Raw genomic sequence first — 144,179 nt, 5'->3', positions numbered from 1 at the left:
AACTTTCTTCTAAAAAAGTTGAATAAGATTTTGATGGTGATGATGAGATTTCTTCAGTTCCAGAGGATTCGGCTTCTGAGGAACTGTAAGATGTTTTATATTGTCTCCCTTGATCTTTCTTAATGGTATTCCACTTAAATATCGATCCTAAAGAGAAATCCCTTTTGTCTCTAAGGAATTTACTCTTTTTCCTATCAATAATAGTTTGTTCATAAGATAACAAATCCTCTTTGTTTTTTTCAAAACACTTCTGAAAGTTTTTGTCTTTTTCCCACTCCTCCAATTTACTACCCAGAAGTTCTATCTCTCTTTCTACTTCTTCCAAAATCAGTAAATCATGTTTAATTAATATGTTCAATAATTCACCTGAACATTTGAGAAGAGCAGTTTCCCATTCCTCTTTAAGGTTTTTGGTTGCTAAATCAAATGTGGGAAACACTTTGGGTCTGAGGCCTCTAGGTACTATTTTGTGTTTGACATAATTCTCTATAGTGGTTGCATCCCATTTAACTCTTATTTGTTTTTGTAATAGGAATTTTAGCTCTCTAAAATCCTCTTCCCAATTAGTATTGTGTATATGTTCTGACACCACATCTGGAAAGATGTCGTCTAGTTCTTCCGGTGTCTTACGTTTTGATATCAGTTAATTTTTCAAGCTGAAGGCCATGCTCGGAAATATGTGTGATAAAGTGTTGTTCCGTGCGTCAGAGTAAAGAAATCTGGAAAACCAGATAAATTTGGTACATATAAAGGGAAAAGGGTAACGGGAAACTCTGAGCACTGGTGCTATTTTATAGATGCATATCATAGGCAGATATAACTCCACTAATAGGCAAAAGTTGAATACGGGGATTAAATATCCTAAATGTGATAGAAACGAGGGAGGTGCACCCTTGAGAGTAAGGTAAAGCTATAGGAAAAAAGGAGAAAAGTACTCTCTAGTGTCGGGGCACAATATCTGCCTGAGTAGGTTAAAACTTAACTTTTAATATATATCGCAAGACTAGGACTAACAAGACATGACACAACATAAAACATATAAATCCAAACAATTAGATATTGATGGAGAGCATAAACAGCATAGGGAAAAAAATGAATTACAAACAGACTATAATTAGTCATTAATATATGCTGTTATCTTAGTGAAGAGCATAAACAGCATAAAGGAAAATGGATTTCAGACGGACTGTAATTAGTCAATAATATGCTGTCATCTTATGCTAAATGTAATAGGATAGGTGAATATATTAGTTGAAGATAAGATAAATCAACAGGTAAATCCTGAGATAAAAGCCGGACCAAAACACCACTATATTAGTATTAGTAACCAGACATTAATGTGATAGATACATTTATGGTATCAGCCTTATCAGCAATATAGATTGGTACTAATAAGCACATCACACACAAGTGTAATAAAAGGTAGTTCAAAATTCAGTACAATAATTAGGCAAACACTGACTTTCTCATTGTGAAATGAGAGACAAAGACTTGTAAATGGATCATATATACATATATATGCACTGAATGGGAGTCCATAGAATAAATCCCTTGGTATAGAAAAACACCAATACAATCATAAATAAGGGAACAGGAAATATCAAATACCCAGATAAGACACAATTAAATAAATTAGTAATACCCAAGTATTAATGTGTGCAATTATGCACATCATGTGAAGTTAATACACAGAAAGTCCACATGTGGGTCTGAGTGATAGTGACTTTTTAGAACACAGTGCACTGTAAAGCAAAAACATAAGTGGTCAGCAAAATACATAAGTGATTAATATCGTGTCTAGAAATCAAGATACCACTCACTTGAGGTAAGGGGATGAGTTGCTTCTGTATCCCATGTACCAAGGTATTGAATGGGATATGAGCGGACTCTCCACATATACCATGAGGGTATGAAAAAAATGTATAATAAGAAATGAACAATAATACCCTCGTTTATGCACCCAGGCTTGATTTATAATTGATGGGATGCCCGAGGAAATAGAGAGATCTCCAATAAAGTTATTAATGATAGTACATAAAGGCAGTGTATGTGACCAATTTCATTTTTAACCTGGAGAAATGATATAGTTGTTCTAAGTTGCTGTGAAGTAAGCTGTGGTATTGCCCCTGTGTGACATCACATGGAGGGGGTGTAGCCTGCACCGGGCCCACAAATAATGTTACATATATCAAAAAGGCCCTCTGCAGAAAAAAGGTTCCCCACCCCTGCTGTAGAGGAACCTTGTTACTCATGTCGCTGTCGAGCAGTGATTTTCAACCTTTTTCAACTCGAGGCACACTATACAAGATTTTAAAATTGCCAAGGCCACACCATCCAGCAATCCAGTGTGCGTGACCAATGAAAAAACATACATATAGGCTCCCTCATAAAAAAATTCATACACATTGGCCTCCACAGGAATAAAACACACTACCAGGAGCAGATTGGCCATTACCTTCAGTGGGAAGATTCCTGGTGGGCTGCTTGGTCTGTGGGGCTGCTTGTTACCTGTGGCCCTTCCCCCTTATTTGCATCACCTGCCGCCACCGCCGTCACCCTGTACTGCCTTTTTTTTTTCACAGGCACCTGGCTGCCTGTCAGTTCTGTCTGGCTGTGCCTTAGCCTCTCTCGCGAGATGAAAGGCCAGCGGCAGCCTATTTAAGCCCCGCTCAGGCTGAATTAGTGAGAGCTGGTCTTTCTGTGGGGGTGATGGGGTCTTCTATACTGGGGGAAGATGATTTGTTTTGTGCCAAGGGATGTTTTTTCTGTGGGGGAGGGAGGCTGCTATACTGAGATCAGATGATCTGTCTGTGGGGTGGGCTCATTTTGTTCTAAGAGAAGATGATATTTCTGTGGGGGAGGGGGGCTGCTATACTGAGATCAGATGATCTGTCTGTGGGGTGGGCTCATTTTGTTCTAAGAGGAGATATTTATGTGGAGGAGAGGGGCTGCTATACTGAGATGATCTGTCTGTGGGGTGGAGTTGGCTCATTTTGTTCTAAGGGAAAATTGTATTTCTGTGGGGGGGTCTGCTATACTAGGGGGAGATGATCTGTCTGTGGGGAGGGGGCTCTGCTACACTAGAGGTAGGGGAGATGATAATCTGTCTGGGGGAGGGGCGGCTGCTATACTAAGGGTGGGGGAGATGATCTGTCTGGGGGAGGGGCGGCTGCTATACTAAGGGTGGGGGAGATGATCTGTCTGGGGGATAGGGGGTTTGCTGTACTACAGGTGGGGGAGATGATCTGTGGGGAGGGGGGTATTCTGTGCTAAGGGGAGATGATCTGTATGTGAGAAAGAAGGGCTATTCTGTGCTAGGGCAGGATGATGGTGCTGGGGAAGCGCAGGATGATGGCACTCAGGAGACGCAGGAGGATGGCACTGTGGGGAGACACAGTGCAGGAGAGAATTGTGGGTGGCACTGGAGATGCACAGGGGGATAGCACTGTAGAAACACATGAAAGGGGATAGGCTGGAGACACACCAAGGCAATGGTGCAGGAGACACACATATAGGACAGTAGGAACGCTGGTATTATTAGAAGAAAACACTGGTGATAACACAGGAATATGTGACCGTACATAATACTTCAGAAATTCACGAATATATGCATGCTTATGTCTTTCGTTATTATTTTCATTGCAATTAAGACTACATAGAAATGATTCAGGATATATATTAGTTGTAAGTTGCACAGGACAACATGTGTCGAATGGCCTCAGGCCTAGAGACTAGGTCTACCCTCTCTCTAAAGTAGGCAGGTGTGTGTCTGAAGCAACAGTTATTATTGGTTAATATTGTATAATCTAAAGGTATAAGTGTTATTACAGAAATAGGTATAAATTAGAACTGATGAAAACCATTTCTTCTATAGCAAGACAGAATAATGGGTTAGTTTAATATGAACAAACTAGGAGACAGTAGGTCTCAGATTCGTATAAGCAAGATGGGAGGTAATCAGGATAGCATTGGTCTGTAAGAAGCAGTCACCACAATTTTGAGTACATAGAAAGGAGATTATAGGTTTTGTTATGATTAATATACATTATCAGTGAAATGTTTAGTGCGCATGAATATTGAATTAATTAATATTCGCCATTTTAGAATATGTCAGTAGCATAGAGGGAAAAAGTATAAAAGATTGATTAAATGGAGGGGTCGGTCAGTCGGGTTGAGCAAGAGAGATCGTAGGTTGAGAGAGTCCCGGGGCGCTGGGGTGTAAGTATAAACATGACTGACTGTCACCTTGTGAGTCCATGCTAGGCATTACACATAATCATTTTGTCACTACTGCTGAACTTGTTTTTATGTTGTATGTCTGCTTTGACAATAATACATGTATAATTCATTTGCTTTTAAGTAAAACATTGTAATTTATTTTAGAGTTGGTATTGGTGTGAATTATTTAATTTTTTCTTATAATAAGTAAGGTTTACAAATACTATCCAAAACACATTGCGTTATCAATCATGGAAGCCCCAGCGAGATACACCTGTTGACGCCCGCTGTATTGGAGATTGAGAGAGAGTATATGGCAGTGAGTTATTTTGCTCATCAGGTAATTTTTATTTTTAAACGTGCAGGTTTTTTTTTTCTCTCTCCTTCAGTCTTTGATATGGTGGTAAGTTGATTGTGCTGTATTGAATGTTTTGGATTTGTTCTGTGTTGTTAGGATTTGTTTCTTAAAATAAGGTTTTTCTCAGTCGTGTAGTTTCTATAAGAAAGTTTTGTATTTTGGAGAAATGGTGTTAGGAGGAGAGAACTCTGCCCTCCTTTTTTAGTCTGGGCAGTGTGCCGAGTAGATAGGGAAAGTAAATGGTATTTGCTGTGGGTTTTTTTTCTCTTCCCGTGCACTGAAATATGCTAAGTGCAGAATAAAGATGGTCTTTAAATGTGCAAGTTAAGTGATTTTCTTGCCATTTTTGTTAGTTGATATATTGATTTCTAAAATTATTGTTAGATTGCTGATTTTAAGAATTTTTATTGATATCTTCTATTTTCTTTTTCTGCTCACTCTGAGGAAAAAAAATGTTTTTGCACAAACCAGTTTTTATGTTTTTTTCCTTCCTTTCCTGTTCTGTATGAAAGAGAGACATATGATTGGTTGGATGGCATATGTTTGGGTAATTGACTGACCTTCACGGCAGTAGTTTCTGGTAAGAACCCCACCCGAGTATCACTTACAGCTTCCGCTTGGAGCTGGGGTTAGATAAGGGTCCTGTGTCATTAAAAAAAAGAGACACTATAAAACCATAGACAGCAGTGTATGTAACTTGTGTGAGTGATCCATAGCTCTATTAAAAAAAAAAGAAAGAAAAGGTTGTGCATACTGTCTTTTATCTTTCTTCATTCTCCTTTCTCTTTCATTGACAGCCCCATTGACAGGGGCTCCTGATGTGTCTTAATTGTGCATATGTTGCTGTGTTAGAGTTAGTTTGATTACCATAGATGAGTTTTTCCTAATATTTTATGATATAGGTAATGTTGATTTGCTTTTCTTGGAAATTGAGGTTTGAAGATTTCAATCCAATAGTGTTGTTAGAGAGTGATTTGTCATTCGATTCGGTTTTACTAGAAATTGAGGACTTGGATTCCGACGGAAGCAGTTCATTAGAATTGTTTGATTCCTCCTAGTTTCCAGAAATTTGAAATTGTATTTGAGTCATTTTTCCCAGAAATTAGGGGAAGTATTGTTGAGGTTTTTTTGATGGTTGGTTTTGTGGTTATAAAAATTAAATGTCAGCAAGGGGTTAGGACGAGAGGCATTTGGTGACCTAGCATTTCCCATTTTCCCCTGTAGTATGCCTTGTATGAGAAGTGGAGTAGAGAGACATGAATCTGGTTATGTGAATTGTGGGGTAATATTGTAAACAAAGAGAGAAATCCACGTGGTTAGATATAAATTTACAGGTACCTGATAAAGGAAGGCAGGTATATAAGTAGACTTGTGTAGTTACAAGTGATGCAAAAGGTGTCCTGAACCCTAATAAATGGGGGCACAAGGTAATTGCAGTACTGAATCTGTTAACGAGGTCAGATCATACCTGAGATGTGTTTGGCCTGATAATGAAGGACAGGAAACATGATTAGGGTAGGTTTTTCGGGTTTTCATTTTGACAGCGTGTCACAATTTTAAAGTGAAAGAAAGAGTTAATCTCATTTGATTTTTAAAAGGCAACATTATCTAGGTACTTGTATGGGATTGAAGGTGGTTAATGTAAGTGATAAGAGGGTAAGCGCAAGTGATTTGAGAGTGCAGAGGTTGATTGTAATAAGCTACAGAGTATGAGGAGAATGGCGCGTGATGCACCCGGATGGTAATGGCTGTTTGAATGAAGGTGAGAAGGAATTGGTTTGGTGAAACGGAAATCTGAAACCAGGGTAGTTTACCATGAAATTGTAGAAGAATCCCACGAACAAAACTTGTACTTAAGAAAGAATTAAGTTTCTCATTGCAAGTGTAACGCTTATTTGAGGAGCTGGAAGAGTGTTCCCGTTTTTCAGGGTCATAGAGAATGGCTATTTGAGAAAAAAAAATGGAGATTTATTTTTGCAGCAGAGAAAGAAAAAAAAAGAGAAAGACATTTCTCGTGTATGGCATCGAGTGAGTTGCCAGAGAGTTAAGAGGGTAGTCATTTAAAAAAAATATATGTTTAAAGAAATGCAACAGAGGATGGGGAATGAGGGTAGCGCAATGCGGGATCTAGGAATAATAATAAAACAAAAGCATATGTGATTAGGAATGACAAGTATGTATGCAGTTATGAAAGACAGGTACGGAGATGAGAGTGTGAAGTTTGTTGCAGGGTGAAGTGAGATGACCGGATGGACCTCTGGTCATTTCCCCATGGCTGGCACATTTGACCAATCTATTTTGGAGGCTTTGAAAGAAAGTCATTTTGTCTAAGTTGGTGAAGAATAGGGTTAAGCATTTGCAATGTCTGGCAGTATGGCAACAGGAGGCTAAGAGGTGGAACAAGGTGGCAGTCAGCCAACAGCACCGGCAGCGCTTCCGGCTCTCACAGCTGGCCCGGCTGACCCCCCTTTTGTTTTGTTTTATTTTGTTTTGTTTTTTTTCAAGATTTGAACCCCAGAGACTCCTGTCTCTGGTGATGACAATGTTGATGTAACTCTTAAGGTTATTGCTTTCTCTATGCTTGCTTATTTTAATCAATAATACCAAGATTTGTATCTCACAGACTATTGTCTCTGAAGCTGACTTAATGTCTAAGCTTACTGTTATAGTTATGCCTGTTTATTCTAATCAATAATTTGTTTTTGACAATTGCCCAGAAGTAAACTGTTAGATCTGATTCAGCTGATTCAATTGATGAATATTACTGATATCCGTCTCCTTCCTGCAACTAATCTCACTATCATTAGCAGGTTCAATGTGTCCTGGATACCTTGCATTTATCTAACCATTTATTGTTTGTGAGGATTTCACAGTTTCCGGATGTTGTCACAGAAATCCTACATCATGTGCAGTATCATTCACAGCCAAGAACTTGTGCAGTTATTTATGTTTCCAGATATATTATCGTATCCCATGTGTTGTTGAAGGTGACAGTGGTACACATTTTACAGGGAAGGTATTACAAGCAATATGTCAATTTATGGGTTTATAAAAAGCAAAATTGAATGTGTAAACACTAACATTGAGTACAAGTTAGATGAGGTGGGTATGGAGACTACCATGAGTTGACTGGGGGCTTTTACCTCTGGTTTTGTATAGCATCCACACCACTCCAAAGCAGCCACTTAACCTGTGCCTTATGAGCTACTTTTTGGAAAACTGCCTACCCTTATTGTAAGTCCAGCAACAGACTTGTCACTGTTATATGATTTAACTATGGACTATGTTATACAATTCTCACAGCATCTGAAGAAAAGCAAGGAAAGCTTATGAATAGACTCCCAGAGGGACCTTGTCATGGAGTCCAGTCTGGAGACTATGTAATGGTGAAAAATTTCTTATTTTCTGGTTGTTTCATAGATCCATGGCAATGCCCATTCCAGGTTCTGCTAACAACCTCGATGTGGCTGAAAAGGACAATTGGATTCACAAAATCTCACTGCAAGAAGGTTGGCGACCCGGCGGTGAGGTCAGTTAAATCCAGAGAAGACACAGATAAAGACATTGACTGTGATTTAAATTTAACAAACTTATTTGATGATGGGCCTGATCAAAGTCACAGTTCAGGCCAAGATAAGGTTCACAGAATCGGGGACATTATTATTTTAAAACTCATGGTCATAAGGGATATGGTTTTAATCACATTAAGAGTCATACAAGACGCACACACTCATTTTACTACTGATACTCCCAGGTATAGGTACACATCAGAGGATGGTCAAAAGACCAAGGGAAAAAAATTCTTAAAATGGTTGAAAAGAAAATATATTAAAATAACAAAATATAGGTAAATAAGGTCTCATACTGGTACTAGGTGCAAGATACATCTGATGAAGTATCGGAAAAAGAAGAGCCATTACAGTAAGGCAAAAGTGTGAAGGATTTCCTCACAGTTCCAAGGTGTATATGTAAATACTGTGGTTTAAATTCAGAAAAGGGGTATACAATGGTGCAAAGACAGCATCTCTATACAAATTAACACTTCTTCCCTGGACACTTATCATGAGCTTATAGAAAGAACAATAAAGTTGATTGTTGGGTATGTAGTCACCATGTCATTCAGGGAATGTTGTGCTAATGTCTATTTCATGGCACTTAAATCAAACAACCTTTCACTCACTATGTGGAACTCACACACTTGAACCTTATAATGTCACAGGTTCCCTATGCTTAAAATTAACAAGGTATGCAAGGTATGATCAGGACAATATCATGTGTATTAACACAAAGGTACAGGAGTTGAAGGTACTTACTTGAGAACCAGTATTTGTAATACAATCTTACAGAATTAAACTTGTTTGGGGATCTTTTAGAAATTATTAAATACACAAAACCTAATAAAAAAATTATATGTGAGTGCATTAATAAACTGTGTAATAACAGAAGGAATGTTGGGGTACAATAAAACATATAGTCATCATATCGCAGCAAGGAACAAGCAAGAAGAAAGCGTGGATGAAAAGGGTCCCCGTTGTAATGTACCTTATAATGCTTTTTCTAACACATTGTCTAATAAACCATGACACTACCACAGGGGTTATATTATATGGGTGGGCATAAGGCTTATAAATGGTTACCGGTGAATTCTTTTGAAATGGGTCTTATAAGAACATTGCTACCTGATGCCAAGGGAACACAATAGAAAAAAAATCTAAAAGACAGATATAAAATAATTACTGTAAGAACGGTAAATAGAAATACAAATGGTATATGGAAAAGTACAAGCACCTCTCTACACTGTCCCAAAGTTATAAGGTTGGTTTAGGATTTGGTGACATAATAACATTTTGGTACATAGGGAATTAATAAACAATAACACGGACATTGTGGTAAGAGAGTTTCAAACAATAAAACACTGAATTAAAATGCAGCACACACTACCTTACAGCAGCAACTTTGGATATTGTGTCACATTACAAACAGTATATGAGTTAAAGTGTTGTACATACTTCACAAATTCTTATGAAGAAATAAAATAAAGGTTAAATGAAATTACTAAGGTTAAAAATTAATTTGCTGAATAAATAAACATGAGGGTGTGATTCCCGACAGCTGGTTCACCTGGTCGAACCCCAGTACCTAGTTTGCATGGGTTGGAAATTGGTTTGGTGACATTATGCACGCAATGGGAAGATTAATATTTTATGTCATGATAATGTTGTTGATTTGCTTCAAGAAGTTTTTCCAATGGATTAAGAAGAAACCAGACGATGCAATTTATGAGAGATATGAACTTTCTTCTGAGTTGTGTTCAGAGGATGGACTGATAAAGCCGAAATATGTGGCAGAACATAATCCTTCAGCAATTCACGAATATATGCATGCTTATGTCTTTTGTTATTATTTTCATTGCAATTAAGAGTACAAAGAAATGATTCAGGATATATATTAGTTGTAAGTTGCAGAGGACAACATGTGTCGAATGGTCTCAGGCCTAGAGATGAGGTCTACTCTCTCTCTAAAGTAGGCAGGTGTGTGTCTGAAGCAACAGTTATTATTGGTTAATATTGTATAATCTAAAGGTATAAGTGTTATTACAGAAATAGGTATAAATTAGAACTGATGAAAACCATTTCTTCGCTAGCAAGACAGAATAATGGGTTAGTATAATATGAACAAACTAGGAGACAGTAGGTCTCAGATCCGTATAAACAAGAAGGGAGGTAATCAGGATAGCCTTGGCCTATAAGCGGTCACCAGTATTTTGAGAACATAGAAAGGAGATTATAGGTTTTGTTATGAATAAAATATATTATCAGTGAAATGTTTAGTGCGCATGAATATTGAATTAATTAATTAACATTCACCATTTTAGAATATGTCAGTAGCAGAGAGGGAAAAATATAAAAGATTGATCAAATAGGGGAGGGGTCGGCCAGTCGGGTTGAGCAGGAGAGATCGTAGGTCGAGAGAGTCCCGGGGCGCTGGGGTGTAAGTATAAACAGGGCTGGCTGTCACCTTGTGAGTCCATGCTAGGCATTACACATAATCATTTTGTCACTACTGCTGAACTTGTTGTTTTTTATGTTGTATGTCTGCTTTGACAATAATACATGTATAATTCATTTGCTTTTAAGTAAAACATTGTCATTTATTTTACAGTTGGTATTGGTGTGAATTATTTCATTTCTTCTTATAATAAGTAAGGTTTACAAATACTACCCGAAACACATGACGTTATCACTGGGGACAGTAATCTTCAGTAAGATAACAATTCTAATGAAACCATGTTCTAATACAAATAGAAGCAAATGAGCAAATATATTTTATTAATAACAAATTGTTCAATATAGGAAACTCCCATTGTGTCCTGCCCCAAAACATCTGTTTCTATGTATTATCGGGTTAAACCTCTGTTGCATGATAATGACATTGGCTTTATTGCTACACAAACAGGCGGCTTCCGAACCATGTGATCTCAGCATGAATAGTGATCACTGACTCAAGACACTGCCTGTCCAAGAAGGATCAATTTATTCAGAAGTTCCCTGCTGCAGAAAAATCATATAGGTAAGAAAATACTCATTCACCTGCTCGCTGTGCTTATTCACTAAAGAGAGGGATTGGGGGCATGGCTATCATCTCCTGGAGCTGGGGCCATGCCCCCAGCATGAAAAAATGGGGAGGAGTATCTTGTGGGCATGGCATTTCTCATTAGGCCACACCCCTTGTAATTAGGCCCCACCCACTATTCTGGGAGTGCGCACATAGGGCCTCTTCCACATTTTTTTCCCAGGGTCAATTAAATTCCCAATCTACCCCTGAAGATACACCCAGCTCTGTAACCTGTCACATACTGTATATTACTGTTCTCTACCCATACAGCTGGTACATATGCCATTACAGAGATGGATGCAGTGTGAGATACACCCAGCTCTGTAACCTGGCACATACTGTATATTACTGTTCTCTACCCATACAGCTGGTACATATGCCGTTACAGAGATGGACGCAGTGTGAGATACACCCAGCTCTACAACTTGGCACATACTGTATACATTACATAGCACTATATTTTAATTTCTGATCCCGGCCCCTTTACAGCACCATGAAGAAAAGGTCAGCTGAGGCCTTGAAATGTTGGCTATGTTTGTATAGGTTGGGTAAGGGATGCTGGTGCTCAGAATCCAGACACCAGCATCTGGCCAAGGTTAGAATACTGATACCTGCCGGTAAGTATCCTAACCCTACCCCTAAACCTAGCCCTCCCCGCAGCCTAAACTTTACCTTCCCTCTTGCAGCCTAACCCTAACCTTCCACCCCCAGCAGCCTAACCCCTCTCAGGACAGAACCCTCCTCCCCCCATAGCACAGAACTTCTCTTTCCTCACATCACTAACCCCTCTCCCCTCTCAGCACAGACACCCCCTCCTCTCACATCACTGACCCCTCTCCCCTCAGCACAGACCCTCTCCCCTCAGCACAGACACCCCCTCCTCTCACAACACAGGAATGCTCTTTCACTGACCCCTCTCAGCACAGACCCCCTCTTTCCTCACATTATTGATTCCCCCCTCTCAAGACAGATCCCCTCCCTCCCTACCTTCACAGCACAGACTCCCTCTTTCCCCACATCACTGATTCCCTCCCTTCACATCAATTACCCCTATCAGCATAGACCCCCTCTTTCCTCACATCCAAGGGCGGATTGGCCGTTATTTTCTGTGGGAAAAATCCCTGTGGGCCGATTGGTTGTGGGGCCTTTCTTCAGTTTATGCCCCGCCCCCCGATTCACGTCACCCGGCTCATGCAGTATTTGTGTAACTGTAAACACAACCAGCCTAGCTGCCTGTCAGTGCCTTCTCACAGCCCGCAGCTGAGCCTCTCTCGCTAGAAGAGAGGCCAGCCTATTAAAGCCCACCCAGCATGCTGTCGGTGGCCACGTCACACACCATGGCACCATTGAGGGGTGAAGAATGGCTCCGGTCCGCAGGTGACGGCAGCATAAGGTAAGTTATGGGGCCGGGATCCACTCAGGCAGTCTGTCAGCCTGATTGTCTCCTCTCCACTCTCCTCCCCAGGCTGTGAAGTTAAATTTCACAGCTTGGTAGGCTCTGAGTCTGAAGTTAACGTCACAGCCTGGGGAGGGGGCAGAGTGGAGAGGAGACAATCGGCTGGCTGCAGTCAGTGGCTGGTGGTAGCACTATGGCTGGGGAAGAGCAATGGGACTGGGACTGGGAGACTCGGCTGCTGGGACTGGGAGACCTAAAAGCACTGCATGCATGCTGTCAGGTGAGATGACAAGTCAGGGGTGGGCTGATCATGGGGAGATGGAGTCTGGAGAGTGCTCTAAATATTTCCTCTGCATCAGGGGGGATGTCTGTGGTGGGAATGATTAATGATAATCTGAGGAGGGATTATTCTGTACTTATTAAAGATGATCTGACTGTGGTGGGGGTGGGTCGGAGGGAGCTAATTTTTATTAAGAGGAGATGATCTGTCTGAGGGGGAGGGGTTGTGATGAAGGGGGCTGTGAGGAGTGCTGCGAGGGGAGTGGGTTTTGCTCTGCTCTGGGAGGATGTTGTGATGTGGGGTTGACACTGGGGGGCACAGAGGAAAGGGTGCTGGGGCAAAAAGTAGTTGTCCCTGGGGACAAAGAGGAGCTGGACAGAGGGATGTATTGGACACCCAGGCTGATGGTATTGGAGAGTGACAGGGGGATGCTGCTGGTGAGATACAGGGGAATGGCACTGGTGAGAACCTCTGTTGCATGTTGATGACATTGGCTTTATTCCTATTCTAACAGGCGGTTTCCGGACCATGTGATCTCAGCATGAATAGTGACTACTGACTGAAGACACTGCCTGTCCAGGGAGGATCAATTTCTTCAGAGGTTCCTTGTTGCCGAGAAATCATATAGGTAAGAAAATACTTATTCACATGCTCGCTGTGCTTATTCACTGCAGAGAGGGACTGGGGTCATGTCTATCATCTCCTGGAGCAGTGGGCATGCCCCCAGCATGATGAAAACAGGAGGAGCAGCTTGCGGGCATAGCATTTCACACACGCCACACCCCTTGCTGCAAGGCCAGACCCATAAGTTTTTCCAGGGCCACTTTAAATTCCCAATCCGCCCCTGCTCACAACACTGATCTCTCTCCCCTCAGCACAGACCTCTCATAGCACAGACCCAGTAGCGCACGCAGGGGGGGATTTCTGAGTACCCAGAAACCCTCCCTGACAGATTGGAGTGCAGGCAATGTGTTCTTAAGCCCCACCCCCTCACTGCAATTTTGCCACAATTCGCGGTTCAATATGAAGGAGGCGGAGCCAATATGATGCGATTTAATTAGATTCGAGTCATTTGGCCCAGTCCCCTCCCGATTGACCCGTGAATCACGGCAATTTGCTGCAAGGGGGCGGGGGCTTAAGAACATGGTGCCAGCCTGCTAGATCCCGTCCCTATCAGATCTGCGGTAAGTTTTTTGTAATGTATGTGACGTGTGTTTGTGTGTATATCATATATGTATGCATATACAAATATACATATATTTAAATATATATACAGAGTATACATATATATATATATATATATATATATATTTGTTGCACGGAGATTAACTGGCACTCTTGTATAGAATAAATATGTTGCCTGGGTGCCTTTCCAAAAAACAGATATATAATACTTGGGTGATGCTGGATAGCACTCCGGGTCTTGTAATAGGTGAAAATAACTGCTACCACGCGCAGTCAGTCCAACGTTTCGGTTTATTACCTTTGTCAATGACTAGATGAATACAAAATATGCTTTTTCTCTGCGTTGCTTTTCACGATCCTCTCCTATTGCCTCCCTCTACGGGTGTACTGTTTTTTACGCCATCCAGTTTTGCTCTCGTGCTGACCCCTAAAGGGGGTCTCTGAGTAGAGCTTTTTGTGCTGGCACATTCTGAATCACTCGCTGATGTGATGCCCCTGCTAGAATTGTCAGTCTCCAATTGATTACGTCTGAATCTTGGTGGACCCTGTTTTCTAAAGCGATGCTGGTTGGAATTGTATACCCAACTGTATACCTTGTTTTAGGTGTAATATTTATTAACAGTATTAATTTTCTCCTTTTTAAGCTTCAGTAGATCTCTTTTGTATGTATCCACCTGAGGCGATAATTTATTCAACCAACCCCTCGCCACATCCTTCGTTAAGGTCTTTAGGCTGGAAGTTTCAAAACGAGTGATTTGTTCCTTAGTCAGAGCTAGTTCTCTGGTAGACTCTTCTATGACTAATAATATAAGATCGGATGAAGCTTTATTGAGAATAGCCACCCACTTGCGGCAGAAGTCAAGATTGTAACATCCAATAGTTGGGGTGTTTTTTATACGGAAGCCACGAGGAATCTTCTTTTCCCGATAGTACTCCGAAAGTGTCACTCCGTGGTAATAACAATCTAAGTCCCGTTTTTTTAAACGTAGAAGTTGTGTATATAATTGGTTACTCGTTTTTTCTCCCCCTGCAAGCAAGAACTTGTCTTTAATTATTATACCTTCAGCATCGGTATCAGAAAAGTCAAGTGTTCCCCTAAGGATAATTGAATATTTGCAAAACCTGCTAGTTCTGTTGGATCAGGTATCTTGGACATCCTCCCACACCGAAAATCAACTAAACTTCATAACTTAGCCACAGTCAGATACAAAATGTTTGATCATGTTCGGGCACATCCAAGAGGAGGTGATAGAGAGAAAGCCCTTTTGCAGCTTGAGGCCAAATGGATTTATCTTTTGAATACGGTGCACCCCTTTGGTCTGAATGAATATTTGTCTTTCAATTGTTATTTTATAACATAATGTACTTAGTGTTGTTTTTCAGCTCCATTTACCTGCTACTACTATTCTATACTTTATTACTTTGGATCGCTATCTCCAAGTCTTGGTGGGGGTATTCTCTATTTCACTGTATCTATGTTTGTTTATAGTTTCTATGGCAACTCCAGCCGGGACGGACACATCACAACTAGGACGCACTGACATGACGTCAGTGTTAGGAGCCGATCCCAGAAATGGACTGCTTTGTCTCGCTCTGCACCGGTGGTGTCTTCTCTATTTAAGGTAAGCTTATTTTGTATTCATCTAGTCCTTGACAAAGGTAATAAGCCGAAACGTTGGACTGACTGCGTATGGTAGCAGCTATTTTCACCTATTACAAAACCCGGAGTGCCCTCCAGCATCCCACAAGTATTTTATAAATATATATATACATATATATATATATATATATATATATATATACACAGAATACACACATAGGGCCTGATTCAGACCCACTCGCGAGCGGCTGTCCGCTCGCAAGTGGGTCGATGTTATGGACTGAGCATGCGCACGACGGAGGGAGCTCCGTCGTGCGCATGCGCCAGACGCGATGAGCGAAGGAAAGTCCTTCGCTCGTTGTGTCCGATCAAAGGGGGCGTGCTGTCAATGTTGATTGACAGCACGCCCCCTTTGCTGGGCGTGCCGGGGGCGTGCCTCCCTGACGGGGGCGTTCCCACGGGAACGCCTCCCGTCAGAAGCCGGCCCACTGACATCACTAGTGATGTCAGTGGGAGTGATTTTGGCTCTGATAGAGCCAAAATCACTCCGGAGCTTGCGGTTGAAAACCTCAACCGCAGGCTCCGGCTCGCAAATTCGATGGTCGCGATGGTCTCGACCATCGCGACCATCACAATGCACGCTCGTATAGCCTGTGGGTGGTGACCCACAGCTATACGAGCGTCCAGGAGGACGCTCCATGAAAATGGAGCCCGGCCCTCATTCAGAGCGTGCGCTCTGCTCAGAGCGTACGGCTCTGAATGAGGGCCATAGTCAGGTGCATAAATATTGGGACATTGACAGAATTTTCATATTTTGGCCTCTATTCACCACCACAATGACTTTGAAATGAAACAAACAAGATGTGCTTTAACTAGGGGTGAGCGGGTTCGGATTTCTGAAATCCAAACCCCCCCGAGCCCCCCCGATCCGAGTCAGACCCGAGTCAGGCTCGACTTTTCCCGCCTGACTCGGATCTGAAATCGAGGCAATACGTCATCATCCCGCCTTCCGGGTCTCGCGGGTTTTGGATCCTATATAAGGTACCCGCTTCGGCGCCATTTTCTCACTCGGCTGTGGACAGTGAAGAGGGAGGGTGGGAGTTAGGGCTGGCTGGGCTGTGTAGTGTAGTGTAGTGTAGTGCAGAGTAGTGTTGTGCTGTGCTGTGCTGCGCTGTGCTGCTGTTGTCCACTACTTCAAAGTCCATAGGGGCTGGCTGTGTTGTGCTGTGCTGCTGTTGTTAATAGGGGCTGTGTCCACTACTTCAAAGTCCATAGGGGCTGGCTGGACTGTGTTGTGCAGTCAGTTCTCCATAGGGGCTGTGTCCACTCCAAAGTCCTGTGCAGTGTCCCAGTCCTAAAGGGGTGCTGTAGTGTTGTCCAGGGGGTGCTCTGTCCATCAGGGGTGCGCCCCCCAAGTGCTAACAAAATAATATTTTTTCTGTGTTTGTGAATTGTGTGCGCAGTAGCCGCACGTGCATCAACAAAGTAGTGCCAAGCGTGTGCCTGTGTCATAAGTAAAGGGCCGGCTGGCTTGACTGTTAAAGGGTGCTGTAACCCCCAAAGTACACTCCAGTCCAAACCAAAAAAATATATATTTTCTGTGTTTGTGAATTGTGTGCGCAGTAGCCGTACGTGCATCAACAAAGTAGTGCCAAGCGTGCGCCTGTGTTATAAGTAAAGGGCCGGCTGGCTTGACCGTTAAAGGGTGCTGTAACCCCCAAAGTACACTCCAAACCAAATAACAAAATATTTTTTCTGTGTTTGTGAATTGTGTGCGCAGTAGCCGCACGTGCATCAACAAAGGAGCAGCGCCAAGCATGCGCCTGTGTCCCATAAGTAAAGAGCCGGCTGGCTCATTTCTTAAAGGCTGGTGTAACCCACAAAGTGCACTACTCTCCAGCAAAAATAAAAAAATATTTTCTGTAATTAGCCGCACGTATATATCAAATCGATATAACATAAATGGAGGACCAAACTTTCCCCGATAAAAATAAAATAGAGAAAGATCAAGAACCACTTCCTACTAGTGCTGAAGCTGCTGCCACTAGTCATGACATAGACGATAACATGCCATCAACGTCGTCTGCCAAGGCCGATGCCCAATGTCATAGTAGAGGGCACATACAATCCCAAATGACAAAGTTCAGGAAAATGACCTTGAAAAAAACATTTAAATCATCTGAAGAGAAACGTAAACTTGCCAATATGCCATTTACGACACGGAGTGGCAAGGAACGGCTAAGGTCGATCCCTAGTATGTTCATGACTAGTGGTTCAGCTTCACATGACGATGGAAGCCCTCCTCCCTCTAAAAAAAATCAAAAGAGTTAAGCTGGCAAAAGCACAGCGAAGAACTGTGCTTTCTAAGAAGATATCACAAATCCCCAAGGAGAGTCCAAGTGTGGTGGTGGTTGCGATGCCTGACCTTCCCAGCACTGGACGGGAAGGGGTGGCTCTTTCCACCATTTGCACACCCCCTGCAAGTGCTGAAAGGAGCACCCACAGTCCACTTGCTGATATGCAAATTGAAGATGTCACTGTTGAAGTACAACAGGATGAGGATACTGGTGTAGCTGGCGCTGAGGAGGAAGTTGGCGAGGAGGATTCTGATGGTGATGTGGTTTGTTTAAATCAGGCTCCGGGGGAGACAGTTGTTGTCCGTGGGATGAAAAAGCCCATCACGGTCATGCCTGAGCAGGAGACCAAACATTCCACCTCTTTGGTCTGGCAATATTTCTATCCAAATCCGGACAACAACTGTCTTGCCATATGTACCATATGTAAAGGTGGAATAAGTAGGGGTAGGGACGTTAACCACCTAGGAACATCCTCCCTTATACGGCACCTGCAGCGTGTTCATAATAAGTTACTGTCAAGTTCAGAAACTTTGGCTAAGACCGTAAGCAGTCCAGGGACAGCTAAATCCCGTTTCCTGTTGTATCCAAGCGCCTGCAAACCACACCGTCAACTCCCTCCTCGTCAATTTCCTCCTTAGTCAGGATTGGAAGTAGTCCTGCAGGCCATGTCACTGGCATGACTGACTCTTCTATCCGGGATTCCTCCGGAGGATCCTGCATTGCTACGCCTCCTGCTGCCACTGCTGCTGGGAGTCGTTCATCATCCCAGAGAGGAAGTAGGAACACCACTACTTTTACTAAACAATTGACCCTCCAACAGTCCTTAGCGAGGAGGATGAAGTACGACAGCAGTCATCCTGAAGCAAAACGTATAACTGAGGCCTTGACTGCTATGTTGGTGTTAGACGTGCGTCCGGTATCCGCCATTAGTGCAGTGGGATTTAGACAATTGATGGAGGTAGTGTGTCCCCGGTTCCAAATCCCGTCTAGATTCCACTTCACTAGGCAGGCGATACCGAGACTGTACAGAAACATCAGAAAAAGTGTCCTCAGTGTCCTGAAAAATGCCGTTGTACCCAATGTCCACTTAACCACGGACATGTGGACAAGTGGAACAGGGCAGACTAAGGACTATATGACTGTGACAGCCCACTGGGTAGATGTATCACCTTACGCAGCAACAGCAGCAGCGTCACCAGTAGCAGCATCTCAGAAACGCCAGCTTGTTCCAAGGCAGGCTACGCTGTGTATCACCGGTTTCAGTAAGAGGCACACCGCCGACAACCTCTTAGAGAAACTGAGGGAAATCATCACCCAGTGGCTTACCCCACTTAGACTCTCCTGGGGATTTGTGATATCTGACAATGCCACCAATATTGTGCGGGCATTACATCTGGGCAAATTCCAGCACGTCCCATGTTTTGCTCACACAATAAACTTGGTGGTGCAGAATTTTCTGAAAAGCGACAGGGGCGTGCAGGAGACGCTTTGGGTGGCCCGAAAAATTTCAGGCCACTTTCGCCATTCAGCGACTGCGTGCTGAAGACTGGAGCGCCAGCAAACACTCTTGAACCTGCCCCGCCATCACCTGAAGCAAGAGGTTGTGACGCGGTGGAACTCAACCCTCTGTATGCTTCAGAGGATGGAGGAGCAGCAAAAGGCCATAAAGCCTATACATCCACCTATGACATAGGCAAAGGAGGGGGTATGCACCTGACTCAAGCGCAGTGGAGAATGATTTCCGTGTTGTGCAAGGTTCTCCAGCCCTTCGAACTTGCCACACGTGAAGTCAGTTCAGACACTGCCAGCTTGAGTCAGGTCATTCCCCTCATCAGGCTTTTGCAGAAGCAGCTGGAGAAAGTGAAGGAGGAGCTAAGACGGAGCGATTCCGCTTGGCATTTGGGACTTGTGGATGAAGCCCTTCATTCGCTTTGCCAGGATTCCAGGGTGGTCAATCTGTTGAAATCAGACCACTACATTTTGGCCACCGTGCTCGATCCTAGGTTTAAAGCCTATGTGGCGTCTCTCTTTCCGGCCGACACAAGCATGCAGAGGTGCAAAGACCTGCTGGTGAACACACTGTCAGCTGAAGCGGAACGTGACACGTCAACAGCTCCTTCTTCATTTTCTCACGCAACTGGGGCTGCCAGGAAAAAACTTAGCTATCCTAAGCAACCCGCTGGCGGTGATGCAGGGCAGGCAGGACCAAGTTTGGACATCTGGTCCGGACTGAAGGACCTGGCAACAATTTCTGACATATCTACTGTCACTGCATATGATACTGTCACCATTGACAGAATGGTGGAGGATTACATCGGTGACAGCATCCAAGTAGGCATGTCAGACAGTCCATACCTGTACTGGCAGGAAAAAGAGGCAATTTGGAGGCCCCTGTACAAACTGGCTCTATTTTACCTGAGTTGCCCCCCCTCCAGTGTGTACTCCGAAAGAGTGTTTAGTGCAGCCGGGAACCTTGTCAGCGAAAGGCGTAGGAGGTTGCTTCCACAGAATGTGGAGAAGATGATGTTCATCAAAATGAATTATCAGCTCTTCCAGGGAGACCAGCCTCCAGAACGTACAGAGGGACCTGTGGTGGTGGATTCCAGTGGGGACGAGTTAATACTCTGTGAGGATGAGGATGTACACACTGAAGAGGGTGAGGAATCGGTGGATGAGGAGGATGAGGATGACATCTTGCCTCCGTAGAGCCAGTTTGTGCAGGGACAGATTAATTGCCAGCTTGTTTTGTGGGGGCCCAAACGAACCAATCATTTCAGCCACAGTTGTGTGGCAGACCCTGGCGCTGAAATGATTGGTTTGTTAAAGTGTGCATGTCCTGTTTATACAACATAAGGGTGGGTGGGAGGGCCCAAGGACAATTCCATCTTGCACCTCTTTTTTTTCTTTGCATTATGTACAGTTTGGGGCCTAGTTTTTCAAACTGCCATCCTGTCTGCCACTGCAGTATCACGCCTAGATGGGTCACGTGTTTGTGCCGCCCACTCGTGTCGCTTAGCATAGTCATCCAGCTACCTCGGTGCAACCTTTTGGACATAAAAACACTATTGTGAGGTGTGAGGTGTTCAGAATAGACTGGAAATGAGTGGAAATTAAGGTTATTGAGGTTAATAATAGCATAGGAGCAGAAAAACCTACAAATTCTGTGATTTTAGCTGTTTTTATGCTTTTTTTAAAAAAAATACAGATCCAAAACACAAAACCCAGAACCCAAAACACGGAAGGGTGGTTTTGGCAAAACCAATCCAGATCCAAAACACGAAGAAAGATCCAGATCCAAAACCAAAACACGAAAAGTGGCTGGTGCACACCCCTAGCTTTAACTGCAGACTTTCAGATTTAATTTGAGGGTAATTACATCCAAATCAGGTGAACGGTGTAGGAATTACAACGGTTTCTATATGTGCCTCCCACTTTTTAAGGGGCCAGAAGTAATGGGACTATCAACTTAAAAGCTATTTCATGGACAGGTGTGGGCTATTCCCTCGTTATTTCATTATCAATTAAGCAGGTAAAAAGTCTGGAGTTGATTCTAGGTGTGACATTTGCATTTGGAATCAGTTGCTGTCGACTCTCAATATGAGAGCCAAAGAGCTGTCACTATCAGTGCAGCAAGCCATCATTAGGCTGAAAAATCAAAACAAACCCATCATAGAGATAGCAAAAACATTAGGTGTGGCCAAATCAACTGTTTGGAACATTCTTAAAAAGAAAGAATGCACAGGAGAGCTCAGCAACACCAAAAGACCCGGAAGACCAATGAAATCAACTGTGGTGGATGACAGAAGAATTATTTCCCTAGTGAAGAAAAACCCCTTCCCAACAGTTGGCCAAATCAAGAACACTCTCCAGGAGGTAGGTGTATAAGTGTCAAAGTCAACAATCAAGAGAAGACTTCACAAGAGTGAATATAGAGGGTTCACCACAAGATGTAAACCATTGGTGAGCCACAAAAACAGGAACACCAGATTAGAGTTTGCCAAACAACATCTAAAAAAGCCATTACAGTTCTGGAACAACATCCTATGGACAGATGACACAAAATCAACTTGTAACAGAGTGATGGGAAGAGAAGAGTATGGAGAAGGAAAGGAACTGTTCATGATCCAAAACATACCACCTTATCAGTGAAGCATGGTGGTAGTAGTGTCATGGCGTGGGCATGTATGGCTGCCAATGGAACTGGTTCCCTTGTAATTATTTATTGATGATGTGACTGCTGACAAAAGCAGCAGAATGAATTCTGAAGTGTTTTGGGCAATATTATATGCTTATATTCAGTCAAATGCTTCAGAACTCATTGGACGGCGCTTCACAGTGCAGATGGAGAATGACCCGAAGCATACTGCAAAAGCAACCGTAGAGTTTTTTAAGGCTAAAAAGTGGAATGTTATGCAATGGCTAAGTCAATCCCCTGATCTGAATCCGATTGAGCATGCATTTCACTTGATGAAGACAAAACTGAAGGGAAAATGCCCCAAGAACAAGCAGGAACTGAAGACCTTTGCAGTAGAGGCCTGGCAGAGCATCACCAGGGATGAAACCAAGCGTCTGGTGATGTCTATGCATTCCAGACTTCAGGCTGTAATTGCCTGCAAAGGATTTGCAACAAAGTATTAAAAAGGGAAAGTTAGATTTAGGATTGTTTCGTTTGTCCCATTACTTTTGGCCCCTTAAAAAGTGGGAGGCACATATAGAAACCGTTGTAATTCATACACCGTTCACCTGATTTGGATGTAATTACCCTCAAATTAAATCTGAAAGTCTGCAGTTAAAGCACATCTTGTTTGTTTCATTTCAAAGCCATTGTGGTGGTGAATAGAGGCCAAAATATGAAAATTCTGTCAATGTCCCAATATTTATGCACCTGACTGTGTGTGTGTGTGTGTGTGTGTGTGTGTGTGTGTGTGTGTGTGTGTGTGTGTGTGTGTGTGTGTGTGTGTGTGTGTGTGTGTGTTTGTGTGTATGTATGTGTGTGTATATATATATTAGGGGTGTGCACCGGCCACTTTTCGTGTTTTGTGTTTTGGTTTTGGATCTGGATCTTTCTTCGTGTTTTGGATCTGGATTGGTTTTGCCAAAACCACCCTTGCGTGTTTTGGGTTCTGGGTTTTGTGTTTTGGATCTGTATTTTTTTGAAAAAAAGCATAAAAACAGCTAAAATCACAGAATTTGTAGGTTTTTCTGCTCCTATGCTATTATTAACCTCAATAACCTTAATTTCCACTCATTTCCAGTCTATTCTGAATACCTCACACCTCACAATAGTGTTTTTATGTCCAAAAGGTTGCACCGAGGTAGCTGGATGACTATGCTAAGCGACACAAGTGGGCGGCACAAACACGTGACCCATCTAGGCGTGAAACTGCAGTGGCAGACAGGATGGCATTGAAAAACTAGGCCCCAAACTGTACATAATGCAAAGAAAAAAAAGAGGTGCAAGATGGAATTGTCCTTGGGCCCTCCCACCCACCCTTATGTTGTATAAACAGGACATGCACACTTTAACAAACCAATCATTTCAGCGCCAGGGTCTGCCACACAACTGTGGCTGAAATGATTGGTTCGTTTGGGCCCCCACAAAACAAGCTGGCAATTTATCTGTCCCTGCACAAACTGGCTCTACGGAGGCAAGATGTCATCCTCATCCTCCTCATCCACCGATTCCTCACCCTCTTCAGTGTGTACATCCTCATCCTCACAGAGTATTAATTCGTCCCTGCTGGAACCACAGGTCCCTCTGTACGTTCTGGAGGCTGGTCTCCCTGGAAGAGTTGATAATTCATTTTATGAACATCATCTTCTCCACATTTTGTGGAAGCAACCTCCTACGCCTTTCGCTGACAAGGTTCCCGGCTGCACTAAACACTCTTTCGGAGTACACACTGGAGGGGGGGCAACTCAGGTAAAATAGAGCCAGTTTGTACAGGGACCTCCAAATTGCTTCTTTTTCCTGCCAGTACAGGTACGGACTGTCTGACATGCCTACTTGGATGCTGTCACCGATGTAATCCTTTAACAGACAGACGCACGCTTGTCGCTGCTGCTTTGAGGATTCAAGTGCGGCTACAGCCCACACAATTCACAAAGACAGAAAAAAAAAAGAATATTTTTATTGTTTGTGGAGCACACTTTGAGGGTTACACCACCCTTTAACAGACAGACGCACGCTTGTCGCTGCTGCTTTGAGGATGCAAGTGCGGCTACAGCCCACACAATTCACAAAGACAGAAAAAAGAAGAAGAATATTTTAATTGTTTGTGAAGAACACTTTGAGGTGTCACCACCCTTTAACAGACAGACGCACGCTTGTCGCTGCTGCTTTAAGGATGCAGGTGCGGCTACAGCCCACACATTTCACAAAGACCAAAAAAAAAGAACAATATTTTAATTGTTTGTGTAGAACACTTTGAGGTGTCACCACCCTTTAACAGACAGACGCACGCTTGTCGCTGCTGCTTTAAGGATGCAGGTGCGGCTACAGCCCACACAATTCACATAGACAGAAAAAAAAAGAACAATATTTTAATTGTTTGTGTAGCACACTTTGAGGGTGTCACCACCCTTTAACAGACAGACGCACGCTTGTCGCTGCTGCTTTGAGGATGCAAGTGTGGCTACATCGCACACAAGTCACAAACACATTAAAAAAATAGTTTTTTATTTTTTGGAACACTTTGAGAGTTACACCACCCTTTAACAGACAGACGCACGCTTGTCGCTGCTGCTTTAAGGATGCAGGTGCGGCTACAGCCCACACATTTCACAAAGACCGAAAAAAAAAGAACAATATTTTAATTGTTTGTGTAGAACACTTTGAGGGTGTCACCACCCTTTAACAGACAGACGCACGCTTGTCGCTGCTGCTTTAAGGATGCAGGTGCGGCTACAGCCCACACAATTCACAAAGACAGAAAAAAAAAGAACAATATTTTAATTGTTTGTGTAGCACACTTTGAGGGTGTCACCACCCTTTAACAGACAGACGCACGCTTGTCGCTGCTGCTTTAAGGATGCAGGTGCGGCTACAGCCCACACATTTCACAAAGACCAAAAAAAAAAGAACAATATTTTAATTGTTTGTGTAGCACACTTTGAGGGTGTCACCACCCTTTAACAGACAGACGCACGCTTGTCGCTGCTGCTTTAAGGATGCAGGTGCGGCTACAGCCCACACAATTCACAAAGACAGAAAAAAAAAGAACAATATTTTAATTGTTTGTGTAGCACACTTTGAGGGTGTCACCACCCTTTAACAGACAGACGCACGCTTGTCGCTGCTGCTTTAAGGATGCAGGTGCGGCTACAGCCCACACAATTCACAAAGACAGAAAAAAAAAGAACAATATTTTAATTGTTTGTGTAGCACACTTTGAGGGTGTCACCACCCTTTAACAGACAGACGCACGCTTGTCGCTGCTGCTTTGAGGATGCAGGTGGAATCTAGACGGGATTTGGAACCGAGGACACACTACCTCCATCAATTGTCTAAATCCCACTGCACTAATGTCGGATACCGGACGCACGTCTAACACCAACATAGCAGTCAAGGCCTCAGTTATACGTTTTGCTTCAGGATGACTGCTGTCGTACTTCATCCTCCTCGCTAAGGACTGTTGGAGGGTCAATTGTTTAGTAAAAGTAGTGATGTTCCTACTTCCTCTCTGGGATGATGAACAACTCCCAGCAGCAGCAACAGCACTAGGAGGAAGTGGTTCTTGATCTTTCCCTATTTTATTTTTATCGGAGAAAGTTTGGTCCTCCATTTATGTTATATTGATATATATACGTGCAGCTAAAGCGCACACAAACACAGAAAATATTATTTTATTTTTGCTGGAGAGTAGTGCACTTTGTGGGTTACACCACCCTTTAAGAAATGAGCCAGCCGGCTCTTTACTTATGGGACACAGGCGCACGCTTGGCGCTGCTCCTTTGTTGATGCACGTGCAGCCACAGTGCACACAATTCACAAACACAGAAAATAATTTTTTTTTTGGTTTGGACTGGAGTGTACTTTCGGGGGTTACAGCACCCTTAACGGTCAAGCCAGCCGGCCCTTTACTTATGACACAGGCACACGCTTGGCACTACTTTGTTGATGCACGTGCGGCTACTGCGCACACAATTCACAAACACAGAAAATATTTTTTTTTTTGGTTTGGACTGGAGTGTACTTTCGGGGGTTACAGCACCCTTAACGGTCAAGCCAGCCGGCCCTTTACTTATGACACAGGCGCACGCTTGGCACTACTTTGTTGATGCACGTGCGGCTACTGCGCACACAATTCACAAACACAGAAAATAATTTTTTTTTTGGTTTGGACTGGAGTGTACTTTCGGGGGTTACAGCACCCTTAACGGTCAAGCCAGCCGGCCCTTTACTTATGACACAGGCGCACGCTTGGCACTACTTTGTTGATGCACGTGCGGCTACTGCGCACACAATTCACAAACACAGAAAATATTTTTTTTTTTTGGTTTGGACTGGAGTGTACTTTCGGGGGTTACAGCACCCTTAACGGTCAAGCCAGCCGGCCCTTTACTTATGACACAGGCGCACGCTTGGCACTACTTTGTTGATGCACGTGCGGCTACTGCGCACACAATTCACAAACACAGAAAATAATTTTTTTTTTGGTTTGGACTGGAGTGTACTTTCGGGGGTTACAGCACCCTTAACGGTCAAGCCAGCCGGCCCTTTACTTATGACACAGGCGCACGCTTGGCACTACTTTGTTGATGCACGTGCGGCTACTGCGCACACAATTCACAAACACAGAAAATAATTATTTTTTTGGTTTGGACTGGAGTGTACTTTCGGGGGTTACAGCACCCTTAACGGTCAAGCCAGCCGGCCCTTTACTTATGACACAGGCGCACGCTTGGCACTACTTTGTTGATGCACGTGCGGCTACTGCGCACACAATTCACAAACACAGAAAATAATTTTTTTTTTGGTTTGGACTGGAGTGTACTTTCGGGGGTTACAGCACCCTTAACGGTCAAGCCAGCCGGCCCTTTACTTATGACAGGCGCACGCTTGGCACTACTTTGTTGATGCACGTGCGGCTACTGCGCACACAATTCACAAACACAGAAAATAATTTTTTTTTTGGTTTGGACTGGAGTGTACTTTCGGGGGTTACAGCACCCTTAACGGTCAAGCCAGCCGGCCCTTTACTTATGACACAGGCGCACGCTTGGCACTACTTTGTTGATGCACGTGCGGCTACTGCGCACACAATTCACAAACACAGAAAATAATTTTTTTTTTGGTTTGGACTGGAGTGTACTTTCGGGGGTTACAGCACCCTTAACGGTCAAGCCAGCCGGCCCTTTACTTATGACACAGGCGCACGCTTGGCACTACTTTGTTGATGCACGTGCGGCTACTGCGCACACAATTCACAAACACAGAAAATAATTTTTTTTTTGGTTTGGACTGGAGTGTACTTTCGGGGGTTACAGCACCCTTAACGGTCAAGCCAGCCGGCCCTTTACTTATGACACAGGCGCACGCTTGGCACTACTTTGTTGATGCACGTGCGGCTACTGCGCACACAATTCACAAACACAGAAAATAATTATTTTTTTGGTTTGGACTGGAGTGTACTTTCGGGGGTTACAGCACCCTTAATGGTCAAGCCAGCCGGCCCTTTACTTATGACACAGGCGCACGCTTGGCACTACTTTGTTGATGCACGTGCGGCTACTGCGCACACAATTCACAAACACAGAAAATAATTTTTTTTTTGGTTTGGACTGGAGTGTACTTTCGGGGGTTACAGCACCCTTAATGGTCAAGCCAGCCGGCCCTTTACTTATGACACAGGCGCACGCTTGGCACTACTTTGTTGATGCACGTGCGGCTACTGCGCACACAATTCACAAACACAGAAAATAATTTTTTTTTTGGTTTGGACTGGAGTGTACTTTCGGGGGTTACAGCACCCTTAACGGTCAAGCCAGCCGGCCCTTTACTTATGACACAGGCGCACGCTTGGCACTACTTTGTTGATGCACGTGCGGCTACTGCGCACACAATTCACAAACACAGAAAATAATTTTTTTTTTGGTTTGGACTGGAGTGTACTTTCGGGGGTTACAGCACCCTTAACGGTCAAGCCAGCCGGCCCTTTACTTATGACACAGGCGCACGCTTGGCACTACTTTGTTGATGCACGTGCGGCTACTGCGCACACAATTCACAAACACAGAAAATAATTTTTTTTTTGGTTTGGACTGGAGTGTACTTTCGGGGGTTACAGCACCCTTAACGGTCAAGCCAGCCGGCCCTTTACTTATGACACAGGCGCACGCTTGGCACTACTTTGTTGATGCACGTGCGGCTACTGCGCACACAATTCACAAACACAGAAAATAATTTTTGTTTTGGTTTGGACTGGAGTGTACTTTCGGGGGTTACAGCACCCTTAACGGTCAAGCCAGCCGGCCCTTTACTTATGACACAGGCGCACGCTTGGCACTACTTTGTTGATGCACGTGCGGCTACTGCGCACACAATTCACAAACACAGAAAATAATTTTTTTTTTGGTTTGGACTGGAGTGTACTTTCGGGGGTTACAGCACCCTTAACGGTCAAGCCAGCCGGCCCTTTACTTATGACACAGGCGCACGCTTGGCACTACTTTGTTGATGCACGTGCGGCTACTGCGCACACAATTCACAAACACAGAAAATATATTATTTTTTTAGCACTTGGGGGGAGCACCCCTGATGGACAGAGCACCCCCTGGACAACACTGCAGCACTCCTTTAGGACTGGGACACTGCACAGGACTTTGGAGTGGACACAGCCCCTATGGAGAACTGACTGCACAACACAGTCCAGCCAGCCCCTATGGACTTTGAAGTAGTGGACACAGCCCCTATTAACAACAGCAGCACAGCACAACACAGCCAGCCCCTATGGACTTTGAAGTAGTGGACAACAGCAGCACTACACTACACTACACAGCCCTAACTCCCACCCTCCCTCTTCACTGTCCACAGCCGAGTGAGAAAATGGCGCCGACGTGGGTACCTTATATAGGATCCAAAACCCGCGAGACTCGGAAGGCGGGATGATGACGTTTTGCCTCGATTTCAGATCCGAGTCAGGCGGGAAAAGTCGAGCCTGACTCGGATCGGACTCGGATCGGGGGGGCTCGGGGGGGTTCGGATTTCAGAAATCCGAACCCGCTCACCCCTAATATATATATATAAACCCCCCTTAAAAATCCTGCATTTGCCCCTGCAGACCCCTCTCTTTCCTCACACTACTGACCCCTCTCAGCACAGACCTCCCCACCCTTTGCAGCACAAACCCACTTTCCTCACATCACTGACCCCTCTTCCCTCTCAGCACAGACCCCTCACAGCTAAGACTGCTCTCCCCTTACAGCATAGACCCCTCTCCCCTCCCCTTCCCTCACCTCTCACAGCACATTTCTCCCCTCCACACTAGCTCCAGCAAACTTACCTACTGGCCGGGGTCTGGTGGACATATTTGCGCAGCGGACCTGTCCTGCATGGATCCTCAAGCTCCGCCTCCCAGTAAGTAGAATTGCGAAAGTTTTTGATGACATCACATCACCCTCATGGAGCAGTGCTTCTGAATGGGGATAGGGTTGTTCTCAGCTAGCCGCATACTCTACCTAATGGTAGGGCCGGCCCTCTCCTCAAACTCTGTCCCCTCCTCCCCCCACCTGGTAGGGGCAGGGCTGTGGACGTGCTGCTGTTCTGTGTCCCGTTACTGGCCGGTGCCAGCAGTTCAAAATGCAGGTTCTCTCCAGGGTCGGTTTCCAGGGGCCCTTGGAACCTGCCGGGCCCTAGGTGTCCGCATTGGTTGCCTAGCGGTAAATCCGGCCCTGCCTCTGCTATATGGCTGGTGCAAGTCTCTATGGTGCGTCTAAGGAATCACCAATCGGTATTACTGCGTGCACGGAGGCATCTCAGTCCTGGCACATTCAGCCGCACGGATGTAGCAGGGAAAGAGTATGTTGCGGCTAGGGGTGTGCACCGGCCACTTTTCGTGTTTTGTGTTTTGGTTTTGGATCTGGATCTTTGTTCTTGTTTTGGATCTGGATTGGTTTTGCCAAAACCACCCTTCCGTGTTCTGGGTTTTGTGTTTTAGATCTGTTTTTTTTTTTTTTTAAAAAGCATAAAAACAGCTAAAATCACAGAATTTGTGGGTTTTTCTGCTCCTATGCTAGTCTATTCTGAACACCTCACAATAGTGTTTTTATGTCCAAAAGGTTGCACCGAGGTAGCTGGATGACTATGCTAAGCGACACGAGTGGGCAGCACAAACACGTGGCCCATCTAGGAGTGACACTGCAGTGGCAGACAGGATGGCAGTTTGAAAAACTAGGCCCCAAACAGTACATAATGCAAAGCAAAAAAAGAGGTGCAAGATGGAATTGTCCTTGGGCCCTCCCACCCACCCTTTTGTTGTATAAACAGGACATGCACACTTTAACAAACCAATCATTTCAACGCCAGGGTCTGCCACACGACTGAAATGATTGGTTTGTTTAGGCCCCCACAAAACAAGCTGGCAATTAATCTGTCCCTGCACAAACTGGCTCTACAGAGGCAAGATGTCATCCTCCTCATCCACCGATTCCTCACCCTCTTCAGTGTTGTGTACATCCTCTTCCTCACAGAGTATTAATTCATCCCCGCTGGAATCCACCACCACAGGTCCCTCTGTACGTTCTGGAAGCTGGTCTCCCTGGAAGAGTTGATTATTCATTTTTATGACCATCATCTCCACATTTTGTGGAAGCAACCTCCTACGCCTTTCGCTGACATGGTTCCCGGCTGCACTAAACACTCTTGGAGTACACACTGGAGGGGGGGCAACTCAGGTAAAATAGAGCCAGTTTGTACAGGGGCCTCCAAATTGCCTCTTTTTCCTGCCAGTACAGGTACAGACTGTCTGACATCCCTACTTGGATGCTGTCACCAATGTAATCCTCCACCATTCTGTCAGTGGTGACAGTATCATATGCAGTGACAGTAGACATGTCAGAAATTGTTGGCACGTCCTTCAGTCCGGATCAGATGTCCAAACCGGCCCTTGACTTATGACACAGGCGTGCGCATGGTGCTGCTCCTTTGTTGATGCACGTACAGTGCACACAATTCACAAACACGAAGAAGAAAATGTTTTATTTTTGTTGGAGTGCACTTTGGGGGTTACACCACCCTTTAAACAGACAGACGCACGCTTGGCGCTGCTGCTTTGAGGATGCAGGTGCGGCTACAGCCCATACAATTCACAAAGACAGAAAAAAATATTTTTTTTTGGAGTGCACTTTGGGGGAGCACCCCTGATGCACAGATCACCCCCTGGACAACACTACAGCATCCATCTAGGACTACAGCCTTTAAGGGACACTGCACAACACAGTCCAGCCAGCCCCTATAGACTTTGGAGTGGACACAGCCCCTATGGACAACTGACTGCACAACACAGCCCAGCCAGCCCCTATGGACAACAGCAGCACAACACAGCCCAGCCAGCCCCTATGGACAACAGCAGCACAACACAGCCCAGCCAGCCCCTATGGACAACAGCAGCACAACACAGCCCAGCCAGCCCTAGCTCCCACCCTCCCTCTTCACTGTCCACAGCCAGAGTGAGAAATGGCGCCGACGCGGGGACCTTTTATGTGATCCAAAACCCGCAAGATCCGGAAGGCGGGATGATGACGTTTTGCCTCGATTTCAGATCCGAGTCAGGCGGGAAAAGTCGAGCCTGACTCGGATACGACTCGGATCGGAGGGGTTCGGATTTCAGAAATCCGAGCCCGCTCATCCCTAGTTGCGGCATTTGTATAAAGTCCATAAAGTCGCAGAGTATGTAGCGCCATTTGCTTCTGCATCAACACTACTGAATCAGAGTCTCTGTCTGACTCCCAACAAGACGTCATTTTTATTTATTTACTTCTTCCATGGAAACTTTTTACATCTTTGTGTCTACATATGGGCAGCTTTCACAGGGGGATAATATGTCTGACAGGTGGAGACTGAGGGATAGGGTCACACTTATTATTGGGATCAGTGATCACATGACCAGAGAACTGCATTTGTATACACTGTAATCATAAGAAGCCGCAGCCTCAGGCAGCCAGCAGAGCAGGCACAGCCTCACAATGACCCACTCCCATGAGGCTGCTGGTCAGAGGATCATGTGATGAGCTCCTCCAATCAGAGCTCAGCACATACTCCTCTGACCCCTCTGCAGAGTCTCATGGGAATTACCCAGTAAAGCAGTGTAGGATGGGCATCCGCGTGTCTTCCATCCATGGTTGCCATTGATGGTGATGGTGGCACAAACCATCGTTGATAAGTAACTATTCTGTGAAATGCCATTGATGGTTTTACCATCGGTGATTATGAGCATGCTCAGAAGAGAGGCTGGTGCTGCAGCTTCCTTACAAGAGCCAGGGGGTGGGCTTAGGTGTGACTGACAGCTGAGCATGTCAGGGAGGTGGGACCATCACATTCCAGGAATACAACACATAGGGCCGTATTCAATTAGCGTCGAAAAGCACTTTTTGGCGAAAACGTTTTGACGGTAACATCATGTCGCCAGCAGAAACTTATCCCCGTATTCAATTGTGGTGACTTTTCGCCGGTGCGGAAACTCAATGCAATGAACTCAGCTAAAAAGTTTCGCCTATGAATAGCAGTCGAAAAAAAGTGCAGAATTGATGTTTTGGGGTGCTAAGGGGGGGAAACCACCCTACACCCTTAGGACAGGTCCCAAAAGGTAAACTGCGTCAAAAACATCCTTAAACTTAAAAGAACACCTCAAAAAATAACTTTGAAAAAGGCGGCGAAAAAGTACAAAGTTGGGGTACAAATTTAAAAACTAGCGAAATAGACTTTGGCGAGATCTGCAAGTATGGGGGAGGGGTTTTTTGATTGCAGGTGCTTGCTAAAGGTGTGTTTTTCATGTTTTTTTAAATCCTCACTTTAGTGATTTTAAACCATGCTAGCACCCATTTTCATGTACCCCAAATTTGCTGGGACTAGTTATTTTCACAAAAAAAAAATGCTAAATGCTATTCTTCACCATTTGTGCAAAGACGCTAATTAGCAGCTAATTAGAGCATTTAAGTACCCCAAATAGTTTCAGCAGGGCTATTCAGGGGCATCTACCATGATCCCCAATGTTAGAGCATCTTTTGGGGGGTGTCAGGCTGATTTCCCCAATTCTGACTTTTCGCCTGTATTCGTTTCGCCGGGTGCCGTTTTCGACGATTTCTGATTGAATATGGGGATAAGCGGGAACGAGCGTGATACTTTGTCACATAGAAAACCAGCAATGTCAGCTAAAAGTCCGGAATACGAAAAGTACGGGACTTTTCACGTCTAATTGATTATGCCCCTGTGGGGTATATTTAGTAAAGTGCAGGTTTTTGGAAGTGGAGATGTTGCCCATAGCAACCAATCAGATTCTAGCTTTTATCTTCTCGAAGGTGCTAGATAAATAAGTAGATTGGTTGCTATGGGTAACATCTCCACTTCTAAAAACCTGCACTTTAGTAAATATACCCCTGTGTGTAAGAGCCGGGGGCTGTGCATGGCTGCTGGCTGAGAGCTCAGCAGCCCTCTGTAAATGGCAGAAAAATAAAATATCAGGCCTGCAGCTACCATCGATGGCAGGAAACCATTTGGCTCTCCAAAATCGATCGTAAAAGTATTTGACATCGGCCATAGACCGTCGATGGTTTAGAATTATCGATGGAGGTTGCCCTGCAGTTTTAATCTTGTAAAGTTATTTTGGTCCTGAGAGCGGCTGATATTTGTAGTGGTGGTCTTGGCAATGGTACAGAAGGGGACGGAAATGTAGACATGCATATGACATTTTATGATGAGGTTAGATTTGTTGAGCAGCCTATGAGATTGGATGCACTAAATAGGGTGGAAATAAATGTTCAATCTGCTTTTCTACATTGGATGGTGAGTGCCCATATCTCTGATTTATTATGGACTCCCAGATACTGTATGATGGGGTTTCTCAGCATGCACCCCCTGAAGTTAGATATAGTATGTGAGTGTAAGCTGCTTTTGAAAAAAAAATAAAAATAAATAAATGATCATTATTATTACCAAAGGTAGTTCTACCAGATAACTTTTAACCAAACAGCAACTCGCTTATTACTTTGGTGCTGTTTCCCTTTAAAAAAAAAGTCTACTGTATGTATTATGATGTCACAGTGTGTGATGTCATTAATGCTACTTAAACTCCCTCCCAGACAAAGGCCACTGATTTGCAATGGAGCAGATGCAGTGGATAGTATTATTGAGCCTTTGTGGTGAGTACTCTAACAACCTTTAGCAATCTAACCTTATTTTATGTGTATATATAGAATATTGTGGACTTTTATTAGAATGACACGTCTTTTGTACTGTATTACTCTGTTTAGATATTTTTTATTTTTATTGCATGTTTATTGGGGATTACTGGATTCCTCCACCTGAGACCTTGTGAGGCTTAAGGGAAGTCTAATATCTTTTATTTTATATCTGAGGGTTTAGCACCTAAAGCAGCGTTTCCCGATCTCATTCCTCAGGGAGCACTAACAGTGCAGGATTTCCATTTTCTCTAGTTGGCGCACAGCTGTATTCATTACTGGCTGACACATTTTATATATATATATTAGAGTGTGTGTGTAAGAATATAGGTTATACTTATATTAAAATATATACAACTTTTATTTCTTCCCTTAAAATTAAGTTTTGACTCCCTGCTTTACTATTACATGTACTTCCGCCTGTGAATGACCCAGGTACGGGGTGTAACATGCTGTCTTTGTATTTACAGTCCTTGCGAATCTTCCTTGGCTAAATTGCCAAATTCCTGTAGAAGATGAAGCTGATAGCGTAAGTATTTTCTTTATTCACTTATAACAATTAATTGTTTTATAGTGTGTGGTTCAAAATATTAATAGAATTCATGTAACAGGCTACATAGAAACTATTTTAGCCATCAGTGTTCATGTACATTATTATTATTATTATTATTATTATTATTATTATTATTACTGTATCTCAGTGATTCCCAAACTTTCCTGAATAACAGCGCCCTATAGTATCAGCATTTTATCCAGAGCACCCCTAGGCCAAAAGTTTCTTAATGAGAAACTCAGCATAAATAATAATTAAATTAAGTAAATTGTGACCCCTCAGCCTGGTGCAAATCCAGTGGGGCAGCGTGATCAGTGTGATCGCTCCCCCCCACAGGCTGAGGAGTGAGCAATCTCCCACTGCAGCCCAGCACACAGCAGCATGATCAGTGTGATCGCTCCCCCCAACAGGCTGAGGAGTGAGCAATCTCCCACTGCAGCCCAGCACACAGCAGCGTGTGCTGGGCTGCTGACAGGTAAGGGGGGGGAGGAGGGTTGGCACCAGACCCGGGCCACCGCCGGGCTCCTCCAGCAAGCCCGGGCCTAGGTAATTAGTACCCGCCCCTCCCCTCTCTGCGCCCCTGTTGGTTGTTCTTCCATCCTGGATAGGCACAAGCCCCAAAGTTATTATTCTGATCCCCTTCGTATCCGTTGTCACTTGTTACTGTACAGCAGGTACCAGGACTGTGGGGGAAGATGTGCCAGAGCAGACACACTGAAGTGATTGGATGGGTAAAATGTGAAACAGGGAACTGTATCATGAAGTCCAATTGAATAAAGCAGAGTTTCCCAAACTCAGCCATTGCAGTCCAGGTTTTAAGGATATCCATGCTTGAGCCAAGATGGTTAAATCAAATTGACAGCTTCTATTAAAATCACCTGTGCTCAAGAAAACCTGGACTGTAATGGTGGAATTTGGGAAACTGTGGAGTGTGTGCAGCAGAAGACGGTTATCAGCAGTACCCAGTGCAGCATACAGTATATATACTGGAGGATGAGTATGGGGAAGTGACCATAAGGGATACATTTACTAAGTAGCGGTTTTACAAGACCAATAACTTTTGTTGGTTCTCCCTGACATTTAGTGAAACACTGATTTTATTTTCATAAATAATCTATATTTCTCAGATTTCTCCCAGAATTTTCTGTAACGCGGTGAGAGAACTATAGCGCTTTCCTTTTCTTCTAACTTCATCAGAGACTTCAGGCACTAAAAAAACACACCCATATAAGCGGTACAGACTGAGCCTCTCAGCTCCCTGACACAGAATGGGTGACGTTCCCAGTGCGAGCCTATGTTATACATGGCCAGCCAATCACACTGCCGGTCTATAAATGGACTGTCACGTGACACTTAGGGGGTGATTCAGCACTGGACGGAATTGCAAAACTTGCTATTATATTAATGCAGCAGGAGGCGTCTTGCCTCCTGCATGCATTAATGATCCGAGCTGCATCCACTGATGCAGCATCAGATCATCTGTGTGATCCTGGTTCGGCTGAGTGACCATTGGGTCATGCAGGCCGGCCATCGCAGATGTCTAAAAGAGGCCAGGGCAGATGCCTCTTACCTCCCCCCACCCTAACGGTGGTGACACACCACCGATTAGGAAGGTGGAGACCGTCGCCCTCCCAAAACGGAAGCAGACTGTCGCATGTGTTGCTTTTGTGAAAGTAACGGCGCATGCGCAGCACTGATTACAGCTGCGGTAAGTTAGTGTAGAGAGGGAAAAGAATCTATTTCCCGAAAAGCTGTCATCGCAAAAATGATATCTTTTCGGAATAGATAGTTATGGAGAGAAGGAATGATGAATTCCTCCGGTAATCAGGTAGAACTCCATGCGAGCTCTAAACCTAATTACCTCCAGAGAATGTTTAGTAATTATGAATAGGCCCCTTTGTCTGAGCTGCTTAATGTGGGTTTTCTATATATATTTTTTTAGTGAATGCCCTCTGATCAAGGGCCTGATTCAGTACAGATCGCAACTGCGATTGCAATAATGATTACACACATAGTCTCACTGAAACGGTATGCTAAATCACTGCGATTGCTATGCCGTCGCAGCACAACATAAGGACGCCCACCTTACCTTACACACATCCGTAATACTTTGCAAGACTGTGAAACCATTGGTAACATCGAGTACAATCGCAGCCTCACGCAAACTTGCACAAGCTCTGACCTTACTCAGAAACTGCTAACCTTCCGGTACTCAGTGAGTGCAGCGGCATTCCTCCCCGCAGTGTCACCCAGAGCAGGGAAGGACGCTGTGCACACGGTGCAGCCACGCGTTGCTAAAAGAGGCATGGCCACACGGGTAGGGGCATGGCCTCGCAGGCCAAGGGCGTGGCCTCCTGGCCCGAACACCTGTGCCAATTACTTGGGACGGAGTAGGAGGTACCTATGTGCAGTGCTGGCCAGCTCCCTCAGTGTCAGGAGCTGAGTGCTGCACTTAATGCTACAGTACAGCATCCAGCTCCTGTCAGTGAGGGATAGTCTGCACCTTGGTCTCACCCTTGGCGGGTGACACCCAGGTGCTGACCACACCCCTTTGTGACGCCACTGAGTGAGCGCTCAGGCCGCGTATGGCATCGCAGTGGATACCCCCCTGTCAACACCCCTAATCGGTGCTTCCTGTCAATCACGCTGCGATGGGTCTGAGTAATCACTGCGATCGCAGTCGCGATTGCAGTGGAGTGTTCGTGCAGTGCGATGCATGCGCAGTACACAATTGTCCGATTGCGTGCGTAATTGCAGTTGCAATCCTTGCTGAATCAGGCCCCAAGTTATATTATGTATTCTTTTCACTCATTCTGCATATATAGATATATATTTTATTTTAAGACCGCATGGGGTGGGGGGTGGTTGGTTATTTACTACAACGGGAAGTAGTCAGCATCCTGGCGTGCGGGATGCAGACAGTCGAAATACCGGCGCCAAAATCCTGACAGCGTTGGGATCTCGGCACCAGAATTCCAACCCGGCATCCCGAAGGTAAGTATCTGACGTTAGGAGAAAGGTTAGGCACTAAAGGGGAGGGTCAGGTTTAGGGTGCGATGAGGTGGAGGTTAGGGTTAGGCACCGGGGAGGTAGGGTTAGGGTGCGGGGAGGTGGAGGTTAGGGTTAGGCACCAGGGAGGGAGGGATAGGGTGCTGGGAGGTGGAGGTTAGGGTTAGGCATCGGGGAGGGAGGGGGAGTGGTAATGGTCAAACTTACCGTTTGTCCTTATGGGTATCGATATTCTGACTGTTGGGATGCTGCTGTTGGTATTCTGCCCAGCGGCATCCCGACCGCCAGGATCTCATACCCAACCCAAACAAAACTTATCTGGCACTCCACCTGTGCAAAGGGGAAGGGGGGAGCGCAGGCAGAAGTTTTGCCTAGGGTGTAGAAGCCTTGCACCGGCCCTGCCCTTTCCCATTATATCTTATATAAATAGCAGTATTTATTCACTATACACAACATTTTACTGTTACTATGAATGTATCAGTGCAAGTGATGATTATTATGCAGATTTGCCTCGTGAGTCATGACATCATGACCAATTTGTAACTTTAAAGCTGTCTCATTGTTTAATACTTATGTTTTTTTATTTATGTAGCTTGACCCAATACCACCTGGAATTAAGGTTGTCAGCAACAGTGGAGAGGTCACCGACCTCAGGAGTGGAGAGGTCATCGCTCCCAGCGGCAGAATGAGAGAGGACCTCGTCCCCAGCCGCAGTAGGGTAGAGGCCATCTTCCCCAATAGTAAAATAGAGGAGACCAAACCCTCCGGCACCATCAAGGGAGAGGCCATAGCCCATGGCAGCAACATGGGAGAGGTCAGGGCTCCAGCCTTTAGCATGGGAGAGGCCACCATCCCCAGCAAAAGTTTGGTAGAAGCCTACACCCTCAGCAGCAGCTTGGGTGAGGCCAACATACCCAGCACCAACTTGGGAGAGACCATGACCCACACTACCAACTTGGGAGAGGCGAACTCCCCCAGCACAGTAGAGGCCTATACCCCCAGTACCAGCAAGGGGGAGGCCAATGCCCCCAGCATATGGGAGAGCATACCCCGCAGCACCAGTACAGGGGAGGCTAGCACCAACATGGAAGACTCAAGAGAGGCTAGTACTCCCAACACCAATAGGGAAGACAGTGCCAGTGAAGAGGCAAGTGGAGTTGACTTCACCAGTGGAGTGACCACCATCGACAAAACAAGTAAGACCACAAGGGTAGATTTAGGTCAGATATTGGAGGGTGGAAACAGGAGATGCAGCTAAAACTGATAGACGGGAAGGTAAAAGAAAAAATTAATAAGGCAGATAATGTCCCCTGCTCCATAATTCCTCTCTTTTTCTTTTTCAGCAACCACACCTCTTCCTTCTGCCCTGTACATTTGGCTGGTGGTGCTATCTGTAGTCACCGTCTTCAATTCCATTTTAATTTGTGGTATAGTGGCATTTTATTGCACCAAAAGAAAACATCTGAAAAGCCCTGACATTGAACAGGGGGGAAATAATGCCGTCATGCCCCCATAACCATCAGAGAGGCCTGGAACCCCAGCATCATCAGAACAACAAGAGCCTCCAGCAACATCAGGCCATGGCTCCCAACACCTTGGAAAAGCTAGGGCCCTCAGCACCATCAAAAAAATAAGGGCATCCAGCAACATAAGGCCGTGGCTAGGAGAGGCCAGCACCAACATGGGAGAGGCCAGCTCCCCCAGCACCAACATGGGAGAGGCCAGCTCCCTCAGCACCAACCTGGGAGAGGCCAGCTCCCTCAGCACCAACCTGGGAGAGGCCAGCTCCCCCAGCACCAATATGGGAGAGGCCAGCTCCCCCAGCACCAACATGGGAGAGGCCAGTGCCCCCAGCACCAACATGGGAGAGGCCAGTGCCCCCAGCACCAACATGGGAGAGGTCAGCGCCCCCAGCACCAACATGGGAGAGGCCAGCTCCCCCAGCACCAACATGGGAGAGGCCAGCTCCCCCAGCACCAACATGGGAAAGGCCAGTGCCCCCAGCACCAACATGGGAGAGGCCAGTGCCCCCAGCACCAACATGGGAGAGGTCAGCGCCCCCAGCACCAACATGGGAGAGGCCAGCTCCCCCAGCACTAACATGGGAGAGGCCAGCTCCCCCAGCACCAACATGGGAGAAGCCAGCTCCCTCAGCACCAACATGGGAGAGGCCAGCTCCCCCAGCACCAACATGGGAGAAGCCAGCTCCCCCAGCACCAACATGGGAGAGGCCAGCTCCCCCAGCACCAACATGGGAGAGGCCAGCTCCCCCAGCACCAACATGGGAGGAGAGGCCAGCTCCCCCAGCACCAACATGTGAGAGGCCAGCACCAACATGGGAGAGGCCAGCTCCCCCAGCACCAACATGGGTGAGGCCAGAGCCCCCAGCACCAATATGGGAGAGGCCAGCACCCCCAGCACCAACATGGGAGAGGCCAGCGCCCCCAGCACCAACATGGGAGAGGCCAGCGCCCCCAGCACCAACATGGGAGTGACCAGCGCCCCCAGCACCAACATGGGAGTGACCAGCGCCCCCAGCACCAACATGGGAGTGACCAGCGCCCCCAGCACCAGATGAGAGATTATACCCAGTAGATGACTGCAACAGCAGAGAGGCCAGCATAGGAAAATAACATCAACACTGCAATTGCTGTAAGACTACTCTCTGATTTTTAGGGTTTGATTCATACAAACGTCCTCCATCTTGCCTTCATATGTGGGTGGCGGCGCTGTGCTCAGTAGCTCTCAGTGATGTCATTTTAATCTATGGTTTCATTCCTTTCTGACAGAAACAACAACACACACCAGGTGACAGTCCTGATGTCACAAACCATGCTAGTGACCTCCGGCTGAGACCCCTGCATCTCCCCATGCGCTTATGTCATTGCGCATTGCTGAGTCGCCGGTCGTCCCTGTCAGTGGAATCCAGAGTGGGGCCTATGCCTGAAGGTGGTTTCCTGCATCCCCGCTGTTGCCTAGGTGTCCCAGCCACACTTCCTGCACTTCAGTGTGTCAGACCTCCGGATCATGGGTGCGGCCATCTTGGATCAAGTCAGGTGGTCCAGATCCATCCAGTCAGCAGCACTCTCCAGTTGCTCCAGCCAATCATCATCTGACCAGGGGTATAAAAGCCCTTCCCTGACTTGAAGTTTGGTATAAGCCTACACGCTCAGCAGCAACTTGGGTGAGGCCAACATACCCAGCACCAACTTGTTAGAGGTCAGAGCCCACACTACCAACTTGGGAGAGGCGAACTCTCCCAGCACAGTAGAAGCCTATACCCCCAGTACCAGCAAGGGGGAGGCCAATGCCCCCAGCATATGGGAGAGCATACCCCCCAGCACAGGGGAGGCCAGCACCAACACAGAAGGCTCAGGAGAGGCTAGTACTACCAACACCAATAGGGAAGATAGTGCCAGTGAAGAGGCAAGTGGAGTTGACTTCACCAGTGGAGTGACCACCATCGACAAAACAAGTAAGACCACAAGGGTAGATTTAGGTAGGTCAGATATTGGAGGGGGGAAACAGGAGATGCAGCTAAAACTGAAAGACGGGAAGGTAAAAGAAAAAATTAATAAGGCAGATAATGTCCCCTGCTCCATAATTCGTCTCTTTTTCTTTTCCAGCAACCACACCTCTTCCTTCTGCCCTGTACATTTGGTGGTGGTGCTATCTGTAGTCACCGTCTTCCATTCCATTTTAATTTGTGGTATAGTGGCATTTTATTACACCAAAAGAAAACATCTGAAAAGCCCTGACATTGAACAGGGGGGAAATAATGCCGTCATGCCCCCATAACCATCAGAGAGGCCTGGAACCCCAGCATCATCAGAACAACAAGGACCTCCAGCAACATCAGGCCATGGCTCCCAACACCATTGGTGAAGCCAGGGCTTCCAGCACACCTTGGAAAAGCTAGGGCCCTCAGCTCCATCAGAAAAATAAGGGCATCCAGCTCCCCCAGCACCAACATGGGAGAGGCCAGCTCCCCCAGCACCAACATGGAAGAGGCCAGCTCCCCCAGCACCAACATGGAAGAGGCCAGCTCCCCCAGCACCAACATGGAAGAGGCCAGCTCCCCCAGCACCAACATGGGAGAGGCCAGCTCCCCCAGCACCAACATGGGAGAGGCCAGCTCCCCCAGCACCAACATGGGAGAGGCCAGCTCCCCCAGCACCAACATGGGAGAGGCCAGCTCCCCCAGCACCAACATGGGAGAGGCCAGCTCCCCCAGCACCAACATGGGAGAGGCCAGCTCCCCCAGCACTAACATGGGAGAGGCCAGCTCCCCCAGCACCAACATGGGAGAGGCCAGCGCTCCCAGCACCAACATGGGAGAGGCCAGCGCCCCCAGCACCAGATGAGAGATTATACCCAGTGGAGATGACTGCAACAGCAGAGAGGCCAGCTTAGGAAAACATCATCAACACTACAAGTACTGTAAGACTACTCTGATTTTTAGGGTTTGATTCATACAAACGTCCTCCATCTAGCCTTCATATGTGGGTGGCGGCGCTGTGCTCAATAGCTCTCAGTGATGTCATTTTAATCTGTGGTTTAATTCCTTTCTGACAGAAACAATAACACACACCAGGTGACAGTCCTGATGTCACAAACCGTGCTAGTGACCTCCGGCTGAGACCCCTACATCTCCCCATGCGCTTATGTCATTGCGCCTTGCTGAGTCGCTGGTCGTTCCTGTCAGTGGAATCCAGAGTGGGGCCTATGTCTGAAGGTGTTTACTGCATCCCCGCTGTTGCCTAGGTGTCCCAGCCACACTTCCTGCACTTCAGTGTGTCAAACCTCCGGATCATGGATGCGGCCATCTTGGATCAAGTCAGGTGGACCAGATCCATCCAGTCAGCAGCACTCTCCAGTTGCTCCAGCCAATCATCATCTGACCAGGGGTATAAAAGCCCTTCCCTGACTCTGTCTCATTGCCAGTACAATAGTGCTCTTCAGTGTGACCTATGTTCCTGAGCTCCACTGGTTTCCTTTCCAGTTTGCCTACCTCAAGTTCCTGTATACCACAATCGTGAGTACTCCTGCTCACAGTCCAGCACACTCTATCCCGGAGTCCTATTCAAAGTGCTTCACCCAATCCAGCACACTCCATCCCGGAGTCCTATTCAAAGTGCTTCACCCAATCCAGCACACTCTATCCCGGAGTCCTATTCAAAGTGCTTCACCCAATCCAGCACACTCCATCCCGGAGCCCTATTTAAGTGCTCATCCTATCCAACGTACTCCGTCCCGGAGTCTGACTCAAGTTCATATACCAATTCTGCATACTCCAGGAGTTATATTCAACTACCCTCCAGTATTATTATTCTTCAAGTTCTACAGTATTCAATTCTACAGTTCCTCGCCACAGTACCCCCAGTATGTATGTTGGCCTCACCCACAGAGACTTTTATCTTTTGTTTACAGTGTCTTCAGTTGAGCATCTCTGCACCAAGGACTATAATTACCATCTCACTTATAGGGCTCTATTTATTAACATTATTTTGACTAAAATAAAATGAAAAAGGGTGTTTTCCTCCTTGAACACATGTAGGAAAAGACATATGCAAGAAGTGCCCTGACATGTATCTTTTTAGTCACACGCATGTCAGGATGTTTCCAGCTGTATAACACTGGTATTTGTGCTAAGTGTATGCCGGGTGTAACAAGTGTAATTGAGATCAACCGGCGACAGCATAGAGAAAGCACAGTTCCCTCTAAGAATGTAAGCTCTTGCGAGCAGGGCACTCCCTCCTAACGTTTCTACCATCACTAACTCATACAGCTGGTTTAGGTCACTAGTATTTATGATATGTTGACTTTATGTCCACATTGGTTAAATGTCAGTAATATTCCCACACTTGCAGCTATGTGGTTGTGTTATTACTATCTCTGATGACTATGTGCCAGCTGTCACTGTTACTCGTCTTACCCTGTTTTGTGTTTTTGCTCTCAGACTACTGTAGGTGATAATGAAAAGCTAGAACCCTAAGCTGTGCCAGGTGCAAGGTTAGCAATGGTAATATCTTGCCTGCAGTGCTCCAACATACTATAACAGTAGATTGTAAAAGGGGAAACAACAAATGTATTCCCTGTACTTTATATTTGTATGTAATTACATTAGATGTGGAACTTGCAACTGTCAAATTCATTAATAGCAGTGTCTGGACAGTTATCTCTTATGTCTATGACAATGCATTACATTGTTATATTGTGCACAAATAGGGACATACGGGTCTATTTACTAAGCATTCAGTGGAGATAAAGAAGACAGAGAAAGTACTAGCCAATCAGCTCCTAGCTGTCATTTTTCAAACACAGCCTGTGACATGGCAGTTAGGAGCTGATTGGCTGGTACTTTATCTCTATTCACTTTATCTCCATCCAAGGCTTAGTAAATAGACCCCATAATTAGAGTTTTCTTAATGCTCCCTGTGTCATGTCCGCTAGCATAGGAATCACCTATAGGACACTGAGCACTCGCTCTGCCCAACCTAACCCTGCGCTAACCTCCATTCCCTGTGTTGATTTATTGTAACGGTTCAAATACATTTTCAATGATGTTTCGCATTCAGAGTTGATATATTTACTGGTGATACTTTTACTTTATTATCCTATGTACATGTCTGTCAACAGAGTCTATAATTATTTTACAACACATAGTTTACTAAAATTCGCACTGGTTGGTATGGAGTTTTACGGTTGAGGCAGATTTGTGCCGAATGCCATCACAAAACCACAGATCTCAGCTGCTTCCCAACAATATTGCAACCTCTGGCACAAACCTAAATAAGGACAAAGTCATATTAATTACAGATGGGCAAATGCTACCACAATTTCCGACCATGGTGATTCTGCTTCTTCTCCAACCATTTGTGCTTCTATGAGGACCGTCTTGTCCAGAGTCAATGGCTCTTGGCCAGTGTCGGATTAGGGCATGTAGCAGAGCCATAACTAGACCTTTTGGTGCCCTGTGCAAGAGAGCATTGGCAAAGGGCCCACCGGGGAATGCAGTAGCAGAGGCTTGTGTTTAATGATTGTGGTCAATCTCAATCAGGGGTCTGTTGGGATCAATACATTTTATCGGCAAAAGGGCGAATGTTGGTGTAGTTCCATAGAGACCAACCAAACCCCCAAGTTGATCCATGGTCCTGCTCTAGCAGATAACTGATCTCTAGTAAACTAACAATGTATAATTGAAGTACATAGTCTGGAACATGACCCCAAGAAAATGCGGTGGGTCCTACCAGGGATTTCCCCTCTAATCCTGTGGTCCAGTCAGACCCTGCTATTGGCCACAGGGCAAGGCATCAGGCAATTCAAAACAATAATCTACTAAGCAACACTGGCTCTTGGGCTGCTGTGACTGGGTGTATCACTAGCCGGTCTATCCTTTCTTCTATAGCGGTAAAACACCCACCCTACACCTACTACAACTGCGAATATGACAAAAGCGATTACTGATACTATTAATGATAACCAGTGGTTTCTTGGTTGCATCAGCATGGCGGTAGCTGGTGCCTGTAATGGGCAATGCCAAGTTGCGTCCCTGTAATTAGTGAGCAGTAGTACAGCTTGGGGGGTACAGCATGTGGATGTGAACTCAATGCGATCATATTCTCCATCAGGTCCATGCGAGGTTGACCCTGAACCATTGAGAATCTGGACTAATCTTATCCCATCAGCGTCTGACAGCAGGAGGAGGGCACTCCAGGGGTGATCCTGGCACAGCCCGGGCAGGAGAGACTCAGGGCAAGAGCCAGCATAAGAGGGAAGAGCGCAGACAGGAGGAGACTCGGGAGTCACCTGGGAATAAAACGTATAGAAAGACGGTAAAGGGGTCACTATAAAAAAAAGCAGTGTAAGCGGTCATCATTTTCTATTTATAATTATTTAAAATTCCAAATGGACAATAGTTGCGCTCATCATATATTCATATTTTACAGGTATTATAAGTATAACAAACCCAAACATATAAATATTATGTGTTCCAGTATTTATATCAATTTTGTCTATATCCTAAAATAGATGGACTACAAGAATGTGAATGGGTGAAATAAGTTAACACTAGAATAGTTTGGTCCAATATTGCCATCTTTGGGTCAAAATCGGTACTGCAGCAGCTACGTTTTTATCTTTCTAGATAGAATTTGCTCACACAGAGCCTGGTGTGTTTTGTCGACAACCAAAATATTGACAGTCATTTCAAAGACACTAATGTCACCATGGTCAAAAGGTCAACATTTACTATGTCGACCTGGACAAAATGTTGATGTGTTCAAAATGTGGACAGTCAAAATGTTGACTGGGACATAATGTGGACGCACCAATTTTAAGACTAATACTAACCATAAAATTTCTAGTGTCGACATTTCGGCTGTGTCTATACTTCATATGTTGACATTTAACCGTTGACATTTACTGTGTTGATATCTTGGCAACATTTTGCAGGTATCGACATTTTAACCATGTGTCACAAGGCAGGAAGAAACACATCCAGTAGCGGTAAAACAGTGAACCGTTTAATCACTGCAGCTCAGCAGACACTTCACAGCCAACATCAAGTCAGGTTTGCCACTCTGGCTTACAGACAGCATACACAATATCTGTGGACCATCCAGGTCCTGGCACCCTAATGCTAACCACCACCCCCGGCCTATCGCCTGGCCAGCTTGTCCGGCATTAGGAGCACTGTGCTTTGCTTCCAGCGAAGCCTTAAGCCCAGCTCGCAGGTGGTGCTGATTGCTTGGTTGAGAATCCCAGCACACTGCAAAACCTGGACTGGACAACCAGCCTACACCCAGGTAATCAAGTGGGGAGTGTTGCCTCTGTCTTGTGGCACCGTGGCCTCCCTGCCACATATAACATTATGACATTCAATATTAAAGTGTCGACATTGTAATTGTCAGCACCCTGACTGCATCTCTCCCACATAAAATGTGAACTTAGGGGGTGATTAAGCTTGGACAATATTGCTATCGCAGCTGCTAACATGGTAGCTGCTAACATGGTAGCAGCAGCGATAGCACTGTTATGGTAATGTAGCAGGAGGCATCACGCCTCCTGTATGCATTACTGAACCGAGCTATGTCCGGGGACGCAGCATCTGATCATCTAAATGATCCTCTGCCGGCTGAGTAATGATGGGTCGCTTAAGTTGGCGATCGCAGTTGCTCAAAAGAAGCCAGAAAATCTCCATCAGCAGCCTCTTTCCTCCCCCCAGCGGTGGGAACACACCTCCATTTTGAGAAATGGTGGCCGTTGTACCCCTTCCCCTCCCAGAAACAGCAGCAGATTGGCAATCACTGACAGCCTGCCACTGCTGTGCGTATGGGACCAAAGACCCACACTGCACATGCACAGTATGGGTACTGCGCCGGCGCAAAGCAGTTACAATCGGAGATGTACGCTAACCATCAGGTTAGTGTACATCTATAAATCAATCAGGTGGACTCTCCCTTGAAATCTTCTGTGTCTACACTAAAATAAATAAAGCCATGTAGTAATGTAGTAATAAGAGAACACAGGGCCTGATTCAAACCCGGACGCTATTTGCGGCAGCTCGTTGGCTAAAAGGGTCCGGCAATTTAAATCATGCGCTCGCACTGCGTCGCGTAAAGCCGCCCACTAAGTAATAGCGAGCGGCCGCACTATGCACTCGAACCTGTATAAAGACGCCCATTTGCCATTCGCAACACACGTCATCTCCGGCAGTTGTAGGATTAATCGGGAACATCGAGAGCCATCGGAGCGGCTCGCAGTGCTTGTGGTAGCTTTTTCCCACCACAACATTGCGAGCAGTTCAGGCTAAAATACAACCCAGGCACGTGTGTAATGATGCTACTTTGCTAATTATGCACTCCCATTAAACGCCGTTCTGACGGTCGGGCACGCCTGCATTCGCACATCCACACCCCCGTTTTCAAGCACCTTCCCCTGTTACCACCCACAAAGGCACTATCTGTCACTCAAAATAGGGGCCCGACTGCGGGCTACGGGCGAGCACTTTCCCATCACACTGACTGGTTTGCGCACGCGCATTGCGAATCATACGCAGATTGCGAAATATCACTCAATGTAAACGAGCATCCGGGTCTGAATCAGGCCCACAGTACATAGAGCTGCATTACCAAAAATGGGTCACGTACATCTTGTTGTGTTAGTAAGCAGTTAGGAAAATGCTACTTTATGTAACAGAATAATGGCTGTGTATAGCACAGATATGTATAAAGAAATGCTAGGACACAGGATCCTATAGCTGCTATTATATAATAAAATGACTAATCACATAGAGCAGCCATTACTGACCTCTCTGCTTCCAGTAACCACTAGTGAGAGGTGGCTGGAACATGGTGGAACATTATTGTCACAGTCTTCAGCCTTTACCAGAACTGTGACTATCATATTGTTCTCAGCATGATCAGGAACCTGGATCTCCACCTTCTTTACCCGTGTCTCACCGGGGCCCATCCGTACCCTACATGGGGAGGCACAGGAGGTGTCACTGTAAGTGAAGCAGTAAGTGGAGAAGGGATGTAGGTGGAGTAACAGAAACATGGGGGGCGGTGGTAGAGGGACAAAGAGCCAGAGGAATGTTATGGGAAAGATGGACATTGGGTACAGACGGGGGCAGAGGGTTCCACTGCTTTCCTGGGCACTAAAGGGAGACGTGCAGGTCTGAGAACGGGCCCCAGACAGGTCATTATAAATAAATGGGCCCATTGCAGTGGTTCCTCCTGCTCACCTGAATGCAGTGGAGGCCTCGCTAATGTCATCACTGACGGTGACAGAATAACAGTGAGAGGCTCCAACATTTGTGATCTTCAATGAAATCGGATGCAGGGTTCCTGGTGTCAGAGGCGAATTGCTGGAGATCTGCAAAACATTAATGTAATATCACACCGACTGTAAGGGGATAAATGTGGAGACAAAAAAGGAACATAAATATAGCGGAAAAGTAGCAAAGGGACAACAGTCTCAGTGGTGTAAAGTACACAGTAGATTCCTAATTTAATGTAAATATACCGTGCATTTAATAGCGTTGCTGCCTTCTGTGCTTTTCTGCCATGTATTTATATTGTCAGACAGATATCTCCAAAAAGTGCCCCCTGGACAGTGTCAGATCAGAGTGGTTGTCAAAGTGACCTCGGGGTATAGGGTTATATACACAACACATTTTATTCTATGGACCTTTATCACCACTCTGTATAAGGGACACACCTACAAATCAGACTAAAACATTTGTGGGCAATATAATGACTAATGAGGAAAGATGTCCTCCGGGTCATACAGCGATATGAATGAATCTTCTGTAAGTTATCTTTTCATCCTGATCTCCTCAATGTGCAGCACTGAATAATATGAATGTGTTTTTACTATATACAGCGGGTAAAATAAGTATTGAACACAACAACATTTTTCTCAGTAAATATATATGTAATGGGGCTATTGCAATGAAATGTTCACCAAATATCAGCAACAACCCATGCAATCCACACATGCAAATAAATCAAACCATAGATGTCCATAAAATAAGTTATGTGTAATAATGTGAAATGACACAGGGAAAAAGTATTGAACACATGAAGAAAGGGAGGTGCAAAAAGGCATGGAAAGCCAAGACACCAGCTGAAATCTATCAGTGATTAGAAAGCAATCTTGCCCCTTGTCAGTGCAAATTAATATAAGCTGGTTCAGTCCCAACTGATGACCTATAAAAAGGTGTCTCATTACCAAGGTGTCACACAAGAAAGATCTCATGATGGATAAAAGCAAAGAGCTCTCTCAAGACCTTCGCAACCTTATTGATGAAAAACATACTGATGGCATTGGTTACAGGTGGGTTTCTAAACCTCTGAGTGTTTCAGTGAGCACTTTTGGGACCATAATCTGGAAGTGGAAAGAACATCATTTCACAATAAACCGGCCACGACCAGGTGCTCTTCGCAACATTTCGTACACAGGAATTAAAATAATTATCAGAAGAGTTGTCCAAGAGCAAAGGACCACTGGTTGGAGAGCTTCAGAAAGACCTGGAATTAGCAGGTACAATTGTTTCAAAGAAAACAATAAGCAATGCACTCAACCACCATGGCCTATATTCACACTCACCACGCAAGACTCCATTGCTGAAGAAAAAGCATTTTGAAGCTCATTTAAAGTGTGCTGCACAACATTTGGACAAGCCTGTGAAATACCTAGAGAATATAGGGCGTGATTCAGACCCACTCGCAAGCGGCTGTCCGCTCGCAAGTGGGTCGATGTTGTGCTCTGCGCATGCGCACGACGGCGGGAGCTCCGTCGTGCGCATGCGCCTGACGCGACGAGCGAAGGACTTTCCTTCGCTCGTTGTGTCTGATCAAAGGGGGCGTGCTGTCAATGTTGATTGACAGCACGCCCCCTTTGGTGGGCGTGCCGGGGGCGTGCCTCCCTGACGGGGGCGTTCCCATGGGAACGCCTACCGTCAGAAGCCGGCCCACTGACATCACTAGTGATGTCAGTCGGAGTGATTTTGGCTCTGATAGAGCCAAAATCACTCCGGGGCTTGCGGTTGAAAACCTCAACCACAGGCTCCGGCTCGCAGTTTCGATGGTCGCGATGGTCAAGACCATCGCGGCCATCAAACTGCACGCTCGTATAGGCTGTGGGTGGTGACCCACAGCTATACGAGCGTCCAGGAGGACGCTCCATAATTATGGAGGGTGGCCCTCATTCAGAGCGTGCGCTCTGCTCAGAGCGTACAGCTCTGAATGAGGGCCATAGTCTGGTAAGATGAGGCCAAAATTGAACTCTTTGAATGCCATAATACACACCATGTTTGGAGGAGAAATGGCACATCATCCCCAAAACACCATACCAACAGTGAGGTTTGGATGTGGGAACATCATGGTGTGGGGCTGTTTTTCAGCACACGGTACTGGCATACTTCATATTGTTGAAGGAAGGATAAATTGAAAAATGTACAGAGACATTCTTGATAAAAATCTGCTGCCATCTACCAGGATGCTGAAGATGAAACGAGGGTGGACATTTCAGCAAGACAATGATCCCAAACACACAGCCAAGGACACTCTCAATTGGTTTCAGAGAAAGAAAATAAAGCTGCTAGAAGGGTCCAGCCAATCACCTGACTTGAATCCAATTGAAAATCTATGGAAAGAACTAAAGATCAGAGTTCATAGATGAGGCCTACGGAACCTTCAAGATTTGAAGACTGTTTGTGTGGAACAATGGGCCAAAATCGCACCTGAGCAATGTATGCGACTAGTTTCTCCATACAGGAGGCGTCTTGAAGCTGTCATTACCAACAAAGGCTTTTGTACGAAGAATTAAATAAAATTCAGTAAGCATTTCACATTATTACACATAAATTAAGTTATGGACATCTATGTGGTTTGATCTCTTCGCATGGGTTGTTGCTGACATTCGGTGAAAATTTCATTACAATAGTCCCATTACATATATATTTACTGAGAAAAATGTTGTTGTGTTCAATACTTATTTTACCCTCTGTACGTGTGTGTGTATATATTATATATATATATATATACTGTATGTATGTATATATATATATATATATATATATATATATATATATATATATATATATATATATATATTAGGGGTGTGCACCGGCCACTTTTCGTGTTTTGTGTTTTGGATCTGGATCTTTCTTCGTGTTTTGGATCTGGATTGGTTTTGCCAAAACCACCCTTCCGTGTTTTGGGTTCTGGGTTTTGTGTTTTGGATCTGTATTTTTTTGAAAAAAAGCATAAAAACAGCTAAAATCACAGAATTTGTAGGTTTTTCTGCTCCTATGCTATTATTAACCTCAATAACCTTAATTTCCACTCATTTCCAGTCTATTCTGAACACCTCACACCTCACAATAGTGTTTTTATGTCCAAAAGGTTGCACCGAGGTAGCTGGATGACTATGCTAAGCGACACGAGTGGGCGGCACAAACACGTGACCCATCTAGGCGTGAAACTGCAGTGGCAGACAGGATGGCAGTTTGAAAAACTAGGCCCCAAACTGTACATAATGCAAAGAAAAAAAAGAGGTGCAAAATGGAATTGTCCTTGGGCCCTCCCACCCACCCTTATGTTGTATAAACAGGACATGCACACTTTAACAAACCAATCATTTCAGCGCCAGGGTCTGCCACACAACTGTGGCTGAAATGATTGGTTCGTTTGGGCCCCCACAAAACAAGCTGGCAATTAATCTGTCCCTGCACAAACTGGCTCTACGGAGGCAAGATGTCATCCTCATCCTCCTCATCCACCGATTCCTCACCCTCTTCAGTGTGTACATCCTCATCCTCACAGAGTATTAATTCGTCCCTGCTGGAACCACAGGTCCCTCTGTACGTTCTGGAGGCTGGTCTCCCTGGAAGAGTTGATAATTCATTTTATGAACATCATCTTCTCCACATTTTGTGGAAGCAACCTCCTACGCCTTTCGCTGACAAGGTTCCCGGCTGCACTAAACACTCTTTCGGAGTACACACTGGAGGGGGGGCAACTCAGGTAAAATAGAGGCAGTTTGTACAGGGACCTCCAAATTGCTTCTTTTTCCTGCCAGTACAGGTACGGACTGTCTGACATGCCTACTTGGATGCTGTCACCGATGTAATCCTTTAACAGACAGACGCACGCTTGTCGCTGCTGCTTTGAGGATGCAAGTGCGGCTACAGCCCACACAATTCACAAAGACAGAAAAAAAAAAGAATATTTTTATTGTTTGTGGAGCGCACTTTGAGGGTTACACCACCCTTTAACAGACAGACGCACGCTTGTCGCTGCTGCTTTGAGGATGCAAGTGTGGCTACAGCCCACACAATTCACAAAGACAGAAAAAAGAAGAAGAATATTTTTATTGTTTGTGTAGCACACTTTGAGGGTGTCACCACCCTTTAACAGACAGACGCACGCTTGTCGCTGCTGCTTTAAGGATGCAGGTGTGGCTACAGCCCACACATTTCACAAAGACCGAAAAAAAAAGAACAATATTTTAATTGTTTGTGTAGCACACTTTGAGGGTGTCACCACCCTTTAACAGACAGACGCACGCTTGTCGCTGCTGCTTTAAGGATGCAGGTGCGGCTACAGCCCACACAATTCACAAAGACAGAAAAAAGAAGAAGAATATTTTTATTGTTTGTGTAGCACACTTTGAGGGTGTCACCACCCTTTAACAGACAGACGCACGCTTGTCGCTGCTGCTTTGAGGATGCAAGTGCGGCTACATCGCACACAAGTCACAAACACATTAAAAAAAATGTTTTATTTTTTGGAGCACTTTGAGAGTTACAACACCCTTTAACAGACAGATGCACGCTTGTCGCTGCTGCTTTGAGGATGCAAGTGCGGCTACAGCCCACACAATTCACAAAGACAGAAAAAAAAAGAACAATATTTTAATTGTTTGTGTAGCACACTTTGAGGGTGTCACCACCCTTTAACAGACAGACGCACGCTTGTCGCTGCTGCTTTAAGGATGCAGGTGCGGCTACAGCCCACACATTTCACAAAGACAGAAAAAAAAGAACAATATTTTAATTGTTTGTGTAGCACACTTTGAGGGTTACACCACCCTTTAACAGACAGACGCACGCTTGTCGCTGCTGCTTTGAGGATGCAGGTGGAATCTAGACGGGATTTGGAACCGAGGACACACTACCTCCATCAATTGTCTAAATCCCACTGCACTAATGGCGGATACCGGACGCACGTCTAACACCAACATAGCAGTCAAGGCCTCAGTTATACGTTTTGCTTCAGGATGACTGCTGTCGTACTTCATCCTCATCGCTAGGGACTGTTGGAGGGTCAATTGTTTAGTAAAAGTAGTGATGTTCCTACTTCCTCTCTGGGATGATGAACAACTCCCAGCAGCAGCAACAGCACTAGGAGGAAGTGGTTCTTGATCTTTCCCTATTTTATTTTTATCGGAGAAAGTTTGGTCCTCCATTTATGTTATATTGATATATACGTGCGGCTAAAGCGCACACAAACACAGAAAATATTTTTTTATTTTTGCTGGAGAGTAGTGCACTTTGTGGGTTACACCACCCTTTAAGAAATGAGCCAGCCGGCTCTTTACTTATGGGACACAGGCGCACGCTTGGCGCTGCTCCTTTGTTGATGCACGTGCAGCCACAGTGCACACAAGTCACAAACACAGAAAATATATATTTTTTTGTTTTGGAGTGTACTTTGGGGGTTACAGAACCCTTTAACGGTCAAGCCAGCCGGCCCTTTACTTATGACACAGGCGCACGCTTGGCACTACTTTGTTGATGCACGTGCGGCTACTGCGCACACAATTCACAAACACAGAAAATATTTTTTTTTTTGTTTGGACTGGAGTGTACTTTCGGGGGTTACAGCACCCTTTAATGGTCAAGCCAGCTGGCCCTTTACTTATGACACAGGCGCACGCTTGGCACTACTTTGTTGATGCACGTGCGGCTACTGCGCACACAATTCACAAACACAGAAAATATTTTTTTTTTTGTTTGGACTGGAGTGTACTTTCGGGGGTTACAGCACCCTTTAATGGTCAAGCCAGCCGGCCCTTTACTTATGACACAGGCGCACGCTTGGCACTACTTTGTTGATGCACGTGCGGCTACTGCGCACACAATTCACAAACACAGAAAATAAAATTTTTTTTGGTTTGGACTGGAGTGTACTTTGGGGGTTACAGCACCCTTAACGGTCAAGCCAGCCGGCCCTTTACTTATGACACAGGCGCACGCTTGGCACTACTTTGTTGATGCACGTGCGGCTACTGCGCACACAATTCACAAACACAGAAAATAATTTTTTTTTTGGTTTGGACTGGAGTGTACTTTGGGGGTTACAGCACCCTTTAATGGTCAAGCCAGCCGGCCCTTTACTTATGACACAGGCGCACGCTTGGCACTACTTTGTTGATGCACGTGCGGCTACTGCGCACACAATTCACAAACACAGAAAATATATAATTTTTTTAGCACTTGGGGGGAGCACCCCTGATGGACAGAGCACCCCCTGGACAACACTACAGCACCCCTTTAGGACTGGGACACTGCACAGGACTTTGGAGTGGACACAGCCCCTATGGAGAACTGACTGCACAACACAGTCCAGCCAGCCCCTATGGACTTTGAAGTAGTGGACACAGCCCCTATTAACAACAGCAGCACAGCACAACACAGCCAGCCCCTATGGACTTTGAAGTAGTGGACAACAGCAGCACTACACTACACAGCCCTAACTCCCACCCTCCCTCTTCACTGTCCACAGCCGAGTGAGAAAATGGCGCCGACGCGGGTACCTTATATAGGATCCAAAACCCGCGAGACTCGGAAGGCGGGATGATGACGTTTTGCCTCGATTTCAGATCCGAGTCAGGCGGGAAAAGTCGAGCCTGACTCGGATCGGACTCGGATCGGGGGGGCTCGGGGGGGTTCGGATTTCAGAAATCCGAACTCGCTCACCCCTAATATATATATATATCTCCTCCTGACGAAAATGTTGATTCATTGAAACTTTGACCACATGAGTAAAATCCTTCTTGCATATTGAATCCTCTGAGTGCCGCACTTTTTGTATCATATATTTTTTACAATGATAATAATAATAGGATAACCTGTGTTAAGCTGGGTACACAGTACGCAAACTGTCTTACGATATATCGTTCTGATGCAGATCAGAACGATATAACATGCAGGTCGTATAGTACTTACCCCGATCCCAGATGGGACGATGCAATGAACGATGCCATGTTACAATATGTAGCATGGAACAAAATAGTGCGCACTTGTACTTAATATCGTGTAGTGTGTACAACTGGTGCGATATATCATTCCAATGGTGTCTTGCTGTCCACTAGCGCATGCATGGGGGGTTTCTGAGTACCCAGAAACCCCCCTGACCAACCAAATATTTTTTTTATAGCACATGCTCTGTGAGCATCCTTATCTACAGGAAACACCTCATCATGATCATCATCAGTGACCGTATTCTATTGCTGCAGGCAAAAGGATTGCACTATTTCAGGATTTCTGTGATCAAAACCAGAAAATCGCTACTTTGGTGACTGCCTAATGGAATATTAGGAAAAGATGAATAAAAAGCAGCTGGACTACAGTACACACAGGACACAAGTAGCACAAGGTGGGACAGAAGAGCACCCTAAGCTCACCTCCAACATGCATTCAGACGTTTTCAGCTGCTGCGGAGCCTCACGTTTAATCCCCTGTCCCTTCCCATCCTGACCTCTCACACCGACACTGAATTCCCCGATGGGGATATGCCCGACCTGTGCCACTAGGAGCCCCGTCTGATTGGCTGCTTCCAGTTCCACTGTCTGCGTCTCTCCATTGGCTGTGGACAAGCTGGCATGGCTTAGGTTGGCAGATTCTGGGAGGCCTATAACATCCACTACCAGGATTGCAGAGACTCCTGGGGATGACAAAGAGATAGGATGGCATCAGCGGGAGTGTATCACACACAAACTACACAACGAATGCATAACCAGGCTGTGGGCACCAGTAATAGCCCTCTTACCCCCTAAACTGTCATGGTTGAATACAGGGCTCGTTTTATTGCTGATGCAGTGCCAAGATCATTATGGGCATTTCCTCCTTTATGACCAAAGTCTTGGCACAAAATCCACAGAAAAGTTGCATGCAAAAACAGGGTGTGACCATTTACGTTCTTATTAGGAAACACTGTTACAGTATTCCCGGCACTTTTAATAGTCACTGGTTACATACTGTACCTACTTCCTATAATCAGGATAAATGACACCATTGCCCCAATACACCCAACTCCTAATCAGCGAACCATCCCCAATTCTCCACAACCCATCACATTTTTGTATACAGATGCACCCAGTGGTGTCCCTACCTGATCTGACACCCGATGTGGTGATGTTGTTAGTGCGAGCTGCAAAGCTGTGCGCCTGCAAAAAAGGAGCAGGGCCTCACAAGTAGAGGGCAGGGCATCGCAGATAGGGGGCGGGGCATCACAGGTAGGGGGCGGGGCATCGTGGGTGAACCCTCGTCTTGTCACTCCAGGGATCCCAGAGGTCAGGAGCCGAGTGCTGCACGTAATGCTACAGTGCAGCACCCGGCTCCTGTCACTGAGGAGGAGTTTGCAGTTTGGTGTCACCCCTCGCAGGTGACACCCGGGTGCAGCACGCACCTCCCTTGTGACGTCACTGAATGCACCAAAAATACTTAAACTTGTGTTCATGTTCCGTAAGACGTTTGTTTTAACTGCAGAGAGCACTGCACCTCCATTTCTCATTTCATTTGATAAGTGTTGAAGATGCATTTGCCACCCGGGGAATGCAGCACAGGGCAATGCACAAGTAACCCCTGTGGAGGTATACAGTACCCTTATAGTAATCATACTAGTAGCAGTCAAAAGCATAGTAACTTTATATATATATAGTAGTAAAAGCAATTTTTATACAGCTCATGAGAACAGGCGGTTTTAGAGCTAGACAAAAACTGCCGTGTGTGCAGGTAATGAGGGGAATGTGTAGACAGTTCAGGCAAATGAATGGGGTGAGGGTGGTTTGGCACATTCCGTGTAGTAGTGATTATTAATGTAAATTACCCTGCATGCGCATCCTGGCACCGCCCTGTCTCCTCCGCCTGGCAGATGCCAATACAATGTGACTGAGAGGGGGCAAATATGGAGGCAGGATTTGTCCTAGCACCTAGACCCCATAGTATTTGTCATTTAGATTCAGTTGTATACAATATATATATATATATATATATATATATATATATATATATATATATATAATTCTCTCTTTCAATGACTATACTGTATACAGTCACTGGCAAAGTGGATATCTGTGTGATTGTTATGGTACTTACCTGCCACCGGTTGGTTGTTGAGTTGGTAGAGTCCAGGATGAGACCCATTTACAGGTGTGCCAAAATAATAGAGGAAATCCACAGAGCTGCGACCTGTGATATACAGAGAGAGAACTTCATCCGGGAACGTGAGATGGGACAAAATAGTGACACAAAATGGGGGGAATAATAAGGAGACAGAGAGCCGCCTGCGATGTATGGGGGTAAATACATTATACACGATGTAATAGAGTTATGACCCTGTGACGTGGTGCTGGTTGAGTGTAGTGTAACAATATGTTGTCCCCTGTTTACACTATATGGACGTAATAACATAAATAAATGATGGGTATTAATAAAGTATAATGTTGTTTACTTGATATCAAAGGATAAAACACACACAACACTAAGGGGGGTATTCAATTTGGGAGCGAAAAGTCCATGCTGGACTTTTTGCTCCACATCGCAGGTTTTCCGGGGATAAAATATTGGGCGCGTGCCCGCTTTATCCCCATATTCAATTAGGAAGCAGCGAAAATGGGAGCCGATGGAAAGGTAAGCATCGCAAAAATTAACCCTAAGTCCCCCCCAGGGGTGCCTAACCCTAATCCTCCCTCCCCCTAGCCTAACCCTAACCCTCCCGGGGGGATGCCTAACCCTAAGTCTCCCCCGGGTGCCCTAAACCTAACCCTCCCCTCCCCCGCGGCCGTCCACTCGCGGCGCTCGGAATCCCTTTGATCGGGATGCCGGGCGCCTGTCTCCCGGCGTCGGGAAAATGTCAGGCGTCTAGACGCCCGGCATTTCACCCTCGTCGGGGTATGACAGTCGGGAAGCCAGCTGTCGGTATTAAGGCAGCCGGCTTCCCGATTGTAAACCGATCATCGAACCCCTCTTGGTTTAATTTGGCTTTTCTATAAGTGTGTTCTGGTTTTTTTTTTGTTTTATTTTCACTCCAAATTGAAGGTCATTTTTTGGGGTGTCCCGATTTTTTATTTTTTTTGACACATATCCCTTTTAGGGGACATTCCCAGGGGTGCAGGCTATTTTTATTAAGCCTGCACCCTTAAACCCCAATTCTGCACTTTTTTTCGCCAGCAAAAGGCTAGTGAAAACTTATCCCCGTTTTTTTACGGCCGATGACGTAATTTTCGCCTATTTTAATTATCCCCGTATTCAATTACATTGACTTTTCGCAGAGCGTCTTCGCGGCTGGTCCAGACAGAGTCACATCGCGGAGAATGGGATTGTTCCCTATTACTTTAACCCCTTCATGCTTACATGCTTGCCTGCCTGTCCTTACGGCTGATTGGAGACAGGTGTCACTGTCAAGAGTGGATGTCTCTATAAAAATACGTAAGTATAGTAGAAAACCCCTTTATTTGTGCAGAATAGGCCCTGGGGCTCTATGAAGTAATGAATTATTTACTTAAATAATGCGGAAATTAGCGTTTTCGCATTTTTTAAGTATTTTCACTTCAGCAAAGTGTTAACACAGAAGATAACGCAATTATCTTCTCTGTTAATACTCATCTCACAGAGTATCACACTGTAGGGAGCAAGCCATTGGTCTCTACAGTGCTTTAACTTTTTTACGCTATTTAGCGAGGCAAAAATCGTTAAAGTTCTGCATAAATCTTCACTTTATATAACGCCATCTCAGAATGGCGTCACATAGAGAAAATCCTTAATTATCTCGAAAGCTGCAAAGACAGAAGGACATTTTCCCATCAGTCCCTGCAGGATTTTGAAACTCTGCCCCAGTCTCCTTCCCTGCAGTGTGGCGATCGCTGAGTGTATATCCAGCTCCAGCCTCCCAAACGTGTCTAAACTGATTAAAATGTGTACACAGGCTTTATATTAGTCTCTATACATTTATATTTATGTGATTTTATATAGAAAAAGTAGATCTACATTTTTTTAAGGTGATGTTCCTTTAAGTACAGGCTATTCAAAGCAAAAACATATTCCCACATGGTTTTACCAAGATACACAGGGCCTGATTCAGAGCCACTCGCTCTGACAGACTGCTCGCTCTGACAGAGTGTTCGCTCTGACAGACCGCTCGCTCTAAGCAATATAGAACAAAGTAGGGCTATGGTGTGGGGCACTCTTGTAAGTGAATAGTTGAATTAGTTTAATACATAACTTTTATTAGCGACAATAAAATAAAGTACCATATAGTGAATTTTAAGAATGGATAATATAAATCCATCATCAAAGTCAAAAATCACTTGATATAATAAAATCTAAAGGCGAATTGTAAATATGTACACAAAATAACTGAATATATTGGATTGTTGATTTATCTTATATAGAAATATCTGTATTAATATTGTCTGGCTTAGTGCAAAAAACAATCCCAAGGTATCTTTTGCTACAGCACCTGGTATTCCCTGGGAGTCACCTCCCAAGTACTAATCAGGCCAATTACAGTTTAGCTTCCAAGATCAGACGAGATTGGGCAATCAAGTAATGTATGGCTGTAGGTAATGTAGGAGAATTTGCACAATTACAGCACAGAACAATATAAATAGTAAATAGCTAAGAGGACGCGCGTTTCGCCCGGCTGAGGGCTTGTTCACCGGGCGAAACGCGCGTCCTCTTAGCTATTTACTCTTTGCACAGATATCCAGCCAGCATATGGGTTGGAGTTTTCTGGATGTTGGATACGAGAGTGGTATTGTATTTACACCATTACACAGCAGGATCCCTGTGTCATAATGCCTGTCTTAATGCATAAATAATTGGTTATGTGTGATCTTACAGCGCTGTATATATTCTTATGACAGCAGGTAGGCAGACACAAGAGGGATCTACAGTTCATAATAGAACTGTTTTTTTCTACATAATTGTTATACACATGCACCGTCATTATTATTATCACAATGGTGATCGCCGATTAGGCGTGACTCACTTACCAATATGTCTCCTTAGTGAGCCATAGCGGTACTGGTTTTCCACGGTTTTCTTCTGATTGACTTATGCTGCTACATGTAGGATTTTGTATCTATTTCTGGACATGGTTATTTTACTTCTTGAGTCAATCGAATTCTCATTATAATTATTTTGTGTCCAGCTCCACATGGAGACATATGTATATATGTATATCTGTATATGTGGTAATTTACAAAGTGATATCTTGCATATTAGTAATTAGTATTCTGTGGGATTCATTTTACTCACCTAATTGAACCATTAACAGGTGTGCCTTTCTTAATTTCAATGTGTGAGAATGCTGTGTTTTTTGTGCTAGGTATATCAAATATTCCTTGTCATTATTTTGACATGTATTTCTACTTTGATATATACAATCAATGCTCCTAGCCTGATGGAAATTGTTAATACCATTCACCTTTCTCTAATTTGTATAATCAATCTTATATGTCCCCTTTTTTGTGTGGCTTATTATGAATGTCTAAATTATATGCTGTGCCTCTGTATTTACCAGCGAGGCTTTATTAGCATAAACTACGGTATACTTTATTTTGCTATCACTATTTTGACATATTATGTTGATATGTGACACAAACTAAGGCCCTCATTCAGAGCCGTACGCTCTGAGCAGAGCGCACGCTCTGAATGAGGGCCGGCCTCCATGAAAATGGAGCGTCCTCCTGGACGCTCGTATAGCTGTGGGTCACCACCCACAGGCTATACGAGCGTGCAGTTTGATGGCCGCGATGGTCTTGACCATCGCGACCATCGAAACTGCGAGCCGGAGCCTGCGGTTGAGGTTTTCAACCACAAGCTCCGGAGTGATTTTGGCTCTATCAGAGCCAAAATCACTCCCACTGACATCACTAGTGATGTCAGTGGGCCGGCTTCTGATGGGAGGCGTTCCCGTGGGAACGCCCCCGTCAGGGAGGCACGCCCCCGGCACGCCTACCAAAGGGGGCGTGCTGTCAATCAACATCGACAGCACGCCCCCTTTGATCAGACACAACGAGCGAAGGACTTTCCTTCGCTCGTCGCGTCTGGCGCATGCGCACGACGGAGCTCCCTCCGTTGTGCGCATGCTCAGTCCAGAACATCGACCCACTTGCGAGCGGACAGCCGCTTGCGAGTGGGTCTGAATCAGGCCCTAAGTCTGCTTGTGCATTCTTTTTGTGAATTTGGGATATCTAACCAACAAATGGACTATTGATACAAATTAGTCCTACATTTATATTGTTCTGTGCTGTAATTGTGCAAATTCTCCTACATTACCTACAGCCATACATTACTTGATTGCCCAATCTCGTCTGATCTTGGAAGCTAAGCTGTAATTGGCCTGATTAGTACTTGGCAGGTGACTCCCAGGGAATACCAGGTGCTGTAGCAAAAGATACCTTGGGATTGTTTTTTGCACTAAGCCAGACAATATTAATACAGATATTTCTATATAAGATAAATCAACAATCCAATATATCCAGTTATTTTGTGTACATATTTACAATTCGCCTTTAGATTTTATTATATCAAGTGATTTTTTACTTTGATGATGGATTTATATTATCCATTCTTAAAATTCACTATATGGTACTTTATTTTATTGTCGCTAATAAAAGTTATGTATTAAACTAATTCAACTATTCACTTACAAGAGTGCCCCACACCATAGCCCTACTTTCTTCTTCTATATTGCTTAATGTGTACATAATGGGCTTTGGGAGCACCACCAACGATCATAGATTACGGATAATTATCCGCTAATGAGAAAAGGTTGGTCTATAATCTAATTTATTATTCTTTTGTTCTGTGCAGTGTCTTTTCCTCTTTTTGAGACCGCTCGCTCTGACAGACTGCTCGCTCTGACAGACTGCTCGCTCTGAATCAGGGCCGGGCATTTTTTTTATTGGATTGGCCTCCTGGCCGCTTGCATAGCTGTGGGTGACCACCCACAGCTATTGCGAGTGGTCACAATGATGGTTGCAATGGTCAAGACCATCGCGATCATCGGGCTTGCGACAAGACCCTTGTGGTAGGGTCTCGTGGCTGCAAGCCCCAGAGAGATTTCGGCTCTAAGAGAGCCGGAATCTCTCCACTGACATCACTCGTTATGTCAGTGGGGCCGCCCCCAAACGGCAGGTGTTCTCATGGGAACGCCTCCGTTTGGGCAGCCACCCCCCCCCCGGCCCGCCCACCAAACGGGGTGAGCTGTCACTCAACATTGACAGCTCGCCCCCCTTTGGAGCGAGACCCGGAGTGACGGATTGCCCGTCGCTAGCCGGGTCTCGCGTGTGCGAACGACGGAGCCATCTCCATCGAGCGCATGCGCTGTGGGCCACCATCGACCCGGTAGCGAGCGCTCAGCGAATGCGACCGGGTCTGAATCAGGCCCACAGTTACTTGCTCTTTTCTTACTCTATTCCAAAATTAGAATCAGGACCTTAGTGCATTATTCTGCAGTATATCAGTTTAATAAGAAAGCCTTCTTGTGTTATACAGCCTTGCCTACCCTCCTGAATATCGGGTGCCGCTCCCGCCCCCCCGGAAAGGCAGGCATACCTCCGGCGCCTGCCTGCCCCCCCACGAACTACTAATAGAAACCCCCGGCAGCGGGGGGGGGGGGCCCGATGACGCGATTTGCGCTGAATCACATCATTGTGGCCCCGTCCCCTGCTTTACAATGCCTTTCATTTCGGCATTGTGAAATAGCCCGTAATCATCCCCGGAAGGAGGGAGCTGAATGTCAGCAAGTATGGTTTTATATGATATTTTTACATAATTATTTGATTTCCTCACCTTGTACACGTAGACTGTGGGGTCCAGCAGTTTCCATATCAATTTTCCAGTCACCCACCTGCAGAGGATCAGGCAGGGTTACCCGGGTAAACTTGCCATAGGTCTGATGGCGGCCATTTTGCTTGCGGCCTGGTTGGATAGGAAGCAGACTGAGTGTTGAGCAGCATAATGACATTGAGTTATTACCTGTGCCTGGTGTGGCATTTAACATCTCCATTCAAGCATATTTTAGCAGAATGGAGCCCCCTCACCTGTAGGGTCGAGAATATTAAATTTCCTGATGTCTCCATTAAAATATAAAGTGACATTGTGCAGAAACGTATCCACCAGAAAAGCGTAGGTAGTGGCACCTCCCTTTGACCCCTGTTCATGTAAGAGAGTGACCTGCAGGAGTGAGCAGAGAATCACTTCTATAGTTACCAATTAGGACACAGAGTTACCAGACACATTGGGTCCTGGAAGACCTCCACTCACCACATCAAAGTGAGCTGAGTCTGCGATGACCTCTGACACCTCAGAGATGTCTCGGTTATTAGTGAAGATGATATGGCCGCCTGAGGTAGAAGCAAGGTCAGTGTAGAGGTCAAATCTGTCTGGGTGAAGCAATTCCCTCTTGCTCCTCGCCATAGTCCGCGAAGGATCCTCTGTTATTAGGAAGGACACCTGAAGAGACAATAAAAATGTTCCCCTCTCCATTCAAATACTATTTCTATTACATTCTTCCGCCTTCTCCGTTTTTTTCTGCTATATCTTTTTTCTTGCCTATATCTTTCATTGTTATTCTCTGTCTTCTCCCTTCTTTTACCGGGTTGGGTGTGGGATCCCGGCGGTCGGGATGTTGGCGGTCAGAATACAGACAGCGGCATCCCGGCAGAATCCTGACAGTAATTCTGACGGTAAGTATTTTAACCCTAACCCACCTTTGTTACAGCTTCACCCTAACCCTCCCCCCCTGCAGCCTAACCCTGCCCCCCCCTGCAGCTTAACGCTAACCCCCCCTCGCAGCCTAACTCTTACCCTTATTATAGTTAATAACCCCTAACCTAACCCTCCCCCCTGCAGCCTAGCCCTAACCCTGCCCCCGCAGCTTAACTCTAACCTTCCCCCCCCTCGCAGCATAACTCTAAAGGAGCATACACACACAATGATTTTGTTACCAACTATTTTCTGTCAGATTATCTGTCAGATTTTTTAAAGTGTAATGAACGATTTTTTTGAACTACAAACGAATTTTGCATATTCCCTTAATGAAAATCGTTGAGTTGACAAGTCTGACTGAACTACAAATGTGAACACGCATGAACGATAATCGTTCATCATTTGACTCAGAAAGTGAACGATTTTTTAAAATGTTTATCGTTAAACGATATTGTTTAACGATAATCGTTCAAAAAATCGTTGTGTGTGTATGCAGCTTTACCCTCATTCTAGTGCCTAACCCCTAACCTAACCCTCCCTGGAACCCTAATACCGTCGGGATGTCTGCAGCCGGGATTCTGAAGCCGGGATTCCGACCTCTGTCGAGATTCCAACACTGGTATTCAGACCGCCGATATATCCTAAATCACCCCCTTTTACCTTATGACCTGGGAGGTATTATTCGCTCACCTTGATCTTTTTCTCCTGGATTAAAGCCTCAACAGAGCTTCTGAGATGAATGTCCTTGGAAGAAGCATCAGTGAAGACAAAGATCTCAGAAAGAGGAGGGGTGTTAATCAGCGCTAGCTGAGAAGACAGGAAAAGATGGTCATGGCAGCAATGAAAGCATATGAGGGAGACAGAGGGAGGCAGGGAGAGATAAGTTGGAGAAGGAACTTACACACCTGTAGAGCCGATAGACACATCTCTGGTTCATCCCCCCCACCAAGAGCAATTAGACTGTCAAGGATTTTCAAAAACTCAACAGAGTCGCTTGTCTTATACACAGGACCAAAGCCTAAACATAATAAACAGAGTAGGTTATATAAAACATCAAGCTGTAACTTGTTTATGACAGACAGGTACAACACATGGATGGACATACTTGGGTCATTGAAGGGCACCAAGATGTAGTAGTCTGGTTGCAACAGACTTTTACGTTGGCGCTCGATAATGTGACGGGACTGCAGACGTGCTGATGTGATCTCCTCTCCCATACTGCCTGTGGTGTCCAGCACAAAGCTTAATGCCGGGTAGGCAGATACCCCAAGGAGTCTGAAAGAGCAAGTAGAAGAGCCGGTAGCAGAACAAGGAAATGTACAGTAGAGGGACCTACAAGGAATGGGTGAAAGATGTAAGGAAACCTTACTTCATGTGTATATTATCTACATCAGGGGTTCCCAACCACGGTCCTCAAGGCACACCAACAGTCCAGGTTTTAGGATAGCCATAGTTGAGCACAGGTGACTTAATTAGTACCTTAGTTATTTTGATTTAACCTTCTGTGCTTAAGCATGGATATCACTAAAACCAGGACTGTTAGTGTGCCTTGAGGACCGAGGCTGGGAATCACTGATCTACATACTGAAAACTAAATATATTCATGTATATATATATATATATATAATATATCCATGGAAAAGTAGAAGGCTTGTCCATGGTTGGAATCTAACCCAAGGATAGTCCCAATCTGAGAACAAGGAACTGGGCTTCTGTAAAGATTGAGGCCATGTGGTGGGTATTTTACTACCATGTCAGGATTCAAAACACCTATTATATGTGATAGGTGACATCCTGATCTTGTGGGAAAGCGATCATTGGCTTAAACTCTCCTTTCTAATGAAGGTCAGTGGTGATATAACTTAGAAGAACTGGATATGTCTTATCTTCATATGTGTGGGTTTGAAGTTCCGGGTCTCCTTCATTATGGCTTATTTGTGATGTAGTAATGAAACCTGAGACCTCTTGGTTCGGATCCATCTTGTAATCAAGGTATCAAAGCCCTGTGAGGGCTCTGTTAAACAATAAGGAGTCTTCTGGTGTATCTGGAGCTAGGAGAAGAGTCTTTGTTATGACCTTTTTTTGGCCTCTATCAGGGGTATTCAATATGGGTGCGATAACATCGTTTTTGCGTTAATATCGGAGCTATGACGTCATTATCACAGGTTTTAGTTTTACACTGTATTCAATATCAAAGACTTATCGCAGTTTTGAAAAGTCTTTGATAAAAAACGGGGATAACTTTTCACCACTGAATAGGTGTCGAAAAAAAGTGCAGAATTGGGGTTTAGGGGTGCAGGCTTAAAAAAAAATAGCCTGCACCCCTGGGACTGACATTTAAAAAAGAACTGTGTCAAAAAAAGTTTTAAAAAAAAATAGGGACACCCCAAAACATGAATTTAAAAATTGGGGTGAAGAAAAAAAAAATGGGAAAAAATTGTTTAACAATAGGGAAATAGGTTCAGGGCTATTCTGCATGTATGCGGCAGGTGTTTTCTAGAATAGAATTATAGCGGCAGGTGCACAAATGCAGAATTTTTAAAAACTTACTTAACCTAAGTGCTCTTCTGCAACACTTCTTCAATGTCGGGAAAAAAACACCTGCTGTGGCTATTTAAATCCCCGACTTTCAATTAAAGGCTAAAACGGGGGTACCCATAGTGTTCCCCCATGTTTTTACAACTTTAGGGGGGGTCTTACAATTATTTTAAGGAAAAATTCGTAACTTACGCAAATCCAACTTCGGAGTTTCCCATTTTCGTTAATTTTATATTGAATACGGGGATAAGCGGGAGCTTAACGCAGGTAAAATCTCCGATATGAAACGTTAACTTCGACAGTGAAGTTAACGTTTCATATTGAATACCCTAATATATCTCTGAGACCCTTTTAATCATCACAGTATATCTTTGAGTTCTGTTATCCTGATGCCCATCGTGTACCTGGAGCGTTCAGATGTCTTGCCTGGGAAGCTACTGCAGCCGTCCTTCTTTGTATCGACTAATCCTACCACCATGGACTATGCACTGATGCACTGCAAGGTTGGGACTGACAGCTTATGATGATGATAGCAATAAAGTTGCGTCTTGTCAGGTTGTCATAAAATAGGGCTCTTTCATATGGGCATGCCAGGTGGGCCAACGACATGTGTCTCCCCCCTCCTGGCTTCCCATGGGCGGGCATTTTGTTTGCTGCTTGTTGCTGTATGTTTTTTAGTAGGGACTTTCAGTAAATTTCATAAAATGTTATGGTATTTGTAATCTGGGCACTGTGTGGTCTTCTTTGTTCCTATTACTTTGTCCAGGTCATAAAGTTGTTGTTTCTATGATTTGAAAGTAGATTCTGCTTTGCTTGTGTTGGTGGAGTTGGTAGGTAGTGGTGGGCCAGTCTCTCTATGTGCATTTCTTAAATTAGGACTTCGTGGTGGAGATTTATCCTTTTGTTTGGTTACCTAGATCTCAAAGTCCTAATGATGAGCACCCAAGAACAAGAACGATCGTTGCAGGTGAGCAGCCATCGTGGGCGGTACTCCCATGACTGAATATGGAGACTAGCAGTTGGTGGTCCATCAACAGGGTGAATTCCTGTTAGTGCAAAAATCGATGGGATGTCTTAACTCCCTGCACCAAACAGAGTATCCGATGCACAGGTGCTGATGTTTTCTCAGTTGATGGTACATGTGTAGGTACAATTACAGAAGTCTGGCATTTGCACATTATCGCAGCTGCGGATCAGAAAGAAATCGCAGCCGCTAAAGCATTACCATCTCCACTTCTAAAACCTCTCACTTTAGTAAATATTCCCCTAGATACCTCATTTTTGTCTCTGACTTTCTGTTGTCACTTTGAGCAAAATTTACTAAGCGGCGGGTTCTAAACCCAGGCGGTTTGATGGCGGGTTCTATTCTGTTCTAAACCCCGGGGGTTTGGTGGCGGTTTTGCAGCGATTTCTAAATGACAGCCCTGTTCTATTCGATTCTAAAATGTGTTTTGAATGTGGTTTGGCGGCGGTTTTGCTATCTGCAGATTTACTAAGGCCAAAACCGCTGCAAAACTGCCGTCAAAAAACAGTTTAGAATAGAATAGAACAGGCTGTCATTTAGAAACCACTGCAAAACCGCCACCAAACCGCCGAGGTTTAGAACAGAATAGAGCCCGCCGTCAAACCGCCAGGGTTAGAACCCACCGCTTAGTAAATTTTGCCCATTGAATCACTTATTAGATGTTTATCTGCCAGCTGTTAGCTCATGTTCATTGCTGACTGATCACATACTTAAAATTCACAGGGGGACTGTGTTAAATGTTAGCAGATACCAAAGTCTATTGAACTAATCTGGGTATAGAAATATAGGGCCTCAGGACTTTGGATAAGCCTGGCATAGGCGACACAGGTGTAGGAGCGATGCTCTACATGCCTCAAAAGAGCTTGATGGGTCGGGTACGGGATCCCAGCGGTCAGGTTGGCGACGGTCAGAATCCCGACAGTCAGAATAGGTAAGTAACCCTGACCCTCCCCCTAAACCACCTTTCCTGCAGCCTCTCCCTGCCCTACTGCAGCCTAAAGCCGGGTACGCACTAGACCAAGCATGTCAAACAAGCGGCCTAGATTAAACATTTTATGAGGCCCGACAGTGTGGGCCCACATATATATGTAATATGCGGCCCACACCCCTGCCACTATTGGAGCTCAGCTTCGATCAGCCAGTGTTTACTCTATTTAAAGCTGGCAACATTGGTCTCTGAAGCAATCAGAAGCCTCTGATCGCTTCAGAGGCCAGCGTTCCCAGTGATGCAGCGTACGGGTGACGTCATGACGTCACCCGCGATGAGATGAGCCTGTGCCTGCCGCTCTGGATCTGATTAGATCCAGTCAGTGGCAGCATCTACGCGGGACGGTGGGAGTAAAGACGGCGTGGACTGGAGCAGTGCCCAGCGGCCATCGTGAACAAAGGTAAGTACTGCACAGCACAGGTGAGTGGGGCCTGTTCTATACTGGGAGGGGGCACAACATAAGGGGCATTACTGGGGGCATAACATAAGGGGCTCTGCATGAGGGGCATTACTGGGGGCTCTGCATAAGGGGCACTACTAAGGACATAACTGGATGCTCTGCATAAGGGGCATTACTGGGGGCTCTGCATAAGGGGCACTACTAGGGACATCACTGGGGGCTCTGCAAAGGGGCATTACTGGGGGCACAACATAAGGGGCATTACTGGGGCACTGCATAATCGGCACTACTAGGGCACTGCATAAAGGGCTTTGCATAATGGGCACAAATTCAGGGGGCATTGCATAAGGGGCACTACTATAGGGGGCACTGCATGTTTTTTTTCTAATAATAAACCTATAAAAATTGCATATAAGACTTTTTTTTTTTTTAGTTTGACATGCCTGCACCAGACGATATATTGTTCGATCCGCTGGATTGGACGACATATCGGGAACATCAGCCAGTGTGTACCAGCTATGTCGCTGACGATGCACGCTCCCGCGCGTCGTCAGCAACATCGCTCGTCAGACCTGCATGCAAGTCCGACGGGCGATATTGTCAGTGGGGGCCATGCTGCTGAATGCAACATGGCCCCCACCGCCGCTACGTTGCTGCCGGCATCGGCAAGTGTGTATGCACTGGCCGATGCCGGCACCCCCGCCGGGTCCCTCAGCTCACGATATCGCACTGGGTACACATCATTTAGTGTGTACAGAGCTTAAAGGTGAGTACACACCTGACAGATATATCTGCAGATCGAGTGATCTGCAGATATACAGTATCTGCAGATGATGGTCGTTCATACACACTGAACGACCATCATCTGCATGCCACGGCGGGTCCTGCGGCCGGGTAGGGAGCGTGGCCTAATCGCGGAAGGTGTGGCCACGCCCCCTTCGAGGAAAAAACAAATAACCATTTGCGGCGCTGGGGAGGGGGGCGCTGTGTGCCCTTCAGCCCAGCACACAGAAAATGGGGGGCGCGATCAGCGCGATTGCTCCCCCCCCCTTTGGTATAGGAGACTGCTCGGGCTGCTACTTTAGCAGCTTCGGATAGTCTCCCAGTGCAGCCCAGCGCACATCAGCTGTGGATGGGGAGCTGTGCCGATCTAGGTAAGTAGTACCCGCTCGCGGCTCCCCCCCCCCTCTTTGCAACCCTGTGTACGGGCGGTCGGCTGATCGCCGTACACACTTGAGGATAGACAGATATGTCTGCAGACATATCTGTTCATATGTCTGTGAACGACGTTGTTCACAGACATATCGTCTGTACACACTGGCCGACGGAGGCACGATAAATTGGCCGAACAATTTATCGGCATATATATTGGCCAGTGTGTACCCAGCTTAACTCTTCCCTCCTGCAGCCTAACCCTTACCCTCCCCCGAGTGCCTAACCCTAACCCTAACACCATTGGGATGTCAGCGGTCTGGATTCTGGAACCGGAATTCCGACTGCTGATGGGATTCCAGCACCAGCAATCTGACCGCCGGCATCCCGACCGTCGGGATGCTTGATGAACCTCTAGTTTCAGATTACATTTTAGAAAACATTTTTCAGTATTTCTTTAACATCATATGTTGGATCAGGCCAATCACATTAGGCTTTCTCTCTTCCCCTCACCTCATCATATCTGCATCGGTCACCTCCCGCCGCAGCTCGCTCAGAAATTTAATAGATGCCCTTAGGGCCACCTGGGCTGCTACATCATGCAGAAAATGGTGGGGGGAGAACATAGCAGTGGCGGTGTCCTTGTTGATCCCACCCCGGGCACTGCGTTGTCTGCTGTCGTCAAAGGGTCCACCGTGACTGCACTTTCCTAACACAGAGGAACGAAATAGACTGGAAGTTATACACATTTATAACTAACCAGGCCAGAGTGATCAGAGCATGACATAGTAGATCGTTATACATCATTTCTATGATGGGAAATGTGCAGATTATGGCCGGTGTATCAGGAGGATAGTTGGCTTTGGGCCATGGTGAAGCTGAGGTGTGCAATCATCATGATACTTAGCCTGTATAAATGGGATTTCTCTGAGGACACCCAAGCCCAGGGTCTGTTACTCCATGTCTGTCATTCTGTGAATCAGTTATTCTAAGTTTTCCTGGCAGCTGCCAGATTCTTCCCACTGCTGATAAACATCTACACCGGAGGTTCCCAAACGCCGCCATTACAGTCCACATTTTAAGGATATCCATGCTGGAGCACAGGTGACTTAATTAGTACCTCAGTCAATTTGATTTAACCATCTGGGCTCAAGCATGGATATCCTTTAAACCTGGACTGTAATGGTGGGGTTTGGGAACCTCTAATCCAGTGTTTCTCAAACTCGGTCCTCAGGACCCCACACAGGTCACGTTTTCCAGGTCACCCAGCAGGTGCACAGGTGTAGTCATTAGTCACTGACACATTTTAAAAGATCCACAGGTGGAGCTAATTTCACTTGTGATTCTCTCAGGAGACATGTAAAATATGCACCGTTTGGGGTCCTGAGGACCGAGTTTGATAACCTGTGCTCTAATCGACAGGTTCTCAAACTCGGTCCTCAGGATCCCAAACAGTGCATGTTTTCCAGGTCTCCTCATAGAATCACAAGTGAAATAATTATTTCCACCTTTGAATTTTTTAAAATGTGTCCCTGAGTAATGAGTACACCTGTGCACCTGCTGGGTGACCTGGAAAATGTGAACTGTGTGGGGTCCTGAGGACCGAGTTTGAGAAACACTGCTTTAATCTATACAATTTTACACTATATTGCAATGAAAACCTTTATTTAGAGCACCATATTATCTGAAGTTTACAGTGCACAAGTAGATAGGTTAGAATGCTGCCATAAGGCACATTAATGTTGCATGCATTATATAGTGCCCTGGGTTATACTGTCTCCAGGGTCACACTATATGGGACAGAACAATGTAGTGAGGAATGTACGCACCTTGCGGCTTCTCAGGGGTCTCTCCGTAGTATCCCGACGTCAGGAGATGTCTTTTTTGAATGGCTGCTGCAATGTTACTCTGACAAGAGACATCAGTGCAATCTGTACAGGTTTGATCAAAGACTGAGAGATGGAGAGAAAAGAGAAATAGAAGGAGAGGTCACAGGGTGGGTATAGAGGGGAGTATCAGTGGGAGGGAGAGGTCACAGGGTGGGTATAGAGGCGAGTATCAGTGGGAGGGAGAGGGAAGGACAGACATGGGGTAGTGTCGTGATACTGAGAGATGGAGAGAAAAGAGAAATAGAGGGAGAGGTCACAGGGTGAGTATAGAGGTGAGTATCAGTGGGAGGGAGAGGGAAGGACAGACATGGGGTAGTGTCGTGATACTGAGAGATGGAGAGAAAAGAGAAATAGAGGGAGAGGTCACAGGGTGGGTATAGAGGTGAGTATCAGTGGGAGGGAGAGGTCACAGGGTGGGTATAGAGGTGAGTATCAGTGGGAGGGAGAGGTCACAGGGTGGGTATAGAGGTGAGTATCAGTGGGAGGGAGAGGTCACAGGGTGAGTATAGAGGTGAGCATCAGTGGGAGGGAGAGGTCACAGGGTGAGTATAGAGGTGAGTATCAGTGGGAGGGAGAGGGAAGGACAGACATTGGGTAGTGTCGTGATACTGAGAGATGGAGAGAAAAAAGAAATAGAGGGAGAGGTCACAGGGTGAGTATAGAGGCGAGTATCAGTGGGAGGGAGAGGTCACAGGGTGGGTATAGAGGCGAGTATCAGTGGGAGGGAGAGGTCACAGGGTGAGTATAGAGGTGAGTATCAGTGGGAGGGAGAGGGAAGGACAGACATGGGGTAGTGTCGTGATACTGAGAGATGGAGAGAAGAAAGAAATAGAGGGAGAGGTCACAGGGTGAGTATAGAAGTGAGTATCAGTGGGAGGGAGAGGTCACAGAGTGAGTATAGAGGTGAGTATCAGTAGGAGGGAGAGGGAAGGACAGACATGGGTTAGTGTCGCTATACTGAGAGATGGAGAGAAAAGAGAAATAAAGGGAGAGGTCACAGGGTGGGTATAGAGGCGAGTATCAGTGGGAGGGAGAGGTCACAGGGTGAGTATAGAGGCGAGTATCAGTGGGAGGGAGAGGTCACAGAGTGAGTATAGAGGTGAGCATCAGTGGGAGGGAGAGGGAAGGACAGACATGGGTTAGTGTCGCTATACTGAGAGATGGAGAGAAAAGAGAAATAAAGGGAGAGGTCACAGGGTGGGTATAGAGGCGAGTATCAGTGGGAGGGAGAGGTCACAGGGTGGGTATAGAGGCGAGTATCAGTGGGAGGGAGAGGTCACAGGGTGAGTATAGAGGTAAGTATCAGTGGGAGGGAAAGGGAAGGACAGACATGGGGTAGTGTCACGATACTGAGAGATAGAGAGAAGAGAGAAATAAAGGGAGAGGTCACAGGGTGGGTATAGAGGTGAGTATCTGTGGGAGGGAGAGGGAAGCACAGACATGGGGTAGTGTCGTGATACTGAGAGATGGAGAGAAGACAGAAATAAAGGGAGAGGTCACAGGGTGAGTATAGAGGTGAGTATCAGTGGGAAGGAGAGGGAAGGACAGACATGGGGTAGTGTCATGATACTGATTGATGGAGAGAAAATAGGAATAGAGGGAGAGGTCACAGGGTGAGTATAGAGGTGATTTTCAGTGGGAGGGAGAGGGAAGGACAGACATGGGGTAGTGTCGCGATACTGAGAGATGGAGAGAAAAGAGAAATAAAGGGAGAGGTCACAGGGTGAGTATCAGTGGGAAGGAGAGGGAAGGACAGACATGGGGTAGTGTCGTGATACTGAGAGATGGAGAGAAGAGAGAAATAAAGGGAGAGGTCACAGGGTGAGTATAGAGGTGAGTATCAGTGGGAGGGAGAGGGAAGGACAGACATGGGGTAGTGTTGTGATACTGAGAGATGGAGAGAATAGAGGGAGAGGTCACAGGGTGAGTATAGAGGCGAGTATCAGTGGGAGGGAGAGGGAAGGACAGACATGGGGTAGTGTCGCTATACTGAGAGATGGGGAGAATAGAGGGAGAGGTCACAGGGTGGGTATAGAGGCGAGTATCAGTGGGAGGGAGAGGGAAGGACAGACATCGGGTAATGTCGCAAACACTCAGAAATAAAGTCGCAGAAGTAAGGAACAGACGAGAATGCAGCTCCTGCAAGAACTTATGACCTTTAGGAAGAGCATCTGTAAGGGAAGACTATGGGTCAATAATGTAACAAGAAAAAAGGGCGCCCTCCAAGAACTCAGCTGAAATGTGTCCAGCAGCTAAACCAGGGGTCCACTGCCACCCATAAACCAAGGGGAAATATATTAACAAATTGATAGCGCCAAGCATTAGACGCTTGAAGGGGAAGACTAGTCTTGTCCTTACAACACATCATTCATCTCCTGATATACTTTGTGCTGCTGGGGATCCTGCTCTATACCCTATATAACGGTCAGTATGGATTGCCATCGGTAGTGTTACCATCAATGGAAAAAATAGCAAATAGCTATCAATGGCTACAAACTATTCAAAGGATGACCATCGATGTTTTCACCAACCGATGGTTATCCCTGTTTTGTGACTGACTGGCCCATGGGCCAAACAGAACCTGGAAACGTGGCTTCATGGGTGCTGGGAGCAGAACTCTGGGGACCCTGCTCTATACCCTATATAACTGTCAGTCTGTAGCTTCCTGCATCCACATCTCACATCATGTCACTGCCTCTTTCACATGCAGCCCTGCCCTCCTTAACACATCATTCATCTCCTGATATACTTTGTGCTGCTGGGGACCCTGCTCTATACCCTATATAACTGTCAGTCTGTGGCTTCCTGCATTCCCATCTCACATCATGACACTGCCTCTGTCACATGCAGCCCTGCCCTCACTAACACATCATTCATCTCCTGATATACTTTGTACTGCTGGGGACCCTGCTCTATACCCTATATAACTGTCAGTCTGCAGCTTCCTGCATCCACACCTCACATCATGACACTGCCTCTTTCACATGCACCCCTGCCCTCACTAACATAATCAGATGAAAGAATTGGGGACTGAGGGCCTGATTCAGAGCCGCTCGCTCTGACAGAGCGCTCGCTCTGAATCAGGGCCGGGCTTTTTTTTTTTTTTGGAGCGGCCTCTTGGCCGCTCGCATAGCTGTGGGTGACCACCCACAGCTATTGCGAGAGGCCATGATGATGGTCGCGATGGTCAAGACCATTGGGCTTGCGACGAGACCCTTGTGGTAGGGTCTCGTTCTTCGCACGCCCCAGAGAGCTTTCGGCTCTAACAGAGATGGAAGCTCTCCACTGACATCACTCATGGCCCGTCTGGCCCGTCTACCAAAATGGGCGAGCTGTCAATCAACATCGACAGCTCGCCCCCTTTGGTGCGAGACCCAGAGCGACGGATTGCCCGTCGCTAGCCGGGTCTCGCGCATGCACACGATGGAGCCGGCTCCGTCGTGCGCATACGCTGTGGGCCACCATCAACCCGGTTGCCAGCGCTCAGTCTGAATCAGGCCCTGAGCTCATCTTCTGCTCCTTTCTTGCTGCTGTGACCTTTTCTATGATCTGATTGGCTGATAAATAGACAGACAAGAAAAATGAAGTCCACCAGGTGGCCAGACCCCTTCAAACACATCTTAGAAAATTAGAAATATCAGGGAGATGGAATTTAGGGAAGTCTGTCCTACCTCCAGCAATAGAGGAGATGTGCCTCCCGGGAGTAGCGAGGTCAGGGTGAACGTCTGTGTGTCCCAGCTCTACCCAGTTTGTGTGGCTGTAAAAGTCCTAAGGGAGTGGAAGAGAGGAAGTGGGAACATTGACAGACAAGGTCACGCGGATGATAGCAAGAGATGGACAAGCAGAAGCAAATATACTGTAATTATGGAGAGGGGAATATTCTTACTTAGTAAAACATTCTTAGCAAAAAAGAGCAACAACCAGTACTGACACCTGCTGGCCAGTTTTTGAGGAGTTGCTTTATTTTTCTTTGTTTTTGTCTAATCAGTATTAGGGATGGCCATCGGTTGGGTGTGCATCGATGGTTACCTTGATGGACCCATCAGTGATGAACCACCTCGATGGCCACCGCTGATGGTGGTACGGTGGGCCACCGGCCAATCAAAAATGGGGGTGGGCTTAGCTGCTGCCTGGAGGCGGGGTTAAGCTCCGTCCTGACAAGGAAAAAGAAACATTGGCTCCCTTTCATCCAACAACGGTGGAGAACAATTGGTTCTCTGCCATCGATGGCAAAACTAGCTAACAGCGATTGGTCACTGTTTTGAAAACATCGTTGGTCGATGGCCATCCCTAATCAGTATTTTGTGGTGGGCACAAAGCATGTACAGTACCTGCAGCGAGTGCAGTATCTGCCCCAATGTCTCCCGGGCTCCTTCATACTCTTTGGCCTTGATGTTCCTCACTAGGTCCTCCCGGGCCCGAAGCAGGAGGCTGTTCCCCTGTCTCACTCTCTCAGAGTCGAAGTGACGTATGGGGTCGTTGCGGGTCCCATTAAGAAAGTCCATGTTGGCGTTGGCACTGACGATTTGTCTCAAGGAGGCTCGGAACTGACGCAGGGACACTTCATCTCCATAATATGCCCCCAATATGTCATCCGCTATCAGTGTCCTGCCCTGCCAGACCAAGAGACATGCACAACATTAAAAGCACAATCCCCCCTCTAATATAACGTACAAACATAGGGAAGGCGTACTGTAAAAAGAGCAGTGTAATAAATTATTGTATATGCTATATTATTCTCTTCCTTTTTTGTATGTTATGGAAACATATTTATTATTAATGCACTGCGTGAAATTATGCAGAAATGTCCAGGAACATTATTTTCCTTTAAGTACTGCTGATGAAATACGCCCATTTGTGGGGATTTCTCTGGAGTATAGGATGTCCTTGTCCAGGGGCATAACTTTACGTCAGTGGGTTCCACAGCAAAATTGCTTGCAAGAGGACGGGGTCTTGGAAATGTCTTTCCGATCACCACCACTTTGGAGGTCCCACCACTGCTCTTTCAATCATGCCCAGGGGCTGGTGCATATGCAGAGGAGCTTTCAGGACCAACACAGTAATACTAAAAGCCCAAATTAGGTACCACTGTGCACGCAGCCAGCCCCCGCACATATGCAGTAGATAAGAGTAGGGACCTCCAGAATGGAATGAAAACTCATAGCTGGCCCCATGGCAGCTCCACAGCAGTAGTTACTCCTCTGCCCTTGTACATAAGTCACTAACTACAAGCCCTTCTTCTAAATCTCCATATACTTCTCCTTCTTTGAGCCCCCATTTTCCCAGTTTAACCTCTTCACTTAGCATGTGAGCTCTGACAGGCAGGGCCCTCATTCCTCATGTTCCTCCATTGGCACTATCCATGCCATCTGTGCTCCTTGTCTTATGTCTACAAGTGCGTTCAATGACTCTGCTACTGATTGCTTGCCCTGTGTGCAGGCTCATCAAGTACCAAACTGCCTCACAAGATAGTGAGTCATCCTACCTTCTCCCACGTCCTCATCCTACCTTTCATTTATTTTCTATGTTGCTCCTAGATAAGTAACTTTACATTGTATGCAGGGTCGGTGCAAGGTATCTTGGCACCCTAGGTATTGCTTCAGCGTAGCATTTCCCCCCCATCTACACTCCAAGTTCCACCTCTTTGGCGGTAAGGGTCCAAAGTGCACATGACTGTGCACAATCACTTTTGCGCATGCTCATTTTCAGAGCATACACAGGGCCCGATTCACTACGGATCGCAATTGCGATTACGCACGCAGTTCAACTGTGATAGTATGCTAATTCTTTGTGATCACTATCCCATCGCAGCACTACACAAGGACGCACACTTTACTTTGCACACATACGTAACCCTTAGCAAGACTGCGAAACCATCGGTACAATGGAGTACCATCGCAGCCTCATGCACACTTGCACAAGCCCTGACCTTACTCAGAACTTGCTAACGTCATCGCACGCTATCAGGCATCAGACTCATAATGCATCGCAGTGGATCATTTGTGCACGCCTCTGCAATGGCGTCTGAATGCACTGGGGCGCCTGCATTTCACAGACCACCCCCCTGTCACATCCCACAAACGGCACTTCCTGTCAATCACTCTGCGAAGGATCAGCGTAGTCACTGCAGTCCCCATCGCAGCGCCAGGTTTGCTCAAATTGCAATGTATACGCACAACAAAACAATCGCCCTATTGCGTGTGAAATCGCAGTTGCGAACGGTAATGAATCAGGCCCACAGTGTACACAACATACTGTATGCTATATAAACAGGTGCACATTCAACACCTCATCAGCAACATAGTTCATACTGAATATTAGATTGATCATGAAGTTATGATTCATCCAATATTCAATGCAACGTCTGTAATAACACTATTCCACATCATGTGTGAGCTTCACCAGAAAGTGTCTGACTGGGATGCAGTCAGAAAGCCGACGGTCGAAATGCCGACCGCCGGCTTCTCTTCTGTCTAATTCCGGCAAGGTACTAATGACAGGCGACAAAATCCCGACGCCTGTCATTAGACCTACGCCGGGAGCCCGATGCCCAGCATACCGAACACAGGTAAGCCGGTCGTGGACAGCCGAGCGGGGGGGAGGTTAGGTTTTAGGGCTCCTGGGGGGATTTAGGGTCAGACTCCCCCCCGGGAGGGTTAGGTTTAGCCTAGGGGAAGGGGGGGTTAGGGTGAGGCACCCCCCAGGGGAGGTTAGGGTTAGGCACCCCCCCGGGAGACTTAGGTTTAGGCTGCGTGGAAGGAGGGGGTTAGGGTTAGGCACTAGGGGGGGAGGTTAGGGTTAGGCACCCCTAATGGAGGATTAGGTTAGGGGATTAGGTTAGCGGCACTTACCTTAAGTAGCGGTCGGGATCTTCACCCCTGCCAGGCTTCCGCTGTCGGCCATGCGGCCGGCGGTATTACATACTGATTCAGTCTGACTGTATCTTGGGCTGAATATACCACAAATGTTTATAAATACCTCCGGTCACCTGTGCTGGGTAGCATCCGATCGGATCCCTCATTGCAGCGCGATGCGGTAGAAGCCCATAGGCTTCTATAGGGTAACGCCAGCGAAAGCTGGCGTTACCCTCCGCATCGTAGCCCGGCGGCTAGGAGAATGATGCATACGGAAAATGCGGTAAACAAAGGTTTTACCGCAATTTCCGTTTAGTGCATCTCGGCCCATGGCTTGCTATATCTAGCCCTTAATGTCTGCCACAGGAGTAGAGTTTGTCTCATTTGCAGAAAGAAGGACTGTCCCAGCCTCGTCTGTAAGGGGAGTCTAGAGACTAAAGGAAGGGTGGTTACTGCATTAGGACATTGGCCATTTTGTCCTCACTGTACAGTATCTGGGGGTATATTTACTAAAGTGAGAGTTTGTAGAAGAAGTGGAGATGTAGCAACCACCAACAACCAATCAGTTTCTACTTAGCATTTAACTAGCACCTTCTAGAAGATAATAGCTAGAATCTGATTGGTTGCTATGGGCAACATCTCCATTTCTACAAACTCTGAACTCTACATCCAGGAGGCGTCATCAGAGAGGATAATAGTCTACAAACTAAAAACACTACAAGGTATCACCTACAGAAGGGGGCCGCTAGCGTCCTGTGGGTTTACAAGCTGATACGGTCATCTCTAATAAAAACCTGTCTGCTAGTCATCACTTATGAGCCACTGATGAGAGTTATAATAATCACAAAGTGTAAGAAGATCATCCTGTTATTATAAGTAGCGTTAGACTAATGCTAGAACCAGAAGGCTTCTCTGGGCATTTGTCATAATACAGCACCACAGAGAACAGCTTCGCTACCCAAACAGATCTCCTACTTAGCTTCTGGCTGAGGACCTTGCGGTGAGTCAGCGCTATGCTGCTCTCAGAATATAACAATACGTCCCCTGAAGCAGCACATTACATCATTGGCCATCTCAGCAGGGGGTCATTTATTAGTGAAAGGATATAACGAGACTATAGCATCATTATTTCTCCATGCACCTGCTACCTCCTCCATCTCCCATCCTCCTCCTCTTCCTGGCAACTCTATTGTGGCTATTAATATAGTGACTGACAGGGCTGCACACAGTTCCCTAAAATGTAAGGAAATGACAAATCTAGGGGGAAACTGAAGGCAGGGATGAGGCGCTCCCATTCAGAGCAATAGTTATATACTCGTAGTCTCCAGCAGGATATTCTCAGACATTGCGGCCTTCTGGCACTTGTGTCGTGTCTAGCCCAACAACATTTAAGCTGCATACAAACACAACGATTTTGTAAATGAATGATTTTAGTAAACGATTTTCGTTCATTTTTTTAAGGGAAAAATTAACCAAAATCGTTTACTAAAATCGTTCATTTACTAAATGTAATGAACGATTTTTGCATATTCCCTTAATGAAAATCGTTGAGTTGGTCAGTCTGACTGAACTACAAAAGTGACTAGCATGTACGATATTTGTTCATCGTTTTAACTTAGAAAGTGAACAATTTTTTTCAACGATTGAACATTAAACGATATCGTTCAAAAAATCGTTGTGTGTGTATGCACCTTACATTCAACACAGTAATAGATGTAAAGCACCATATACTATATAAATGAACGCAACTGAAGATATGTAATACATTATACAGAGTGTACATTATGTGCATAGGATGTACATTTAAAAAGCAATAGACTGCAAACAAAATCAGATACAATATAGTTACATAATACTGGTCTAGAATATGCAATAACATTGTGCTGAGTTACCTAAGGGGTAAATTTACTAAAGGTCGATTTAGATCGATGTAAAATTTTAATTGAAGTTGAAACCCTGAGGCGGAGATGTACTAAACTGGGTACACACTGCACAGATATATCTGCATATGATAGATGTTCATACACACTGAACCACCATCATCTGTTTTCTGTGTGTTGGAGGGGGGCAGGTTCCACCGGCTGGGGGCACGTCGCGCCCCCCTCCCCTCGGCTGCCGCTGCAAATGTACGGCCGGTCGGCTGACCGCCTGTACACACAGCACGATGCCCCAATATATCTGCAGATACACAACGTCGTTCACAGACATATCGCTGGTACACACTGGCCGACGGGCCCCCGATATATTGACCGATCAATTGGCCAATATATCTGCCAGTGTGTACCCAGCTTAAGCCTTGGAGAGTGATACAGTGGAGAGGGATAAAGTATCAACCAATCAGCCCCTAACTGTCATTTTTCAAACACAGCCTGTAAACTGACAGGAGCTGATTGGTTGGTACTTTATCACTCTCCAAGGCTTAGTACATCTCCATACACATATTTTGCAGTCTGAAAGCCTGTTGATGTTGTTCGATTTTAAATCGATCTAAATCGACCTTTAGTGAATTGACGCTAATTATTGGTTCTGGTGCATGTGTACACTGATAATAAACACGGCTATGAAGACCAAGTGCACCAATACAACATATTGCCGACTATCCATAGCTAGTTCTGTGCACGCAATGTGGGAGCAGTTGCGGCCGCCTTGCGTTCACCTCTGTACCAGCCCCTCTGGGTTTACGTCTCAAGGCTCTGTAATCATAAACACACTTCACTTTCTGGAAGTAGGTTACCTTCTGTGTGTCTTTATAGAAGCGTTCATCAATACCACTTCATCAACAAAACTCAGTTTGGGCGCAGCCATGTTGGACTCAGTCACCTGACTCTCCTCCACCACTCAGAGAGCTGCTCCCAGACCAGCTGATTGCATCAGCCAATCTCTGTGAGACCCAGGGTACAAATATCTTCCACTGACAGCATTCAGTGCCTGAGCTTCGTTGCTGTTAGACATCCAAGGCTCCAGCTCCCTGACTAGTTGTCTTGTCTACCCATACTCAGGGCTGCCAACAGCTCTGCCGGGTCCAGGTAAAGGGAGGGGCGTGGTCAATTGGGGAGGCATGGCCAGACCCCCTCCTTCCGAGAAAAAAAAAATGACAGTGTTTGCAGCCACATAGGGGGCGCATGTGTCAGGGGGTGGGGGCCCAATCGCTCCCCCGAGAGGCATATAACGCTGGGAGAGAGGTCTGACTACTTCTGCAGCAGCCTCTCTCCCTAGCCCTGCACACAGCGTGACAGTAGTGTGTGTGCTGGGCTGGGGAGAGAGGCTGCTTCAGAAGAAGTCAGTCCTCTCTCCCTGCTGCCCGAAGTTGATGGCGTCGACTGGGGCGGGGTGTGGGATGGGCTGCAGGACGCAGGCCCCCGCCAGGCCTCTACAATAGGCCCGGCGCCCGGCCATACTTTCCAACTCTTCCTGATTGTCAGAGAGACTCCCTGAAATAGCAATCTCCCCGAAGAGTCTAGCAATCTCCATGATTTCACCTTACCCCATTATGAAGCTGGTATATACAAAAAAAGATATATATATATATATAAAATATATATGTACATTCAAATTGGATCATTAGTATCATTTCCCTGCATTGGGTATAAGGCACAATGATCCCTATGGCTACATGCATTTTCTGACAAGCATCAGTGTGTTTTCATCACCAAACAGATCTTACTGACTGTTTTGGGGCTCATTTACATTTGTATGTAAATCAATTTTATGGCACGCCTCTCAGATGTAGCAGGACACCTCCACATTACCGCCGCGCTCATAGGTGTTACTTTCACAATCTCCCTGAAATGCTTTTTGAAAAGTAGGGAAGTATGTGTCTACCTCAGTGGTGATTCCACTCCGGCTCCAGTTGCTAAGTCCAGTCCCACACCAGCTCCAGTTACACTATAGTCTGTTCCCACACAGGCTCCAGTTGCGCTATAGTCCAGTCCCACTCCGGCTTCACTTTGTGCTATTGTCTGGTCCCAATCCGGTTCCAGCTTGTGCTACAGTCCGGTCCCAATCCGGCACCAGTCCAGTCCCAATCCTGTTCCAGTTGTTTCATTCCGGTCCTAGCCCGGCCCTGCTACAGTACTGTCCTGTTGCCTACATCAACTCATACCCAGCCTATGCTGTCTCGCTGAGTCCTGTGTGCTGATTCTATTGGCTTCTGCAGTCATCATTACATCTCTCTCTCTCTGAACACTTATCTGCTGCACCACCTATGAGAAAGTGTTACATATGCCCTTCCTTGCTTCAGGCCTCCTCAGCTACTAGAGAGCAAGTATCTGGGTCTCTCCTGGATAATCCTGAATCCCCATTCCTGTCAATTTCCAATGATAAAGCATGGAGGCGCTGCTGAAGAGCGTCACGCCAGGTGGCTCATTAGTTGCATTATGCGGTCGGAATCCATGGTTACCAGGGTGATAGCCACCACTTCAGTACGTAGCTTCTCTACTGGGCATTTCTGCCTAGTGGTCCTAGACCTAGAGAATGCAGAGTGGAATGAATGCAGGGAAATTCCCCTACATTAATTCCAGACTGGTGCAGGCTTTGATGTTGAAGCTCTGTGCACATGTGCCAGGGGGGAGACGTTATGACTTTTTTTTTTCAGTGTTACGCTACGTTCCCTTACGAAACTTTCTGTGTGGCGCGACTCATGGTGTATGGAGCAACAGACTAGCTGGGCACATCTGTAGTTCATCATTATTATATAACATGCACAAATTATACATAGAAACAGGACAGGGCGGTATAAATTCAACATGAGACCGAGCTTACCATCTAGAGAGATCTTGATGAAAGATAACATGGTGTCAACAGAGTAAGATAGTAGGGTCTAAGGGGCAATCTCTTCACCTCTCCTTTGGGAGCAGGGCACGGTTCTATGCATGCGAAGTCTGCTGACTACCCACACACGAGTGGTGAGTGCCGGAACTTATTGCGGAAAGAAGTTGATAAGTTACAGCTGTCAATTAATTTGAAAAATGACAGGCGCTGATTGGTTGGTACTTTATCTCTCTCCAAGGCTTAGTACATCTCCCCCCACAGACTATTGTTATGACACTTTCCTGTGTGTTACGAGTCAGGCTGCAGACGTGAAGTTTAACCTACGACCACACATGCATGATCTTGAAGCACGAACCTCACAGACCACACACATAAAGGTCACGTACAAGTTAAGGAACAGGAAGCAGAGAGTATGAGATGAGTATGTGGTCAGGTGAGTCGAGAACCATGGTAAGAGGCCGTCTTGTGTCCTACATACATAGAACATGCAACATTCTCACATATTGCTAAATGCTGCATCTTACAACATGGACAAACATATTTAACATATCATCTATCACAGGGGAAAACATAGGATTTACATGGACACCACTCGGAGCTTATTTTGTGTTGCATTCTATTATATTTTAATGTATTCATTGTATACATCTATATCCTGTCCTAATGTAATCTGCAAACTACATTGTTCAGTAGTTATAGCCGAGGCAGAGGCAGCTTTAGGGGTCAGGCCGCCCAAAGGTACAACATTCTATTCAGTGCCACCTGACAAGGGGATCCATGCTTTGGCATCTCTGGTGCCCAAAGCCTTCACCTGAGACTTCCGTGCCACCTCCGGGGGCACTGAAGTTCATCATAGCTGCAGAGCCATCCGTAGCTGCCTGTCACAATATCACATCGCAGCGGGCTCAGGCTCTGCCTCCTTCATGACAGGCGGAAAGCAATGAGGTGGACGGCATCCCCAACCTTACCCCCCACTCCAAATCTCCACCTGCGCCCCTTACCCTCTCCGTGGTGCTAAATAAAAAAGGGCCAGCTGCTCTGAGGCAGAGGAAGGACAGACTTCTGTGCCGACCCCTGCAAGTGGCGCCCCCTAGGGAAATCCTCCATTGGGACAGAGGTGTTCTAATGTACTATCATGAAAATACCAGATAACGGTAGTACAGCTGAAGCCATGTAGAAAGCTATATCCCTGCTGTCCGTCGGGTTATGTCGGAGCATTACCAGGTGTAAATTCACTCAATACAGCTGAAATTCCTTTTGGGATAACCACAGCTGCATCGCTCTACCATTTGAAGTGAAGGGATCTGTGCCACCACCTAGTTGGTAGTTTTACAGTTTTGTTTAAAAACGTGGCATTTTTTTTGACAATATTTAATCTACTGTATTTAGAGGATTCAAGGGATAAATAAATGAACACACACGCACACACACACGCGCACACACACACGCGCACACTTGTTTGCAGAAGCTGGGCACCACTACAAAGGAACAGGCTCAGCATCTAAGGTGTATGTATATAAAGCACCGGGTTGGTGACACTATTAGGTGATCCTAAGTGGTCTCCTAAAGCCTCATGGTTTATGGGGCACCTCCTGATTATTATAACATACAGTTAGGTGCATAAATATTGGGACATTGACAGAATTTTCATATTTTGGCCTCTATTCACCACCACAATGGCTTTGAAATGAAACAAACAAGATGTGCTTTAACTGCAGACTTTCAGATTTAATTTGAGGGTAATTACATCCAAATCAGGTGAACGGTGTAGGAATTACAACGGTTTCTATATGTGCCTCCCACTTTTTAAGGGGCCAAAAGTAATGGGACAAACTAAACAATCCTAAATCTAACTTTCACTTTTTAATACTTTGAGGGGTATTCAATATGAAACGTAAACTTCGCTGTCGAAGTTTACATTGCATATCGGAGATTTTCCTGGGATAAAGTATCGGGCGCGCGCCCGCTTTATCCCCGTATTCAATATAAAACCTACGAAAACGGGAGCCTGCGAAGTGGGATTTGCGATAAAAAACGAAATTTACCTGAAAAAAATTGTAGGACCCCCCTAAAGCTGTAAAAACATGGGGGATCACTATGGGTACCCCCGTTTTAGCCTGCAAATGAAACTCGGGGATTTAAATAGCTGCGGCAGGTGCTTTTTTCCCGACATTGAAGAAGTGATGCAGAAGAGCACTTAGGTTATTTTTTTCGTTTTTTTAAGTGGTCCCATCAAATTTGGGGTACATGAAGATGGGTACTAGCATATTTTTATGTCCCTAAAGTAGGATTTAAAAAATTCTGCAACCCAATTTTTAAATTAATTTTTTGGGGTGTCCCTATTTTTTTTTTAAAACTTTTTTTGACACAGTTAATTTTAAAATACCATTCCCAGGGGTGAAGGCTATTTTTTTTAAGCCTGCACCCCTAAACCCCAATTCTGCACTTTTTTTCGACACCTATTCAGTGGTGAAAAGTTATCCCCGTTTTTTTTCAAAGACTTTTCGAACCTGCGAAAAGTCTTTGAAATTGAATACGGTGTAAAACCAAAACCTGCGATAATGACGTCATAGGTGCGAAAACATTACAAAAACTGAGTTTTCGCTCCATATTGAATACCCCTATTTGTTGCAAATCCTTTGCGTGCAATAACAGCCTGAAGTCTGGAACGCATAGACATCACCAGGCGCTGGGTTTCATCCCTGGTGATGCTCTACCAGGCCTCTACTGCAAATGTCTTCAGTTCCTGCTTGTTCTTGGGGCATTTTCCCTTCAGTTTTGTCTTCATAAAGTGAAATGCATGCTCAATCGGATTCAGGTCAGGGGATTGACTTGGCCATTGCATAACATTCCATTTTCTAGCCTTAAAAAACTCTTTGGTTGCTTTTGCAGTATGCATCGGGTTATTGTCCATCTGCACTGTGAAGCGCCGTCCAATGAGTTCTGAAGCATTTGACTGAATATGAGCATATAATATTGCCCGAAACACTTCAGAATTAATTCTGCTGCTTTTGTCAGCAGTCACATCATCAATAAATACAAGGGAACCAGTTCCATTGGCAGCCATACATGCCCACACCATGACACTACCACCACCATGCTTCACTGATAAGGTGGTATGTTTTGGATCATGAGCAGTTCCTTTCCTTCTCCATACTCTTCTCTTCCCATCACTCTGGTACAAGTTGACCTTTGCCTCATCTGTCCATAGAAGGTTGTTCCAGAACTGTAATGGCTTTTTTAGATGTTGTTTGGCAAACTCTAATCTGGTCTTCCTGTTTTTGAGGCTCACCAATGGTTTACATCTTGTGGTGAACCCTCTATATTCACTCTTGTGAAGTCTTCTCTTGATTGTTGACTTTGACACATATACACCTACCTCCTGGAGAGTGTTCTTGATTTGGCCAACTGCTGTAAAGGGGTTTTTCTTCACCAGGGAAATAATTCTTCTGTCATCCACCACAGTTGTTTTCTGTGGTCTTCCGGGTCTTTTGGTGTTGCTGAGCTCTCCGGCACGTTCTTTCTTTTTAAGAATGTTCCAAACAGTTGATTTGGCCACACCTAATATTTTTGCTATCTCTCTGATGGGTTTGTTTTGATTATTCAGCCTAATGACGGCTTGCTTCACTGATAGTGACAGCTCTTTGGATCTCATATTGAGAGTCGACAGCAACTGATTCCAAATGCAAATGTCACACCTTGAATCAACTACAGACCTTTTACCTGCTTAATTGATAATGAAATAATGAGGGAATAGCCCACACCTGTCCATGAAATAGCTTTTGAGTTGATAGTCCCATTACTTTTGGCCCCTTAAAAAGTGGGAGGCACATATAGAAACCGTTGTAATTCCTACACCGTTCACCTGGTTTGGATGTAATTACCCTCAATTTAAATCTGAAAGTCTGCAGGTAAAGCACATCTTGTTTCGTTCATTTCAAGGCCATTGTGGTGGTGAATAGAGGCCAAAATATGAAAATTCTGTCAATTCCCCAATATTTATGCACCTGACTGTATAATACATTTATGCAAATCTAAGCAAAGTTCATAGCAATCATGTCTCTTATGTGTATAACAAAACAACTAAGTAGCAGCAATAACGTATTTATAGATATAATCAGTAGCTCTCATATAGGGCAGCTTATATATTAGGTTTTGATTCTTTAAAATCAAAACCTGACCGAATATGTACTCCCCTTCCCCTCATACATCGCTCACATCTCTGTGCAAATAATGTATGATACACATAAATATGTGCAGGTCGGGATCATTGAAAGGTCCAGAGAAAGAGGCCCTAGGGTGCCAGAGATAATGGGGTGGCATTTAGCGTGGAGAAGACAGCGCTGATGTAAGTCAAATCTTAATTTGTCAGTTTAAAGAACCCTTACCTCAAAGTCTTCCCAGCGAAGTGGCGGTCGGGTGGGATGTTTGTTGGCGATCAGGATCTGCAGGGTGATGTTAAGCACCGCCTCCTCCGTCAGGTCCTGATGCGTTGAAGATCCCCAGGTAAAGGACAGGAACTTGGACCAGAAGTTTGGGAAGAAGGCCTGGCCTCCTGGTATGGCCAGGTACCATAGGAACAGAAAGGTGAGCATGGGGAGGGACGAGCGCTTGGAGATCACATTTAGGGAGCCTGCATGGAGAGTGAACCTGAGACTGATAAAGAACAAACATTTCATTAGATGTTTCAGAATTGCAAAAAAAAAAGCAGTGATCACCATAATATAATACACTATTGTTTTATAAGACAGACCTGTGTTTATCCTAATACAGGTTAGACGACACTGATGTTTGCTCATCCGGCTGTTCAGTCCCATCCAGGTATATGTCACAAGACAATATGACACAATGATGTGACATCATTGAAGTCAGGTGTAAAATCGTAAGTAACCCCGTGATTCAGAAGCTTGTAGAGCCTTCAAAAGCAACGACGTATTAAAGGAGAGATGTATCAAACCTTGGGGAGAGATACAGTGGAGAAGTCATCTATAGCAACCAATCAGCTTCTAGCTATCATTTATCTAGCACAATCTATAAAATGAGAGTTAGAGGCCGATTAGTTGCTATGGGAGACTTCTGCACTTGATATGTCTTGAAGATTTGATACATCTCCCCCATAGCATTTTTACCTTTTTATCATTTTTTTTTTACAGGAATGTTGGCCGGGTCCCCCATACAACGCTGTTTCAGTTCACTTGATGTCTCTGGGCATTGTATTATACAAGCTCCGTCATAGCATTACAATGGGGTTGAGGTCTGGGCTTTGCCTTAAGGCCCCCATACATCATCAATTGATTGCAGCAATCATGCAATTTGCAATCGATTGTGTATAAAAATCTTTCCCTTTTTCAATTGATTGCAGAGATGTATGGAGGCCTTTAGTCATTCCTAAACCTTGATTATTTACTTATTTTCCCTTCATTTGCACAATTGTTGGAGTATTGCTTAGTATTACTGCCCTGTAGCATATTCCGATTTTTTGGCTTCAGTTAAGGACATGTGGCCGCATATTTTGCTCTAGAATACTCTGTTATAAAGAGGGGTTCATGGTGGACTCAATAATTGTTTGTGAGGCATTCTCTGAGCATCATACGTCCTGAGTGACTGTGCTGCTACACCCACTCCTGGGAAGATCGGCAGATGCCTCATTGTTCTACATCTGTAAACACTGCAGAATAATGGACGTTGAGTCCTTTGTTGATTGCTGTACAGCCCTGTCCAGACTGAGCATCAATAATAGCTTCTCCGAGATCACTGCAGATGTATTTTCTCCTTGATCCGGGGTTACCACAAACATGAACGTTCCAGACCCTATTGCCAGAGGCACTGCTCTAATACAGACAGAGGTGGTGGCGCCTCCTGGTGATCAGATAATGACGTGCACTGGATTAGCCGCACTTGGCCCAAATGATTTCTCTTTATTGATATGGAAGCTGTAAGGATGCATAGATATAACTCTTCATTCATATGGTGGGGCAGATGTACTAAGCTTTACAGAGTGGAGAGAGATAATGAACCAACCAATCAGCTGTGAACTGTCATTAACTGGAGCTGATTGGATGGTACTTTATCTCTCTCCACTCTGTCACTCTCCAAGGCTTAGTACATCTGCCCAAGATTTTTATTTGTTGTTGCATGGAAAACAAGGTCAGATCAGTGATTATTTGTCAGGCGAGATTAGATGTATTAAAGTTTAGGACTTGGTGAGGATTAGATGCTTGTTAATTATGTTTATGTTCTATTTATTTACATGGCGTTACTATATACCTGTGTCTCTCAAACAATATGCACCATCCGTATGTTTCTCAATGTGTATTACACCATTTGCTTGCTATCGTGCTTGTTATATACAACACACATTGCTACATTGGGCCTGATTCAGAGATGTATATTCATCCGATGATGAATGTACGTTTCCGGGCCTGCGTCTGTGCAGGCCCCGTCTTGCGCATGTGCAGAATATTTCCTGAGATCACGCACGCAGACCCCCACCCCAAGCCGCAGCAGCATGCTGCAGTGTTTGGTGGACGAGTGGGGCCGTGGGTGGTCACCGTTCACGGAAACGGAGGGGTGTCGCCTCGTTTTCCGGGAGGGACGAGGCCAGGGTCTGCGTCAGCAGATGCAGAGTTTTTGGCTCTTACGTGACCAGCATCTGGTCAGGTTGCGGGGAGCTTCAACTCCTGCACTCTGACCAAAGGAACAAGATGTGGTGATGGTGATCCCAGCTTGGGATGTCTACACGCGCACGCAGGGGGGGTTTCCGAGTACTTAGAAACCCCTCCTGCTGGTTGATCCAACTACCCGCAATCCCCTCCAGCCGCCGCAGGGAGGCTCCATTTGCCGTGTGGCCGCTGAGATTTTGTTACCCACGTTCACCAGGCTCCTTCCCCGCAGCGGCAGCTGGAGGCTGGAGCTCACACCTGAGCTCTGGCTTCCTGCTCCTGCAGTAGGTACTATGGGAGAGACGTCATAGATCCAAGGAGCGGTCGGACCAGATGGCAGTGGACGCAGGAGCAGGGCTTAAGGTAAGTATTGTGTTTGAATTTTTTATTGTATTTTTTTTTTTTATTAGAGGCATTACAACTGGGGGCATTACTAATGGGGCCATTACTATAAAGGGCATTACTACTGGGTTCATTACTAATGGGGGCACTGCATAGGGGGCACTGCATAAGGGGCTCCACTACCGGGGGCATTGTATAAGGGGCACCACTGCTGTGGTCATTGTGTAAGGGGGTCTACTACTGTGGGCATTGTGTACAAGGGGCACTGCTGTGTCATAACATGAATAAGGGACTACTGTGTGGCGTAAATTGCACTGGTAGTTTACATTTTGTTCGTACATACTGTTGCACATTGTGGATAAGCAAGTTATATGCCCAGATGCCTTGTTATTTATATTAAGACACTTGAAGTACACAATAAAGTGTATGTTGCAGGCTTATTCTGGTTAGACTTTTTTGTCATTGATTCTGTAACCAATTATTGGGAAATCCTGCGTTAGCCACTGATGTCGGTGGTAGTGCTGGAATCACAAATACAGTACAGCGAGGAGGTGTCTGACGCCTCCTTCTGCATTTGCATCAGAGATGGACGGAATTGCACAGTCGCTTGTGTGCAGCTCTGTAAATCCGTCCATCTCTGAATCAGGCCCATTGTGTGGATTGTACAAAACACAGCTTCATCCATTCCAAGCATTCATACATTCTAACTATGCTGATCCAGAGGAGGGTAGAATGGAACCCTCAGTGTGACCCAATAGACTTAGCATCACAGGTAGGATGACCTTCTGTTCCCTAAAATGGCAATAGGATACATTTCTTTGATAAATCACCCCCACAATGTTGTCTACTTGTAGCTGCACATACAGTTTGTGACAAGAATGTATCAAATCTATTATTTTATATTTTCAAATCCCCCTTATTGTCTCCTAGAAAATGAAAAAAGCCTTGAGAGAGAGTCACATTGAAAATCTGCTGTTCATTGCAACTGCAATTTTGAATACGTTGAATGTTCAACATCATTCCCTGATCACTGAGCCTAGAACATTGGCAGCTCGCAGAAGGCCCAGCTCGAGCCCCCACTCCAGAGTTAGAACCCTGCGTGCTACGGTCTGCGGAAAAAAGAGCTGTATGGCGGAAATAGACTGAACGTAATATGACCACGGGAGGGGGGGAGGGAACGCTGGTGGGATGAGTAAAATCAACACCAAGTGATCTCCTCCTTTCCACAGTGGGAAAGACTTCAATCCTAAAGGTGCATACACACGTAACGATTTTTTGAATGATTTGTCATTAACGACGTCGTTATTGTTCAAAAATCGTTCAGTTTCTGAGTTATAACGGTGAACGATAATCGTTCAATCGCGCTCCCATTTGTAGTTTATCGTCCATTTCAGACTGTCCAACATAACGATTTTCATTAAGGGAAGGAACATTTTTCATTCATCGCTGTAAAAATCGTTCATTACACTTCAAAAATCATTCACTTTTTCAAAGGAAAATCTGACAGAAAATCGTTGGTTACAAAATCGTTATGTGTGTATGCACCTTAGGGGTCAAGGTAAGTGCACTTCAGATACTGGGTGACAGAGTGGTATCTGATTGTACATCAGTGTCCATAAGTTAAATAGCAGTAAATGTTCACTGGATAACTCCAGGAATTGAATGGGAGCAAAAAGTTTGGGAGTAAATATGGGACTTAAGATACATGTGAAACATGTTTTGACCTGTTAGAGCAGGGTCTGCACCACCACAAGGTGAACTTAGACATACTGTCACTCCTACAGTGTTTAATTTTTAATTATTATTATCTATTATGACTAAGGTGCTACAAATTGTTTGTGGCACAGAAGAGTGGCTCTGACTATGAGGACACTGCCCAGCGCTATTCTCCCAGGCTGAAGGAAGCAGAATAATTGCCCCAACTCTTTCCCCTCTGCTAAGGTGAGAAGCGCTAGTAGTAGTGTGGGGTTTCCCTCTTGGAGAGGTGTTGGTCCTGTGTGTGGGCATTTTGTGGCAAGCGCGGGTCTGAAAGCGTGTGGTCAGGCTTTAGCCATTACTCTGTAATGAGAAAGAGGTGACATTGAAGTCAACAGAGCAATTGTCAGTGCAGAATGCATAGGCAAACGCAGGGGGGGGGTTCTGGTTGCCTGGAAACCCCCCTCCCCAGCCCAGTGGCTGTTTTAACATGTGTCAGCCAGTATAAATACACCTGTGCACCAACTAGGAGATCAGGAAAACCTGCACTGTTAGGGGTGCACTGCTATAGACCATCAATAGGTTAATTTTTAATACTGTGTAATACACTATCCAGTGCCTAAGGAGACCAGTATGTACATATATGTCCAAGGCAGTGCTAGGTTCTTCTGCTACTCCCCCTCTGGAATAGTGCCCACATCTGAAATAAAAACATTCAGCTCAGGCAGGATGGCACTACTGCCACATCTAGTGGCTTACTGTGGTTGCTGGACCTGTATATGCTGGAATTATGACACACAATACACTTTCTATGACACATATGAAGTGCTAATTATGCCCTCTTCATGGACTGGCCACACACACTAAAATCAAGCATTTGGAAACCCCCTCTAGAAATCCTGGGTTTGCCACTGGAATGGAACTTTCAGATGATTCTTTATTCTGAGTGTGAAAAGAGAAATATTTTCCTTTGGCCAATGATTTAATGTTCTTGCAGACTACATCCACTGGATACTCTCCATTTACACTGTCAGCAAAGTCAATTAAGCGGTGTATACAAAACTTTATTCTTAGCGGTTTCTGTTAATTACACAGAAAACACTTATCATATCATAAATAGGTGAAATCAGGACGGTAGATTTACATGTTACCCACTGCAGAACAATCATGTGTTCTCCCTACACTCTTATTCCGCAGGCTACAAATCTTACCCACACAACCATTAACACACGTGGTTAGTTAGCAGGGTTTTGTGGTAGTTAATATGGTGGGGAATGACTAATATTAAAATTATCTCCTGCAAAAGCATAAAGCCGTAACAGTGTCATTGTAGCGATGTACTGTATAAGTCACTATAGGCTCAAATTGGTAAATTCATCAATAGGTAACTATTGAACCATTGTTTAATAATTATTCTAAAAGTGGACCAAAACCTGAAAGAAAGCTAGGTAAGCTGTAACTTAACTGGTTAATCAGAAATATTTCATAAGGCGTTCAGTGCACTTTGGAGAAAGTCTGTCTCACACCTTTAGATAATGGAGGTTATAATAATGGCAAATTAAAAAAATTCAGAGTGATTTAAAAATGGACTATGGTTTAAATTCATAGTCTAGTGTAAAATAAAAAAAATAAAAAAAAAACATTATGATGAATTAGAAGTTGGAAGGTAGGGTAATGAGGGGACTCGGCCGTGGCTTTGATTGGAAACCAAACAAAAAAAAGATTTTACAGAAGAAGTTAAATATTAAAAACTTTACCCAAAAATATGAATTCAGAAGTTAAGTTCAAACTCCAATTTTGAACTGCCTAGAATGTTTTATTTAATTTTTTTTAAATACTTGTTAAAAGCCAATTAAAAAAAAATAAAATAAAATGAAACATTTTGGGATTTTGGAAAAAAAAAACAAAAAACAAATAAATATGGAAAAAAAATTACTTGTTTCAAATGTATTTATTTTTGTACAGAATATGTTGTCCATTTCTATAGTGGGACTGCTACAAGTCAGTATAGATTACTTTATTTCTCACTGTCATATGGAATTTTCAAACATGCGCTTTTAGTTCTTGGGTCACCCTAGTTCCACTTTAACAGCAGTTTGTAGAATTTGCAGTTGACATGTTATTTTCACATATAATGAGGAACGTCCAGCATTTCTGTTTGTCACCTATATCACCATATCTCCCCCACCCGCTGACACAAACCGGCATCCCCTCATTATTTCCCAGTCACTGACAGATTCTGTTCCCCAGACACATCATGAACAATAGCAGACGATAGCTCTCTCCCTATAATTACTGGGCACGACCCACTCAATCTGTTCTCAGCGATGTAATAAACTGTCCGCGGTGACACTCAGATAGACATTAAAATGAAATAATAGCCCTTACAATTAATGTTGAAAATGTATTGGACCTTTAAAAATTTTGACATTCTGAATTATTAAAGATGCATTTAGGTCCGGTCTGTTTATATTTGCCATTAAATATGTCTTTGGGCTTTTTTTTTTTTTTTGTAAATCAGCTTTTATAATATATCAGACATTAGGAGATACTCTGAATCAGCATCATAAGTTAGTTTCTGGGACACCCAACAACATTTCGATGAGGATTTATTCCCACTGAAAACAATGGAGCATTTATTCACAATGAAAACAAAGGAGGTGAGTAGATGTGTTCCTATAAGTGCGTTTATATGTGATGGTGTTACTGCGCCATTTTTTATTAAAAATTTAAAATTTTATTTACAAACTAATTAAAATAAAATAAAAAACTCTAAACACATATGGGGGAATTCAATTGCTCGCAATGCTGAATAGCACCAGAAATGAGTTCCCGAAGCTATTCAATTGGCTGCGCTGTTAACCCCGACTAGAGGATTTCTGCTCGCACCCTCCTAAGGTGCGAGCAGAAATCTGACTAAACTAGTGGCGTGATGCTGGTTTCAGGCCTAGTATGTGCGCTAACAGCATCGCGGCTGGCTTAAAGCGCGGTAACATGCATCTCCTGACTTAAGTGCAGGGCGCGATGGGGACAATTGAATAGCTCCGGGAACTCGTTCCCGCAGCTGTTCAGAATCGCGTTCAATTGAAGTCCACTCCATACAGAAAAATTTCCTAGTGTTACTAATACCCTTTTCCAGCAAAATTCCGGGTCTGACCCAGAGTTGGAACAGGGTTCCTATCTGGATCAGACCCGGAATTTAGCCGACTCGGGATATTCCCAAGTGGCCGCCGCTCATACCGCAGTCGGGTCTGCATAGATCCGGCTTTTCCAGTGTGAAAGTGGACGCTTGGAGATGACGTCATCTCCAAGCGCCACTGAAGCCTGACCAATCGGCCGGCATGCGGCTCACTCTAGGTCATCAAGACCCGGAGTGCGCCGTACACACACCAGGGTTTCACGGGCTACGCCCGTGTTAACCCTATTTACCTGGGTTGGATTGCCGGGTCCCTCGACCCGACGATCCAACCCTCACCCCTTTTACACCAAGGAGCTGCCCGGGTTAACCCTGCAATAACCTGGGTTTTAGCTCCGGTGTAAAAGGGGTATAATTTAAATGAGAAAAGCCAGCTAGATGTATAACCTTCATTCTGATAAACAGAACTTTAACACTTTATTTCACCTCTTACCAAACTAAGGGGCTCATTTATCAATGAGTTTTAAAACTTGTTGCGTTTGATAATGGTGCTACAGCCAATCAGCTCCCAACTGTCATCTGCTTGAAAGATGACAGTTGGGAGCTGATTGGCTGGAACATCATTTATCACATGCACCGAGTTTAAAATCTTGTTGCGCATGATAAAACTCGTTAATAAATGGACGCCTAGGCCTTATATGAGCAGGGACCTATTTTAAATAGAGGTGAGCTCTGCTAAAACCTTTAAAAGGCAGTTTCCTGAGCGACGCGTGCACAGATGAAATGAAGGGGCACACAGACACTGCTGACCTGAAGTAATTACAATAAGCGCAGACACAGAAGTTTAAAATTTGGGCAATAAAAGAGCTAGAAATTAAAACGACATTATAAAAACATTAAAAATTGCAAAAATATTGTTCTTCAAACTACAACAACGTTATGAAGTAAGCACTAAACTAATTTAGTTATTTGCTATCACTGTGTATCTAGGCTAACAACACAAATCAACAAACTACCAATAAATGTGTACAATGACCTACAGGGACACACTGCAGTTATTCCACCAACAACAACCAGTCCATTTACCTTCTAAAGACATAGATTGGACGCCAGCACACGCAGAGATTTTATTAGGCCATTTTAGACCTAATTAATGAAAAAAAAAAAATCACCAATTATTACAATCAGCGTCTGGCCTGGATGTATCAGGACAGACGGTAAAATTGCATCCACAGTTATCATCCGAACATGCTAATGGTGCCGGTCTATGCATGTATGAGAACAAAAAAGGATAAGTAACACGCAGATCGACCCAAAAAAGTTTGTGATAACAGTTCTCAAGTTTGACTCAGTGACAGATCCAGTCTGAATGCAGAGAGAGAACTAAGTTGGCGGTCAGGCCAGATGTATACAATGCAGAAAAAATACAGGTGGAGTAAGAGGTCGCAGAACGGCCCAGCGCTATTCACATGTCCAGTACTGCAAGTCCAGACCCCTGACATACATTCTGCGCTAAGCAATGCCAACATGGCAGAAGTTTTGCACATTTCTTTCCCAGCAGTAATTCTGCGCAGAGCGTGGTACCTTTGCCAACTGTGCTGCGGGCTCACATAATAGAACTTGCACATCAGTACTGTTATATCTTACAGTGTGGGCAGCGGTGTGTATAGATCCCTATAGTACACTTACAGCCAAGTGCACCTAGTATGTAATAACCCTTGTACATAGACACCTGTAGCTGGGACAGGTCTACGCTCCCATATTAACCCCTAACTCACCAACCCTCACAATACACCCTCATTAACCCTTTCAGCAGTCCTAAACCCCAATCCCTACGCACCTGCAGTTCTCCGTCTCTCTCTCTCCAGGGCTCTCACTGCTCTCTAATCTCCAAGTTCACACTAGTCACTTGTCAGTGTTTATCAGCCCAATAAATGACAGGTCCCACCCTCTGCTCTTAAAGGGGACAGCATCTCTGTAGCACAAAGGGGGAGGGTTTGAAAGGAGATGACAATTTTTTGTGTGTGTGTGGTTTTAAATTCTGCTTTATGACGAGACAAACCACGGCAAAAGGACTGAAAAAAAAAAGGGAAGCAATGATCTGAAAGCAATGCAGTCACGCAGAGCCTGTGCGCTGACCCACACAACAGAGCACCAGTCGCTGGGTCACCTACACAAATATGTATTATTATTATTATTATTATCTTACATGTGCTGAATTTAGTATTTGCACATATTGATAAGAGGTCAAGAAAAACCATAGCCCTAAATAAGTCAGGAGCCGAGTTTAGGAGCTCTGTGATGGTTGGTGTGCGAGTCCCCTTAATCCCGCTCTTTGTGTGTTTTCTTTGTGCCAGTGTGAGCAAGAAAACAGGTCACGAGTTCTTTGTGCTCCCACAAAAAACCATGGCAGGGGGGGAGCGTGAGAAAGCAGGAGGTTCAACCACTACCCCCCGCAGGAACAGCAGAGCGTGCGCCGTATTAGCCACTGCAACACAATATCAGCACAGAGGGGTTGTCCCCCTTAGCAGAGTGAACCCAAGAGCTGACACTCTGTCCATCACTGCTTAACTCATCTCTCATTCTAATCACAATACGTTCTACCCCTCTGTAGCTGTTACTTCCAAGCTCTCTTATCCATATGTGGGTCTCTTGCAGGAATTAGTGTGTTGTGAATGGGATTAGGGATCCAGACCGTGTCATGGGATGGATCCCCACTGGGAGGGCTGCTACTCGCAGCTGCATCGGCCAATTAACTCCTCTGTGCAGCTTTAAAGAGTCTTTCATTTGAAAAGTGAACCTGCCAACAGGTTTTACATTGGCTCTGTTTGCTAATTACATAATGACTTGCGCACATAAACAAAGAGACTTAGCCGCCTCCTTACCCTTGCTCACCCAGGAGAGAGCATGTAATATAGCATGCTTGAGCCGGGCGGTGTGCATATGCTATTCTGTCTTTTGTTGTGTGGGCTTTAGAAGGCAAGCTGGGTACTCATCGTTAAATCTGTTTCTCTCTCCAGCTAGGGGACGCAGCTTTCCCATTCTCTGTCATTTTTTCTATTTCATATTGTTTTATTCTTATTGAGGTTATGTTGAGTTAGTTATTAATGCCATACTGGGCTTTGCAAGTTGCACAAAAATAAAAAATATAGAATAGCTGCAGGGAAGACCTAGCTGATGATGCTGCCTAAGCAAGGCACAAAAATTACACAAAAGGCTGACTGGCTGTATGCAGCAGGTGGGGTGTAGAGGGGTGAAGCTTTCAATTACAAACAATTCTAGTCTGAACATGTGCCCCACCCCTCGATGGTGACCTCTACACCCTAAAGGTAACAATGTTTCCCCAGCTAGAGTTAGAAAAACATTTAAACAGTGGAGTACCCAAAAAATCCTGTTTTTGTTTTTCTATCCATTGAATAACTCCGGCACTCTGTACAGTGCATCCGGAAAGTATTCGCAGCGCTTCACTTTTTCCACATTTTGTTATGTTACAGCCTTATTCCAAAACAGAATAAATTCATTTTTGTCCTCAAAAGTCTACACACAATACCCCATAATGACGACGTGTAAAAAGATTTTTTGAGAATTTTGCAAATTTAATTAAAACAAACAAAAAAAAAACTTAAGCTGCATACACACACAACCGATTTTGTAAATGAACGATTTTAGTAAACGATTTCGTTCATTTTTTCAAGGGAAAAATGAACGAAGATCGTTTACTAAAATCGTTCATTTATTAAATGTAATGAACAATTTTTTCTTGAACTACAAACGATTTTTGCATATTCCCTTAATGAAAATCGTTGAGTTGGTCAGTCTGACTGAACTACAAACTGAACGCGCATGAACGATAATCGTTCATCGTTTTAACTTAGAAAGTGAATGATTTTTTCAATGATGAACGATAAACGATATCGTTTATCGATAATTGTTCAAAAAATTGTTGTGTGTGTATGCACCTTAAGAAATCAGATGTACATAATGCTTAGCGTATACTATACAATTATCTGTCAGATATCTTTCTGGTTGGAATGAAAACCTTGTAATGTATGGGGAGCAAAGGACAGTCGATCATATGGTTTTAAACACTGGAAAACGGACAAAAAACAATTGTTTGAATTGGTTAAATTAGTGTGTTTTAACCAATTTGTCTGAACGACCATTTTTGTCTGTTTTCCAGTGTTTGTGAGCAAATGGTCGATTGACATTTGCTCCCATACATTACCAGATTTTCATTCCAACCAGCCAGATTGGACAGATAATTGTATATTGTATGCCCAGCATTAGTATTCACAGCCTTTGCCATGAAGCTCAAAATTGAGCTCAGGTGCATCCTGTTTCCAATGATCATCCTTAAGATGTTCCTGCAGCTTAATTGGAGTCCACCTGTGGTAAATTCAGTTGATTGGACATGATTTTGAAAGGCATACACCTGTCTATATAAGGTCCCACACTTGACAGTGCATGTCAGAGCACAAACCAAGCATGAAGTCCAAGGAATTGTCTGTAGACCTCCGAGAGAGGATTGTCTCGAGGCACAAATCTGGGGAAGGGTACAGAAACATATCTGCTGCTTTGACGGTCCCAATGAGCACAGTGCCTTCCATCATCCATAAATGGAAGAAGTTCGGAACCACCAGGACTCTTCCTAGAGTTGGCCAGCCGTCTAAACTGAGCGATCGGGGAAGAAGGGCCCTAGTCAGGAAGGTGACCAAGAACCCGATGGTCACTTTGTCACAGCTACAACATTCCTCCAAGGAGAGAGAACCTTCCAGTAGGACAACCATCTCCGCAGCAATCCACCAATCAGGCCTGTATGGTAAAGTGGCCAGACGGAAGCCACTCCTTAGTAAAAAGGGCATGGAGCCCACCTGGAGTTTGCCATAATGCACCTGAATGACTCCCAGAGCATGATGAGACAAAATTCTCTGGTCTGATGAGACAAAGATTGAACTCTTTGGCGTGAATGCCAGGAGTTATGTTTGGAGGAAACCAGGCACCGCTCATCACCAGGCCAATACCATCCCTACAGTGAAGCATGGTGGTGGCAGCATCATGCTGTGGGGATGTTTTTCAGCGGCAGGAACTGGGAGACTAGTCAGGATAGAGGGAAAGATGAATGCAGCAATGTATAGAGACATCCTGGATGAAAACCTGCTCCAGAGCGCTCTTGACCTCAGACTGGGGCGACGGTTCATCTTTCAGCAGGACAACGACCCTAAGCACACAGCCAAGATATCAAAGGAGTGGCTTCAGGACAACTCTGTGAATGTCTTTGAGTGGCCCAGCCAGAGCCCAGACTTGAATATGATTGAACATCTCTGGAGAGATCTGAAAATGGCTGTGCACCGACGCTTCCCATCCAACCTGATGGAGCTTGAGAGGTGCTGCAAAGAGGAATGGGCGAAACTGCCCAAAGATAGGTGTGCCAAGCTTGTGGGATCATATTCAAAAAGACTTGAGGCTGTAATTGCTGCATCAACAAAAGTATTGAGCAAAGGCTGTGAATACTTATGTACATGTGATCTCTTAGTTTGTTTTTTTATTAAATTTGCAAAAATCTAAAAAAAAAAAACTTTTTCCACATCGTCATTATGGGGTATTGTGTGTAGAATTTTGAGGACAAAAATTTATTTATTCCATTTTGGAATAAGGCTGTAACATAAAATTAGGAAAAAGGGAAGCACTGAATACTTTCTGGATGCACTGTATACGCCCAGTCATTGTGACTGTAACCACAGTGCCTCTCCTGCTACTGTACTCACTTATGAACCTCGCACCTCATCCATGATCTAGCCAAGTATGAGGAAGGGTTGAGAACCTTTCTAATGTCATTCTTCATCTCCTGCACCTCTGTACCCATTTCTGATATGGGTGGGGGGATAGAACACAGATCCTTGGAACGCTCACAGCAGCACAGACTATGTCAGAAGTGTGCTGGTCTTGTGGGAAGCAGTGCCCTGTCCAGCAGTGATTGTGTTTGTGAGTGTAGGGGCAGTGGCATGATGTGACAAGGGGTTTGAAGGTAGAAGAAAGCCACAGCCAGAGTTATATAGTGAAAAGACTGAATATAGCAGTAGATGAGGACTGGGCTGCATGTGACGTAGGCAGCTAGTATGATGTGAGGAGGGGAATGGAGGAAGCAGGGAGCCACAAACTGAAAGTTATATAGTGGAAGGAGCAGGGTCCGCTAGCAGCACAGAGTATATCAGGAGATGAGTAACAGGTTAGTGAGGGCAGGGCTGTAAGTGACAGGGGCAGTGACATGATGTGAGGTGTAGATGCAGGAAGCCACAGACTGACAGTTACATAGGGTATATAGCAGGGTCCCCAGCAGCACAGAGTATATCAGGAGATTAATGATGTGTTAGTGAGGGCAGGGCTGCAAGTGACAGGGGCAGTGATATGATGTGAGGAGGGGAATGGAAGCAGCAGGAAGCCACAGACAGGGTTATAGAGTGGAATGAGCAGGGTCCGCTAGCAGCACAGAGTATATCAGGAAATGAGATAGTGTGCGAGGACAGGGTTACAATACATGTGACATGAGCAGTGACATGATGTGAGGGGAATGGAGGCTGCAGGAAGCCACAGACAGGGTTATATAGTAGAAGGAGCAGAGTCCACTAGCAGCACAGAGTGTATCAGGAGATGAGGCATGTGTTAGTGAGGACAGGGCTGCATGTGACAGGGGCAGTGTTATAACTTGAGGAGGGGAATATAGGAAGCCATAGACAGAGTTATATAGAGGAAGGAGCATTGTCCTAATATAGAGTAGTGCTTTGAGGCACCTATCACACCGATTGTGATTCAATCTCTCCTCAACGGAAAAATCACTACAACAAAGTTTTTAAAAAAATTATCAATTCGTTAAATGATCCAATCAGCTGGGGCCAGAACATATTTCCGTGAACACTTAAAATATTTCCCATTTTAGACATTTGTAACGTTACAGCCCATTATTAGAAAATCTATAAATAGCTGCCCCAGGACACCAGACAGGGTTTATTTCTTGGTTTGTAGAGGCTTTATTACATGTATCAGTGCCTGTGTGCTGCATCCACACTGCCCCAGGGCACCTCCAACGTTCAACAGAGGGGTTTGGTTTGTTTTTTTTTATTAAAAAGAGAAAAGAAAGAAAAGTTCTAGAGCAGAATGTGGGCCGATGAGACCGTCCCGGGCCAGTTATTACACCATCTTCTGAAAACTGCTCATCGCTTCCTCCACCTTCTGGTATTCTGTCTCCAGCTGTTTCATCTGGGCGAAGACAGAGAGCAGTAACATAAGAGAAGAGATAGCGGTATTGGGGTAGACTGGTCTAGCTGTCATTTACCTAACCAGGTCTATAAAATGTGAGCTAGATAAAAGTACCCCCATATAGAGGTAAAATGCAAGGAGAGAGAAACGGGATGCAGACATAAGGTCGACATTCGCATCTTCGACAATCATGTCGACAGTTATGAAACGGTGACAGGCAACATGTCAACATCCAAAGAATGTCAACATGTGAAATCCAGAAATTCTAAGAATCTCAACATTAGGGTTAGGCTGCAGGACGGGAGAGTTAGAGTTAGGCACTCGGAGAAGGTTAGGGTTAGGCTACGGGGGGAGAGGGGGAGGTTAGGCACTATGGGGAGGGGCAGAATACTTACCGGAACCACACCCCCTTAGAGGTCTTGCAGGAACCGCTGCACACATGGAACGCCGGGACCCGGAAGCAGGTGAGTCACCGCTAGACAACCAGAGACTGTTTGTCAACATTTCTTTCATGTCGACACGTCAGCAGTGCCCACGTGATGAATGTTGACCTTATATACCACGCCCAGGAGAAACATACCATGAATGTGCCAGATCCATATTTAAGGACTCAGCTGACACCAATTGATTCTGAGCTGGATCCTAACACTAATTTACATATGTACATACTAAGAGGGGCTTAAATTATTGAAACTGATGCTTTACACTCTAAAATCTAGACGGAAATCAGGATATGAATAGTCAAATGCAGCACGACCAGAATAAATGAAAATGAATGCCCTTAATTGTCTGCTAAAATTCTGAACTGAATCCTGGACTTTGCACAATGCTAAAACACACAGTTTAAAGTAAAAAAAACTTAAGAAGTAAAATACAGATGTAAAACATAAAAGACGTGGCTCGAGAGTGTATTTTGTTTCCTTAATCTCTTTAATCTTAATCCAATACACCTTCATGTTTAGCAGTTATCCACACAACGCCACAGCAAAACCTGGGGAGCCACCTGCAGGTACATCTGAGCTCCCGCTGAAGTCTAACAACCACCATAGAGAAAAGGTATTGTTGACCCCCTGCAGAAAATCTTCCTCCACTCACCTTGTCGGAGTCCTGTTGTTGCACTGCAGGAGGGACCTTGCTGTGGTAATCCGCTCCTACCATACGCTCGCGCAGTTTTTCCAGTTGCCGGCCCAGCTCGGCCTTTTTCACCTTCAGCTTGGCCAGCTCCTTCTCCGGATCAATCAGGCCCTGTCGGGAATATAAGGGGGGGGGAGCAGGTATTATTTTCCACAATACAGCCGCACGTGCAGCACATAACTGGCATATAATATAAACCGCAACTGTGGTGTACAGAGGATGTCAGCGTCTGCGAGAAGAGGGGGGTTACCTTGAGAATCAGGTAGACAGTGGCCTTGTCAGCAGCAGTGTTCACGGCGCTCCACTCCGGGGCAGGGTCCTCAGGCTGTAGGATCACAAGAGAGCCCGAGGAAGAGAGGACGGTGATATATTGGGTGTAAGCAGCAACCACGGATTTGTTATCATCATCATGACACTTGACGTAACCTGTGGAAACACAATAAGATGCACACGTACTGGAGACTTGCAGGAACAGCAGCCAGAGTAGAGAGGTCCTAAGCTTATTGCCAGGTACTCTCAAGCAGCGGCCCACTATGGAATGCCACAAGTGACAATTCATGTTCCCCTTACTGCATTAAACGAGACTCCCATGATTACCAAGTTACACACCCCCAGCATTGCACTATGTCTAAGGCATTGTTTAAAAAATAGTGGCTGTTGATATTAGAAGTCCCTGTTGCACCGATGTCATGTGATCACTCAGAGCCAATGGACTGAAAGCTGGCATCCTGATGTCACAGTGGGTTTCTCAGGTGCTCAGTGAGCATGCTCCCGCCAGTACCTGGGCTGTTCGGCTAATGATTACTCATACCTATAGCAGTATACAGTCAGCCTGTAAAAAGGTCAATACGAAGGAAACAGCAAACATTGTTTACATTTACTTATAGCTTTGTCCATTCACAAATCTGATTAATGCGCAAACTACACTTTATATAGCTTGTAAGATGTTACAGAGCGGTCAGTAGCCCGGACAGAGGAATGCAGATGATGAGATCATCTTACAGAAAAGTGACAATCATTTAAAAGAGCCGAGTTGTACTGTCAAACTGGAGCATGCTGAGTCATGGGGAACCACAGCGCCATCTAGTGTTCCAGCAGATAACTGTATGATGCACGGAGCTACAGAGGTTTGTAATCACGGGCAATTAAATATCAGAACGGTGTTAGGACACTATAGATTATTGCAGCAGATATGGGTCATAGTAATTATCACCTAATACAATGACACCAGTGGGTACTCACAGTCAGCCTTGGTCTTGGTGAGATTATAATCAGCCCGCAAAGACCGAATAGACTTTACAATAAGCAAAGCAAGATCCATATTTCTCTCTGTTTCCTCATCTCGCCAATGGAACTGCAGACATAGAATTAAATGTTAAACTAATGTTCGAAAATATTGTATGCATTATCCACCATGCTCCCTTGGTACAGCCATCTCCCACACACCATCCACCCTACTCTCCTGGTACCACCTTCTCCCACACATTGTCCACTATGCCACCGCGATATCGTCACCTCCCACACACCATCCGCCCTACTCCCCTGGTACCACCTTCCCCCACACATTGTCCACCCTGCCACCGGAAAATCGTCACCTCCCACACACCATTCACACTACTCCCCTGGTACCACCTTCTCCCACATAATTGTTCACCCTGCCACTGCAATATCATCACCTCCCACACACCATTCACCCTACTCCGCTGGTACCACCTTCCCCCACACATTGACAACCCTGCCACCGCGATATCGTCGGATGTGGATTGAAAGATAGACATTAAAAAGGTCGGCAATGTCTAGACACCAGATGTGAGACAGTCAATAGGTTGACAGGGACAAAAGGTCCCCATGTAAGAAGGTCGACAGTGTCAAAAGGTCTACACAAAAATGGTCGACACTTGTTTGTAGGGTTTTTTTTCTAATCCTAATCTTTACCCTAACCCTCCCCTTGATGCCTAACCCTAAATGTCGGGGTAGGTGCCTAACCCTAACCCTCCCTCCTGGTGCCTAACCTTACCATTGGGATAACAAGAGATATGGTAAGAACTTACCTTTGTTATCTCTGTTTCTACGAAGTCCATAGGGTCCACAGGGTGACCTTGGGGTATAGCTGGATCCTGGATCCTCGGGCACCACGCAGTTAAAGCTTTTAGCTGCTCCCAGGATGCACTTGGGTCCAACCTCCCCTATACCCCGCCCCCGAGCCACAGGCACCTCAGTTGGTAAGCAGCCCAGGCCGGAGGAGACGAAACAGAGAGAAGGAAGACTGGAACACACAAGAACCATACTCACAGAAATGGGAGACGGAAAACCGGTGACCAGTCACAGAGCCCATATGAAGCCAGGTGTGTCAGGGTGGGTGCCCTGTGGACCCTATGGACTTCGTAGAAACAGAGATAACAAAGGTAAGTTCTTACCATATCTCTTTTTTTCTACTTCAGGGTCCATAGGGGTCCACAGGGTGACCTTGGGGATGTCCCAAAGCAGTCCAACTAAGGGCGGGGACGCTCCTGTGCCGATAGGAGAACCCGGCGCCCAAAGGATGCATCCTGAGAGGCAAAGGTGTCAAACGCATAGAACCTCAAAAAGGTCTGAATGGAAGACCAGGTGGCCGCCTTACAGAGCTGAACAGCAGAGGCGCCACGGCTAGCAGCCCAAGAAGGGCCCACAGACCGAGTGGAATGAGCCTTAACAGAGGCTGTAACAGGTAAACCCTCCTGCATATAAGCCTCAACAATAACAGAACGAAGCCAACGGGCTAGAGTGTTTGTTGGCAGGCCAACCCCTCTTGTGAAAACCAAAGAGGATAAACAAAGAATCCGACTTCCTCACAGAACTAGTCCGGTCCACATAAACCTGGAGTGCACGGACGTTGTCTAATGAAGCCTCCCCAGCCGAAAGATCAGGAGACTGAAAGGCTGGTACAACAATTTCCTGATTAATGTGGAACCTGGAAACCACCTTAGGCAGGAAATCAGGACGAGTGCGAAGCACCGCTCTGTCCTGATGAAAAATCAGAAAAGGGGGACGACAAGAAAGCGCCCCCAAATCTGAAACCCTCCTGGCAGAAGCAATTGCCAAGAGGAAAACAGTTTTAAAAGGGAGCCACTTGAGCTCCACTGACTCCAAGGGCTCAAAAGGAGGACCCTGTAAGGCCCGAAGAACCGCCGCCAAATCCCACGGGGCCACAGGTGGCACAAAGGGAGGCTGGATTCTCAAAACTCCCTGGAAAAAGGTGTGTACGTCCGGCATAGCAGCGATCCTGCGCTGGAACCACACCGACAGAGCAGACACGTGCACCTTCAGCGAAGAAAGACGTAATCCTAAATCCAAACCCGACTGAAGGAAAGCCAGAATACGCGAAACCCGGAACACCTGGGGATCATAGTTTCTGGCCTCGCACCACTGAAAGTAAGTGTGCCACACTCTGTGATAGATCCTCGCGGAAGCAGGCTTGCGCGCCCTCAGCATGGTGGTAATAACGGAGCTAGAAAAGCCCCGAGACCTCAGGACGGCTGTCTCAAGAGCCACGCCATCAAAGATAGTCGACCCAGATCCGGGTGAAGACAGGGCCCCTGAGACAACAGGTCCCGCCGTTGAGGTAGGAGGTACGGAGCGTCGATGGACAGGCTCCGCAGATCGGAGTACCACGGCCTTCTGGGCCACGCTGGGGCCACCAGTATCAGTGTGCCTCCGTCCTGTTTGAACTTGCGCAGGACCCGAGGCAGCAGAGATATCGGAGGGAACAAGTAAGCCAGTTGAAACAGCCATTTCACCGACAGCGCGTCTATCAGACTTGCGCCTGCGTCCCTTGTCCTTGACCCGTACACAGGCAGCTTGTGATTGTGACGGGACGCCATCAAGTCCAGCTCTGGCAGCCCCCACTTGTCCACGAGTAGTTGGAATACCTCTGGATGAAGCGACCATTCCCCGGGATGCACGTCGTAACGGCTGAGGAAGTCTGCCTCCCAATTGAGGACTCCTGGGATGAAAACTGCCGAGAGAGCTGGAAGATAGCGCTCCGCCCAAGCCAGGACGTGTGACACCTCCGACATCGCAGCTCGACTGCGAGTCCCTCCCTGGTGATTGATGTACGCCACTGTGGTGGCGTTGTCTGACTGCACCTGAACGGCCCTTCCGTGAAGAGCGGTGCCGGACGACTGTAGGGCTCTGTATACTGCCTGCAGTTCCAGGATGTTTATGGGAAGAATCGCTTCCTCCGCCGACCAACGACCCTGAAGTGACAAGGAGCCTGTCACCGCCCCCCAACCCCGGAGACTGGCATCTGTCGTGAGCAGAACCCATTCCGGGATCCAAAAGGGGCGCCCCTCTAGGAGATGAGCCGTCTGCAGCCACCAGGCTAGGGACAGACGCACCTCCGAGGACAACACCAGCATCTGAGAACGGATCCTGTGTGGCAATCCATTCCATTCCGAAAGAATCAGCCCCTGCAGGGGCCTGGAATGGAACTGGGCAAACTCCACCATGTCGAATGCCGACACCATGGACCCCAAAACTCTCATCGCTGAGTGCACCGACACTCTGCCACTGCTCAGACAACTGTGAATCCGCAGCTGTAAGGAGGAGACCTTCTCTGGAGTCAGAAAAATCCGTTGCTGACGAGAGTCCAGCAGGGCCCCCAAATGAACCATCAAATGTGATGGGATGAGGGAGGACTTCTTCCAGTTGATCAACCAGCCGTGCACCTGTAGACAAGCGACCGTCAGGTGGAGATGCTGGATCAGTACCTCCGGGGAGCTTGCCAGCAAGAGGAGGTCGTCTAGATACGGTAGCAACTGTATTCCCTGGCTCCGAAGGTGAGCCGCCATGACCGCCATCACCTTGGTAAATACCCTTGGTGCCGTGGAGAGACCAAAGGGTAGAGCCCTGAATTGGTAGTGGTTGTGGAGAATAGCAAACCGCAGAAACCGTTGGTGCGATGTTGCTATAGGCACATGGAGGTAGGCGTCATGGATATCCAGGGAGACCATATAGTCCCCCGGTTCCATCGCCAGAATGATGGAACGCAAAGTTTCCATCCTGAATTTGGGAACCCTGAGAAACCTGTTCAGGTACTTCAAATTGAGGATGGGGTGATGAGAGCCATTGGGTTTCTGCACCAGAAACAGCATAGAGTAATACCCCATCCCCCGTTGAGACTGTGGTACGGGTATAATGACCCCTGCCGTCAGCAAGGCCTCTATGGCTTCCTGAACCTGCAAGGCCTTGGTTTTGTCCTGAGAAGGACTTGTGCAAAAAAACTGGCAAGGGGGCCTGTACCGAAAAGACAGGGCGTACCCCTGGGAGACCACTTCTCGCACCCAGGCATCCGTGGTGGTATTGTGCCAGCACTGGGCGAATTGAAGAAGACGGCCTCCCACTCTGGGGTCCCCCAGAGGGAGGCCCGTCCCATCACGCAGAAGGCTTATCGTCTTGCTTGGAAGAAGAGCGCCTAGCACTCCAGGTTTGCTTCTTTGGCTTTGAGGCGCTCTTGGTTGCGGACTGCCTCGGGAAGGACTGACCCTTTGCCTTGCCCTGAACCCGAAAGAAACGAAAGGCCGAGCTCCGGACCTTAGCAGGTGTAGTAGCTGAAGGGAGGAAGGCTGACTTGGATTTTGCCAGGGTATCTACTATTTTGTCCAGGTCCGGACCAAATAGTAATTCTCCATTAAAAGGTAAGGCCTCCAAGCCTTTCTTTGAATCCGCGTCTGCTCTCCAAGACCGTAACCACAAGGATCTGCGAGCAGACACTGCTGCCGCCGAAACCCTAGAGGTCAACAGGCTAGCATCCAACGATGCTTCTCCAATGTAGGAGGTGGCATCTCTCATCTGTCCTAACAACGCCCTCTGGACGTCCGGAGCTTCATCCGTAAACGTGTCCTCCAAGGCGTTGGCCCACCCCTCAATGGCCTTGGCCACCCAGGAGATGGCCATGGAGAGAATAAATAGACTTTAGACAAGTCTCCACCTTCCTGTCCGTAGGATCCTTCAGCGAGGATATAGACGGCAATGGCAAAGTATGGCAAAGTAGCACTCCTGATGAGGCGTGTTACATGGGAATCGACTGCAGGCGGAGTTTCCCATTTCTTACAATGCGCTTCCGGGAATGGATAATTAGACGCCAAGCGTTTCTGTGGCAGGAAACGCTTACTGGGTGTCTGCCAGGCCACCGCCATGTGATCAGTCAACTGATCAGACAAGGGGAACGCTGCAGAAGTAACCTTAGCTTTTTTAAAACTAGGATACCTCGACTTGGGAGCGGGTGCCTCATCCTCAATCAGAAGAATGGCCCGCACCGCCTTAACCAGAGCCCGCACATTGATGGAAGACTTAGTGTCTACCTCCTGGACTGAGGCATCTGAGGCTGAGTCATCCTGCACCTCACCATCATCAGAGGACCCCTCAGAATCCAAAAGATGCGCAGCCTGCGCCATGACTGAGCGTTTAGACGCCCTGGAGGTCACGTCACTGCGCAACATCGACTGAAAAGCCGAAGATGCTGCCGCCAAATCTTGGACAGTGTGGGAAAGCGCATCCACCCAGGGTGGAGGAGCTGCCACAGGAGCCTGAAACGGCACCACAGCCTGCTGTGCCACAGGGGTGGACTGAATATACATTGGCAACCCCGCAAAGGGACCAACAGGCTGAGACCCCGGGGGAGTCTGCAATAATTGTGGGACACCCGGGGAATGGGGGATGGCAGGCTGGGGCAACGCACTAGTAGGGGCGGCAGTCGGGACCGACAGACGGTCCGCGATGGACACCAGCACCTGGGAAAACATCGCCCATGGTGGCTCCTGAGACATGGGAGGTTTAGCCATACCAGGGAGCGCCTGGCACCGTCCGCACAGGCCGTCCTGTGACAAATCCTCCCTATCCACTCCTGCAGAACAGCGCCTGCAGGAGAACAATACCGGAGCCCCGGAGTGCTCAATCTCCTCCTCAGACATGACTTAGGAAGAAAACGTGCGCACTCACCAGTGTGCTGAACAACAGCCCACAATATGGTACTGTGTAGCACACAACTGTATGTGACGGACCTCACAAATACGTGATTTATATAGGTGAGTTCTGTAGAAACACCCTTCCCCCGCACACCTGTAGGGCTTGTAAGAGAAGGAAAGGGATAGGTATAGGCTGACAGTAAGTAGAAAAAAAGACACAGACAGGCAGCACTAGGAAAAGTCACATACCATGCAGGAAGATATACTCACTGCACCTTTCCACTACAATCAACCTCCCAGATTCAGTGTCTGGGAGGGCTATAGTGCTGTGTACACTGTCCTTGTCGGGGGAGGGGTACACAGGAGGACCGGTCCGCGTGCTCCCTGAAGATCTGCGCTGCCACTTGAAGAAAATGGCCGCTGGAGACCTCAGAGGAGGAGTGGCCCGAGTATCTGCAGCTCAGCGACGCCAGACTACTAGCTGAAAGGCGCGCTGAGCTGAGGGGAGGAGCCGCTAGACAGGGAAGGTTTCCTCCCCTGGCTAGCATATTTAACCCCCGCTTGCCGCTTAATTTACCCTGGTGGTCTAGTGGTCTGGCGGGGTATGCCTCCGCTGGAGGGGGGGCCCGCCGCCACCGCTAGCGCCCCCGGTCTGTCCCCTAGACCAGGGGCATGGGACTGCATTTAAAAGGAACCCGCGCACTGCCGCTAATCAGCGGTGCGCGGCTTACCTTGATCTCCCCGGCGTCTTCCGGCAGCAGTCCCGGGGGAAACCAGAGTCCGGCTAGTACAGACTCTGGCTTCCCCCGCCGCGATCCCCAGTTCAGTGCTGGCGTCGCGGCGCCAGCAGGGAGAAGGAGCGGCAGCGTGGGCGTCTGTACAGACAGCCCATCGCTGCTGCTCTAGAGAAAAAAACATAGTAAAAATTAAACTAAGTTAAAATAAAAAGCTTTAGGGGGCTGCTCCTGCAGCCCCCCCCCCCCCCGCAGGGTGACCCGACTCCGGCCAGGCACCATCTTAAACTGAGGTGCCTGTGGCTCGGGGGCGGGGTATAGGGGAGGTTGGACCCAAGTGCATCCTGGGAGCAGCTAAAAGCTTTAACTCCGTGGTGCCAGAGGATCCAGGATCCAGCTATACCCCAAGGTCACCCTGTGGACCCCTATGGACCCTGAAGTAGAAAAGTGTCTAACCCTAAAAATTGGGGTAAGTGCCTAACCCTCCCTCCTGGTGCCTAAACCTAATCATCGGGGTAAGTGCCTAACCCTAACCCTCCCTCCTGGTGCCTAACCTTACCATCGGGATAAGTGCCTAAACCTAACCCTCCCTCCTGGTGCCTAAACCTAATCATCGGGGTAAGTGCCTAACCCTAACCCTCCCTCCTGGTGCCTAACCCTAACCCTCCCTCGTGGTGCCTAAACCTAACCATCGGGATAAGTGCCTAACTCTAATAATCGGGGTAAGAGCCTAACTCTAACCTTCTCTCCTGGTGCCTAACTTTACCATCGAGGTAAGTGACCAAACCTAATCCTCCCTCCTGGCGCCTAAACCTAACCATCGGGATAAGTGCCTAACCCTAAATATCGGGGGCAAGTGCCTAACCCTCCCTCCTGGTGCCTAACCTTACCATCGGGGTAAGTGCCTAACCCTAACCCTCCCTCCTGGTGCCTAACCCTAATCATCGGAGTAAAAGCCTAACCCTCCCTCCTGGTGCAAACCCTAACCATCAGGGTAAGTGCCTAATCCTCAAAAAAAAAAAAAAAAAGTGTTGTCGACCTTTTGACCATCTGTGTCTCGATCTTTGTCCCTGTTGACCTATTGACTGTCTAACATCTGGTGTCTATCTAGACACTGTCAACCTTTTTACTGTCGATCTATAGACCGGGCCCTGATATCGTCACCTCCCACACACCATTCACCCTACTCCCCTGGTACCACCTTCTCCCACACATTGTTCACCATGCAACTGCGATATCGTCACCTCCCACACACCATTCACCCTACTCCCCTGGTACCACCTTCCCCCACACATTGACCACCCTGCCACCGCGATATCGTCGGGTGTGGATTGAAAGATAGACATTAAAAAGGTCGGCAATGTCTAGACACCAGATGTTAGACAGTCAATAGGTTGACAGGAAGAAAAGGTCGCCATGTAAGAAGGTCGACAGTGTCAAAAGGTCTACACAAAAATGGTCAACACTTGTTTGTAGGGGTTTTTATTCTAATCTTTACCCTAACCCTCCCTTTGATGCCTAACCCTAAATGTTGGGGTAGGTGCCTAACCTTACCATCGGGGTAAGTGCCTAACCCTCCCTCCTGGTGCTTAACCTTACCATCGGGGTAAGTGCCTAACCCTAACCCTCCCCCCTGGTGCCTAAACCTAACCATCGGGGTATGTGCCTAACCCTAACCTTCCCTCCTGGTGCCTAACTTTACCATCGGGGTAAGTGCCTAACCCTAACCCTTCCTCCTGATGCCTAAACCTAACCATTGGGATAAGGGGCTAACGCTAAATATCGGGGTAAGTGCTTAACCTTAACCCTCCCTCCTGGTGCAAACCCTAACCATCAGGGTAAGTGCCTAATCCTCAAAAAAACAAAATTGTGTCGACCTTTTCACCATTTGTGTCTCAACCTTTGTCCCTGTTGACCTATTGACTGTCTAACATCTGGTGTCCATCTAGACACTATCAACCTTTTTACTGTCGATCTATAGACCGGGTCCCGATATCGTCACCTCCCACACACCATTCACCCTACTCCACCTGGCACCATCTTCTTCCACACATTGTTCACCATGCAACTGCGATATCGTCACCTCCCACACACCATTCACCCTACTCCACCTGGCACCATCTTCTTCCACATACAGTCTACATTGTCATCTCCCACACATCGTCCGTCCACCCTGCCGCCCTGACGGTCATCTCTTATACATCGTCCACCCTGCCTGAGACCTTCTCTCCTTACTTACACTCCAGCCTGCCTGAGAGTCTCCATGATCACAGCATTTTTGGAGACATTAAGACACAATAATGATTAGTACGATGAGCTTTTTTTTTAACTTCGTATTAGAAAAATCGATCAATACGTAGTTTTTCCTTTCAGAGAAACTCTCTACTCAGTTATTATTTATATACTCCCTCTATCCATCCTTTCTACTTCAGGGTCCATAGGGGGTCCACAGGGTTGACCTTGGGGTATAAGCTTGGATCTGGATCCACGGGCACCATACAGTTAAAGCTTTAGCTCCCAGGATGCACTTGGGTCCTCCTCTATACCCCGCCCCCGAGCCACAGGCACCTCAGTTTCAGTTTGGTGCCGGCCGAAGTCGGTTGCACTGTGCAGGAGCAGCCCCTAAGCTTTATTTTTACAGAAGAAAAGTTTTTTTATTTTTTCTCTTGTTTTACACTTAATGCAGCAGCATAGGACTGTCCTTCTGGACGTCCATGCTGCCGCTTCAACGCCAGTACTGCTCTGGGGATCGCAGCGGGACCCCGGAGTTATTCCTAGCATGGCTCCGGGACCTCCCTCTGACTGCTGCCGGACTCTACGGGGAACAGGTAAGCCGCGAGCAGCGCTCTTAGCGCCGCGAGCGGGGGTAAATGCAGTCAGTTGCCGCCGGTCTCTGGGGACAGACCAGCGGCGCTAGTAGCGGCGGCGGGCTCCCCCTCATGCAGGCATACCCCGCGCTCCGCTGGACCACCAGGGTATAAGTTCCGGAGGGGAACCGGCATCCCTGGGGTTAAATACTAGCCAGGGGAGGCAGCCTTCCCTGGTTTAGCGGCTCCTCCCCTCAGCTCAGCGCGCCTTTTCTCACGTGTACTGGCGTCGCTGAGCTGCTCCTCTGCTGGCCACTCCTCCTCAGAGCTCTCCGGCTATAACGCAGGCTCCCAGGCAGGTGCATGGTCAGGTCCCCCTGTGTACCGCTCCCCTACCTAAAGGACAGTGTACACGGCGCTATAACTCCCCCCAGACACTGAATCTGGGTAGTTGAGGGCAGCGATTGGTGCAGTAAGTACAATCTTCCTGCATTGTATGTGACTTTGCTAGTGCTGCTGTCTGTATTCATTTTCTACTTGCTGTCAGCTTATATCTATCCCTTTGCTTCTCCTACAGCCCGAAGGTGTGTGGGGGAGGGGCGTTTTTCTATTAACCTCACTTTTATAAATCATGTATTTGTGAGGTCAGTCACATACTGTTGTGTGCTACACAGTACCATATTTTTGGGCCTGTTTGTGCTGCATGCTGGTGAGTGCGAGGGTGTTAACACCGTATGTCCTCTGCTGATAAGTATTTATTGTATAATTACTGTATCATGTCTGATGAGGAGACTGAGCACTCCGGGGCTCCTGTGTTGCTTTCCTGCAGACGCTGTTCTGCTGGTGTTAATGGGAGGATTTATCTCAGGATGGTCTTTGCGGGCAGTGCCAGCTGGCACCAGGTCCCTCTATACCCCCTATGCAGCAGGACCCCCCTTGGGCGATGTTTTCACAAGTGCTGACATCTATTGCAGATGTCGATCCCTACAGTGACCCCTTCTGGGGCATTGTCCCAGCACTCTATCTCCCATTCCCCGGATATTCCGCAGGTATTGCGGTCTCCCTCCGGGGCCCAGACTGTGAGACGGTATTCGGGGCTGCCTGTGTATGTCCAGCCTCCCCCTGTATCACAACAGTCTGTGGTGCCTTTTCAGGGCTTCCCTCAGTCGGCTCCTCCGCCTTGGGTGGATGTTCTCTCCAACTCGGTACAGAGTTTGGCGCCTTCATCCTCGACTTTTCAGTCATTTAAGCAGGGTGATGTGCCACAGAAGGCGACTAAGCGGCCTGTTGTGAGTTTACTCACTGCGCAGGTATCAGAATCGGATCCCTCTTCAGATGATGGAGAGGTCCATGAGGATTCTGATTTGGATGCTGTGGGACCGGAGGTTGAGCCTAGGTCCTCCATTAATGTTCCAGCATTAGTTAGGGCGGTGCGGGCTATTCTCAATATAGAAGAGGAGGCACCGGTCCCTAAGTCGAAGTTTCCTGACTTCAAGAAAGCAAAGGTTACTTCTAATGTGTTCCCTCTGTCCGATCAGTTGGCGGATCATATGGCGGCGGCCTGGCAATTACCCAGCAAAGAGATTCCAACCGCAGAAAGGGTTGGCTTCTCATTATCCCTTTCCTGAGGATCATTGCAGGAAATGGGAGACTCCACCAGCGGTGGATTCACATGTCACTTGTTTTTTTAAAACCGCTACGCTACCATTGCCGTCTATTTCCTCTTTAAAGGATCCAACGGACAGGAAAGTGGAGATTTGTTTGAAGTCGCTCTCCGGAGCGGTGGCGCGCCCGTCCATGGCCAGTTCCTGCGTGGCTAAAGCCATTGAGAACTGGGCCAAAGCCTTGGAGGATTCTCTTACGGACGGTGTTCCGGATGTTTAGAGAGCATTAGTGGCACAAATGAGGGATGCCGATTCCTATATTGGGGAAGCGTCATTGGACGCAAGCATGTTAACCTCTAGAGTTTTGGCTGCGGCTGTGTCTGCTCGGAGATCCTTGTGGCTGCGGTCCTGGAGGGCTGATGCGGACTCTAAAAAAGGTCTGGAGGCTCTCCCCTTTAATGGAGATTTGCTATTTGGTCCAGATTTGGACAAAATAGTGGATACCTTGGCTAAGTCCAAGTCGGCTTTCCTCCCTTCGGCTTCTGTGCCGGCTAGGGTGAGGAGCACTGCAGTTCGGTCCTTTCGGGTTCAGGGTAAGGCCAAGGGCCAGTCCTTCAGCGACCAAAGCCTCATCCAAACCCAAGAAGCATATGGAATGCTTGGCGCCCCTCTTCCAAACAGGAGGATAAACCTGCTGCCTGACGGGACGGGCCTCTCCCTGGGGGACCCCAGAGTGGGAGGCCGACTTCTCAGATTCGCCCAGTGTTGGTTCAGTACCACCACGGATGCTTGGGTTCGAGAAGTAGTCTCTCAAGGGTACGCCCTGTCGTTTCGGTGCAGGCCGCCCCACCAATTTTTTTGCACGAGTCCTTCGCTGGACGAGTCCAAAGCTTCGCATCTCTGTTTCTGGTGCAGAGACCCAATGGGTCTCATCGCCCTATTCTGAGTTTGAGGCCTCTGAACAAGTACCTCCAGAGTTCCCAAGTTCAGGATGGAAACATTGCGGTCCATCATCCTAGCGATGGAACCGGGGGACTTCATGGTCTCCCTCGATATCCAGGACGCCTATCTCCATGTGCCCGTGGCACCAGCGGTACCTGAGGTTTGCTATCCTAAACCAACACTACCAATTTCGGGTGTTGCCTTTCGTTCTTTCCACGGTTCCGAGGGTTTTCACCAAGGTGATGGCAGTCATGGCTGCCCACCTTCGGGGTCAGGGTATACGGTTGCTGCCGTACCTGGACGATCTGCTGCTGCTGGCGAGCTCCCCGGAGGTGCTTCTTCATCATCTCCACCTGACAATTGCTTGTCTTCAAGCACATGGGTGGTTGATAAATTGGAAGAAGTCGTCTCTGATCCCATCTCAACGTATGGTCCATCTGGGAGCACTTCTGGACTCCAGTCAACAAAGGATTTTCTTGACTCTGGAAAAGGTATCCTCTCTACAACTGAGGATACACGGTTGCCTAAGCAGTGGCAGGGTGTCAATACATTCGGCAATGAGTCCTGGGGTCCATGGTGTCGGCATTCGACATGGTGGAGTTCGCCCAGTTCCATTCCAGACCCCTGCAGGGGCAGATTCTTGTGGAATGGAGCGGGTTGTCCCGCCGGATAGGATCCCAAATACTGGTATTGTCCCCGGAAGTGCGCCGGTCCTTGGCGTGGTGGCTGCAGTCAGCTCATCTCAGCCAGGGTCGCCCCTTTTGGATTCCGGACTGGGTTCTGCTCACGACAGATGCCAATCTCCGGGGTTGAGGGGCAGTGACCGGCTCGTTGTCTCTTCAGGGCCGTTGGTCGGCGGAGGAGGCCATCCTTCCCATAAACATTCTAGAGCTACGGGCAGTGTACCGTGCTCTTCTGGCGTCAGGCACCGTTCTTCTCGGAAGAGCAGTTCAGGTGCAATCAGACAACGCCACCACGGTGGCATACATAAATCACCAGGGAGGAACTCGCAGTCGAGATGCGATGTTGGAAGTGTCCCAAATCCTGACTTGGGCGGAGTGCCACCTTCCAGCAATATCGGCAGTCTTCGTCCCGGGAGTCCTCAATTGGGAGGCAGACTTCCTCAGCCGTCACGACGTGCATCCCGGGGAATGGTCGCTTCACCCAGAGGTGTTTCAACTTCTCGTGGACAGGTGGGGACTGCCGGAATTGGACCTGATGGCCTCTCGTCACAATTACAAGTTGCCCATATATGGCTCAAGGACAAGGGACGCAGGCGCAAGCCTAGTGGATGCGTTGTCAGTGAAATGGTCGTTTCACCTTGCGTATCTGTTTCCTCCAGTCTCCCTGCTCCCTCGGGTACTCAGAAAGATCTAACAGGACGGAGGCACGTTTCTGCTGGTGGCTCCAGCTTGGCCCAGACGTCCTTGGTACTCCGATCTCAGGGGCCTGTCTGTAGACGCTCTGTACCTTCTGCCTCAACGTCGAGATCTGCTGTCTCAGGGTCCCTGCCTTTACCCGGATCTGGGTCGACTGTCTTTGACGGCGTGGCTCTTGAGACAGCCGTCTTAAGGTCCCGGGGCTTTTCAAGCGCTGTCAACAGTACCATGCTTAGGGCACGTAAACCTGCCTCTGCACGGATTTACCACAGAGTGTGGCACACTTACTTTCAGTGGCGCGAGTCTAGAAGCTATGACCCTCGGGTGTTCAGAGTTTTCTAGGATTTTGGCATTTCTGCAGTCAGGTCTTGACCTGGGCTTACGGCTTGCTTCCCTAAGAGTTTATGTATCGGCCCTGTCAGTGTGGTTCCAACGAAGGATTACCACACTGCCTGACGTTCACACTTTGTTCCAAGGTGTTCTGAGGATCCAGCCTCCCTTTGTGCCTCCAGTGGCTCCGTGGGACTTGGCGGTGGTTCTTCGGGTCCTGCAGGGACCTCCTTTTGAGCCTCTTGAGTCGGTTGACCTCAAGTGGTTAACACTTAAGACTGTGTTTCTCCTGGCTCTTACTTCGGCCAGGAGGGTATCCGAGTTGGGGGCACTTTCCTGTATCCCCCCCTTCCTGAGTTTTTGCCTAAAGTGGTTGCTAAGTTCCACATAGATCAGGAACTTGTGGTGCCAGCTTTTCAGGCTCCGGGTCTTACGGCTGGCAAGGCTTCGCTGGACGTGGTCCGGGCTCTCAGAATTTATGTTGAACGGACGGCCTCTGTTAGGAAGTCCGATTCGTTATTCATCCTCTTTGGTTTCCATAAGAGGGGTTGGCCTGCCAACAAACAAACTTTAGCCCGTTGGCTTTGTTCTGTTATTAGGGAGGCTTATATACAGGAACGTTTGCCTGTTCCAGCCTCGGTTAAGGCTCATTCCACTCGGTCTGTAGGCCCTTCTTGGGCTGCTAGACGTGGTGCCTCCGCTGTTCAGCTGTGCAAGGCAGCCACTTGGTCTTCAATTCAGACATTTTTGAGGTTTTATGCGTTTGACACCTTTGCCTCTCAGGATGCATCCTTCGGGCGCAGGATTCTCCTTTCTGCTCAGGAGCGTCCCTGCCCTTAGTTGAACTGCTTTGGGACATTCCCAAGGTCAACCCTGTGGACCCCCTATGGACCCTGAAGTAGAAAACAAGAGATATGGTAAGAACTTACCTTTGTTATCTCTGTTTCTACGAAGTCCATAGGGTCCACAGGGCGCCCGCCCTGACGCACCTGGCTTCAAATGGGCTGTGGTACTGGTCACCGGTGTTTCCGTCTCCCATTTCTGTAAGTATGGTTTCTTGTGTGTTCCAGTCTTCCTTCTCTCTGTTTAGTCTCCTCCTTCGGCCTAGGCTACTTACCAACTGAGGTGCCTGTGGCTCGGGGGCGGGTATAGAGGAGGACCCAAGTGCATCCTGGGAGCTAAAGCTTTAACTGTATGGTGCCCGTGGATCCAGATCCAAGCTATACCCCAAGGTCAACCCTGTGGACCCTATGGACTTCGTAGAAACAGAGATAACAAAGGTAAGTTCTTACCATATCTCTTGTTTTATTTAGACTTCTCCATCACACAGGTCAGACGCGTGTCAGTGCTCACCTCAGTAGTCTCAGGATACGGAGTGACAGACACACTGGGGAACTGTTGGGAGGACCGCCTGGGGAGTCTCTGATAGAGCTCTTCTGTGATAAACGGCATGAAGGGGGAGAGAAGACGGAGCCCGGCGTCCAGACACGAGTACAGAGTGTTCTGTGCTACTGCTATGGCGATTTCATCCGAGCCGGAGAACACAGGCTTCAAGCACTCCTGAGAAACAGATAAAGGGAAAGTTATGAGACAAGTGAGGTGAAGAACAAGGAAGTGTGGATCTAGGGAGGAAGGATGACAGGTAGGGAGTGACAGAGAGAATTACAGTAGTGGGCCAAGAAGAGGATAAAACAAGATCATGGGAGAGATGGCAAATATCAAGGTGGAAACCCCAGAGGATGCTGCATGGGGGAGGACAATCATATTTGGCAATGAGTAGAAGGTGAAGATAATGTAAGAGACCAAGAACCATGGGAAAGGTCAGGAGGAAAAGCATTCCTTACTAGGTAGACGTCACACAGATCATACAGCCAGAAGTTGTACACCGCCGTCGTAATGCCCGGGAAATCATAACTGTGAAAGCCGGCGTTACAAAGTTCCACCGCTAGACTGAGGCGGCTCAGGATCCAAAGGTCCACCAGGCTTTCCTGTCCCGTGGGCTGAAACAGAGAGATCAGACACAGCATTAACTCTAGGACTGCCCATATATAAAGGAACACAGCAGGCCATTTTATCATTTATTTCTTTTTATTACTATTTATTTACTCACCCAAATCGAAAGCTCGAAAAGTGTTAAGGAATATGGCAACACTCAGTGACCAACTTATTTAAACACCTAGGATCATTCAAGGTCTGCTTTAAGGCTAATGTGACAAGGGGTGCTTTGTGCGCCCAGATTATAAAATCAGCACAAATAATCAATGACATTTTTTTCATTACTGTGACACCAACCTTTTGTGACTACGGACCTCATTCAGAGGCGCTCGCAAAATGCGAGCGCTCGCTCTGAATGAGGGCGGCCGCATCTAAAAAATGATCCAGCCTCCTGGCCGCTCGCTAGGCTGTGGGTTACCACCCACAGCTTTAACAAGCGGCCAGGATGATGGTCAAGACCATCGCGGCTTACGACGTGACCCTTGTGGTAGGGTCTCGTTCCCGCAAGCCCCAGTGAGCTTTCGGCTCTAATAGAGCCGGAAGCTCACCACTGACATCACAAATGATGTCAGTGGGGCCGCCCCCAAACGGCAGGCGTTCTGTCGGGAACGCCTCCATTTGTGTAGCCATCCCCCTGCCCCGCCTACAAAACCTTCGACAGCCACCCCTTTTGTAGTGAGTCCCGGAGCAAGAGAATTTCTCTCTCGCTCTCGGGCTTGCGCACGCACAGTGCGCCCGCTGCGCGAGCGCTGGGCCCAACATCGACCCGCTTGCGAGTGGGTCTGAATGAGACCCTATATGTACTCAGGTATGAAAGCGTTTTTACTCTACGGATCCTTTGTAATGGAGCAGAGTGACTTCTCTTTACTAACGTTAAGTTTAAGGCGTAAGTGTCCAATTTCTGCTACAACATAAAATAGTAATCGAATAAGGACATCACTGGAATCAGCGTAAGAGCCCGTAAAACACAGACATACCATTATTACACTACTCACCAGGGAAGAGTCAGGGGGGATATATTGATCCCCCAGCCCTCTCATGGCAAACTTCGTGGCATTCCAGAGCTTGTTGCAGAAATGGCGATAACCAAGGATCCGGTTTACATCCAGGTTAATATCGCGGCCTGAAAGACGACATTATTAAAAAAAACTCCAAAGTTAATTCATTAGGTTAGGAAACTCTGGCACATTCCCAATACCATACCCTGATCATATACACAAAGGACGATGAACCCACCCTGACTGGTATAGGCACACAAAGCGAATCTTAGGGCATCCGTTCCACATTCAGGAATTCCGTTAGGGTAGTCAGATTTCTGAGGAGCAAAAGAGAAGCCACGTGGCTTATTTGGCCCCAGTGATTCACCACAAATGTTAGAAGCGATTTAATGGGATAAAGACTCACCTGCCCGTCCTTGGCTCTGCCCAGCTCAGCAGGATCCAGGTTGCTCTCAAGGAGTTGATCGTGCAGGCCCTGCGAAAGGAGATGGAGAGATCAGGATAACAGCTATGGATAACGTCTTCTCATTGCAACTGCCATTCCATGGTCCCAGCCCTGATGCTTTCCTCACCTCCAGGGTTATGCCTATGATCACATCCAAGGGATCAATGACGTTCCCCAGAGACTTGCTCATCTTACGCCCATGGGCATCACGTACGATGGCATGGAGGTACACCTGTCAGACAGCAATGTCAGAGAAGTTATCGGAGCAGAAGGGTCACAAGAACGGACAACAGAGCCGACACTGGTTACAGAGAAAGGTTGATAAGGACAGCGTAACAGTCAGTGCAGAGGCTCCAAACAACATTAATGGCCTCATTCTGGGAGTTGAATGTCCACCCTTGAAGCAGTGGCTTTCCTGTAAGCGATTTACTGGGACAGACGGTGACAGACGATGGGAACGTTGCTGAGGAAATCAGTGACATATCACAGAAGAACGTGGACACCAGAAAGGGACATTACCTCTTTGAAGGGCAGTTTCCCGGTTAGCGTAAGACCGAGCATCACCATTCGGGCCACCCAGAAGAATAAAATATCATGGCCAGTCTCCAGGAGAGTGCCAGGGTAGAAAATCTTCAGGTCTTCATTCTAAGGGAGATAAAGACAAAGTTTTGCATCTCATATAGTTATAGATGTACTCAGGGTGCAACGAGAAAGGCCCACAGACCGCACTTGATGTTGCCACACATTTTCAGTGCTACTGCCCGTCGTCAGATCAGATTCCACCTGATGATAATAGCCACACTGTCTTGTGTAATATAATAAAGGTAAGTTGTATAAGACTATATGGGATATGAGAAAGCACAGGAGAGGATAGTCACACTGCTCCACGTACTAGAATACAGAGAACCTAAGTAAGCACAGGTGAGGGTAGTCATACTGCTCCACATACTATAATACAGAGAACATAAGCACAGGTGAGGATAGTCATACTGCTCTATCTACTATAATACAGAGAACAATAGTAAGCACAGGTGAGGATAGTCATACTGCTCCATCTACTATAATACAGAGAACCTAAGTGCAGGTGAGGATAGTCATACTGCTCCGTGTACTATAATACAGAGAACAATAGTAAGCACAGGTGAGGATAGTCACACTGCTCCATCTACTATAATACAGAGAACAATAGTAAGCACAGGTGAGGATAGTCATACTGCTCCATCTTCTATAATACAGAGAACCTAAGTGCAGGTGAGGATAGTCATACTGCTCCGTGTACTATAATACAGAGAACCTAAGTGCAGGTGAGGGTAGTCATACTGCTCCACATACTATAATACAGAGAACAATAGTAAGCACAGGTGAGGATAGTCATACTGCTCCATCTACTATAATACAGAGAACCTAAGTACAGGTGAGGGTAGTCATACTGCTCCACATACTATAATACAGAGAACAATAGTAAGCACAGGTGAGGATAGTCATACTGCTCCGTGTACTATAATACAGAGAACCTAAGTGCAGGTGAGGGTAGTCATACTGCTCCACATACTATAATACAGAGAACAATAGTAAGCACAGGTGAGGATAGTCATACTGCTCCGTGTACTATAATACAGAGAACCTAAGTGCAGGTGAGGGTAGTCATACTGCTCCGTGTACTATAATACAGAGAACCTAAGTGCAGGTGAGGATAGTCATACTGCTCCATCTACTATAATACAGAGAACCTAAGTGCAGGTGAGGGTAGTCATACTGCTCCGTGTACTATAATACAGAGAACCTAAGTGCAGGTGAGGGTAGTCATACTGCTCCATCTACTATAATACAGAGAACCTAAGTACAGGTGAGGGTAGTCATACTGCTCCGTGTACTATAATACAGAGAAAAATAGTAAGCACAGGTGAGGATAGTCATACTGCTCCATCTACTATAATACAGAGAACCTAAGTACAGGTGAGGATAGTCACACTGCTCCATCTACTATAATACAGAGAACCTAAGTGCAGGTGAGGATAGTCATACTGCTCCGTGTACTATAATACAGAGAACCTAAGTGCAGGTGAGGATAGTCATACTGCTCCGTGTACTATAATACAGAGAACCTAAGTGCAGGTGAGGGTAGTCATACTGCTCCATCTACTATAATACAGAGAACCTAAGTGCAGGTGAGGATAGTCATACTGCTCCATCTACTATAATACAGAGAACCTAAGCACAGGTGAGGATAGTCATACTGCTCCATCTACTATAATACAGAGAACCTAAGTGCAGGTGAGGATAGTCACACTGCTCCGTGTACTATAATACAGAGAACCTAAGTGCAGGTAAGGATAGTCATAATGCTCCATCTACTATAATACAGAGAACCTAAGTGCAGGTGAGGATAGTCATACTGCTCCGTGTACTATAATACAGAGAACCTAAGTGCAGGTGAGGGTAGTCATACTGCTCCATCTACTATAATACAGAGAACCTAAGTGCAGGTGAGGATAGTCACACTGCTCCGTGTACTATAATACAGAGAACCTAAGTGCAGGTGAGGATAGTCATACTGCTCCATCTACTATAATACAGAGAACCTAAGTGCAGGTGAGGATAGTCATACTGCTCCGTGTACTATAATACAGAGAACCTAAGTGCAGGTGAGGATAGTCATACTGCTCCGTGTACTATAATACAGAGAACCTAAGTGCAGGTGAGGATAGTCACACTGCTCCATCTACTATAATACAGAGAACCTAAGTGCAGGTGAGGATAGTCATACTGCTCCGTGTACTATTGTCCGGACAGGGTGCTATAACCAAGACACTGCAGTAAATACTGTATTACCTTAAACAATGCCTAACTTAATAATACAGTCAAAACAGCATGACATATTTGAATACTTAAGAATTGCCAAGAGCCAAAGGCCAAGGGCTCCCTGGAGCAACAGTGGTAGATTAAGTGTGTGACAGCCACAGTTGGAAGAGGAAGAGGCCATTTTGTGTCCTGAAATGATGTGACACCTGATTGGCTGAATTGTCATCATTGCCCATGGGCGTTGGAAAGGGGGGTGGGGGGGGGGGGGCAAACATTTGAAAGGCGCCAGGAACGGTCAGAGGCTGTGCTATATAGCAATAGGCTGCACAACCCCTGCACCGCTTGGAGGAGGAGGAGGTGTAATGTGTAGTCTAAGTTAAAACCCCGCACATTACCAGGGGGCCGTGCAGCCTATTGTTATAAAGTACATCCCCTGACCGTCCGCCACTATAGTCCCTGCATTGTGCGGCCAGGTAAGAGACCGGGGAGGGAGGGAGGAGAGGAGGGGAGGACACGGTGGGGGACGCAGGGGTGTCAGAAGGATTTTATGTTGCCCAACAATATAAAATAGTTACAATGCCCTTGTTTGGGCCTACTAACAAATAGGACAAAAAAATCCCAGTAAGTCTATGTGAAACCTTGTGTGCTTTATATAGGGTAAGAGAGAGGAGCTGTAGAGCCCCAGGCATCCCTCACATGGATAATAATGTGATAGCAATCATTATCGGACTGATCGGACAATGTGGTTGGAAAATGCCCACCATCAGCTTGTTTGCAGTCACTGCCCTCCCCTGTGGTGACAGTGGACCCTCACCCACTCGGTCAGTGTTCAGGCCCAGCAATAATATAAGCCCCCAGACCAAGACATTCTAGTACAACCATCACCTTCCAGAGCACCTCACCTCATTGGGCCAACCAAAGATAGAGAATGGGAAGATTCCGGAGGAAAACCAGGTGTCAAGCACGTCCTCATCTGGAGCACAAAGAGAAATCGGAGATGTACAGTGATTGGTTACACTGACTTGTTTCCTAAAAGAGCAGCTAAGTAACATAATAGTGCATTATACCACAGAGGTTCCATAACCACTGTATCATGTGATCTAACCATTTATAATCTGGTTAGCCAGAACTAGACTGTCTATTGCCTTACAACGTGCTCTGAGCCTTTGCCATTTAAAAGCCCACCCACGTTAATCAGTCTGTATATGACCAGATCCCCACACAGTGAGTTCCATTGTGACCGTCTTATATGAATCCAGAGGTGCTAATTTCTATATAAATCTCACGATTATATCCACTAAAAGGGAACAGTACCCTGGCACTATAGGCCTGATTCAGAGCTGGACGCTATTTGCGGACGCTCGTTCAGAAAAAGGGGCCGGATATTTAAATTGAGCGCTCGCTCTTTGCGGTCTGTTGACGCCTCTATGTCTGAGCGAGCGTCCGAAACATGCGCTCGCTATTTTGTAAAGGCGCCCCCTGGCCGCTCGCATCATATGTCATCTCCGCTATTTATTAGATTAATCGAGTACATCGAAAGGCGTATGAACTGCTCGCAGTGCTTGTGGTAGCATTTTCCTACCGCAATCATGCGAGCAGTTCAGGCTAAAAGACAACCAAGTGACGTGGTCGATGACGCTGCTTTGTTAATTATGCACACCCTTAAAACGCCCGTTTTGACCGTTTGGCACGCCTGCGGTCGGATCTCCACTCCCCGTTTTCAAGCACCTTCCCCTGTTACCACCCACAAACGCCTCATCCTGTCACTCAAATTAGCAGGCACTCGCTATTTTGCGAGCGCACGATTTCCGACCGCACTGACTGGTTGGTGCATGCGCATTACAAGCTATACGCATGCGCAGATGTGCGAACATCGCTCGGAGCGAACGAGCGGCCGCTTACGATCGGCTCTGAATCAGGCACTATGTCCTAGCGCTGCCACGGTGCTAGAATACCAGTATAAGTCATATGGGTCTTACCTTGTCTAAGTGACACTTTTTCAGGAGCCACGTTGAACTGTTCAGCAGCCTTGTCTCTCACCTCCTCCTCTGAGCGACCACTGATCCAGTACCTGCCGTCAGTATCCTGTGCAGATGGATGGCAAGGTCAACATATGGTCCAATTGTGGCTTCCGTGCTACTGATATATACCAGACAGTCACAACTTTGTGTACTTCTATTACCCAGCGTCTACCTATCCCTCTGTACACTCACTGAGCTCACTACACACCATCCAAGCATCCCAAGCTGCTCACCTCTCCAGGCGGTACCGATGGGTCATCAATGGTCACAAAGTAGGCTGGGATTCGGTGACCCCACCAGAGCTGCCGTGAAATGCACCAGTCCCTAGGCAAAGAAATACAACGTAACTGAAAGGATGACTTGTAGGAATGTCAGGCCAGGAAGGAGATTGGAAAAGCAGAAGGGAATAAATACAGAAAACCAGATGGGAACAATAACAGAGAACGTGATAGCTCCCCTGTGCAGACAATGCACATACCCCTCCCACCTCTATCAGTTACTATTGGCTAAGTGAAATGGCACACCGGCAGTTCTGCCCTTGCACCGTAATGGGACTAGATACCTTCTTTGATGGTGTCCTGCAGTGCAATCCCAAACAAGCATATGGAAAGAGTCCGGCTGCGCTTTGCACAGAGTCACCACAGAGCTGCTCACCTGATATTGTCCATCCAGTTGAACCAGGTCTTACTGTGGAATTCGGGTATGATTGACAGTTGCCCATCACGTACGGCGTCAGCAGCTCTCTTCCCCATCTCGTCACACCGCACATACCACTGAGGCTTTAGGAGGGGCTCAACTATGTCCTTGGAGCGGCTGAGGACAGCACACAAAGAATTTTAACAACCAAAACGTGGGGAAGTGGGGAGAAAATCAGAATCATTTGATTAATGAGTATTAATGTGCAGGAAAATATGGTAAATGTTGATATATATTAAATATATATTATATTACATAAATATTAGGATTTTTATCTTGCTGCTTGCAACCTAATGACAGCAGTTTGGTTAGAATATATTCTCACTAACTGTATCATATATATCTATATATATATATATTATTCACTATTTTATACAGCATTGGTCGAGGAAGGTTTAGGTGTATGATTAATCGTTCATCTGTGACAAAGGGAGCCGAGCAGTGACGATTTTAGTGAAGTCACAGAAAAAAATTATTGCACCAAGCTGCGATATAAGAGCTGTCTATGGTGCTGAAACAGCAAGATACAGTGAGAGCCAATCAGAGATAGCAATGTACCGTGTGGCTCAACAGCAGCCTAGGGAAGGAGTCAAGGACTGAGCAGGGTCACGTCTGAGGCAAACAGAGTGAGAGATAGCCTCTAACTGACCCATTAAGATGCACTAATGCAGATACAGTAGCCAGAAAGGAGCCAGGGGAGGCATGGCTATCAGAACTTAAAAAAAAAAAAAAAAAAAAAAAACATAATCGGAACACCATCAAATGATTTTTATGTGATGACGGCAAACATCGGACCACCACCATCAAATGGCAAAAACACTGTCATCGGAACAAAAACATTGATGGTAAGTAACCATCGGATTCTGATGTCCATCCCTGTGCTGAACCTGCAGGCGGACTCCGGCCACCACTCCTCCACTGTGAAGTGCTCCCTCTCCAGCCTGATGTTCCTGCTTAGCCACACGTCCTTGGTGAAGCTCAACAGGAAGCCCAGGAAATACAGGGTACAAAGAGGATATTGTTCCTCACCATGTTTTGCAGCTGGGGAGGGGTGCACATGGAGGCTGTGGAAATATGTACAGGTGCCCCAGCCCCGGGGATATGGTGCTGATAATGATTATGGTAGCTGCAATACACCTCTCATCCATGATCCTCCTGCCCTTCCCAGCACATCCCAGTGGCCGGGTCTCAGCCATCTGCAGGGCAGAAGCAGTGGGGATTGTGAGAACATTGGTGAGATGCAGGAGTGAGAAGCAGAGGGTTGTGGTGACATGGCGTAGTTGTCATGACATGCAGGGGGCTTTGGCGAGATGAAATTGCTCCCGGGCAAAGCCCGGGGGCCGAGGCTCTAGTTATATATAACAATCAAGGTAAACGTATAAAATACATTTGAAGCCATATATGTGAAAAACCCTTGTTGATCATAGCGAGAGCATGGGCCACTGATCTATGCGTGACCGTGTTACCTGCAGATAGGGACCACCATCTGATTGTCCTTTATCTCCTTGAACAATCCCTTCTCTTTCAGGGCCTCCAAAACAGCTTTCCTGGCCTCAAAACGCTTCATCCCCTGAAATATGAAACAGGATTCACAGCTCTTATTATTGCGCCGAAACTGAAGAACATATTAAAGGGAATTAAATCATTTCAAATTCCAGAAGGGGCCAAATAACTCTGATGCTCATCCTATTACCTTACCAAGAATGCAGTCGGCACATTGACCAGGAGCCCATTGTCGTCCATGATATTAATAAACTCCAGGGAGTGTCGCATCCCAACCTCATAATCCGTCTGGTCGTGTGCGGGCGTGATCTTCACCGCTCCTGAAATTGGGGAGCAGACAGAGAAGAACGGGTGGAGGTCAGGACAGAAGGTGCTTTAGAGTGGATAAGGGTCACAAACGTGGAAATCCACAGTACAAGTGATCTCGTGCTGAGATAAAGGATGCTAAACTTAGCGGTATTCCGGGTGAAAAGCGGAGGACTTTTAAATTACCTTTAAAAGAAGGGTGGACTCCGAAAATGGTCTAGGTTTCTAGTCTATTGGGAGCACTAACCTGTCCCAAAGCTCATATCCACAAACTCATCGAAGACAATCGGAAGAAGTTGGCCGGAGAACGGGTGGACCACGTACTTCCCTTTTAAGTGCTGGAAGAAACAGAGACAACACATTAGGGTTGGTAAATAACCATTCCTTTATAACTCACAAACTACATGACCCCCTTTTTGGAAGAACAGCTGCCATGAATCTATAAAAATATTGCAAGAACTCTGAAGATAAACTTCCTGGGTTATCTTCTCACCTGATAGCGTTTGTCCTGTGGATGTACAGCCACTGCCGTGTCCCCCAGCATGGTCTCTACTCGAGTAGTGGCCACCACTACCTCCTCACCTAGATGGACATCCCAAAAAAAAAAGACAGGGGGATGAGCAGGTGGAGAACTAGCAGACACAGGACACAGAACTTAAAGGAGGCAAGGGAAGGGGACAGGGAGCGAAAGTCAAACGTTTATATCACACTCACCTGTATCTTGTACTTTATAAGCAAATGAGACCAGTACTCCGAATTCCACACCCTCCTTGTATCCAGGTACCGGCAGCACTGTGCGACCTGTCAGCTCCTTCTTGTCCACCTAGAAAACAGCGTTCTGGGAATGTCACACAGTTCTGCTGCTACAGCCCATTCCCTGCCCTTACCAGTGGCCAATCATTACGTACGTCACTGCTCCCTAATTATTGGTAAGACACACACCAGAACATGTTTAAACAGGATTTTGGTACTTACCGATAAATCCCTTTCTCCGATTCCACAGGGGACACTGGAGTTCAAGACAGTGGGGTATAGACGGTGGTAGAGTAGAGCCTGGCACTTTAAATAATTTAGAAGTGTGACTGGCTCCTCCCCCTCTATGCCCCATCAGCCCCAGTTTAAGAACTGAGCCCGAGAGGAGACGGAGGACAACAGGAAAACGAGGAGAAGGAGAAGACCCCAGAACGGAACAATACCGACTGAAGGAAAACAGAGGAAACCACTGCAGGGAACACATGCAGTCACACAACTATATAAAGACCCACAACAGGCAGGTACGCCGCGCCGGGCGGGCGTCCAGTGTCCCCTGTGGAATCGGAGAAAGGGATTTATCGGTAAGTACCAAAATCCTGTTTTCTCCTTCATCCACTAGGGGACACTGGAGTTCAAGACAGTGGGGACGTCCCAAAGCCAACCTCCCGGGTGGGAAGCGCGGAGAACATGCCGACCCTTCGGCCAACCGAACAGGGACCGCATAGAACCGGAGGTTCAACGGAAGGCAAGAGCTGAGAATCAAGTGTCGTGAGCCAGGAGACAAACAGAACTCCGTGCGGAACAGACACAGAATACCACAACGTACAGTAGTCGAATGGAATAAGCGGCTAGCGAGAAAACACCCTCAGAAGAGAAGCATCAGAACACTGTAAACTCAGCTGAAAACAGACCAAGCCATACTGTTGGGAGAAGAGAACTCCTACCCGAATCCATAGGAGAAGGGCAGGAACCTGAGAAGAAACCTCAAGGAAACCGTACCAGAGTCGGAAACAGGAAGCTGCCACATTTTGCAGATAGCAGAATACCAGCACTGCTGGACATAACTCATATAGATAGAAGTATAACGATACCAATCTACAAAAACAGAGAGTCCACAGACTCCTCACAAAGAGTATACAGGGAGGTAAAAGTCAAGGCCGCACAGTCGCCCTGAACCCTTCTGGAAGTCCAAGTACTACAAAGTTGTTAACCAGCGGAAGGATGAGACCATAGAAATCTCCAAAGAGAGGAGATCACCCTGGCCATGAGGCGGCTTCGAGAGGATTGAGATTACAATACCTTTCAGAGGGTCAGACCGCAGTACAACCCATGCTGAGAACAGGAATAAACCAGCAACTGAAACCCTGACGCTAAAGAGAAACAACGGACAACTTCCAACATGATGGAAGTGCATAGGCAGTAGTAACTGCTGGCCTGAACATAGCATGAGAAAAACCAGGAAGATACCAGTCAGGTACCTGTCAGTATGATAAAAATATCAACAGCTACTGAACAGGAAACCCACCAGGCCCCCTGAGTGGAACATAGTGACTGTCACACTTCTATGTAAAGATGTGCAGTAGCCCAGAGATGTGCTTTGGTCCATAACGCCAACAGATTCTAGTAGAATTGGTTCTCAATGTTGTAACTATGCACCCACACTCCAGGAAAATTCTAAAGTGTAGAGCCAACTGATTAAAAGAGCGGATGGCTGCTAGGAGGCAGTAAGGGAGAAGAACTCTATGTATGTCAGTTTACATGAAATAGGAGCCTCTACCGAGGCATTAGTGGGTAAGCTCTCACCTGTGAGCGACCAGAAGCCCTCTGGCCGAAAAGTAGAATGTCACTGACCTGTTCTATCGCAAAGCAACCCGCCACATTAGGAATAGAGAGTAGCTTCAGTGGGCTAAGACCAATGGTCTACAGCACATACTTCAGTCTGGAGATGTGCAGTAGAAAATACTGTGGAAACTAGCAAAATGTTAGTGGAGACAAGAAGGTCGTAAAACAGGACTCTATACCTGAGCCTGTTCCATTAGAGACGTGTATCTGTAGATTATACTTATACCCCAAAAACGGTCTGCTAGTTTAAGTATCCTTACACCAATATTTACAATGTGTATTATGCCCACCAATCTAATATAACCCAGGTCTGTCCCTGCCTAAATCGGTAGGTGGCCCTAGGCCTTCAAGATATGAATTGTACCTAAGGGCCCTTTAGACTCATTCTATTGAGATATGCGACAATAATATGGAGTACCGGAATCGATACTGAGAAGGGTACCTGTACTTAGACATAGAACTCGTTAGTTATCCCAAGCAAAGAAGGGAGTGATAACCCCAGTAGGGTTAAACAGAAAACAGGTTTTTGTTTCCCAATTATTAGGAAATATACAAAGAATGGGCGTCTTACAAGCTTGCTACCAAGTGCATCACTGTAATGATAATAGGTCCCCCGAAACGGGGCGCCATAGATATAGACTGACATGAACCGAGCTATATAAGTATATATCCTTATATACATGTGACATGTCTAGGGTCCATGCTAGAAGCAATGCCTTAGGGAATTGTGACTATCACTATGTAAGCTGCAGCACATGACTTTAGATTATAGAGCCACCATATAATATGTATGGATATAGCCTACAGCTTCTGGTAATCCCAGGCGGCTTCCCATGCGTGGTATTATAGGTAACCTAATGCTTGTGGAAGTATAGGCCTCCTACACATATACATGTATATACACACACAACCCAATCCCCCGGGAGAGATTGTGTTAAGCGGAGTTATTGTACCAACTTCCGCATCAGGAGTCCAGCCTCCAATCGCAGCCTTCTATCAATATGCTAGGTATCAGACATAAAACTGATAAGAACAGATCCTACCCCTGCTCTTATGGGAAGGATAAGAAGCGATATCCATATAGGCATACGCATACCTACATACAAATTTAGTAGGTGACGATAATATTGTAAAACTAGAACATGAGCAAAAATTAAAGCCATGGAAGGAACTGCAAGGACAAATTTCACTCTAGCATGTATATGTTTCTACTACAGGGCTAGTATAAAATACAATATACATTATATATATATATATATATATATATATATATATATATACACACACACACACACATATATACATACCATACCCGTGGCTTACCCCCCCGCAGGGGGACTGCTCATGTACCGCGTGTGGCCGTCACTCAGCTACTGCTCAGGGGCAGGATATGGTAGCTGCGTGCTGTCCCAGACTGGTTTCGATCCTGGGACCCTTCTGTTACAGGTGTACTCGCCTTAGCAGGTGAGCTCTTTTAGCGCCAGATTAACCCACTTTTCGAAGTGGGAATCAAAAAGACTACCTCAGTGCTGTGAGGCAGTAATGCCAACAACTACACTAGCCGCACGTTACTAACCTCTTCCTGTATGTGCTGCCGAAGGGAACACATGAGATATAAATAGATGCACATATGCATACCTTCTAAGGTAAGCACAGAAAACTGGTGAAAGGTTTTAAGACCAGCCTATAATGTAGTATATGTGCTGCCACATATATGCATGGGAAGTCTCTTTAAGGCGAGCCCATGTGAGGCATAAGCCTGGGGATGGGACGCCAAAGTGTGCTAACCCTGGGTGAAGGGTATGCTATAACCATAAGTTCTGGCAGCAGCACCAGAACAGTAGAGCTAGTACACCATGAGGCTATGATACTTCACAGGCTGAGATATCAAGCCATTAGATTAAGCTAGGCGCCCTTTGTTAAAGAACGAAGGGAAGCCTGCCAAGCGGCGCTGCATTGGCAGGACTGTCTCGCCAACCCCTCACTTCTAGCTGTGATGCATCGATTGAACTGGCCTCTTTCAGAACCGCCTAACGTGGTGTTATGTGCAAAAGGGAATTGGGCTAGTGCCCATACAGCTAGCAACCAGCTATCCACTGTAGCTAGCACTAAACTCCTATTATACAAGGACAGGGCCTCCCCTACCTTTTGCGCTGAAGCACTCCCAGTGTGGTAGTCGTAAGAGACCCACGCTAAAGCACTCCCTGCTGCAGGTAGTGCACTGAGCTATACTGCTTGTGTGCAGGCAGTAACTATAGTCCTTAAAAGGGAAGCAGGGGGGCTGTTTGTTCATGAATACCGCGCTGTGCGTGTGCAAACTGCTACACTCCAGTTAGCACAGCGCTGCTAGCCCCCTTAATAGTATAAAGCGGTGATGCTGTCCTGCTGTGACAGGAGTGTGATGGTCATACAGCGCTGCATCGTGGAGCCGCATTGTGCTGGTATAACGTAAGGCTATTAGCCCTATGTTATAGCTAACAGGGAAGCCTGCTCAGCCCAGCCAGGAGCTGCGGGACGCGGCATCTCCTCCTGAGATTTAGATGAGGAGCGTTGCTAATTGTTAAGATGAGCCTAAGCAAAAACAGTGCTGCCTGCACCGGGAGAACATACAAACTCCACACAGCAAGAGCCGTGGAGAGATCCGAGCCCTGCGCTGATACTTATTTGTAGCTAGCACTTAAAAGCACTCCCTCCTACTTCTACTTTTGTGCTAGCAGCACTCCCAGCGTGGGAGGGGGAGGGAGTCGCATTAATTAACCCTGTTGCAGGAGTTAGGAGGCAGCCGCGCTCATTCAGGCGCTGGTCTGCACTGCACTGCATCTTTAACCAGCGGTAGGCAGTGGTGGCTGCCCCGCTGGTTGGGCTGTTGCGTGCTCGCAATTAGGGCCGCGAAGGGGGCGTGGCTTTGCCCCGAGTGCGGCCGCCATTTTAATACTGGGGGGCTACTGCTGCCTGCTTTAGACGCGGCAGGATGCCCTCCCAGGTACCTCTGAGGTCCCTTCACGGGGGGACTAATGCCGAGTATGTCTGCGCAGCCGCGCTAACGGACCGGCAGACCGCGCTGCTCTCAGATGAGGGCTTAGAGCACGAGCCCGACTACAGTTGGCGCGGCTCTTATTAGACGCGGCAGGATGTATGACGCCCTATCAGTGTGTGCGCGCGTGCACTGTAAGGCTCGCCTCTGCCCACTTACTAGGAAAAAGTGGGCTGGGCGTAATGTAGGGAAGACATCCTTCCTCCCGGCCCTTCTGAGCGGGGTACGGTAGCATCAGCAGACACATCTATAAGGCTGGGCCCTTGTCTCAATAAGGGAAGCCTCTATACGCGGGTACTCCTACACCAAGGATCGTGCTGCTTGTCAGCGCTGCCTCATGTAGAGGGACTCGTCTGGTCTCCTGAAGCCCGCCATTACACTACCAATGGCAGATGGCAGGACCTCCCCTGTGCTACACTATTTAGTGAGCAGCGGTGCGGCGTCTGTCATTTGTGTGATCTTACTCACACCGCCCAGCGTTTCTACTCCCATATAGAGAAGGGAGGAACAGGCGTCTCAGTGACAGTCACGGAATCACTGCCGCTTAACATGCACTTGCAGGGGCCCGCGCTCCATCCCCTCGTTAATAGGAGGGGGATGGCTAGGTATAAGCCAGAGACCCGGACGCTGACTGTCGAGTGCAGCGGCAGGTCTCGTCAGCAGCTCCGACACTACCACTTTCACTGGCAGGGGGAAGGAGCCGTGTGTGACAGCCATGCAGTGTGCGCTGTCCCTGAGCCCAGCGTTTTGGCCCACCACTCCAGCTAGTCAGGAGTAGTGGGATATACTTACGGACTGCTGCGGCCGGGTTGCTGGGCAGGGGGGCAAATGAGGAAACCCGGACACAAACCGGTTTCAGTTGTGGCGGGTCCTCATGGAGTCCGATGACTCTGTTAAAGTCCCCCCTCAGGGTCACCGGACACAGACTGCAGTAGCCGTGTGGTGCCCTCCCGGCGGCTCCCACGTAGCAGGCAGACTGCCACAGTAAGCAGCCTGCCTGTCCTCAGCTTGTTAAATAAAAATAAAAAATTAAAAATTATATGAGAAAGGCTGGAGACAGCCTCATGTGCGACCGGCTCTCTCGGGCACATTCTAAAAACTGGGGCTGATGGGGCATAGAGGGGGAGGAGCCAGTCACACTTCTAAATTATTTAAAGTGCCAGGCTCTACTCTACCACCGTCTATACCCCACTGTCTTGAACTCCAGTGTCCCCTAGTGGATGAAGGAGAAATTAACAGTAACAGCACGGGCAAACAGCGACCATTTCAAGACTTGGCAACCCTTCCGCACGCCTACGCAGCATATAAAGAGTGGAACATCATGTTTGAAAATACGTATGTTTGTCCGCATTATTATTTATTAAACACAGGGTCGTCACAAAGTATTCCAGTGTCATGGACTGTTTATTTGGCCTTGTAAAACCTATTCATGTCAGATGTCTGAGAACAGAAACAAGTTTCTCCTACATGTGCCAATATACATCTAGAAGTCAAATTATTTTCTACAAGTATTCCACAGATTGAAGATTACTGGAGAGAACTTCAAATGATCTTTTAAAGTAAGTAGAGGGGCTGGTATTCATTATCGTTCTCCAATTTCCACAAAACTTGGGGGCTACCTCACTGCTATAACTCAATGTAAGACAACTGCTATGTTTGTCAGGGCATCTCCAGTAGCTGGCATAGATAGGAAACAACATAAGTACAAGAGGATAGTTAGCTGCCCTCCAGTATGGCCAAAACTACAGGAATGTGAAAAATTTTATGGATAGGGGAATAATGAAGACTTCTGTCATGAACTTCTGAATAGCAATGTTGTTGTAATGCTCAATAAGGAACCATAATGAGAAGACCCACATTTTACTCTACCAGTGTCTGAATAACCCCTTCCTGTTGCCATCAGATATATGATCATTGATGATCACTAAAGCCACCTCCATTTTATTGAAGCCCTGGGAGAGGACAGATTATTGATAGGTCAATAGGCTTATGCAGGGGTGGCGACATTGACTCCTTCAACTATTTTAGTTAACAGTTGTGGTTTTATTCAGAGAGGTAAGCTAATCTATAACCAATGGAACTCACCTGGGCCTCCAATAATAGAAACCCACTGTTACTCCTGCCCTAACCACCATCCACACCATGAACACAGTGATTTGAGGCTGATACAATGCAACACCAGATCTCCAAGGATACCACAAGGGTAAATACGTTTAAAAACGTAGTTGCGGGCCTCAGATTAGAAATCAGACTCAGCCTTCCTGGGACATCCCTATTGCTTTCACCCAAAACGGCGTTTCTATTTATTCCTCACCTCTATGTCGGATATGGCTGAGTTAAGAGCGCAGGACCAGTTGACGAGGCGCTTGCTGCGATAGATCACCCCGGTTTCGTGCAGGCGAATGAAGGCTTCCTGCACAGCTTCCGACAGTTTCTGAATGCAGAGTGAGGACATATGTGAGTGCGTGCTACAGTGTGGAATACAGAGAGGAATCCATGGGAACAGGAAAGCTAATTTACCGGTTCCATAGTGAAACAGGCTCGATCCCAATCCAGTGAGCTACCTAGAATCCTCAGCTGGTGGTAGATTCGGTCACCTTTTCTGAAAGGGACAGAACATAGGAACGATGTAAAAATCCACACAAATATAAAACCATGAATGACTGATCCAACGCTGCCTCCAACCAGGTGCGACTCACTCTCTCTTCCACTTCCACACCTCCTCTATGAAACCCTCTCTTCCCAGATCATGTCGGGTCTTCCCATACTCTCTCCACAGCTTCTTCTCCACCACCACCTGGGTAGCGATGCCGGCGTGGTCACAACCAGGGTTCCATAGAGTCAACTCGCCACGCATGCGATGCCTGGAAGGAACATGATCAGGGCTTATCTATGCAAGCTCAGCACACCGATATGAAACTACAGTTTTGCATCCCATTTTATATTCCTTTATAAGACCAATCCGTATTCCTTCAGAAAGTGGTCTTCAACCTTCTCCTTTCATTTCTGTCTATTTTACCCTCTAATGGGTACGGGATTCCGGCGGTAAGAATACAGTCGGTGGCATCCCAACAGTCAGAATCCAGACACCCAAAGGCAAGTACCCCTACACTAACCCCTAACCTCCCCTCCCCGCAAGCTAACCCTCCCTTCCCACAGCCTAACCTTAACCTCCCCTCCCCACAGTCTAAACCTATCCCTCCCCTCGCCGCAACGTAACCCATTCTCCCCACAGCCTAACCCTATGCTGGTGCCCTCATTCTCACCCGTCAGGATCCCAGCGCCGTGATGCTGAGTGCCGGCATTCGGTGCACCAGGATCCCAACTACATCCCCCCTCTAACGTCTTTGCTTCCAAAGCTAGAATCATGATTCCTACTCTCCTACTACTGGTCTCAATTTAATCCATTCCCACATATAGGGACAAATGTATTAGGGTGCGAGAACAAAGCAACAGAGCAAACTCGCATGTTTTACAGACTCAAGAAAACTGCCATGATTTAAACTCCCATCCAGATGTTTTTCCCATTTTGAAGATAAAACTCGACCAATGTGAGAGGTTACTGCTAAACAGTCGCATTTTCTAAACTCTCACCTTATTACATTTGGCCCCTAGTCTTACTATTTTCACATGGTCTACTCACCAGCGGGTCAGACTATCCTGGATGGCGTTAGTGAGAGCATGTCCTAGATGGAGGGACCCGGTCACATTTGGGGGAGGGATACACATCATAAACATCCCCTTCTCACTGGGCTCGGAGACACTGGCTCTCTGCAACAACAGAATGCACTCACTCTCCACTTTCAACTACTCCGTCACAACCAGTAAAGATGCAACATATATGGGACCATTGCGATCCCAATGAAATACAGAATTCATGCTTTTAACCACAGAGAATTCTAGGGCACACGGCACTAAGCGGCAGTAGCAAGCAATGCGTTATATTTTAATGCCCACTCATTTTTCACTTGGCTGCATATGATATCTGTAGAGGTTGGATGAAACGATTTCTCAGATTGTGTACAATAGCCCCAACATGAAGTATGTTCACGCAGTCAGCACAGTCAGACATTGCATAAATTTATACGATGAGAAGTTCATTAGTAATGATTAGGAGGACACCTGAGATCTAGTCCAGGTCTGACAAACCTGTGGCTCTCCAGCTGTTGTGAAACGAAGTACCAGCATGCCCTGCCACAGTTTTGCTATTAGGGAATACTAAAACTGTGGCTGAGAATGCTGGGGCTTCTAGTTTCTCAACAGCTGGAGAGCCAGAGGTTGGCCAGGTCTGATCTAGTCCTTCCACTGTTGGTATAAGAAAAAAAAAAAAAAAAAATCGATTAACCAGAGAAGTGTATAAGTAGAAAAACTCCTGTAACGCCAAGTTATTTAAAGCTGGACTTAAGAAAATTATAATCATGAATTTACAGGCAAATACACACAGGTCTTCTAGAATATTAATATAGAATGAACAAATCTATGCTCTTACACAACTGGCACAGAAGATCTATAACGTCTGCCAGGAACTCACCCCATACTCTGGTTTGAAGAATCCTTTCTTCTCCCACCATGGGTACCAGGCAGCTTCCACATATTGTGGACTGTAGGATTCCGGCATGGCACCAGAGACATCTGATGTTAAAGGCCAGCGTAGAGAGAGAGAGGAGAGGTTGACATTAGAGGAAGCCAGAGAAGCTACAATTAAGCATTTTGGAAATGTTCGGTACAATAACTATACAGGATTTGCTTGTCTGCTTTGTGCTACCTTTTCTTGTGAAAACAAGCAAAGGGGCATTAGTCTCACCTTTCTTCTCCCCGAGAGGGGTTGGGATATCATACACAATCACTCCAAGCTCTTTCTTGTCCTTCTTTTCAACCTTTGCTTTTTTCTGCTATTGATCAAATGTAGGAGAAATGGTATAAGAATAAGGAGAATGGAAAGGAACACAAGCTGGTGTCAGAAGTGGGATTCTCTTGCCTCTGTATTCTGTCCCTTTATTTTCTCCTGTTTCTGCTGAAACCGCTCCAGCTTCTCTTTCTTCTTGGACTCTTTCTTCAGCTGTGCAGCCGTTTTGGGGGGACCGCTAGGCAGAGCATTAGCTGGGGCTGGGCTCTTGAGGTCAACCTTAGCATCTGAGTGGGGAGATAGGTTAGAGCATATCTGTAATCATACCATTGGGCATTCTCATTCTGATCCTCAACCAAAGCCTCTATCATCCCCAGGCTTCATCCCACAATATCCTGAAGTCCCAGCTATACATAAAAACAGCTCCCTGCCTTCCCTTATGCCCAAAATATCTTGAAAAGTTAAACCTGCCCATCCAGCTTTAAATCCTTAAATGTTATCTCCATACAATACAAAATGAATTATAGCAATTCTAAAAATCACTTCTCACCTTTCTTTTTACATAAAAACAAAAAAACCAATGTAAAACTATACGGACGATACAATGAAAGAACTCCATTTATAAATGAGGGAGGGGGAGATGTATCAAGCCTTCCAAAGAGTGTAGACGTAAACAAGTAGAGACTTCGCAAACAAATCAGCTTCTACCTATCATTTTATATAATGTGCTTGATAAATGGTAGATAAAAACCGATTGGTTGCTATGACCAACTTCTCCACTCCTTAGAATACTGGATGACACTATTCTGACTTTTACCACTACCCCATGCTGACGAATCTGACCCACGATCAGCAACGTGGATCTCAGTAATAACGACTAGTATCCAGGTACTTTGAGGATTGTAACACAGGACAAGTCCATAAACTCACTGAACGCTTAGGGCTATATTAGGAACCCATGGTTTGTCGGAGCAGCAGATGATTGGTGGCTCTGACCAAGAGTTTGAAAACAGGAGCAGAAATAAATTTCTGTTGCCTCTTTAAATTCATCAGTCAAAGTCGCAGATACTGGGTAACTTTAACACAATCCACCCAATAGTAACTCTAGCCCTTAGTTTAGAGCGGTCTGCTACGACGCTTCTTACACAAACATCAATAGCAAAGGATTCTAAGTCAGTGTCTTACGGATAGAGGTATATGAATATAAACAAAAGGAGGCAAAGGTCGCGGGGAGACATTACCTGTACCTCGCAGCGTCACATTTCCCACAATCTCTTTAAATTGCGGCTGATTTACACAGGTTAGGAACCAGCGGGTGACATTAGGAAGAGACTGCCTGACGGAAGGGGAGATGACCTAGAACAGACACAATGGAAGAGACTGTTACAAACAGAAATCGGGAATAAAACGTGGAGGACAAATGTGTACTGGGAGCTACTTGTATATAGGGGATGTGGGATGTAAAGGACAACAAGGGGATTAGATGGGCCGGAGGGCTGTAACTGGCAGCGGGAAGAAGCAGAGACACAAACTTAGCATGCAGATAAATTCACAATTGTCCTGGAACCCTGTTACTACCCAGTTTGGTTCTATGGGCTCGATTCAATTAAACGCGAATTGAACAGCGCCAGGAGGAAGCTCCCAGAGCTATGCAATGCTGCTCGCTGTTAGGTCGGGGAATGCCCGTTCTCCCACCCCTCGCGACTTAAACAGGGTGTTTAGTCGTGAGAATGGGCATTCTCTGACTAAACTATCCGGCACAATGATGTTTCCGCCACGCTAAGGGCAAAAAAACAGCATGGCGTCTGTACTTTTGTCGGGTTTCTGCTGGCACCCCTGGAAGGATGTGAGAAGAAATCCTTAGTCAGGTTAACAGCGCGCTTCATTGAATAACTCCGGGAGATCCTTTCCGGCGCTATTCAATTAATGTTATTTCAATTTCTAAAGCACAACGGAATAGGCTGCGCTATATAAGAAACTTAATAAATAAAATATAACCCTTATCAGCCATATTCCGTATTTATTGAAAGTAGCACAAATTAAACTAAGGAACATACACACGGGATCGGTTACTATGGGCTGTACAGCTGTTGGAACCATGTTAAGGTACAAGTCAGTCATTTTGTGAGCTTAACCAATATCCACTAGGAACCAGCAACGTTCCTCATGTACGAAGTGCGCTGGTACATGTGATGAGCATCAAGGCGCGGACTCAAGAACGTACTATGAATGTGAGAGCGGTTACCTTGCTGAACGGTTGAATGAGACAACAGGAGACTGCGATGTCAGCAATGCTCAGCCTCTCCCCTACCAAGTACGTGCGCACTTTAAGGTGGCTATCCAGCAGCTCTAGTATCCTCTGCAACTCCACCTGACAGCGCTCTTTCGTCTGAGTAGAACAGACAGAGGTAAACATTAATGAGAGACTTTATACGATCTAATGGAAATGCCTTTTAGGAAGTTTACAGTCTTACTGGGAACAGCGGAAGGCTTCATCAAACACCATGCGTGTACTGTAACTCATAATAACAAATCAGACATCAGCTTTCATGCACTAGACTGGAAGCTAGCACCTGATTGGTTCCTGTTGGCATATAGGTCTTATAAAAGAAGCCTGTCAGACTTTAACATGCCTCACCTGTTTATGGTCTATTCCACATGCAGCCGGCAGCACTTCAAATTCCGCGTAGTTCACCCACTGCTTGACGAGAGAGAAGCCTCTGGCGTCCCCTCCGCCCGAGAGACTCTCGGGGGCCAACATGTAAGAGACAGCCCAAGCTCCCCATACGGAACCAGTGGACGGAGACAGCAAGCATGGCAGCGGGAGCCCACGGGGCCCAGCGGAAACCTCATGCACCTCGGGGCGGGGGTGAGGAGAGAGCTGTCTAGAAACCCGCACCCAGATGCAACGAGGGTCTGGGGTAGAAGAAAGGGGCAGGTATAGAGTCGACATGGTGGCCGGGAGAGCCAGATACCTGCTGGGAAAAGCACAGAATACTGGTTACAGCATGTGAATCCTCCTGTCACTGATTTACTCAATGCAAGCTTCAGTCAGCTGACAGCCTTTATAACATCTCAGTTGCTGAATACTTTACATTATTTCATCAGTAATGTGGGAGTGTCCTCTATTGCAGGAAACAGGAAGAATAATACCACATAACTAGGTATCCATGTAATAACTAGGTATCCATGTAATAAGTGAGATGTGCTGAGCTGAACCCCGGTGACAGATGGGACATTTATATGACATAATACACAATTTATACCAATTTATCTGTTATATGCGCACATAGTTGCTATTCCCTGCCCCAGGGGTACTTGCTGGGGCTTGTAGTTCCACACATACGATACTAATGCTTGCATAAGGGGGTAATAAAGACTGTATATGCTGTGTGCCATGGCCATACATAAACCCCATGTAATATCCCTATATAGACCCCCACTGATATCTGCCAACACACATACAATACTAATGCTTGCATAAGGTGGAATTAAAGACCCCTATCCCCCATCCCCGGATATTGCCTACTAGTTGCCCCACCAAGACCCCTCTGCATTCTCACTTTCTCACTCACTTCTCCTGCTCAGCTCGCCTGCGGTGACGTCACTCACATCTCCCCACGTGTAGTCTCTTCCCCTCTTACTTCCGCCCTCACTGCACGCAGCTGGGAGGACCCCGGCTTGCCCTCACTTAGCTGCCCTGCGTAAACAGAAGCTCCCGCACTTGCTCGTCCGCTGTTATGTTTTTTGAGGGTATAATTTTTATGTTTTTAAGACTATACTTCAAACCAAAAGGGTAATATTGAATATTAAGAGACCTAAACTATCCTCACGTCATGCAAAGGCTGATTTATAGATAACCTTTGAGGAACAGTATTTTAC

At 46.3% G+C, this 144,179-nt stretch overlaps 2 protein-coding genes across 5 annotated transcripts; both read right to left on the bottom strand.

The window, feature by feature from the left end:
* Window positions 1-44,564: 44,564 nt before the first annotated feature.
* VWA7 (von Willebrand factor A domain containing 7) lies at window positions 44,565-98,136 on the bottom strand. The gene is made up of 17 exons (XM_088481498.1): window positions 97,769-98,136; window positions 88,482-88,749; window positions 76,801-77,082; window positions 76,141-76,237; window positions 72,410-72,532; window positions 71,094-71,289; window positions 65,584-65,753; window positions 65,384-65,496; window positions 65,169-65,285; window positions 64,035-64,223; window positions 63,812-63,944; window positions 63,561-63,689; window positions 57,858-57,950; window positions 56,165-56,424; window positions 48,714-48,844; window positions 48,278-48,446; window positions 44,565-45,775 (listed from the first exon to the last, which is right to left on the bottom strand). Exons 2-17 carry the CDS (start codon window positions 88,686-88,688, stop codon window positions 45,305-45,307), a joined length of 2,880 nt encoding a protein of 959 aa, XP_088337624.1. The 5' UTR covers window positions 88,689-88,749; window positions 97,769-98,136; the 3' UTR covers window positions 44,565-45,304.
* Window positions 98,137-103,025: 4,889 nt separating this feature from the next.
* On the bottom strand, window positions 103,026-143,962 carry VARS1 (valyl-tRNA synthetase 1). Of its 4 annotated transcripts, none has more exons than XM_088481495.1 (31): window positions 143,873-143,962; window positions 142,936-143,275; window positions 142,543-142,686; window positions 141,539-141,653; window positions 140,430-140,584; window positions 140,256-140,343; window positions 139,983-140,083; window positions 139,095-139,222; window positions 138,151-138,315; window positions 137,972-138,053; window positions 137,766-137,885; window positions 130,537-130,645; window positions 130,316-130,404; window positions 130,070-130,160; window positions 129,712-129,836; window positions 129,480-129,583; window positions 127,972-128,130; window positions 127,551-127,641; window positions 127,276-127,381; window positions 126,199-126,269; window positions 123,014-123,139; window positions 122,622-122,726; window positions 122,456-122,524; window positions 122,288-122,366; window positions 122,047-122,174; window positions 120,901-121,056; window positions 120,410-120,616; window positions 105,559-105,670; window positions 104,567-104,742; window positions 104,278-104,427; window positions 103,026-103,182 (listed from the first exon to the last, which is right to left on the bottom strand). In XM_088481495.1, exons 2-31 carry the CDS (start codon window positions 143,248-143,250, stop codon window positions 103,114-103,116), a joined length of 3,735 nt encoding a protein of 1,244 aa, XP_088337621.1. In that variant the 5' UTR covers window positions 143,251-143,275; window positions 143,873-143,962; the 3' UTR covers window positions 103,026-103,113. The 4 variants fall into 4 exon arrangements, with proteins under 4 accessions (XP_088337621.1, XP_088337623.1, XP_088337622.1 ...); XM_088481497.1 differs by having other exon boundaries at window positions 142,936-143,272; window positions 143,873-143,936; XM_088481496.1 differs by having other exon boundaries at window positions 143,861-143,934.
* Window positions 143,963-144,179: the final 217 nt, after the last annotated feature.

Source organism: Taudactylus pleione, unplaced genomic scaffold, assembly GCF_031769625.1.
Source record: "Taudactylus pleione unplaced genomic scaffold, aTauple2 ptg000274l, whole genome shotgun sequence".
Classification (NCBI taxonomy): Eukaryota; Metazoa; Chordata; class Amphibia; order Anura; family Myobatrachidae; genus Taudactylus; species Taudactylus pleione.
Note: the sequence above shows the minus strand (reverse complement) of the source record. Positions and strands in the feature narration are given on the sequence as shown.

Coding starts and splice junctions, on each gene's coding strand:
- VARS1 (XM_088481495.1), bottom strand. CDS start 143,250: ATGTCGACTCTATACCTGCCCCTTTCTTCTACCCCAGACCCTCGTTGC. Junction 130,646..137,765: donor CAGCCATATCCGACATAGAG/GTGAGGAATAAA, acceptor GCTGTTTTCTAG/GTGGACAAGAAGGAGCTGAC. Junction 123,140..126,198: donor TCTTTGGTTGGCCCAATGAG/GTGAGGTGCTCT, acceptor TATCTCCCTTAG/AATGAAGACCTGAAGATTTT.
- VWA7 (XM_088481498.1), bottom strand. CDS start 88,688: ATGCTCACCTTTCTGTTCCTATGGTACCTGGCCATACCAGGAGGCCAG. Junction 65,754..71,093: donor ACCGATGCAGATATGATGAG/GTGAGGGGAAGA, acceptor TTGCTCTTTCAG/ACTCCTTGGGGTATCTGCCT. Junction 64,224..65,168: donor TCCAGGAGAAAAAGATCAAG/GTGAGCGAATAA, acceptor TTGTCTCTTCAG/GTGTCCTTCCTAATAACAGA.